The 105146-nt window shown below is 37.0% G+C and overlaps 4 protein-coding genes and 1 long non-coding RNA gene across 8 annotated transcripts; all 5 read right to left on the bottom strand.

The window, feature by feature from the left end:
• Positions 1-31559: 31559 nt before the first annotated feature.
• LOC131329945 (citrate synthase, glyoxysomal) lies at positions 31560-42496 on the bottom strand. Its single transcript, XM_058363389.1, has 13 exons — positions 42062-42496; positions 39402-39582; positions 37540-37625; positions 36582-36686; positions 35769-35831; positions 35490-35599; positions 34973-35092; positions 34821-34896; positions 34182-34255; positions 33968-34088; positions 32971-33068; positions 32781-32904; positions 31560-31943 (listed from the first exon to the last, which is right to left on the bottom strand). The coding sequence occupies exons 1-13, from the start codon at positions 42308-42310 to the stop codon at positions 31812-31814; spliced, it is 1539 nt and encodes a 512-aa protein (XP_058219372.1). The 5' UTR covers positions 42311-42496; the 3' UTR covers positions 31560-31811.
• Positions 42497-46319: 3823 nt separating this feature from the next.
• LOC131329952 (ubiquinone biosynthesis O-methyltransferase, mitochondrial) lies at positions 46320-57263 on the bottom strand. Of its 2 annotated transcripts, none has more exons than XM_058363398.1 (9): positions 56893-57263; positions 54608-54697; positions 53452-53530; positions 51351-51428; positions 50399-50447; positions 48881-48930; positions 47859-48008; positions 46846-46926; positions 46320-46717 (listed from the first exon to the last, which is right to left on the bottom strand). In XM_058363398.1, exons 1-9 carry the CDS (start codon positions 57183-57185, stop codon positions 46610-46612), a joined length of 978 nt encoding a protein of 325 aa, XP_058219381.1. In that variant the 5' UTR covers positions 57186-57263; the 3' UTR covers positions 46320-46609. The 2 variants fall into 2 exon arrangements, with proteins under 2 accessions (XP_058219381.1, XP_058219382.1); XM_058363399.1 differs by having other exon boundaries at positions 54608-54797; positions 56893-57000.
• A 12805-nt stretch (positions 57264-70068) lies between these two features.
• Positions 70069-71736, bottom strand: LOC131329950 (receptor like protein 29). The gene has a single exon (XM_058363394.1). The coding sequence runs from the start codon at positions 71596-71598 to the stop codon at positions 70186-70188; it is 1413 nt and encodes a 470-aa protein (XP_058219377.1). The 5' UTR covers positions 71599-71736; the 3' UTR covers positions 70069-70185.
• A 15208-nt stretch (positions 71737-86944) lies between these two features.
• LOC131329960 (uncharacterized) lies at positions 86945-89367 on the bottom strand. Of its 3 annotated transcripts, XM_058363408.1 has the most exons (4): positions 89261-89367; positions 88048-88200; positions 87668-87850; positions 86945-87349 (listed from the first exon to the last, which is right to left on the bottom strand). In XM_058363408.1, exons 2-4 carry the CDS (start codon positions 88081-88083, stop codon positions 87068-87070), a joined length of 501 nt encoding a protein of 166 aa, XP_058219391.1. In that variant the 5' UTR covers positions 88084-88200; positions 89261-89367; the 3' UTR covers positions 86945-87067. The 3 variants fall into 3 exon arrangements, 2 of the variants coding, with proteins under 2 accessions (XP_058219391.1, XP_058219390.1); XR_009200896.1 differs by lacking the exon at positions 89261-89367 and having other exon boundaries at positions 87950-88371; XM_058363407.1 differs by lacking the exon at positions 89261-89367 and having other exon boundaries at positions 88048-88371.
• A 9389-nt stretch (positions 89368-98756) lies between these two features.
• LOC131329979 (uncharacterized) lies at positions 98757-100457 on the bottom strand. Its single transcript, XR_009200910.1, has 2 exons — positions 100091-100457; positions 98757-99202 (listed from the first exon to the last, which is right to left on the bottom strand). It is a non-coding gene; the product is annotated as an uncharacterized LOC131329979 (long non-coding RNA).
• Positions 100458-105146: the final 4689 nt, after the last annotated feature.

Here is a 105146-nt window from a genome sequence, read left to right as displayed (position 1 = left end):
ATCGATTCTAAGAGTTTTGATGGTGACATTAAACTGATTACAGACTAGAGCAAAAAAATGTTGAAGCAAGGCCTGTGTTTCAGATTTGTATGTCATCAAGAAGACCCATGTACATCTGGTAAAGTCATCCACAATTGTAAGAAAGTAACATGCACCAGTATGTGACGAAATACGATGTGGACCCCAAATATCACAATGTAATAATTCAAATGGTGAAAAAGTTGAAGTTTTACTCAAAGGAAATGGAATTCGTGTTTGCTTAGCCATAGGACAGACAAAACAATCATTATTAAATGAAATAGACATGGAAGGAAACCATTTAGATAGTAATTAAAGAAGAGCCGATGAAGGGTGTCCAAGGCGTTGGTGCCAGATTGAGGACGGTGATGAGGCATGACAGAAAAGTGGGGCTTTGGTCAACGAAGACATATAGTAGAGGCCGTTATTCTGCTTACCCCAGCCAATCAACTTCCCCAAAGCCAAGTCCTGGATGACACAAAAATCAGCAAAAAGGATTATGCAACAATGAAGGAACTTTGTGAGTGTACTTGCAGACATCAAATTTAAACAAAAGGAAGGAACATGAAGAACATGTTCTAAAGTGATGTCTTTATTATAAAGAATTGTGCCCGTTGAATCAATAGGAACCGACGATCCTATAGGTAAGTGAACTGAAGGAATAAGATAAGGATTACTATGACAAAAAAGAGAGGAATCAGATGTGATATGATCCGTAGCTCCACTGTCAAGAATCCAGGAATTAGAAAAAATGGAATCAATGGATGGAAGAGATGGTTGAAACCGACCTACTGCATTAGCAAAGAAATCTGAGTTTTCGGAGGATGGTTTGGACAAGTTTACCATGGTGGTGGTAAGTTGTTTGCATTGCTCCTCAGAAAGCCCAACAAGAACTTGGTGCAAGCTATGGGTTGCCGAATCAGAAGCACCCATAGAAGTTGTGGACTGCTATTGTGTGGAAGGGTCTATGGAGTGAACCTGGTGCGCGGAAGGATGTCCACGTGTATTGTTGTTGTTGTGTTTGCCCCTATCGCGCAACTGTTGCTAAACATTTCCAGGGATTTCTTGATTAGAGCCCCATCCACGAAACAATCTGTGTCCGGGCGGGTATCCATGTAATTTGTAACAAGTCTTGACGGTGTGTCTGTCACGATCACAATAAGTGCAATGGAGATCAGAAGAGGATGAACTATCTCTTGACCGATTTTGATTTCCGAAACGAGAAGGGTTATTGAAGGATGAATGATCTCCTGACATATTTTGGGTTCCAAGATGAGAAGGGTTGGAGCCTTTGAACTTTTGCACTGCTGCAGCAAGAGAAAAATTTTCAGTTGAGGAGGAACCAATTTCCCGTTGTTTTTCTTCCTGAATAATTAAGGAGTATGCCTTTCGAACGCTTGGTAAAGGATTCATGAGAAGAATATGACCGCGTATGGGATTGTAGGTATCATTCAGACCTATGAGAAATTGCATAATTTGATCATGTTCCCGCTGCTCATGGTAGATCTTCATTCCACCACAAGAACAAGTGGGTTGAGTTTTATAGGATGCAAGTTCTTCCCATAAAGCTTTGAGTTTTGTATAGTATGTGGAAACTAGCATAGAACCTTGTGCATGTGAACCGATTGACTTTTGAATCCGGAAAATTCGTGGAGCATTGCCTTGTGAGAAACGATCGTGGAAATCGCCCCAAATTTCTTATGTCGTCTCAGCGTACATAACACCATTCGCTAAATCTGCTTCGACGGAGTCGAGAAGCCATGAGAGAACCATTTTGTCACAGCGCTCCCATAGGGCAAAATCGACAGGTTTTTTGACTGCGTCCGAAGCTTTGATTGAACCGTTAATAAAACAAATTTTGTTTTTGGCAGTGAGTGCAATCACCATAAAGCGTCTCCATGTTGCATAATTGTTACCGTCAAGACGCTTCGTGACTAGTAGAAGGCCCAGATGATCTGACGGATGAATAAAGAAATGTAACGACCCGGATTTTTGACCCAATTTTTTTTTCCTAAATATAATATTATTAAAATTATTTTCCTTAATGCAATTCTTTTTTTAAATACAATTATGCATGCAATATATACATGCATTCTTTTTAAATTTTTTTCTACACACACATGTGTGCATGCACACTCCTTCTCCTCCCTCACCTCAAACTCCTTCCGTCTCTCCGTCTCCTACTCAGTCTCTACTTTCTCCCTAACTCTAAAATCAAGCTCAATTCATCCATTCCAAATCCCATGAACCCAAACCCATTAAATTCACTATTATCTTCTTCCACCAAAATTCTCCTATAAATACCCCACCCCATTGACCCACGAAAATACCACGATATTTCCCACACTCCACTGACCAGAAAAGAAGAGAAAAACAGAAGAAACCCAAGCTCCAATCAATGAAATTTTAGAGAGAGAAAGAAAGAGAGAGAAAAGTGGGTTTCATGGCTACGCCCAACCGAAACTCAATTCAACCATCCCGATCACCTTCTACAACCCAGAGCATCCCCAAACAAGCCTCAATCCTATCCCAAAGTCTCCCGATCAAAGAACCCGAAATCTTCTTCCCCAAAATTCAAGATTCATTTTTAAATCAATTCGATCCGATTCAAGGTATTATAATCCATTCCAACCCCTTCTCCAAGTATATTAGGTGTTTATATGCTTAATCCATTCCAACCCTTCTCATAAGGGTCATCTTCTTCGTAAAAATTTTCTTTTCAGTTCTTACTTTATTAATGACATCTTGACCATGCAAGACTAAGGGTAACGGCCCATGCATAAGAGGTTGTGTGATTGCATTGCTTGTTATTTATTTTAATTATTGTTCGTTTTAATTGTATATTGCATCGATACTTGATTTGAATGCTAGATTGGACCCTAGAGACATAAGGTGGTATGCGAAATAGAATTTACCTAGACGATACTAGGTAAGGGATGAATGGGAAAGTCTTATTTTTAGATTGCCTGCAGGCGTGATGTTGAGAAGTGATGAGTTGGATGTGGTAATTTGAAACTGACAAAGTAAGCCCAGTGATGAAGTGATGAATTTGATTTGGAACTGGCAAAGTAGGTCCAGTGATGATTTAAAACCTGGCGGTGGTCCAGTGATATTTTCTGATGATAAAAACTGGCGGTGGTCCAGCGATGTTTGTGATGATAAAACCTAGCGGTGGTCCAATGATATTTTCTGATGATAAAACCTGGTGGTGGTCCAGCGATGTTTGTGATGATAAAACCTGGCGGTGGTCCAGTGATATTTTCTGATGATAAAACCTGGCGGTTGTCCAGCGATGATTGTGATGATAAAATCTGGCGATGGTCCAGCGATGTTTCTGATGATAAAACCTTGCGGGTGATCCAGTGATGTTTTGTGACGATAAAACCTGACGGTTGGTCCAGTGATATTTTGTGATGATAGAATTGATGGAAGTCCAGTGGTGATTTTGATGTGGTGGTTAAGGTAGGCAAACCCTAGTTACGATCAAGACGTGACTAGCTTTCTCTTGTTGTTTGGCTATTGGACAATGATGAATAGGTTTACGTGTGCTACTTCCGTTTTACTTTTCTGCATTGATAATGTATTGTTACCTGCTTGCTGTAATGTAAAGAGGGTGGTTGGGTTGAATTATACTACGGGGTGAACTCTTTCACTCAGGCACGGATTGTTTGGCATCCGTGTCAGATTTTGCAGAAAATCAGGAAGAGATTCAGGACCCTGAAGGAGGACAGTACTATCCAGGGATGAATCCGAGGATGGAGGCTGAACCAATATACGCCTGGGATCCGTATCAAACTTAGAAGTTGGCTCTGTTCATTTTGTCTATTTTGTCTTTTTTTTTTTGACTTTAAACTTTAATTTAATAAATTTTTCAGAAATTAGTATTTAATGCTTTCGAGTTATTTCCAAAAATCGGGGCGTCACAAGAAAGGACTTGAGGATTCAACCGTGGAGTCCTTAATCTGGTTGTCGCCCATGTCGAGTGAAGGCAAGGATGTGGAAACCCTTGAAAGCTTCAAACGATAAAGATATGGAAAAATCAAGAGCCACCAGATTGTTGCTCTGATACCATGAAAGTAATAAGGTATGGAAGAGAATTTCTGTATATTGAATTGAATTGAAATACGGGTACAAGGAATATATATACAATCTTTCTAAGCCTATTCTAGGACAAAACTAATTTACTACTACAATTAAGGATGACCCACTAATTGTGGGATCTAATACAAGAAAGGTAAATTACTTCAATTACTCGATATGATTTCCAACATTAGTCCCACTGGAATACATTTATATGTCGTTATGTAAATTTTGCTTACACATGTATCTTGAGAAAATGAGATTTAAAAAATAATTAGAACTCATTTTTCTCAAGATAAATATTGTTTGAAGATTATTAATTTTTATGTGTCTGATGTTCTCAACAAAGTCTAAAATGTGAACGATTCTAATGATAAAAAAAAAAATAGTCTAGAAACTGGGACAACTTCAGGATTTTCATTTAGCAGTGAAAAAAATAAATTAAAACATTAATTATACAAAAGACTATGTAAAAAGATATTAGTTTTTGTTGAAAGTTTATCAGGCCTGGTTTATTTTATTCTTTTGAACAACAAAAAAGGATTTTATTAATCTTCGGAAAAAACTTACAAAGATTTATTTTATTAATCTTTGCTCTATTGTATTTTGGTGAGCTATATTATCTAGTTAGGCACAAATCTAAGTGAATTTGCATTTACTTTTGCTTCATATGAATAATTTATTGCAAATAATATTACGGAAAAATTATAACATATTTAAAGGATAATAAAATTGTAGTGTACTTTTTGAACCCATAATGTTTAATTGCTCGAATCCTATCCAAAAGAAGTATAGTAATCATTGCCTGAATGGTCCAGATTCTACTGCCCAGTCTCTTTTGATTATTACAAACTAGTAGCAAACCCGTGCTATGCATGGGAATTGTAATACGCAAAATAATTAAATTTTAGTATAAACTTCAACCATAGTTTTACTTCTTTTATTGAACAAAAAAACTTGCAGAAAACCCGTGCTATGCATGGGAATCGTGACACGCAAAATCATTAAATTTGATGTAAACGTCCAAAAAATATAAAGTGGGAAGTGAGCAGTTATATATTCTTTTTGCCTCTCTATTATATAGGAAAACTTTTTTTCTTATTTAAGCTTTTTAATATAACATTTTATTACTTTTTGTAAAACATCTATTTTGATATCGCATATACATGAAAATCATAGTCTTCTCTAATATTTTCCTATGACTATGTGAGTTATTTATCCAACTAATTAGACATTAAATAGAAAAAAGGTTTTACTCCATAGTTTTTTTTTTCATGCAAACCTTGTCACAACTATTTTTTCCTTGATCGGCAACCTTGCCACACCCATCAAACAATTTGGATACCCAGTTCATTTAAAAGTGAAATTGATAAGAAGAAAAAAATGCAAATATGCAATTATATGTTGTTCTATAATTGGGATACGAGTTATATATGAAATACTTTTTTTTTTTTTTTGCTCAGCAAAATTTTTTTTATTAATCAATGCAAAGGATTACAAAGATTAAACGGAGCAAAAACACACTGGCATAAACGCCACCAAAGACCAAAAAAAGACGGCAAGATACCAATCAAAACAGTAGAAAAAGCCAGCCAAAACAGCAAGAGAAAACCTACTATGGAATCACCGTTGTTGAAGACAACCATGCATGCTTAAAATTTCTAGGGGCATGAGTCGGGATATGAGAAAACCTACTAATGTCTTTGTCCGTGCCATTAAAGTTTTGCTCCAACGTCTCATTCTCCGATGAGAAATGCTACACTTACAACATTTTTCTACAACATGTTTACAACATGGTGACGTGGCCAGGGGACCCACTCACTTTACCCAGCCAAAAAAAAAATGAGTGGATTCCCTGGCCACGTCACCATGTTATAAACATGTTGTAGAAAAATGTTGTAAGTATAGCATTTCTGTTCTCTGATACTCTTCCTGCACAGTATTCAATTAGCTAGTGTTAGATTGCTAACCACATAAACACCTATGAATGCATGATGCAAAACTCAAAGGAATAATTGGAATCAACGAAGTAAGTTAAAAAGACAAATCTAGAGGGACGGACTGACTATCAATCTTCCGGATGATATCTAAGATGTATAAACTATGACTTTTCAATTTTTTTATTTTTTATTTTTTTGTTGGGTGGTTGGTGGGGGAATGGAGAGTATAATTGAAGAGAAAAAATGCAATAAATATACAGTGGAGGAGATTTGTATAGGAAGATTTCTTTGGAGTTGGAGTTGGACCTACCTAATAATGTGAAGGTTTTTATTCTTTTAGGATTTGATATGTGGGAGTTTTGATATGCACCATTAATTCTTTAGATGTATATCTCAAATTTCCTTTTTCGTTCCATTAATCAGTCACTTAAATTAAATTTAGCAAAACACTATTGTTGAGGATGTTTATTTATTTTCTTGTTTTTTTAAAAAAAGGATAAATATCTTTAATAGTAGTATGTCTTTCGACATCTTTTACTAACAATTAAAAAGTTTAGTTGACTTCATGATGAGTGATTTCTAACTATTAGCACTATTAATTAATCACTCATTAGTACAAATGTCATTTTCTTATATACTAATAAATGTTTAAGAAAATAAACATGAATACAAAATGACCACATGCTCACAAACTTCTTACTTCCAGGGTCACCACTAAGTGAACTATACGTCTTTGTAGTATATTATAATAGGATTTTAATGACTACCAACAGAAGAGAACTTTTTTTTTTTGGGTAAAATGAAGATTTCAAACAACTAAACATAACAAAGTTTATATTAATGTTCTAATATAAACCACAAATTAGAAGCTGTGTCGAAGTCTATATTTTAGTAATAAAGGAACTGTTGAGTTTGTGGTTTATATTAGACTTCGACACAAATTAACGAAATCGACGAAACCCACCCTTCTCTTTGTTCTGTGTGTTTTTCGAAACAGTTGTTCCGGAGAAACTCTCCTCTTTCTTACGTAGTTTTATATTGTTGATTATGTGAGTGAAAATATTGGCTTTACTTTTTCTTTTTTTTTTGTGTTCAAGTGAGAACTCTTTTATTCTAATGAGTGGTTTATTTGTTTTTTCTTTCAAATAAAGAAGCAATGAAATTTTCTAAATGGAAAGGAAAGGCCATATGTGTAGTCTAAGGGAAAGAAAGTTTTTGTTCATCAAGTGGTAGGATTTCACAAACACTTATCCGTCAATGCTTTTGAGCAACGACTAAAACTTTTGGAGATATCTTGATTGATAAAATAGACATCTTGCATCGAGATATAATAGATTTTGTTGATCATAAATAGGAGTATTTCTTTGGAGAAAACTGTACGATAAACTAACTTTTCATTTTCTAGGCTTAATTAGTATTTTACAAGGATCATTGGTAATTTGGTTTATTTTGAAGGGTGCTGGAGCAAATAGGGTATTTTAAACAAATTTTCTTTTGTTCATTTTTTGTTCTTTGTACCAAGTTAACTTTTTACTTGGATTCTAGCATGGCTAATTCCCTCAAATAATTCTCTTTTATGCCACCAAGAAATGAATCAATTTAGTATTTTGAGCCAATATCAAGATTCAAAAGGTAATTCCAATTGGGGTGGGTAATGCCGTATGTAACGACCCTGATTTTTGGTAAATAAAAATTTCGTTAAATATTTAAATTTTATTTTAATTACTTGGATTTGCTACTAAAAATTTCTTTTTAATTTTTATAATCCGTCATAATTAGATTTGAGACTTATAAAATTATATCTTTCACGCCAAGCAATCTAGTCATTTTCTAAAAACAAGTATGCTTATAAAAGCACTTGTATATTTTCCTAACGAGTTAGATAAAATCTTTAAATTATATTTCTTGGCAAGTAGAATTAGCATCCAACCGATTAGTTGGTGGAACCGGACCACCGATTCACCTAGTTACATTACCCTAACCCTAATTGGACATTTTTTGACCGTCTTGGAGCCTTTTGAACCCCCCGAACCCTAATTGAACCCTTAGACTTTAGGGGTAATCATTATACCCCATGACAAGTCATTTCAAACCCTAATTATTACCAATATTCCTTTACCCCTTGGTCCATAATGGTTAGGGGAATTTCTATCCCTTGGTTAATAGACTTTTGACTTGCCAATAAGCATGACAAGACAAGTCATACATGGAATCTCATCATTTTGCTTCCTTTGGAAGCAAGGCTAGCTTTGCCATGGATGCACACCTATGTCCTAGCCTTAAGCCTAACTATCTTAGGTTTTACTTTCCTAGATGAATATATACATGTACTTATATATATACCTATATATGTCTATACATAGAGAGAGAGAGAGAGAGAGAGAGAGAGAGACCGAATGGGAGAGGGAGGTGGAGTGTGTGATTGTGTTTTGGAGACTTACACAAGTAACCTTAATAGCCCTAAGCCTATTTACTACATGCCAACCCATTCTAGTCTTCCAAAGTACAATGATTTTGTGCTTTCTTGCAAGAAACCTCCCCATAGACTTGACAAGCCAAAAACCCTTCATGATGGCCTAAGATTTGGCCTACAAATGGAAGTGACAAGTCATGGAAGGCTTTGACTTGATTGAAAAGCTTGAAGTGACCACTCAATGGGGCAAATCCATGGGAGAAAGGAGAGAGGGGGGGCCGGCCATAGAAGAGGGAGGAGGAGCTCAAGTGTTGGCTATAAATAACACCCCATACCTTCCATTCAACTCACACCTTCACTCACTTCTCTCTAGAAACCATTTTCATTTCCAGACACCCTACTGTCCTTCACAAATCACCATTTTTCTCCTGCTTAAAGTAGTTTTTAGAACCAAATCCCTTCGAAAAAGTTGTAGAGCACTTCGAAACCTTCAAGTTAGACCCAAGAACCATCCCAATCGGTGAAGAAATGACAAAGATATTGGCATCCGAAGTTCAGTAAAAATCTCGAATTCCTATTTCCAGACAGCATACTGTCTTCTCCTTTATCACCATTTTTCTCCTACCTAAAGTAGTTTCTAGGATCAACTTCCTTCACGAAAGTTGTAGAGCACTTCGAGAGCTTCGATTTTGACCCAAGAACGATCATATTCGACCAAATATTGACCGAGTTACTGCCATCCAAAGTTTGGTCCAGATTTGCGAGTTTCACCGCCCGTAGAAAACTTCCAACTAGCTTATTCGGCCCCGACTAGTTTCAGATCAAAGTAGATTTTCTCTACTCACTTCCCTAAGTATAAGTAGAACCTCTTGTCCCCTAAACTCTACGTATAGTATAGAATCGTACGTTAAAAAGTAGAATGTTCTTGATTCAAAGTATCCTTATCGTTTTCCTTAAGTAGATAAGGTTATCTATTGTTTAGTTTCAAGTAGATAAGGTTATCTATCGTTTACAATGCATGATTGTCAATAAGTTTATCTCGCTAATAGAAGTACGAGCATGTTAGATAAATGACTTTTTCTTAAATAAACATATGTTGTTTAGAACTTCCCTCAAAGAAAGAAAGAATGATTTTCGAAAGATAGAATTTGACACTTAAATAGAAGTATTCGTATTTTGATCTTTAGGATGGTTATGAGCATGATTATTAATATAGAATTGGATGATCTTGCTAGTTTAGTTTCAATATTACAATGAATGATTTATGTTTGTAAAAAGTCCTACCGCGGAGTCTTTGCATGTAATGAGACACGAGAATCGAGAAAGTAGAAACATGACACCTAAGGTGTGATTAATGAAAGGAAATATTTTTCGAGGAAAGAAATATTTTGAAACTACATAATGACCGGTTTTGGGTGGCATTATGTGAGTTGTGTGCGTGTGCAAAAGTAAAATTTGTGAAAAACCCAATGAGAACCCGGAGCGGCGGAATCATTGTGAGGATACTCGGGAACCCGGAGCGGCGGAACCGAGGGTTTAGATTTCGAAAACCCCAAATGGAAACCCGGAGCGGCGGAACCATTGTGGGATACTCGAGAACCCGGAGCGGCGGAACCGAGGGTTTTGAATTGTGTGCTTTCCCATGGGAACCCGGAGCGGCGGAACCATGGTGAGGTATGGCTTGGTTATCCGCGGTATGGAGTCAATGCAATCGTGTGCCAATGGGAACCCGGTGCGGCGGAACTATTGTGAGGATACTCGGGAGACCGGAACGGCGGAACCGAGGTTGGGTGTGTTAAAAACGGATTTTGAAAATGTTGATTTGGTTATGAAAAGTGAAAATGGAGACACGGTCTACGATGAGTCGCGTAGGAGAAACTCAGAAAATCACGGACACCAACGCTAGGAAGATAGCGAATGTGGATGTGTCATTGTTATTCATTTATGCATGAGTTATGTGACAATCATGAGTTGTGTGCTCTATCCTGCTATTTGTAAGTTAAGGGTTGGTGGGTATAGGATTATTCTATTGAGCTTTTGTAAGCTCACGGTGTTACCTTTGGTGACCCTGACATATTATATTGGTGGCGACGCCGGTATAATGTGTCAGACCTCATAGATGAACAGGGTGAACACTATACCTTGGAAGCTTTCGGAGCCGAGGAGCTGGCCAGAATGGAAGAAGAGGCGGAGCAGTAGATAGGAACCCTAGTCTACCCTCCTTTTGTTTAATAAAGTACTCTTGGGAGAATTATGTTGTAATATTGAGCTAGACTCTATTTAGTTTATCAATGAAATTTCCGTTTTAACGTACCCGAAATTCGGGGCGTTACACCGTAAGCACAAACAATTTGCTAGTTAATTAATAAGTAATAAGGGCTTAATAGAAAATTTATGTAATTTTATGATGAGAACTTAAGTACGGGCTCCAAACAAGATATTTATTTATTTTCTTTTTTTCTTAAATGGATAAATATCTTTAATAGCAGTATGTCTTTCGATATCTTTTACTAACAGTTAAAAAGTTTAGTTGACTTCATGATGAGTGATTTTAGCACTATTAATTAATCATTCGTTAGTACAAATGTCATTTTCTTATATACTAATAAATGTTTAAGAATATAAACATGAATACGAAATGACCTCATGCTCACAAACTTCTTTCTTCTAGTGTGAAAAAGGTGGACCTTTTATTGATAACAATCTTTATTGATTTACAAGCTACAGCAAATATATACAAGACCAAATCAAAAACGTATTTACAATTTAGGAAAACAAAGTAAATCAAGGTCTGATTTGAGGAGTAAATTTAGGGTCACATTGGTCAACTTGGTCTCCTCAAATCATGGGATTGATTGGCTTGTTGATGATCTTCAACACTCCCCCTCAAGTTGTGTTGTATGTTCATAACACCCAACTTGCCCAGAAGAAAATAAAACTGATTTGAACTGAGAGCTTTAGTGAAAAGATCAGTCGGTTGTTGAGTTGTAGACACATGAGCTGTTTGTATGAAACCTACTCGGATTCTCTCACGAATTACATGACAATCAATTTCAATGTGTTTCATGCGTTCATGAAAAACTGGATTTGAAGCAATGTGGAGGGCTGCCTTGTTGTCACAATATAACCTGACTGGCTGGGAGTGATTTATCTTTAGGTCTTCCAATACTTGCTTTAACCAAGTAACCTCACAACAAGTTGCAGCCATTGATCTATATTCTGCTTCAGCAGAAAAGCGCGAAACAGTTGTTTGCTTCTTTGTTTTCCAAGAAATAAGTGATTGGCCAAGTAAAATGCAATATCTAGTTACCGACCGCCGCGTGTCTCTACAATGGGCCCAATCTGCATCACAAAAGGCCTCTAACTGAATCGGACTAGCGGCGCATAACAAAATACCTTGGCCTGGTGCTTGCTTAATATACCTCAGTACGCGGTGTGCTGCATCCAAGTGAGGTATACGTGGCTTGTCCATGAACTGACTTAACACGTGCACTGCATATACCAAATCTGGCCTTGTAATGGTCAAATAAATTAGTCGTCCAACAAGTCTACGATATGGAGAAGGATTTTTCAAAAGTTTTCCATCAAGCTCACTAAGCTTTAGGTTTTGTTCCATTGGAAACTCTGCTGGTTTTGCTCCTAGGAATCCAGTGTCTTCAAGAATTTCAAGTGCATACTTTCTTTATGACAAGTAAATTCCTTTTGTTGAACGGGCAACCTCTATGCCTAAGAAATATTTGAGATTCCCAAGGTCTTTTAGCTTGCAACGATCATTCAAAAATCTCTTGATTTCTTGAATTTGTTCCACATCATTTCCTGCCAGGGTCACATCATCCCCATAAACAAGGACAGCAGTAAAACTACTATTTTGAGATCGAACGAAAAGTGAATAGTCTGCCCTAGATTGCTTATAACCAGCATCAATGAGTGCCGAAGATAACTTTGAAAGCCATTGCCTTGATGCTTGTTTGAGACCATAGAGGGATTTGTTGAGCTTGCATACGCTTGTCTCCCCCTTTCGTCCGAAACCAGAAAGAAGAGCCATGTAAACATCTTCTTCAAGGTCACCATGCAAGAAGGCATTATTCACATCAAGTTGATGGAGATGCCATCCTTGAGTTGCTGCAACAGCAAGTAAGACTCGCACAGTTACTAACTTGGCAACAGGAGCAAATGTCTCGCTATAATCCAAACCCTCTATTTGGTTGTAACCTTTCGCAACCAATCAAGCTTTATATCTCTCCACAGAGCCATCAGAATTGTATTTGATTTTATAGACCCATTTGCAACCAATAGCTTTCTTCACAAATGGAAGGGAAGTTGTCCAAGTCTGAGTGGCTTCTAGAGCATCGATTTCTAGACGCATTGCATGTCTCCATTTTGGATCTTGCATGGCCTGCAAAAAATTCTGAGGTTCTGTTTCAAGGGAAATAGAAGTTGTGAAAGCACGGTGAGAAGGAGATAAATGCTCGTAAGAAAGAAAATTACACAAGAGATGAGAAGTACCACTGGAAGTGACCATGGCCGAGTCCAATGATCGGGACGGGAGACTATGCCCAAGATGAAAATCACGCAAGTAACCAGGGGGCTTAGTGGGCCTAGTCGACTGGCGGGTAATTTGCGGTGGTTCACTCGATGGAATTGGTTCAGGGCAATATGAGCTAGAAGTGTGTTGGGACACGCTAGATAGGGTTGGTGATGGAATATCACCTAAAGGAATGGACACTTCTGAGCTAGAAGGACTAACATTATGAAGTGGAAATGGAGATGTTGATGGTATTTGTGAAATATTCTCATCAATTTCATTAATAGGAAGAGGCAATACAGGATGATTGGGTTCCTCAATAATGCTAGAGAAGGGAAATTTATTTTCATAAAAGGTGACATCACGCGAAACAAAAACCTTGTGACTATCAATATCAAACACTCTATACCCTTTTTGCCCATAAGGGTAACCAATAAAAACACGGCGTTTGGATCGAGCATCAAATTTAGATGGTTTTTGTGCATGTGTGGAAGCAAAACACAAGCACCCAAAAATTCTCAAATGACTATAAGAAGGTTTCCGTTTGAACAACATCTCGTACAGGGACTTGTCGGACAAAATGGGCGTTGGGGTTTTATTGATCAAGTATGTGGCAGTTAGGATAACATCACCCCAAAAATATTTTGGTAAATTGGCTTGAAAAAGCAAGGCGCGTGCCACATTAAGAAGGTGACCATGTTTTCTTTCTGCGACTCCATTTTGTTGTGCGGTAGATACACAACTTGACTGATGAATAATCCCCTTTTCTGAAAAATAGTTTACCATGTTAAATTCCTGCCCATTATCAGTTCGAATTATCTTAACCTTTGAAGAGAATTGGGTCTCGACAAGTTGTACAAAGGATTTCAAAAGGCCTTGTGCTTCTGATTTGTAACGCATCAAATAGACCCATGTACAACGAGTGTAGTCATCTACAATCGTTAAGATATACTTAGCCCCACACAAAGAAGGAGTTCGATAACCACCCCAAATGTCCATGTGCAATAACTCAAAAGGTGAGACGGATGAAGTTGTATTGGAAGAAAATGGGAGTCTTTTTTGTTTTGCTAAAGGACAGACTAAGCACTCATCAAAATCAGAGGAATCAATATCTGAGATGTTTTTAGAAAGAAGTTCTAAACGGCTTTTGGATAAATGCCCGAGTCGGCGATGCCACAATTGAGAAGAGGATAGTTCGACTACCTGACAACTAGCTCCCCTTGAGGTTGAAAAATAGTAAAGGCCATCCTGCATAGTCCCCTTCCCAATCATCTTTCCCGAGCGTTGGTCCTGAATGACACAAGAATTTGAAGAGAAAGTAAGCACACAACGTGAAATTTGCAAAAGCTTACTGACAGAGATTAAATTGAAGCGGAAAGAGGGAACACATATGACATTAGTTAAAATCAAGTGAGGAGAAAATTCAATTGACCCAATATGTGTGACAGATGCTACAGTTCCATTCGGCAAGGTGACTGTTCGTCCCTTCACCGGTAGCAACGAGGTCAAATGAGTTGGAGAACAAATCATATGATCAGTAGCTCCACTGTCAAGAATCCATGGAGTGTGATCAAGTGATGATGAAAGGCAAAGTTTTCCATCTGAGAGGGCTGACATTGTAGATGTGTAACCACAATGAATAAGAGAGGATGAAATCTCTTTTGAGTTTGCCATGACTGATGCTTTAAGAAAAGAATTGTGAAGTAAAGACCAAGTATAAGTAAGACAAGAACTATTATAGAAAAACAGAACCTAGCAGCATTATTGTCCCACCAGAATAACATGGGGCTATAAAGATCAAAATCTGGATGGATTTTGGTCTTGAGCAGGTCACAATCAATCTAGTATTTTCTGCCTTCCGAGCGAAAAGGCAGTGTAGATTTCTACAAGGGATAAACCTCACGAGGGCGACGAGGTCGTCGAAGATGGCTTGATAATGTCTGGAAACTCTCCAGTGTTGATTCCACCGGACTAGACCAGAAATCACAGTCACCAAGATCGATGCCGCTCTGATACCATGTGAAAAAGGTAGACCTTTTATTGATAACAATTTTTATTGATTTACAAGCTACAGCAAATATATACAAGACCAAATCAAAAACGTATTTACAATTTAGGACAACAAAGTAAATCAAGGTCTGATTTGAGGAGTAAATTTAGGGTCACATTGGTCAACTTGGTCTCCTCAAATCATGGGATTGATTGGCTTGATGGTGATCTTCAACATCTAGGGTCACCACTGAGTGAACTACACGTCTTTGTAGTATATTATAATAGGATTTTGATGATTACTAACCGAAGAGAACTCTTTTTTTTAGTAAAATGAAGATTTCAAACAACTAAACATAACAAAGTCTGGAATATTTAGCCCCGCCCGGCAGTGTCATCACATAATTGTTCCAAATAAAGGAAGGGGGAGAAATTAAGGCAACATTACTAGGAGAACTAATGTCAAAAGCATCTTTAGGCTTTAGCCAGCTAATCCGCATTATGTGTTCCATTAACATAAGTACTTATCTTTCAAATAAGTACATACTTATTTCTTTGTCATACGTTATACATCAGCAGGGGTTAGCAGGGTGTTAGTATGTTAGTCAATAGAGGATTCAGAGGCTATCCATAGCCCTGAACCCCAAACCTACTTCCCGTGGGACTCGAACTCCGATCACCACTGGGGAGAGAAATGAGACAACCAACTCGACAAGCTTGACTTCTCAATAAAAAATAAGTACTTAAAAAATAACAACCTTAGCGAAACGGGTAACAGAAGAGAAGTTTAAAAATTACTTTGATAATGCTACCTTTTGCCACGTGATATGATAAAAAGATGGTTCCATATGGTTTCGAACTGAAATCTTTTGTGTATGATGAAGCCGGCCATGCAATGAAATCAAACTTGTAATCGATCCAGATCGAACAATATACTTTAGCATTTTGTAGGGAAAAAAAACCTTGTACGGGATCATGATTCGATTTGAACTTCTTAAAATTTTTATAATATTGATAAAGTTTTTAAGAATAAATGTGCAGTTAACCTGTTTTAATTGACTAAACGGAAACCGTGGTGAGCCCTATGTAGAGGAGCAACGTAAGACCCTTTTTTTTTTTTTCTCGCCAAAAATTAATAGTGTTGGTTGTAATTAATAAGGTTTGAACTCTAGTCAAATGCATGAGAGTTCATAGTGCATACCACTAGACCACCACTCCACTTGCAACATATGACTTTCGGCGAAAAACGATTTCGTTCGAGCATTGCACATCGGTGTTGTTCTTCTATTGTCCGCTCAGTGGGCATACGCTAAGGATATATATCCCCTTTCTCGTGTTCCAACTTAAGTTTCCTTTCCCTAAATGCAGAAAATATGTACCTGCACAAACTGTCACTTTCGCTTTTCACTCTCTTTCTTAGTCAATGACCTTTCTACCCTTCTAGAGTTTACCTTTTTTCATGTACACTACAATGAGACACAAATTAAAGGGTTTAGTGCCAAAAATTGATGGAAGCATTCTCAAAAACAAAGAAAAGTGGCTTTGGAAATTACACTGATTTTAGAGTGCATGTATCAATTTTTGAAATGCCAATATCATTTACCTTTATTAATATATGCTCATAGGGCATATCAGCATATGTTAAGAATATAATAACTCCCTCTTTTGGCTCACTTTTATGGGAAATGCAAGACTAAAAGTAGTGTCATAAATTATGAACATTTAAAGAGATTAACTTTTACGTACTGAACAAAAATACCCCTGCTTTAACATTTACTCCTAAGAAACTCACCGATGCATTCATGGCCTATAAAATTCTCTCCCCTCCTGAGATTTGTCATCTATTCCCACCAATTCCACTTTTCTGAATTCATATAGAAATAAAAATAATTGAAGAAAATTGCACCAATTGCAAAAAATCCCACTCTATTATACATATACGGAGTACTAATTAATTATTTTTATGTTGACATTTTATGTTATTTTGTTGTTGGATATTTTTAGTATCTTTGAATTCTATGGAATCACTCTCTTCTTGTCTTTGTTAACTCTATGCTCATTTTGTCTGTGTTTTGAAGATGGATTCCCCTTGTTTTAATTGCACTTGCTATTATTTACATTTCTTTTTTGCTGCCCTTGGTCGATTAAGATGGGGTGATTAAAAATGTTGACCACTGATTTTAGTAATAAATCAAATCGAACTAGTAACCGACAGTTTGCGCTATAGTTTAGACAAAAAGAAAACCACCAATCTTGGTTGCGGTAATTTTGGTTTTTGTTTTACCTATGACCGAACCGAACAGTTACCATCCATCCTAGTCGAATATTTTTTCACATTCATGCTTGGTCAGCCTAAAAAAAATTCCCCAATGACGGACAACATCAAACCGTAGATTAATAAAAATAATAATCAAAACATAGACTAATCCCATTAACTGATAGTACAATATTAGAGAAGGAAGTGAAAATTTAGGAAATGTGAAACAGCAAAAAGACAGGGAAAATGAAAATAAAGGGGAGAGGAAGTAAAAGGGTATTTTAGTCAAAATATAGAAAACATTTCGGTTCATCCAATGTGCCAACTAGTATTACTATTTCCTATGTGAGTGAAGTTAGTTGAACTCATTTATTTTGAGCACTAACATATGCCTTACATTAACAAAACCCCAAATTAAAAGCAAAAGATATATATACTAGCGGAAAGTAACCGAAAACATAGTGATAAGGAATTGAAAAAAACCCCAAATTAAAAGCTAAGGAATTGTTATTCCATTTTTTTGTCACACCAAAATTACTAGTGTCACTCCAACATTCACTATTGCCACACCAAAAATTACTATTGCCACTCCAAAAAATGCTATTGTCACTCCAAAAATTACTATTATCACTCCAAAAATTGCTATTGTCACACTATTCCATTAGAGATGAGAATGACTATTCCTAAGCGTAACCAAACATGAAAATGAGAATGATTATTCCATTCTCAATTCCTCCAATTCTATTCCATTCTTAATTCCATTTCTATTCACATTACATTCCATTCAACCAAACGCACCCTTAATGTAATATCAATTACCTTTCCCCCCCCCCCCCCCGAAATCCTATCTTCTTGAATTTTCTACGGAAATTTTATTACTTTTTCAATCTCTTGCGAATCAATAATGCATAAAATTTGATAAAAAATCAACAAACGCAAAAATTGGGACACACGATTCGGTTTGATTTAATTTTTTTGAAAAAATTTCACCCTTATTTTTGCTCGGCGAATTTCACCCTTATAAATAACCATTTGCCTCAACGAAAGAAATAAAAAAATATACTAAATGAACTAAAGTAAAAGAATATTTAAGTAAGATTCTAAAGGCTAAAAGGACAGTCGTTTCAATTTTTTTACTTCGCTCATCCCAAATTTTTAATTTGTAGTCTCTCATTGTATCCTAACCGAATAAAATATTTGTTATATTTCTCAATTAATAGTACTTTTTATATGTAATATGAATATTGTTTGATCAATCTCAATTAATTCTTTTGAATAATATTTTCAAAATCACATAAAAAATTATATATTACAAGATATAATCAATTAAAAAGTTATGCAAACTTTCAAAAAAGATAAATAAATTAGAGAAGTTATTTTGGCACTCCCCAAATTGTTAACCGCGTTCCTAAGGAGAGTGCCAAAATCAATATGAGTTGATTTTCGCACTTCCCAAATTGTTAACTTTTGGAGAGTGCGGTTAACAATTTGGGAAGTATCAAAATCACTGTCCATAAATTATGACAAAAAGAGTACATCTTTAGAGAATTTCTAGGGATTCAGGACCTTGTAGTGAGCAAAGTCACTACCAGGTTGCAGCGAGCAATTTTAACCGTCCAAAAATATTTTTAGTGGTCTAGTTTAAATAACAATTCTTCCACAGAAGAAAATAACTCTTCCCTAGAAGAGTTAGTTTAAATTTGGACCGTTGATTGCTGAGATAGACGACTGAAATCACTACAAGAAAAATGTTGGTGACGAAAAAGTGGCGACGAAATTTAATTTCGTCACTAAATGAGTATATTTGGCCACGAAAAAATAAATTTGTCACTATTTTGACAACTTCCGTGATGAAATAATTTCGTCACCAATTATTCCTGTTTAGTGACGAAAAAAGTATTTTTATCACCAAAGGTATCCATTTGGCGACGAAATACATTTTTCGTCGCTGAAAGCTTAAAAAAGGTGATGAAATTATTTTTCGTCGCCAAAGTTAAGCATTTGGTGACAAAAAAAATATTTTGTCGTCAAATGAGACCAATTTAGTAACGAAATACTTTTTTCGTCACCAAATGCTTAACTTTGGTGACGGAAAATAATTTTGTCACCATTTTAACACTTTCAGCGACGAAAAATATAATTCGTCGTCAAATGGGTACCTTTTGTGACGAAATTCATGAATTGCGCTTTGTCACTAAATGTATTTCGGACATAACTCTTTACCAAAAACTCCGATTGAGATAATTTAAATTGGATTTGAACAATAACTCAATTGTCTACAACTTTCATGTTTATCAAAATTACTAATTTTAATATTTAAAGGTTCAAAATTATATTCAAAATATATTTTTATGTTAAAAGTATAAGTTATATATTAGATATTTCAAATATTTACTAAAAAGAGTGTGTGGTGCAGTTGGTCAGAGTTTGTGCGAAAAACTCAAGAGACTCGGGTTCGAAACCCAGTAGGATTAGAAAGAAAGATTTTTTTTCCATATGAAAATGTTTTTTGTAACGAAAAATTTCGTCACCGATTTCTTATATTAGTGACGAAAATTTTCGTCACCAATGTGACCCATTGGTGACGAATTTTTTCATCGCCAAAAAGCACAATATGTGAGGAAAAAAATTTCGTCACCAATTATTCACTTTTTTGTGACAAAATATTTTGTCATCAAAAGGCACTATAGATGACGAAAAATAGATTTCGTCACCAGGTAGGAATCATCGACAACCTTTAGTCGACAAATTTTTTTTCGTCACCTATATTATTTGTGACAAAAAACATGCAATTTGTGACGATTTTTGTTCGTCACCCAACGTAATTTTTCTTGTAGTGAATGTTCACTATAACCCTGTATTGACTTTGCTCACTACAGAGTCTCTGGGTAGGAATTTCTATTGCTTTTTTTCGTTAATCTTTAAACACCTCTCGCCAAGAAAAGTAATTAATCTAAAAAAAATCTACTTAAATCAAACTTGAAATGAAGGGAAAAAATTGCCAAAATATACTAGCAAGACAGAGCCAAAATCGTTTAGAACTGATTCAACAAAGTGAATTGGATGGTCAAAATGATTGGTACTTATAATCTTAATAGTTTTGATTTGATTTGATAAAAAAAAAATTAGTTATTTTACATTCTCATTTTTCAATTTCTTTCATAAATAAAAAACAAGCAAGTAACAGTTGAAATAGCCTATAAAAATAATTGGTATACTTAAATTGCATTTTGCTAAAATCATTTTAATTTATAAATATAATATATTAAAAAACAAAAATTTTATAATATAATAAATATACATTCCGATAATAAATATATATCTATCAAAACTAGCTTTTTCGAATCAAAATTCTGGCTATGCCTCTAACTCTGTATGTACAAAGAAATCATGTTGCCTTTCAAGAAACCAAAAGCAAAACGCGGGTAGCAATATGGAACCACGTACTGACGTACGTCCACCACATGCAAAATCTCCATCCACAAGTCAACAAATACTCCGTATACAATAAGAGTCACGTGATTTGACGATAGTCATATCTAGCCTTCAATGACAAGATTGGTTTGAAAAATTCGCACCAAAAATTGATTTTAATTCCTTTCTCGCGCCCCCTGACAAATATCACCGGCCCCACCATTTCTTTGACTGTTCTACCCCCGCCATCCCCCCTTCACCTTTTTCAGTTTTTTTTTTTTTTTTACTTTTATTTATCTAACTTTTTTTTAAAATTTTCATAATTCTGTTATATTATTTAATTATTTTCTTTATTATCTTTTTTCACTTTTATTTATGTATATAGATTTTTTTTTCTTTATTTATGTAAATGTAATTAATTTTATTTTTTATTTAATTTCTTAATCCATTTACGTTATTTAATTAATTACTCATTTATCTATTTATTTAGGTCTTTTTATTTATATATTTTACTCTTTATATGTTTTTTCAATTATTTAATATTATATACATGAGTAATTTTTTTTTTAAATTTTATAATTCTTTTATGTTGTTGAATTTATTAATTTTGTATTTATTTATATCTTTTATCTATTTTATTTCTAACCACTTATTCAGATTTCCTTTTATTTTTTTATCTTCAACTATAACCACTCATTTAGATTTTCTTTTTATCTTCAATTACAACCTACATTCAGATTTTTTTTGTTATCTTCTTATCTTTAACTATAGTCATTCATCCATCACCGCTTATCATTATATATCCAGCATTATCCTTCCAAAATCACCATCTTCTTCCCATCACCTCCATCTCTCTGCTTATCCCTCCAACATCACCATCTTTCTATCATCTATCTCTCTCTCCCTTCTTCTGTCATGACTTCTCCATCCTTTTTCACACCGATTTCGTAAAATGTAGAAGAACATTATGGATGACTACAACTTCTCATTTTCAGATAGTTGGTCCGTTGAGAATTATGTTCCTGGTGGAGGGACAATGCATCAAACCAAGCTAAAGGATGGGTTGCTCGTTATGCAACACGAATTAGTTTGTGGAAAGAAATAATGGATACAAGACCAAGCGTGGTAGGAGCAGAATTTGGTGAAAACATTTATTAGAATTTTGATTTTCATGTATTTTCACTTTTCGACGAAATTAGTACAAGTTATGTTTTAATTATTCATTTATTAATTAAAATTATCATAAGAAGTAAGTAAAACAAAAAAAACCTAGTAAAAGTAAAACAAAAAAAATAGTAAAAGTTAAAAAAAAAAACTAAAACAGTAATTAAAGTCTTTTAAAAGTAAAACAAAAAAAACTAGTAAAAGTTTAAAAAAAAAACTAAAACAGTAATTAAAGTCTTTTAAAAGTAAAACAAAAAAAATAGTAAAAGTAAAAATAAATAAATAAAATAGTAATTAAAGTTTTTTAAAAGTAAAATTAAAAAATTAGTAAAAGTAAAAAAAAAAAACAACAACAACTCAACTCTAAAACGGGGGGGAAGGGCAGAGGGGAAAAGGTGTTGGTGGGGGGGGGGGGGGGGGGGGGAGGGCAGAGGGGAAAAGGTGTTGTGTGTGGGGGGGGGGGGGGGTGGGGGGTGGGGTTGGTTTGTGGGGTGGTTTAGAGGGGTGGGAAAAAAATTGGTCCTGTCTGATGACAAGACCATATTCCCTTCAAATATCCATCATCGTGAAATAAAGGCCATTTCTCTTCTGTCTCAATCCCACGTTGGCCAGGGATCAGATCTTTCGAATTTGTCAATGAGAAGAATTTAAAAAGTAAATAATAAATATTAAAGTTTAAAATTTTTTTAAATAAAGAGAAAAAAATAAACTTATTAGCTTTTTTTTGTTTCTATTCGAAAATTTAGGATTTGATCGTAATTTTTTAATCCCTCCATTCCAAATTGTCCGTCCCTACGGAAAATCGTGCAATTTTTTGTTCAAAAAATAAATTACTTATAAGCATCATTTTTTAAGTTTCTTTCTACTAAATTAAAGTATTTCAAGAACTCTTTAATATGGTACAAAAAAATTTAAAAAGTGATGCGCAAAAGTATTTTATTTTTTGATCTCAAAATTGCATGTCTTTTCATAGGGATCCAACAATTTGGGACATATGGAATACTTTTTAGATTTCTATGAAGCAATAATCTACACACAAAAATTAATGAAAAAATAACAAATGCGAAAAAAAATTATTGTGAGGACGAAAAAATAATCCAATTTGATTGTTTAAACCTAAAAAGCCCTTAGTTTCAGCTATGATCAACCAATCCAATTTGTTTGTCACTTTTCTAGATTGGCGTTATTTTAGGCTTGTTTTAGCTCAATAAATTAAAATGAATTTTTTTTGTCTTTATTAAAAAAATTGCATTTATTAATTTTTCGTCAAATTTTTGTGACTTATTAATTTGTCATGTTGAGAGGAATCGAAAAAGTAAAAAATTAGGATCAAAACTCACAATTTTTGAATAAAGAAAAAAAATATTCTATATTTTTTACTTATTTTTGTTTTTATTAAAAAAAATTATGAGTTTTGATTATAATTTTTTACTTTTCCGATTCCATTAGTTGAAACAAATCAATAAGTCACAAAATTTTGACCAAAAACAAATAAATGCAAAAAAAATTGAATAAAGACAAAAAAAAAAAAAGTCACTTAATTTATTGAGTGTGATTACAGCTTCTAGTTTAAAATTTAGGTAAATTTTTTGACAAATCAACCAAATTGGGATAAAAGAATGAGAAAGATTGGATCAAATATCTACACTTATCCAATTGGAATGGTTTTTCAAAGGGCCACTCGATTCTTTTGTAAAATTATTATGGTTTTTCAAAGGGCCACTCGATTGTTTTGTAAAATTATTGAACGGCTCATATTTTTTGTACGAAATCCAGAATGAGCTCTGCGTGCCCGATCGGTTCCCTATTGGTGCACCCGCTGTCAGTGGCCATGGACGGGTTCATTATGATCTGGGCCTGCAACGTGTTGAGGGGAATTGAATTTATGAGCCAGAGGGTTTTCGTTATCAGAAAGTCTACACACACATACACTTTGTGCACAAATTGTGCACAGATTTTATTGTGAGGCCCACCACGGGTCCCACACGAATCATCCAAGCCGTTCATTAAATGTAAAACACTTTTTCAAGGGACCCCATAAAAAATAAGCTCAATCCGATACTTATAAGTGCTCAATCCAACCACATAACTTTTCATTAACTGAAAATCTGAATGAAAAGTTAGATGGTTGGATGAAGTACCTATAGGTATTGGATTGAGCCTATTTTTTAAGGGGACCTTTGAAAAACTGTTTTACATTTAATGAACGGCTCGGATGATTTGTGTGGGACCCGTGGTGGGCCCCACAAAAAAATCTGTGCACAATCTGTGCACAGACTGCTGTGTGTGTAGCAGCTCCCGTTGGTTATAGTGGAGTATAAAGAATATATAAACACATTATTATAGGTAGAGGGACCACCCATTTCGCCAGGAAAGCAGGGACGGGAAGCACTCTTTACACCTGGGTAGTGTTTTTTTTTTTTTTTTTTTAGAAAATTGATTTTGGCACTTCAGTTTTAGCTGCCGACACTCTATTTTGTGTCTTGATCATGTAAGATTACAAAACAAAAAGTAGAGTGCTACTAACTAAAAGTAGAGTGCCAAAATCACATTCCTTTTTAGAACTCTCCCTTTATAATTTGTGCTCTTTTCTTTGTTTTATTCATGTGAATTTACCGCATTACCATGTGACATGACCTGACTCACGCTTTTCACACATCAAGTGGTAATACAGTAGATTTCAAACGAACGAAAGTAAGAAATGAGTACGAATGATAAAAGTGGGAGTGTGAAAATAAATTCCTTCTAAATTGCAATAATAAACTATATTGATCAGTTCAAAAAATAAAATAAAATTACTACATCGGTACCCTAAACCCCCTAAAGCTAAAAATTTAAAATTTAAATTTAAATATTTTCTGCAACAAAATAAATATTTTTAATTTCATATTTACACTCCCCACATGTGACTACATAAATGTGGGTAAATTTAGCGTTCCACCCAAGTGTGACTAACTTTTTTAACACAAGTGCCGTTCAAAAAAAAAAAAAACTTTTTTTAACACAACTATAACTGACTTTTCATTACACACCAAAACAACTTGTACAGTTATCACGAAATCTTTCAGGTGTTATTAATTTTTATGGGACTAGTTCATACAATGCTTTGTTTCATCGTTAATCGTGCTCCCCGTTAGTGGACGATAGGATTCGTTGAGGTACACGTAACTTGGTCCGAACAACCTGAGTTATTGAAGAAAATAACCAGTAGCGTGAAAAGCTAATAGTTGCTACAGCGGAAGTGGTTTTAATTCAAAGGAAATGATTTTGATTTAATTTCATGCTTGATTGAATTGCAAAATAAGTGAAGTAAAACTTGAAAATTTAGCAATAATATTATCAGTACCTGAAATTTATAAGTTATAATTCACGACACCCCATTCCAGGGGTGGACACCCATGGTAATGGGGTGCCTGGGTACCCTTGTTTTTCCTAAGTATAAATCAGCATGCTAATCATCCATGGTAATATTTTGGGAAAATGACGGCCCAGAACGTGTTTTGATAATTAATATCCGTCAAGAACATTTTCAGTATTAACAAATGTTCTCAGCATGTCCTTGGCGGGTATTAATTATCAAAACACGTCATTGGCTGTTATTTTCCATAATATTTTGGTTATATCGACACCTCCCACAACGATTCCCACTAGGCCCATTTAACATTTAATTTGGAAGTAATTAAACATATATTAGGCTTTGATTTCGAATTCTAATCAATAAGTTAAAGTTGGGCTTTTATGTATTTTGATGGACTTTCTCTTATTTTAATTTGTACATTGAAACGAAATTGTCTCAAAATTTAGCTTAAATGCTAAATGCAACCATACATGACTTTCGTGACTTGAAACAATGTCAAAGTTCTATTTTGTTGGGTGGTAATTGGGTTGTACAAACTAAAAAAAATTGTTTTGTCTTCTGCTTTTACATATACTTTTGTGAAGCTTGAAGCAAAATTATCTGCATATATTTTCTAATTTTTAGTCTTGAATTTTAATTTTTCTCTCATGCTTGAACTTTTAAGGTTTTGCACCTCCAATGAGGAAATTCTGGCTCACCACTGCCCTTTCTGCAAATCCTGGCTCCGTCTCTGCGGGAAAGTAAATGGCAAGTGATGTTTCGATGGAGTTACAGTAACAAGGAAGGTTAGCAGCTTGTTAATTAACCATTTAGTATTAATTTCCAGGTATGATTTGGGTTGCTTTCTCTTTCTCTTTCTTTTTCTTTTTTTATGGAAGGGACAGACGTTTTAGTCCTTAGTGAGTTGAATCCAATCCTTGGGTATGGAAGTACATGGTGTACGTCTATTATTGAACTACCACTCATGAACTTGTTGGGACTAATACATCTAGATTTTCAAAATTAGTAATACCCGCGTGATAAACCCTATTTTGCATCACATGTAGCTCACATGAGAAGATCTTGATTCCTTAGGCATCCGTGATCTACTACAAAGATCATTCATTCGGCAAAAAAATGAAGTTGATCGAATAGCAACATCTTGATTGGAAGTCTTTTGGTTGGTTGGTTTAGGTTGGGGTGGTGGTGATAGGTGGTTTGAGTTGCATTAATTTCAACAACAAAAAAATAATAATAATAATTGTGATGAAGTGCATGCATACAGCAATTGTGTTCAATACTATAATTGTGGCATTCAATTTAGATGGGAAACATTTGGGAATGGTGCTGCTGTGGATGGTGCTATGTACATTCGGACCGTCCGTCTCGGTAATTAATGGTCAGAATTGTCAAGACGGTTGGACAGTTGAGATTACGCACAGTACCAAGCAATTCGAACCATTAATTGTCAAGACGGATGATCCGAATGTGCGCATTTCCATCTTCTCGCATGTGAAGATGGCCCCCATTAATCAACTCATGATCCATATTTCCTTTTATGAATCATTTCTACAGCTTTGCCTAGAAGACAACACACCCATATTGCATTATATAGTGAGAGAGAGGATGGAGATTTAATTTGATTTGGTCGAAGTGTCGTTGGACATACTGATACAGATATGTATGCATGCAAAACCCATACCATGTTTGTGAAGCTTCAAATTCTAGAGTCCCACCTCGAGAATTTGGAAGAAAATTTGGGAGTAATATGTGTGTGTATATATTAGTCCGTCTCCCGTAAAGACCACCTCATTTTAATAAAATGTGGACCTCCCTTTTCCGATCGAATTTCGATGATCTAAGCCGCTCAATGTGTTCAGAACGTGATTTTAAGGGTACCCGCAAGAAATCAGCAAAAAAAATGACCGGGAAGGGCTTCATCCGAACAGTTTTTGTTTATTTTTTATCTAACGGTTCAAACAAAAACTGCTCGGATGAAGTCCTTTCCGGTCATTTTTTTTGCCAATTTCTCGCGGGTACCCTTAAAATCACGTTCTGAACACATTGAGCGGCTCGGATCATCGAAATTTGATCGGAAAATAGGAGAAATGAGGAGGTCCGCATTTTAACTAAAATGAGGACCCCCTCATTTGAGACTGACTGTATGTGTGTGTATATATATATATATATATATATATATATATATATATATATGGAAACTCAAGCAATTATTATATAATTTGAAATTAACCTTTTGAATCACGTAATTAGGCGAATAATTAGCAGATTAGTTGGTGTGGGTCGTTACAATGTCATTCTTTTCTTTTCTGTATAAGAGCATCCACAATGATCAAAGCAAAATTAAAATGTTGCTTCTTTTCTTTTCTGTATAAGAGCATCCACAATGATCAAACCAAAATTAAAATGTTGCTATGGTTAGTAATGGGGTAGACGGTAGTGATTTTTACACTCCCCTTTTTTATAACCACACTCCATTTTTATCTTCTTGTGATATGAATTTATAATATTGTCCTTCCAAATGTTAATGAGTATACAACTAACAAAAATTTGTTTTCCTTTTAGAATTTTTTTTAAATTGTTGTTTTCTATTAATCTAAACGCTGTCAACAACGAAAAATCCCAGACGGTAACCGTACATACCACAGCAGTAAAAACAAAAACGCATTTTTGCTGGCAGAATGTTTTGGTGTTCCGCTTTCTCCCCTTAAAAAATAAGTATTTATTTGTAATTTTCAAGCTTAAAAAAAATAAGCTTACTAAAATAAAAAATATATACAATATAAATCTTGTTTGATAGATCTCGAGATTTATCAAACCCTGCAAATATATATATATATATATATATATATATATATATATATATATATATATATATATATATATATATTCGTAAACCTATTATTTTTAAATTTGAAAATAAATTCTTATTTTTAAATATTTAATTCAGAATCTAGAACGAGTTAGAACTTCGGTGTTCTACTAATATTCTGTAGAAAGATACCACTATCTATCGAGAGATTTAGGCTCCGTTCCGGAAACCTTCTTAAAAAATAAGTACTTATTTTGCCACTTCTTATTCAAAAAATAAGAAGGGTCATTCCACAAAATCCAAAAAAAAAGTTCCTTTCACATTTTCAAACTCAAAAATAATGTAAATGAAAAAAAATTCAATTTTTTTTTGCACCGTATTAAAGATCTCAATGAGATCTATCAAATAAGATCAATAGTGATAGGAAAATTATTTGCGTAAACACATGATTTTTGAGCTTGAAGTTGCTTTATACAAAAAAATAAGACTGTTGCTATGATAATGGGCGCCGGGGGAGGAAAATCGTACCGGCAGCCGTGTCGGGCCGTCTCCGGCCACTGGACGACCTATCCGAGCCGTCCAAAAATTCTATAAAAAAAAACCGAGGGGGCTTATGCGGGAATCAACGACATCCGAGGTATGCAGGGTGCTTGATCCGAGCATCCTTTTTCCGTGTATAGATGATAATCATCTATACACGGAAAAGGGGTGCTCGGATCAAGCACTCTACACACCTCGGATGCCGTTGATTCCCGCGCTGGCCCCCTCGGTTTTTTTTTTTATAGAATTTTTGGACGGCTCGGATCGACCGTCCGGTGGCCGGGGACAGCCCGACACGGCCGCCGGTACGATTTCCCTCCCGACACCCATTGGTACCTATATAAATTCTTCCAAAATAAGTACCACCCTTCCTATTTTCCGGAACAACCCTTCTTATTCAACAAAAAATAAGTTCTTAACTTGTTTCTGGAACACAGCCTTACTCTCTAGTCCATTATTCCTATTTTGAAACCCATTAGGTCCACCCAACTACTTTGAAACCCACTAGGTCCACCTGGACAAAAAGACCATTACATTTCAAATAAAAATTATTTACTCCTCCCGCCATATCATCACCGGAAAGTTGGCTGGAAAATTCGACGGTGCCGGAAGTTAGCCGAAAAATTGGTGGGGAAGATGATCTTTGACTATTGAAAACAAGATGTTGACCAATGATGGCGACTATTTGATAAAACAAATAAAAAATAATAATTGTGACAAAACAGACAAATATGGTTATTTATGGAAATCTAAAATTTGTGTTATCCCAATAATATCAACGGATAATGATATCTGTCTGTATCTTGCCAACACCACAAATAGATATGGTTATCGATAAAAATCTGTACTCTATGTTATGCCAATATATAACATCAGTAGATAATATTATTTATAGACAAATATAGTTAGCTATGAAAATTTAGACTTTGTGTTATTTATTTATTTATTTATTGATTTTTATTATATAGTAAACATTTTTGTCGGTCAACATCTTCTTCCCCATCTCAAGTCACCATGGCCCGCACCAGTCGTTGGCGACCAACTTCAGTAGAGGCGATGCCCTGACTTTTCTAACCAACTTCCGATGGATTTTCAGTGCGGACAATTTTTCCAGCAAACTTGCACCACCAACCAAATTTTTGGTGATGATGTGGCGAGATGATTTTATGTGAGGAATTTTTGTCTTATTACAAATAAGGAGTGGACTTCTCACTTTAGAAATTACAAAATAAAGACCCTAACCCTTGCAAAAAAAAATATAAGCGGACTAGTTCTTATTAGTCCAAACATCTATAATGGATCTTAAACTATTTTTTTATAAAAGAAACTCCAGTGAACAGAGGCAGCTCTACATGTAAAGTTCCATGATCAACTGAACACCTAAACAATTTTATTTTTTGCTTAGAATACATGCAAAAAAAAATTGATTAAACTTACTTTGAACACCCAATTCAAAATGTCAATGAACAGTCCATAAATAAATGAACATCCACCCAAAAAAATAGCCACAAATTAATCCACTTTGAATTTGCCTTTTGCTTGCACTTGGAGTATCATGGGGATCACAAATGAGTTGTCAATAGCATTACAAAAGTCCCAAGATATCGTAAAAGCTACGGCGGTTGTTGAAATGTCTAAGCAACGATTGCAAGTGATAAGAGATGATGGGTGAGATTCTTTGTAGGCCAAAGTGCCTTCATTTTGTAGCAAGCATGATATTTATTTTCCTAACATGAGTGAAATGTTTGTATCTAATAATTGACCACAACGCAAAGCCCCACAAATAACGATTTATCATCATTGTCGTGTTGAGCAATCTGCAATCGAATGGGAGATCAATGGATGAATGAATACTTAATTACTTATACAAAGAGTGATGGATTTGGTACCATTGATAATGAGGCTATCATGCAATAGTTTGAAAATATGAAGTACATAAAGAGCAATGGATGAATGATTTCTTAATTACTTTATACATAGAGTGATGTATTTGATACCGTTGATAATGAGACTATCATGCAACGTTTTCAAAATATAAAAACTTGTTAAGGACAATTGTAATATCTTACGGAGTATAATGTTTTTTGGTGGCATTGTTGATAGGAATGGATAATTTTTTATCTATATATAGTCATGATTTCTAAAGGTATTAAAACGTATATATTTCTTACGAAAACACTACAGTCACCGACCGGGAGGGTCGGTGACCGGCCACGGACTCTGTGTGTAGTCCATTCCGGGTCCCGCACGAATGATCCGAGCCGCTCAATAATTTTTTTTTTAAAAACCGAGTGGGCTACGTGTGAAATAAGCTCAATCCGATGTGTATATGTGCTCGATCCGAGCTGTTCCAAAATCAGATGATCCGAGCCGTTCCAAAATGAAAGTTTGGAACGAGCACGTACACACATCGGATTGAGCTTATTTCTTACGTAACCCACTCTGTTTTTTTTTTTAAATTATTGAGCGGCTCGGATCATTCGTACGGGGCCCGGAGTGGACCCCACACGCGGACGGTGGCCGGTCACACTGTAGAACTGTTGTATTTCTTAATACCCTTGTAAGAATTCCTGAAGCTACCACTGCTGATGAAGCAAGCAACATTTGATTGGGCAAGGTAGGCACGTAATCTTGTGAAAATCCATAATCTAACAAACTTTCTATGAGATGTGAGACAGGTGGGGGGGTGACTGGTGAGTGGTGAGTACTAGCCTCGTATTCCAATGCAATGCACAAGCTCTAGCAGCATATGTATCTTGCCGGCGCCTACTTTCAATCAAAATCATCACGAACATGATTAACCCCCGGACCACAAAAAATGTGCACTGCCTACTTTCAATCAAAATCATCACGAACATGATTAACCCTCAGACCACAAAAAAAGTGCACCCAACATAAAGCCCTCGCTAAAAAAGCTAAATAACCTAATTTTCCAAGGTCAAGCTCAATAAGAACCGGGGCTGCATATATGCCGACAAATACACTGGAAGAAAGAACCAAGCATGAACCAGGGCTGTTGGTTATCGGATACAATGAAATTCTACCATTTTGATTTTGAGACCAAAAAAAAAACTGAATTGATATACTCAATTGCTTGAACTTGGTTGGAATTTTGAGTCAAGTTCGTTTATCTGAACATGATACTCTTGTACACATAATCTTATTCATGCTGCAACAAATCAGAACAAACGTAGAGGCAATACTTTTTTTGGAGACAGTTAGACATTCATTCCGAATACCTAACCATAGGCAGGTTATTGCTTCTCCGACCAGTGAGAAAAATATCAGTCGAAAAGTTCAAAGCCTAAGCTCCAGAGCCAGACAATCGCCGCCTGGTGGCATTTGAAACAGATACCTGACCAAGTTTATCTGCCTCCAGTGTCACCATTCTCTCGGTGAGTGGCATATAGTGCCTCAACCATACGCCAGTGTACACCTGAGAGATGAAAGATAACAAAAATTAGGATTCAGGGGAAAAAAAAAAAGGTACTTGAATACTTTACGTGGTATCTAAAAGACAATAAATTATCTCTCTTATTAGACTACCTAACACCCAGGTTCCAATCCCTACTCTACTCACAGTCCCCCGTATCTTCCCAAACTTCTCAGCAAGACCAAGCAACAAAGAACAATGGCACTACAAAATCATAACTGACAGGAAAAGAAGGAAGTTTCTCACACGCTGCTTTCAATCAGCACGAGAGAGAGAGAGAGAGAGAGAGAGAGAGAGAGAGAGAGAGAGAGAGAGAGAGAGAGAGAGAGAGAGAGAGAAGCAACAGCAGCAGCAGTCTGCCTTGAATACAGATTAGGGTTCTGCTTGGAATCTCTGAATTACAAGTGCATCTACCAAAAGGCTGAACTGTGAAACCAGCGATCCTCTAAAACTCGGTACAGTTACATTACCAAGCAAAACGAAAAAACAAACAGAACTATTTAGCTATTGCAGAAATTGAATGAAAATTAAAAAAAGTCTACAGCACAAGATGCATTCCCTTCATAATAAACTCAACTCAATTCACATAAAAACATGTCGACCTCTAGTACAGATAGCACCCACGGATTCTTGAGATAAGTACAACTTGCAGTACGCTAGTACTCATTAAAAAAAAGGGATTAAAGCAGAAATCAACAAAAGGAAATTTCTCACTTTTAGGCTCCTTCATCGTCAAGTACTTTCCCAAAATCCCGGTGATTTTCAAGTTGACCAAAAGGTTCAACAGATTTGCTCTAATAAACTGGTAAAAAGGGGAAGAAGCAAAGCCACAAATCTAACCTGAGCAGGTCTCATTATCTTGGTATCAGGATCATCCAGGGACTCTCGCCAATGTGCTAAGTAGCCAGCCATACGAGGGATTGCAAACAAAACAGTGAAGAACTCCGTCGGGAAACCCATGGCCCTGATTATCAATTTATCAGCTCAGTATAAAAACTTGACACTTTTACTGAAGAAAATGTCTGCTCACCTATAAATTAATCCAGAATAGAAATCAACATTCGGATATAGCTTCCTCTTGACAAAATAGTCATCTGATAGTGCAGCTTTCTCCAAAGCAACAGCCACCTGAAAATAGTGCAAGATCAGGTTGACGGGCCATAAAGCTCCCATTAAGCATTTAGATTACATAAACCCACTGAAGCGATGGATTGAAGAACCCCCACCCCACCTCTCCATAAATGATAAATAAATAAATAAATGAGAAGAAAACATCTTCCACCTGGAGCAGTGTCTATTGATGGCAATTACATCTACAACATAAAAAAGAAAGTGTACATGAAACCGATCAGCAACGGGTGAATATAAGTGCCATGGACAAAACACCTGAAACTAAAGGAAACAATTCACTCTATTAACTTAAAGACTAATAGTAAATCTATGTGAACACATGCTAAAAGGTTAACATGTATGCAGATTGGTATGGTGCTCAAACTCACGAAACATACAACCCACTGAATTAGAAAACACTAGCGTACAATTTCTTTCACATAGAACATCGGCGAAAACCTACATAGCAATTTATACTTGTTGCTAAGAAGTATTTGTCATACAGACTAAGGTGACAGGTGCTCGTTACATGTTTGAGTATTTGGGCTGTGTCCCCTTTCATGTATAATAGGCACAGTTCATCTGGAAGCCACCGCATCACGACGTTAACATCATAAAAGACATTTTTTGGTAGGCAAAGAATAAGGGAGTATCGTAAAATCACACAAACTCAAATGATAGACATGCTTATGAGGTGCATGACTAACTACACACGTCAGACACTTCGCATCCCCATACCCAAAAGTGGTATTTCTGTCTGGGTTCTAAACATGGGTTCCCAAAGTTAAAAGAGTGCGCAAACTTACTTGGCCTTTTAAACAGCATAATCATGTAATGCCCTTACTTGTCATAATTTACTGTCACATGAAAGCAACCCACAACAAACAGGGTTTGTATGATTAAGCAGCAACATATACCTCAATGAGAGGATCCCGGCCAACGATCGAAAAAACTTCCTCTGCCAGTTTCCTTATGACCTTTGCCCTGGGATCATAGTTTTTGTAGACACGGTGCCCAAATCCTGACATCTTTCTCTTCCTATAACGACCAAGTTGCCAAAGGAAGATCAATCGACCCAAGACAAAATTGCAAGCAATTAATCAGCTGGGGCTATCAGATAGCAATACTCACCTGTTTTTCACACCTTCAATGAACTCCGGAATGTTGTCAACAGTTCCAATCTCGCCCAACATCTTAAGCACAGCCTGTCATAAAGAATTTAACAAAAGCAAGCTCAACCATGCATGGCTCAAAGTGTTTATCTATGTAGCACAGACATGGACATGAATACAGACACTGATATGGACACGGGCACGGGACAGGGAAATTCTAGAAGGCGGGGAACATGCCATGTGTATATATATTCCGCAAGTTTAAATTGCAAAAATGTAAACAAAACAAAATGGATGAGAGGAATCTGATGTTAGGGTTTCTTCTCTTTAGGACTTGTTTTTATCGGTTAACTTACACTTAAACCCAAAAAAAATCAGTAATAAAATAGTTACCGTAAAAAAAAATTAAAAAAATACACTTACACCCCCACCCTGTCCCAGAAGTGTCCCCGCCGTGTCCCCCTAAACAAAATAACTGGACACACCACGTGGCGTGTCAGACACGTATCTAGCCATGTCCCCGTGAAGGACACGGCAATACCTCAACCTCTAGAGGTGTCGGTGCTACATAGGTGTTTATGCTGCTTCATAAATTCTATAATGAGCCTCAACTGCAGCTAGAAGAAGCAAGAAACTAGTGCACAAAATGCCAACATACTTCATTTGCTCCACCATGAAGAGGACCATACAGTGCTCCAACTGCCCCAGCAAGAGCTGTGTACACATCGACTCCACTGCATAATGAGATAAGGTCAGTGATATACAACTTCATGGCTGTTTTGGATTAAATTAGGCACTTTAGTTGCCTACCTTGATGCTAGATGCCTAGCAGCTGCTGTGGAGCAATTCATTTCATGTTCTGCATGTAATACAAAGAGAACATCCAGCACACGTGCCAATCGAGGATTGGGTTTATAAGACCTATCACCCCTGTCAATTGCAAAGGGGAACCAAATTTTAATAGGGGCCCTCTTATCACAATGCTAGAACAATTCACCCAAAAGGGTCACAATCATAAATAAATAAAAAACCAAATAGATCTTGTGTAAGAAAGAAAAGCACACCGTGTGGCCATATGTCAGTTCGCTTTTGCTTCATTATTTTAGACCATAAACTCACAAATCTTTAGCAGAAGAGATGACCAAAAAACGAAGAACGTGGTATTCAAAAAATTTATAAATGCTTAGCATATGAGAAGGATGTTTACAGTTGTGCAGTACACAAAAGAGGTAGGAGGATGCAGCAGATGAGGAGAACATACAATGAGAAAGATGCTCACACAGTTATACAGTATACTAAAGCGGGAAAAGGGAGCAGTAGAACATACAATGAATCCAGCATATATAAGAAGTTCTCTGAATAAGAAAGGTTGCTAGAGGGAAGAACTGGAGGCCTTCCTGCCAACCTCAAATAAGCTGCGGCTGCAATGGTTGGTGCCTGAAAATATTGTATGTCATCTCATGTTGAGAAATATCTTATATCGTAACTAACAGACGGAAAATATAAACTGCACAAACTAAAGGCAATATCTTCATAATCATCAAACTGTTTTTGAGAGAGAGAGAGAGAGAGGATAAACCAAACGAAAGATGGGGTACTAGCATACCTTCCCAAGTATGCGCACTATCTGTTTTTCTCTCACTTGCTTAGACTTGTACAAATCCTGGCCCTGTGATAAGAAACAGTTGGTTGAAAAATATAGAGCACCAGTGTGGAATTCACAATTGGACCATCAACAATAATGTTCAATTTTAAGATATGACCAAAATTTAATAGCACATTACCCAACAACTACTCAAACAATAGGAAGATAGTTTATTTTCAAACAACAGGAACGATCGAAAGTGGTTTATCTTCTGGGTTGTATAAGTGGTCAATGCTGTGAATTTAGTTATAGTAACAACAGCTGATGATAGTCAAATCCAATACACACACACACACACACAGAGCGCAACTGTAGTAAAGCATACATAAGGGGAAAAACATGTTTTGTATACATTCTAAACACTGTATTAAGTAGGTTGTTCTTGAGAATTCACGACCTGCAGCTATGAATAACCACAAAATAAATGACCTACATACCATATACCATCTTTCATAAATCTTGTTTAAAAAAAACTAAAACCCATAATAAGATTATAAGAATCTTGAAAGGTAACCATAAGTAATCATTCTCCCTAGATGAGGTCAATGTACTCTGTCAAAAAAAAAAAGATGTAGTAACACTGTGGAACCTTACAGAAGTAAACATTACTACACAGAGAACGTATTCAAGTGTTTAAGACTTCATTATTTGTACCATACCCATGTCCACAAGAGACATGTTTTCTGGTAGAAGTGACAATTCCCCGAGTCAAGATTTAATTTTGGAGAATGGTAAGTCAACTAAACCATGAGTTTGGATGAAAAGTTGAATTACTCTGAGAGCAGGATTGGCATCAGGATGAAAGATAGAGAGAGCACTCATTGCACTGACTAGAACTCCCATGGGATGAGCATCATGAGGCATTGCCTGTATGATATCCTACAAAACAGATTCAGAGTGCAGTTAGAAAAGAAAATAGAACCGACTTAGAACACCATGTTGGTCTGAGGTATAACTGCTGTTATTTAATTCCACTTTCTCCCAGATGGCAATAACAAAGGGGCATTGTACAATAACAGTCTCGCAAATGTCTACAATCTTTACACAAGGGACGTAATCAGCTTGGTACCATTTGGACTGCTGACATTCAAGAAACATATAGGCGAATGTTAGGTGTGCTTACTGCATTGATATCAACCGTAAGCAGATATTATATTGGAAAAGCAGTTTGATTTGGATGATGAGATCAAATCTTATACTTTTCAAGTAGAAGTAATCAAAGGAAATTCTAGAAACTCTTCAAGTGATAGCATGAAAATATAAATGACCGAAGTTTAAATCCAAAGAATACCTTGTTGTTCAGAAAAAATAGAGAACTCCTTCCTAAGCAAGAAACAAACAAGAGAACTTTAAAAAATGTTTGAAGAATGAACTTTTCAAAAAAGTGCCGAAACTGCTGCTGTGTATTAACAGACAGCATTATCCAATTAATGGCTCCACACACGGGAGTAGTACTGGAACAATAAACATTCTATATTTACTCGCCAAAAAGAAAACGTTGTGAATAATCCCAGGAGGAAACGGGCAACAATTGTATCAAGTGCTATTCGCCAAAGCACCATATAGTCAATGTTACCTGATACGCTACATAAAATTGTTCGATATGCTACAACTAGAAATTTACTAGAATATCCAAGATAAGACTGGTAAAGAAAAGGATAATTATAAAGGTAGATTTGCATCGTCTACAGAGTTGATCTTTGGTATCAAAGAAAGAGGAAGATAAACGCACCAAAATTCCTTGTGGCACAGCTGAATGTTGAGAAACAGCAAATTCCCAATCAGCTAACTGGCTTTCAGAAGGTAAATTCCCATACACTGGAAAAAAAAAAAGAAAAAAAAAAGCCAATCAAATTAGGAAACCTAAGGCACTACATAAACAAGGCAGGAAAAAGAAAATCAATTTGTCAAATGAAAGAGCTGTATAGCCATTCATCTACACAATACACTCAAAAATTCGCAATTTCCTGCATTCATTTTTCTTTAATTTAACGAATTTATCATGTAGTTGTTTACAAGTGAATATCTCAAACATATAAAAGAGATAGCATACTGTTCATATCCTTTTTTAATCATTTATTGATAATTGTAGGGAGCAGGGAAGATAGAAGGCAAATCAATCTGCTTCGCTCTTGTACCACACAGACTTCACTATCACATTAGTTCCAAGTTTTACGTTTTATCTCTCCTTAGTCCATACATCAAGCAACTTAAAATGCTACCATTATCAATCGCTTATTGAACTTTACGGAATATATAAAGAAAAAATCCTCCTTTTCTTACTTCTCCCTCTCTTTTTGGCTACTAGGAAATGATCGGTGTTTGTTGCAGCTAAACCTAAGGTAAAAGCTGCTTATAACAACAGAAGCATCAAATAGCTTCTCGAAAAGTCATTTTTTCCCATCTTTTTGAAGTGTTTTCGATCCAGAACCACAAAGCAGAAACTGTAGCAAAGAGTGTGGCACAGATTCCAAGACGAAAAATCATTACCAGGGGCAGTTAAGCCACACAGCATAAAAAATGGGGGGAAAAAGGTATTGCATGATCACTTCAATTTCAATCAAAAAATTATTAAAAAAAACCACAATTTTTCATCCCCTTTCATTAGGAAATTTAATTTACAGGCTCAAAATGAGGTCATGAAACATATGCATTTTAGGTTGGGAATGAAAGGAAGTTTCTATTGAAAACAGAAGATTACCCTCACCAATCATTATCATCTTTTTGTTGTTGCCTTGCCTCTCAGGAACAACGTAGTTGTCAATTTCTCAGGATGGTATTGAGCATCCATTTGGTATCATGATCAGATAACTATATTTGTGAAACATTTCAGATCTAATACTTCTAAGAACTAAAGCAAGCAATCTTAAGACCATCTCCAAAGGAGGAGGCAAAAGTTCATCCCATATAAATACTTTGCTAGCATTTAAGGATCCATTCTGCTAAAGTTTAAATTTCTTCATCATTATTTTAGAATTTATTCATTGAGGTGGTAATGTAAAGAGTCATTTCTCTCTCTTCAAACTTGAAGTGAAAGAAAACTAAACCGAACAGTGTGCAAGTCTTGCTACATCACTTGGAGTGCTTTTTGATGACATGGCTCTTCACATTTAGTATTTATCAAATTTTGCTACTTCCCTGGAGATGGTCTTACGTCCCACAAAATTCCTCAAAATGAAAAACACTTCAAGTGATATATTTTTGAGGGGTAAAAGTTCCAAATTCATGTTATGTATTCAAAGGTGTATACTTGAGATATGTAGAGATACTGAACCAAATGAAAAGGATTCATAACTCACATCCGCAAAGTGCACTTCACTAACTGAGATGTGTTCATGCGGCTTAACGTTCAGTACCAACTTAAAATTTGGCTAACAGGGGAATGCAAAAGTACAAATTAAAATAAGCTCACAAATTTTACATCCCCCAGATAAGTCAGACAGATGCTCACTCTGACATGCAAAAAAGGATGCGATGTCTTGAAAACATCAATACATCATCGCATGAGCCTTGTATTGAACAAACTGTATCTCCCCTTACTATAAGCACCAAGAGATATATAATTGCATAAAAAAGCTTGTGAGCGATACTTACTTAGAAGGTAGGCCACTTCCAAAAAGGAACTACTCTCTGCCAACTCCTCAATTGGGTAGCCCCTATATCTAAGAATCCCCTCATCACCATCAATATAACAAATTGACGACCGGACAGGAGCTGTGTTCAGATAGCCTGGATCATAAAGTTTGAGCCCCTTGTCATTCCTTCCGGTTGTTATCTGCAAATTCAAAAGTATCAGAGCAATCTACAAAAGTTTCTATAGGCAATGCGATGACATTACCAGGCTATCATATAGCCATCGCTAGAGGCGGTTCTAGGAAAACCCTTCAGTGGGTTCAAGCTTGTGGTCTTTTTTTCCATGTTCCATATCACAAATTTCTTAGCTTGTTTGCCATACATGTTACTATCATCTTTGATATATAGGTGGGAGGAGTAATCATAGTGCTAGAAAGGGAAAGGTCGGTCAGTTCTATTAGCAGTAGGAGAAAATTGAGTAGAGAGTCTAGGCTATGAAGTATAAACAGACTAGCTATCTAGCCGACTAGACTATCTGTCTAGACAAAGGGCGGAGGGATCTTGTGCAAGCTGCCAGGTATTTTATCTATGGCTTGTCAGCCTTTATCGGTCAAAATTGGAAGAATTTGATCAAACAAACAAACACATTGGATTGGATTGGATTGTCATGAAAATCTACTGTCTTTGACTGTCAAGCACAAGTAAACTCTTCAACAACAAAAAGATACACAAGTAAGAGCGTTCAAGGGAGACGATCAGAGGGTTCATAATGCATGTGCGTGGGAGCTAGAATTTTACATATGCAATGAAAGATAATCGATACTCAGAAGGTTTCAGCTGAACCTACGCCATTCAACGTGGCATCACCCCTGGCCGATGCCAAGGTTCAACCCCATCACTCATACTGGAGCATTATAATACGACACACTAAAAAATATTACCAAAAGCTGACAACACATTAAGAACTGCACAAATTCACTAATGGTGCAGGTAAATTATTACTTCTTGTACAAACAAAGCTATGCCAGTGGCAGAAAGAGATCCAGGTGATTAAAGGCGGCAACTCAATGAAATAAACGATTCATGAGAACAAGAAATAAATTACAATATCTCAATCCAAGAGAGAGATGCTAATAAAAGATGCAAGATTGAGCTGCTCACAGTGAGAGATACCTATAATGTCGCCAAAATTTGGCCCGTCATTATTCTATCTGAATATTCTCCACTCAGAAAGTCAAGAAATATAATTGTTCGCAAAGCTGGACCCTGATGAGGGATGAGAATGGCCGCATCCGTTCGTGAAATGATACAACCACCAAAGGACCCAACTCAATCAAGCTCAATTGAGTACAAAAATGTATTTATCCAAGCTCAAACTAACAAACTATCAACCATCCATCGTAACTTTTTATTTCCCCTTCCCATGTTTTCTCACCAGCCAAACAGAACATAGAGAAAATACTCTTAACCGACTTGACAAAACGAAATGCAAAACAACAACTAACCAACTAAAAATAGTAGAACCCTAATCAGATGAAACGAGCCCCACATTAAACATCAATCGATCAAATTAGAGCACAACCATTTTCTTTCTTCAAACCATAGCTTTGACTGCAAAATACCTATTTTCCCTCTACGGCTCTACTAAATGGAATTACTGACAACCAACCACAAAAATAATACTCCCTCTTTCTCTTTTTAAGTGTCGAATGTCGTAAATTCAACTTTTTATGGAGACATCAACAGTAAGCTTTAAAATTTGTAACTTTCCATAATTGCCCTTTGTGAAAACATCATCATTACACTTTTTATGAGATTATATGGAATCTACTTGGGGCAAAATGAGAAATGTACCACCTTTTACCCACTAACTTATCAAAATGGATAATTATCAAGGGATAGCCTAAAAAGGAATACTGAACCATACCAAAAGGGACTGAAGGACAGAAGGAGTATATTTTGACCTGTGATCTCTCTCTCTCTCTCTCTCTCTCTCTCTCTCTCTCTCTCTCTCTCTCTCAAAATCTGTAGATCAAATTTGAGTGTATTATTCCTAACTACTAAAAGTCCAAAAAAAAAAATCCAACTTTACAGCATATTCCTAATTTCCTTTTCCCACGTCTTCTCGTCAACCAAACTTTACAAACTGACAATCAGGAAGTTAAAAAAAAAAACCAATGCAAACGCATAATTTTGGATTAAAGGTTGAACTCAAATCCGGTCAGATGTCAAGGCACAACAAAAATAGGAACAACAACAATCAACCGACCCAAAATAGCATAACACCAACTCCGCTGAACTCATATCCCAATTCACAACACCTAAGGCCCTGTCTTTGCTAAATTATTAGTTTGGTACTTTTGTTCATCTTTTCCAATTTTGGTTAGGTTTACGTCAAGTTTTTGGGTTAATTATTCGTCAGAGGAGTTAAAAAGTAAAACAAATGATCGAAAGTATAAAAAGAAAATACAAAACGCAAAAATAAAAACAGAAACGACAGTCTTTTTTCTACCTTCACTATCGTCTTATTCTAACTTTTTCACCTTCGTTCATTATTTTTTACTTTCCTAAAAGTCGATTGATCTCCAAATTTTTTACAAAAAAACTAAATGATAGATCACTAAAACAAATAATACAGACTATTTTCAAGACAAAATAATCCATATGCATAACTCGATTACCTTCTTCAAATCCGTAGCCTTGACGGTTCCTTCGTCAGAGACCTCAACCTGGTACTTTTTACCGGTCCTCTCGTCTACGATGGCTAGAGAGCCCTTGAGGTTCGGCGGCGGCGCGACAAACGTCTGGGCGGAGGCGCCCGAGGCCTCGATCACCGGCGAGAAGGCGTCGGGTTCGACGCAGGCGGAGAGGTGCGCCGAGAGGACGGCCAGCCGGCCTCGAGCCGACGTTGATGGATCGACGGTTTCCATTGGCTTTTCGAAGGAAGTGGAAGCAGAATAGAGAATCTGAAGGGGGTGAGTGTTGCAGATGTATACGTATATATAGAGGCTCTCTCTCTCTCTCTCTCTCTCTCGCTTGCACACTAGTTTTTTTTTTTTGATCAGGCTTGCACACTAGTTTGGTTTCGTCAGATGTGTCCGTGTAACGACAACCATGTTTAGCAAACTATAATAATAAGGGAACTTATAATCTCACTCGCTAAATTTATATTCTCACTTTTGAAGAGGATTGCGATTATTAATTTAAAGAGTAACATTATTTAGCTAACTGGCTAAATAAGTGAATTAATTTTTTTTTGTCTTTATTTAAATTTTTTTCCGTACTTGTAGTTTTTTTGCAATTTTTGAAGATTATTGCATCATAATACGAAATAAATTTAAAAAGTAAAAAATTGCGATCGAAATTTAATTTTTTTAAATAAAGATAAAAATAAATAAATAATTCTATTTTTTTGTCTTTATTCAAAAAAATTAAATTCAATCATAATTTTTTACTTTTAAGATTCATCTCATTATGACGATGCAATAATTTTAAAAAATTAATAAAAAAATAACAAATATGAAAAAAATAAAAATAAAAAATAAATAAATTAACTTATTTAGACGAACAGATACACATAGTAGTACTGTAGGAGTCCTATTATTCTAGAAGGCATATCCAAGCAGTCCGCCGTGGATGTAAAATCCAGATCGCGTTTTTCTTGCTTGTAGTTCCGACCTAGGAATGAGCAATTTAGTTGTCAGAGATTCCAATCTTCTGCGACTCTGCTGCGTGTTTGATTAGCACATACTTCCTATTCCCAACTGACACGTGTGCTAATTGAATATCGCGACCGCACGAATGGATTTGCGTTGGACACCAGAAGCGCGCCCCGGTCTTGTGTGTGTTTTTTTCTTTCCATCCGCGAATTTTACTCCCCCAATCCTTCCACGTCAAAGCAAAGACGTACGCAACTTGCCTGCATTTCTTGGGAAGCTCAAAAAGAGGGGAGTATAGATCCATGCAGGCGTATACTCTGTACGGAAAACCTATAGGTACCGACCAAAACGTTGGGATATCATACTGACGGGCGCCGTCGGGCCTTCTTCGACCCCCGGAAGGTCGATCCAAACCGTCCAAAAGTTCTAAAAAAAAAACAAGGGGGCATAAATTATAATCAACGGCATCCGAGGTGTGTAGAGTACTTGATCTAAACATCTTTTTTTTGTGTATATATGTATAAACGAAAAAAAAGGTGTTTAGATCAAGCACCTTACACACTTTGGATGCCGTTGATTCCCAAGCAGGCCCCCTCGTTTTTTTTTTAAAGAATTTTTGGACAGCTCAGATCGGCCATCCGATGGCCGGAGACGGTCCGGAGACGGTCCAGCGACGGCCGTCGGTACGATATCCCTACGTTTTGGTCAATACTGGTAGTAGTACTCATACTCTGTATCCGATTGCGATTTATCTTCTGAATTGGTTCTTACATAAATATGGGAAATGATTATTTACGCTCCCTTTTTTATTGACACTTTATTTATTTATTTGCCATTTATATCAATCGAAATTGTTGAATTACCCTTATGTCTTGATGTCTTCCTAAAGACATGAGATAAAGATCAATTTGATGAAGGCATAAGACAAAGATCAATTTGATGAAGGCATAAGATAAAGATCAATTTCATAAAGACATAAGACATAATTATCCTCTCTCTTTTTTTTACTTTATTCATAAATAAAGATCAATTCGATTTCTTCTCGTGAATGAAGGCGAGAGAGAGAGAGCGCCAAAAGATAAAAGGGGAGTGGAGTCACGATCGAGAATCGAACCCAAGCCTATGGGGTTCCCATTGAACTTCCTTTTATTCGATTCGTTACTTAGCTGGTTCCGCACTTGGGACTGGAGCGCGTACAGTCCACCTGTATATCCATGTGGTTTGGACCATGAACAGATATACCCCCCTCAATGCTGATTTTCATTTTGTTGCATTCGCACCCCTTATGTTTTTTGTGAATTTGTGCAGACCCACCAAATTTTGTCCACTTAACGGAGATACACCTCACACGCCTATCGAATCAAACCAATATATTAAAAGTTTAATATGAACCGTTCATAATGTATTACTCCCTCCGTCCCTTTATTACAGTCCAGTATTTCATTTTTGGCTGTCCCTTAATAAGTGTCCATTTTGTAAAGTTAGTGGGTAAAAGTTGGTGAATTGTCTATTTTGTCCCTAAAAGTAGATTCCATTTTAAAAAGTTAGTGAATAAAAGTGTAATGATGATGGGTAAGTAGGGAAAGTGGAGGAAAAAGTTGATGTGAAAGGTATAATGATGATGTCTTTTTAATAAGTTGGAGTTACGAAGCAGGACATTTAAAAAGGGACGGAGGGTGTAATTAAAGAGTTTAAGATCTCTATAAAAAAATCATGTTAACAAACATCAATAACTCAGTTTAGGGAACATTATTCTTGTTACTTGTTAAAATGAAAAATAAATTTGAAATTTTACTTCACCATGAGGTTTCCATTTTTCAATCGACTTGAATTTCGAGATGGATGTAGTACTCGTCAAGCTCTAAAAACATCCAAATTTTGGTGCTGGGGATGGATAGGGTAGATTTATGAAAGAAGATGAATCAATGAAAAATATGAGGGCATAGTGGACTTTTTATTGATTTCGTTAGTGAATTTTGCATTTTTTTGGTTAATTGGGTGTGTCTGCACAAATTCACGAATCACAATGGGTGCGAATGCAACAAAATGAACGTAAGAGAGTGTATCCACACATAGCTCATACCATGGGGGGTCATAAGTGGACTTTTTTTTTGAGTTTTTGTAACCCAAAGTTATAACTCAAGCAGTCGTGAGGAAATTTAAGTTATCCGTTCAAGTTGATGGAACAACATTTGTCGATCGTAATAATCTAACTCTACCAACATACTACCTTCCTATCGTTCGGTACAAATAATCATAGTTTTTCCATCTCAAGGTGTTCATATCTTGATTTGTTTTTGAAAGAATTAATATTTATTTAAATAGTTTATAATTGTAAAATTGAAAATATTCAATTCAATATTTGTGTAAAATTAGAACTTAAAGTGTTTTTTTTTTTTTTGTCATTCGTTAATCCTAATCTACTATGTCCTAAAGGGACTTGGGGAGGAGAATGGGTACTTAAAGTTTGAACAAGCAAATTTTAATAAAATATATAAACTAGTATTCCGAAAAAGAATTTCCAGCTTCCAAATCCCCGAAAAAATCTAAATGTCAGAAAACCAGAATTACGTATCCTCAAAAAGCAAATGGCGAATCAAGATCGCAGGAATGTTCTGAAAATAAGGTGCTCATCCTATTTTTGAGGGTTTTTTTTTTTTCCCCCCTCAGCATTAGCACCATTGTGTGGGAGGAATGGGAAAAAGAAGCCAATCAACCAAAAAAGAAAAAACCGACTCGGGGATGCTACCAAGCATCCCTGACAAGCAAATGTCGAGCGGCATCCGGCTGTTCATCTCGGCAATCTACAGCTCTGGTGGATACTTTCGTTCCAGTGTAATTTTGTGGGAGTACTATCATAACTTTGCAGGGCATAACAAAATTATAAAAAGTCCCAACATATTTGAAAAAAAGAAATGTGAACCGCATACTCTGCGCGCTCCTTATTTGGTCCGCCCGTCTATCATCATGCATTGAAAAACAATATCATCCCACTAATAACACAAGCATTACAAACATATCATGGCTGCTCAGACTGCTCTAGCCATATCATGACTCAGGAGCAGCCTTAACCACAAGCATAGGAGCCTTAACTTTTACGACAACATTAAAACGAGAACATAAATAATGTATATCGTGCTACAACACAATGTATAAGCTATATCATGCTACAACAATGTATTAACACAAGCTATGATCCCAGTTGTAGTAACGAAACCCTTACTCCGAAAGCATTTTATTTTTCAAAATTTACAAAAGGCTAGAAACTCATTGACGATCAACACAAAACCTTCAGCATTAGGGCATCGGTTCTCTTCATTTAGTAATTATTTAAACTATTAACACTTTCTAGTTGTCGGCATTTTCTTATTAGCCTGAAAGCAAATATCATCCCTGTCATATGGAAAAGGTGAATTTCTGTTTTTGCACCTTTGTTGACGAGATAGAAAACAAGAATCAGCTCTGACAAAATAGAACTGGATAAAACCCGATAATAAGCTTCCGATAAAACCCCCCAAAGAATAATTTAATTAGAAACAAAATTTCACTCAACACAAACTTTCCAGGACCTTATCGGTGGTTTTTGGTACCAAATGCGATGAAATTTACACTGATGTCATCAGATAGAGACCATCGTCCCGTCAAGGGGTTGTATACAAACCCAGCCATCTCTTGAACCTGGTAAATAGAAATAGAACACCTTTACTACAGGCAAAGATGAAATGCCAACAGGCAACACTATAAGAGTCAGAAGCCGGAAATGCATGGAATGGAGATATGTTAACTTCGCGATTCATTTTGCTTACACTTATAGAAGCACGCTGTAGGATCAGGGTTAGTTCTTCAGGAGTAAGGAAACTCGACCACTGATGCGTACCTTTTGGGAGCTATTGAATACCAAATGCACAAACACATCAAAGAGTCAGAGTCTCGGTAAGTTTTTTTTGTTTCAATGGCAGATCTATTCAGAATCTAATCTAAAAAACCAACTATAAAAAATAGCATGGCACCTCAACTCCTAAATCAAATGCAGCAACCATGCTTCAATCTCTCCCTCTCTTAGAAACATAAAGGTTATCCCAATAGTGGAACTTGAACAGTTGATGCATATCCCTGCTCGGGGTGGTAGGAAAAACCGCATCTAGTCTGAAGCCAACATCTACGAAATAGTATATGTATATAAAAGCAGTAGAATGCACATCTTAATAAATTTTTTATGAAAGATGAATGTTCAACACGAAGGAACAAGCTTCCACAGTTTTTTATGTGGGGAAACTACAAATACCTCCCCTGAGGTTTTGGTCAAAGTTCAAACTGCCCTATGGTAGTTCCGCAATTTACAAACATCCCCCTCCAACCCCTCTCCCTCTACTCTCCCTCCCGCTCAAAACCACTGCATAAACCTCTGCTTCTACCATGGGTGAACTTGGTCAAGGTTATTCCTAGGGGTTTCTTGATGATTGAAAAGAGTTTCAGAGGTTAATACGTTCTTGCGAAGATCCTGAGTCACTCCATCAACTTACCAAGCATCTTATAATTGGGTGCTTCCAAAAATACCTAAGAGTGGTGACCGTAAAATACCAATGTATTGTTGGGTGCTTCCGACAATACCAATGTAGACAGCAGAACTTCATCCACTCAAAAGAAAAAAATGAAAGATCTACTTATCAAAAAAGAAAGAAAGAAAGTGGCAATAAAAAGCAGGAAACCAAGTTCAACAGAATGGGCAGGAATCCTATACCAAAACCCAACATCATTATCATCATTATGGGGAGATAAGAAGAATAACTTAAGAATTAACAGTTCAATAAGATATTACCCATTGAAGGATGTACTCTGCTGCAATGATGGCTGTTGCATAGGATCTCATTGAACGATTGATTGTGGATATCACAGTGGCTCCATCAGAAACAGCTAACGCTGCCAGGGATTTGCAGAATTCAGCAGGATCAGCAACGTGCTCAATTACCTAAGTGACATGAAAACAACAGGAAATATATCCAAATGGGTAAACAAGACACGAGAGGAAGCAAAGGAATACGGGAGAACCACCAGTTTTCCTAAAAAATCAGGGTGTTTGATGCCTGATGGGATATTATTGCAAATATCTAGGTCCAGGTCGTCACTTATTTTTAACTTAGGCAATTTTCTCATAATTGTTAATGGGATATATTTATTTTTTCTGAACAGCATTAATGGGATAGATGACGTCAGGATTACGTAGCTTGTGTTTGGCTGGGAGTTTAGTTTAGTTTAGTTTTGATAGTGGGTGGAGAGAGAAATAGAGTAATGATTGAAGATAGAGGTAATGATTGGAGAGAGATAGAGAGAGATGAGAAAGTAATAATTGAAAAAATAGGGTAATGATTGGAGAAAGAAATAGGGTAATGATTAAACTAGTAGTTTGAGCTTATTTGTATATGGTAGTCTACAGTCAGCAGGATTTGGCTGCAGCAAACAGAAACCAACCTGTAATTGATAGGACACTACTCATTAACCATGCAGTTTAAACTTGAAAGAGAACGTCTATGAAGCATGAGTAGGGGTAGAACATATGGGTACAGAATGTAACAGCTCTGGCAATATGGATATGGCTAGGGTACGTTTTTTCTTTCACAATGTATACTCACTATTATTGTTGTTCTTAGATACCCGGTACTTGTGCAGCATTTTTTTGGAGTACCCCGTGCTTCATATATTGCAACATTTGGCCCACATAAAGCACAAAGTCCTTTATATGAAAGAAGTGTACAAAATATGTTGACTGAAGAAACACATATAGCAGAAAGACCGAAAGCAGCCCCTTGTACCAGCAGCAGTTACAATAACTATGTACTGTACCTCTAAAGCAATAACAGCATCAAACTCTCTGCGCTCCTCCACAAGTTTTTCTGTCCACAAAATTGATTGAGCTTTCAGTTAAAGTTTGAGCTACATTAGGTCTGAAATGAGGAATTAACAGAATTCTATAGCTAACATGAATGTCAAAAATAAGATTTGGAAAAGTAATAGTCCCTAGTCCCTACTACCAAAATCTTTTAAACATGAAAGGCAGTTTCCCAGTGCACAAACCAAAACTAACAAATTGAAACACTTTTTTCATTATCAATCTACAACGGTAATAAAAAAATTGACACAAATATCGAGAAAAGTTTTGCATGTTCAAGTTCACTTAGTTCCATGTTATTGACAAATTCTACCTCTTTAAGTCTTAACTATTTCCGGAAGATCACAATTGAGTCTACGGCTGCACAGCCAAGAGGCCCAAGACTCAGAGTGCACTACAGCACAGTCAACTACCACAGAGAACAGATTGCACTAAAATGGGCTATTGTATTTTGCTCTGTTATAATATGATATTGACAAATCTTTCATTTTTACCAAAACATGGAGCAAGTTCACTTAGCTTCAAACTTTTCGTTGTATTGTAGTAACTCTTTTGCATGTGAATTCTAACATACAATTTTAAAAGTTGAACAATGATATATATTATGGAATGTTTCCAATTTTACGGCTAAATCATGATGCCTCCTCTGTATGCACCCATCCCCAACCTGAATGAAAACTTCCATGGGCACATCTGTTTTTTTTTTTTGGGTCAAACGGAAATTCCCATGGGCACATCTTTTGTTCCTTAATTCTCCACGAACTTACAAAAATTAGACACATGCTGGAGGAGTGGGGGCCAAAAGTACAAAAAAGACACTAAGAGACCCACCATTATGCAAGTCCAGGAAACTCTAATCCTTAACAGGAGAACACATATCACAACATGTAGATGTGTGAAATGGCTTCTATCCACTCGGTCAAGTGGCGATGAAACAAAATTCAAGATCATTATCCAAACAATTTTCTTCAACACTTAGGAGACATCTTTTGGTGCTTCGGCACCCAATTACGCCTTAAACTACAGTAAAATTCTAAAATCTGACCCACCTGATGATGGTGTCCACGCTCCTGAACAGACTTGAACCACCAACTCACAAAACCACTAACAAAGTACTACACAACCATAATATCACAACATTCTGTGGAAGTGAGATCAAATCTGAAAATTGAGATCTTTTGGTCTCCACTTACCACAAAATAGTTTTTGGGTTATTTCCTTCCTTCAAAGGGATTCTGTTGTCTCTAATTAGACGTGTGGTGTGCAGTTTTCTTTCACGCACTCTTCGTTTTCTCTTGGTGGACCTCATGTCCCTGTACTCTTTGTACATTTTTTTTTCTTTTGAACTCATTGGGTGATCAAGTTTGACATCAAACACTGGTCGCACCCCCAAATCCAACAATTCTGGCTCTCCGTTGAATAAGTGAACAAAGAGATTAAATTTGTAGAAAATAATTAAAGGCGGACTGTACCAGCTGTTGTGCACCGATATTCGATCGTTGAAGTTAGTGGATCCGAATCCTGGGCAAGTGAAAAATGCTTATAAATATCCTTTTAAACAAAAAAACATAAAGAACAGTGATAACTAAATGATCCAATTTTGTTCTAGTCAGAAAGCTCTGGTTTATAAAAATATCTGAACTCTGAAGCAAGGTCGTTGTTTTGAAAAGTGTCCATGATTTTCTAAAATAACGCACAACACAAAAAGTCACCAAGCGGCCTTTTCCTATCCAAAGTATATGGAATGCAAATTGCATGCTGTAGTTCAATTACTTAAGCCACACTCTCCTATAGAGTCAGGGTAACTCAAGGTCCATGCTACAATGGTCAAAGACTCCAAAGTCCAAGACGGATGACTAGGTGCTCCTATGGTTATGAGTCTTAAGACATAAAGGAAAAGAACAAATCTTTTGCTGCATCTGACGCGAGATGGTAAACATGGATCTTAGTGTAGTAAGAGATATTGGAGGGACTCATGCTGGGATGGTGGGATGTTATCATATTCCCAATTACTTGAGAAGCTAGAGCAGTTCATGAAAGTATAGTAATAAAAATGAGAGGTTTGACCAAATTGTTTGTGACACAACGCCAAACCATAAGACACTTGGTAGGAAAGCTTTGATGGGAAAGATGCAAAATCCTCAGCCACTAGTGGTAACATTGGATAGCTGACCTTCTAGTTCGACAGTAAGAAAATATAACATCATTGGCCAATAAATCTGCTCATGTACTAGCTACAGCAGCTTCATAATTTCTACCAGGGTAGATGAGCATCATCTTTGAGTAGCTTGCCTTGGCCAATCCACAGGTGTTATTTTTCCATCGTCTTGGTAGTCTAGTACCATTTGGTATGCATAAGCACACAACAACACAAACGTAAAGTTAGTGATTCATTCTTAACACCTGACATAGAATAGCTCATACCGCATGAAGGCGGGCAATTGTAATATTCTTCTCGACAGCATCAATCCCCGTCACAGTAGCTCCCATTCGAGCCAAAGGCTGAAAATCAAAGAAACATGGTAAAAACCACAGAAAGATCCATCCAAGTTGAAAATTCCAGATAGCAGTCAAGTTGGCCTAATATTTCTTTTGTCCTCTTTTATATTATAATTTATAACCTAGTTCACATACATCACTTTTTGCTAAGAAATCATTTCCTTCAAATATTGAGTCATTCTTTTATATCTATATAGCTCTTATTGCGTCAGAGATTTACCAACTCTCAAAATAAAAATCTCAAACTCCTAGATAAGCAATTAAACACTAAACAAGGAGCCCTAGGCTAAATCAAAGTAGTAGCAAAAATATAGTATGACAGCAAAATAAATGAATTTATAGGTTTAGTGGATTGAGTTAAGTAGTATCACGAGACCTACAAGTTCAGTGGTTAATTCTAGTTTCACTAAGCTTGAAGTTACGGTTTGGAGTACCTAAGAGCAGCCACGTAGCACAAAAAATGCCAAAGGTTGGGCCTGTTAGATCCATCATTTACAACCCCCATTAAGGGGAACCAAATGGTGTGTATTTTCATAGAATACAAAAAAAAAAAAGGACTAATGTTAATGATGCCCTCACAACTGAACAGTATTTCAGTCAACCATGTCCCTCAGAAAGTGAAGCCACTAGAAAATATTTTCTACATATGAATAATAGTAAAAAAGCAACAAAATCTCCCAGGGCCCACTTAAATGATCCCTTAAGCTTTTATTCAACATCTGAAAACATTTCCCCAAGGCCCATGTGAATCCCATAATCGTTTTATGCGCCTTCTTAGGTTGCTTGATGTGTCTTCAGTTCTGTTAAATTATCATTCGAGTACACCTTAATCATTTCCATATTTGCTACTTCTTTAGGGAGTTTTCTCAATTGTACTTGCATTACATGCTATTCACTAGGGACAATGCAGACATATGTTACATGGAGTCATGGACTCTACTAAACATAAGAAGAACCCATTAAGAGCCACCCACCACACCAAACACAACACTTGGATAAAGGCGTACGGTATCCAGTTACTATGATTGATTGACATCCACCAAGGAAGGATATTTAGGCTCCGTTTGTTTGGGCGTAAAATGTTTTACCTATTTTCTGGTGTTTGGTTGTCTAAAAAATGAGGAAAATATTTTACATGTAGAACATTTTCCATTAATTGGATGAAAATGACTTACCCCTAAATCTTCCGTAAGTTATTTTTCGAAATGAACCCGCTTCCTTCTACTGGAATTCTCTGTGCTCAGTTTCCTCGATCATACCCAAGTTCAATTCCAATATTCTCAGATCTCTCCACCGTTTAAGCCCCTCCTCTCTCTCTCTCTCTACACTATTTTATTGATTTTTGAAAATATTTTCAAGTGTCAACCAAACACCGGTTTGAAGTTTGTTTTCTGAAAAAACATTTACATCAAAACAAACGGAGCCTTAGTCATCCAAGTTAGTCATGCATAATGCGTGTATGTGTGCATGAAATGCTTTATTACACCTTATAAATGCCATTTTGCTCTTGAAAATAAAAGTAGAACAATAAGAAACAAAAAAATTTGCAATGTAATTGACCTTCGATACAGGAATTAGATGAATTTTCATATGGCCTATGCCCGCCCCAATACTTGTACCTGAGACCATGTGGTGTAGATGCATCTAGTGTATGAAGGCACGCAATAAGAAAGCTATTAGTGTGTCAGTGAATACTCTCATCCTACCATTCTAGACAGTACAAGATATGACACAAATCTTCCATTTGCAAGCCTTCATAACACTACAAAGTTGCTTTGGTTTACAAGTGAACAACATCACTGTTCACAAGACTGTCAAGACCTTTGGACCATCAAATATGAATCACTCGTTGCAACTGGTTGGTAGACCAAGTACAAGAATTTAAAGCTAGGGAAAATGCATGTTTGCCACTGATTTGCCCAATACTTAAAGGCCATCAGAACCGCAATGTCATGTACGGTAATAGCCCTTAACTAGAAAATAAGACAGTGAGTCAGTACATCAAACAGATTCAATCTTCCTATACCTCTGATAGGATTCCCCCTCCACAACCAACATCCACAACTTTCAGACCTTCCAAAGGCTTGGGACAAAGTGGATCTTTTCTGAAACACAGAAAAGTAACTAGAACTCGTAAGTGGGTACAAGAGTTATATTCACCAGTAGCAAAAATATAAAGGGAACCAGCAAAAAAACAGAGGATAATACTGCATAACTGACAGCAATCACTGGATGGATCCAATAAATAGTTCATAGACATACAACACTAAAATAGAAAAAGCTCAAACAAAACTACACTTTTTACTAGTGACATGCATTGGCAAAAGGCATGCAACATCTCTGTGGATGAATAAAAAAGCTATAGACTATAGGTCACCCTCAGTTCTCAAATCCCTGTGGAGTCAATAATAGAAAAATAGAAAAGAAAACAAGAACAAATGGCGAAGGATAGAGTAAAATCATCTTGAGGATATGTACAGATATTTCTACCTGATGAAAGGTTCACCTGTTTCTCTCCATACTACCACAATGCCTCAATCACATAGCCCCAGGTTTCAAAACACTAGAAGATGGGTGCAGACTGTGAACGCAGTGTTTTAGTGACTGGATCCTAACACCTATACATTTTTGAGCAATGGCATACCCCAAGAAAATACAAAGAGCAGAGCGTGCACTAAGCTTACTATGCTCCAGACTAGGAAGAAGAGCAAAGCATGATGACCTTAAGATTCGTAGCAAAGAGTAATTGGAAACTTAGGCATACAACTTTTCATAGGGTGAGATTCCAGAAAGTAGAGTAGTTGGCATCCATTTGAGGGGATAAACTGCTGCTGTGGCAGCCTCATTTGGTATTCCTATTTAGCTTTCAGCCATTGTTTAGCTTGTTTCTTGACTGAATCTGAAGTCCAGACTCTATTTGGTTCTAGTTTTGGGGTGTGTATTGTATACATATATACATATTTATTTATCAAGAAGTTGGGGGAAATATATGAATGCTCAAGTGCACTTAATCTGGAAATCCTGTTTCATATAGATTATATGTTCAATCAATTTTCTCTAAAGCATACTTAGAAACTAGTTAATATATGCCAAATTGATGACATGGAAGAAATCACTATGACAGAAAACGTGAGACAAAAGCCAAAAACAAAAAGATGAGAAAATGAAAAGCAGAATAACACCTGAAATGCCGGCAAAGAGTGGACCGGATGAAACTTAATCTCGTTGGATTCATCACGTGCAATGGCTTAAATGGTCCTTCGGCATCCCACCTAATTATGAAAGATAATGGGATCATATTGCTATTTTCTAAGGGCACCACATCAGAATCAAGGTTCATTATGGCTATTTCGTGGAAGTGACAGATTCTACCTACTTATGTACAAATGGAGAATACAAGTCCAACATAGGTCTCATTCCCAATAAATCGAGTTAAGGTATCCTTAATTTCAAAATCAATATAAGCAAAATAGATCAATAAGCAAAAGGTCAAACAACTAGGGGACTCATCAAGTTTTTAGTTCTAGCAGTGACACATATCAAGATTCAAGAAACAGATTAAACATCTAAATCCAAAATTATTTCACCATTCGATAATGGTCCTAACTAATAGGTAAGCCATCATAGAATCTAACTGGGTCTTACTAGCTGATTGTTTGATAGAAGGAAAATGCTACAACCAACACAGGTAGAGAAACCCACTTCGCTCAGAAAACATCAAAACCAAAGCACAAAAAAAAAAAAAAAAAAGCGTTAAGATTTCTTTTTTTGATCGGCTAAAAGCATTAAGATTTTAGAAGGTAAGCATGCAATTATGGCATTATTTTGAGGAATCCCACCTTTTTAAAAAAGCAACAATCCACACCCCACGATGACAGACCAACAAAAAAGTTGCACGATGGTAGACCCAAAAAGAGGCTCCAGGTGACAGACCTCAAAAGCGGCTGCATGTGAGGGGGGATGTTAAGAAAATACAAGTACCCCCATTGCTTGAGAGTGGAATGAGTGATCACTTAATAACATTTGGAACCTCTACACTCATAGCCAATTTGTTTTGAGTTGGATATAAACTTTCCACATGCATAGACACATAAATTATGCAATAATGGTCTAATCCTTCACTTTTCACAAGAATTCTAAATTAACATGCAACTCCGTCAAGTATACCATAACTTTTTTTACAAGAAAGTTAATTTAACAAGTGGCATGTAAAACACATGTCACAAGATTTATAAATAATGGAAGGCTAGACTTTAAAATCGGAGAAGTATAAAGCCTTGCAATACACTGAAGACTTCAGCACGACAGCTTATTCCCATGCTTTCAGCAAGTCACCAAGAGCTTTTAGTTTTAGCATAGTAAAAAAGATTCGGGACAAAGAAGGAACGGGCCCACCATTACTAAAGTCAATAAACAGGGCTTGGGAACTAACCTTCAGAACCAATTTCTAACATCCCTGAATGGTTCATTACATCAAGGCTCAAGCCAAAAGTCCATGTGCATCCAAAACATGTGCGAGCAATAATTGGGGTAAATTCTATATCATTTCAAAGACTAGAACACAATGCGAAGTCCAAATTAAATGGCCAATTGTACTATTCTCGCTGCTGGCCTTGGCACCTATACAAAAAAAAAAGGCTAAAGAAATTGCTTTTCACTTAATAGAGAGCTTATGCACAATGTCAATACGTCAGTCAATAACGCTGGTTCCAAAGGGTTCCTCGTCAACTAAAGTGTTGCTCTCCCTGATGCCCTCCTACTGATTCTGAGTGCAAGTTATGCAAACCAATTATAAGCTCTACCACACTCCCCAGAAAAACCCAAGGAATCAAAATCAAGGCCCAAATCCAACAGACAAGGAATCAACGACTTGAGTGATTAACAAAAAAGTTATTCCCCTGAATCAGATTATCCAATTTGATCTTCCCAGCTCTATAGGGCAATGTCCATGCAAAAACACCACCATGGAACGAGGCTTTACAGTGCCAAATCGCTTTTCGAGGAAGCCAAGCGTACATTGACCCCAAAAAACCACTTTCAAAGCCTGACTGTTTGACTGCAAACCTTACCATAAATGTCTACTCTCCGACTTCTTTGAGCTTCACGTGGCTTTATAACCATCCCCTGCTGTGATTGATGATTTTCTTTTAAATCCGGTCCAATTAGTTGTCAAATTCTATAGCGACAACGCTGATGATACCCTTTGCAGTAATGTATCATGTGAATCTGATTACTTGAGTTCACTATGTGGCGTACGCTGCATAGCTCTTCCAAGATTTGAAACAAATCCGGACTGCATTTCTAGAAAAGCTAATGGATTCCATGCATATCCCAAAATGCAGCTTTTAGGGGTTTTTTTTCCCATTTCAATTGCAGTTGGTCTTTCTTATTTTCCTACATTAACAACTAAGAAAATGAAAAAATTAGACAGACAAAACAGAAATCAAAACGGAACTGGTTCACTGACCATGTTTCAGCAATGGCGGCGAATTTAACAAGCTCAGCTGCTTTCAGAGAAGACGACGACGTTGTGCCCTTACCGAAAGTCTTCTTACCGTTTGTGGTCCCACCACCGACTGGGGGCTTTTCGGGTAACGAGGGTTCGATTGGAACTGGTTGGGCAACGTCCGAGTAAGGTCTCGAAAGTGGGGCTTGACAAGTTGTGAGATTCAATTGCTTAAGTGGAAAATTAGGGTTAGGGTTTGTTCGAACGAGACTGAAAATTCGGTTACCGGTGTTTCTCAGAAGCTTTGACGCCATTGCTAAAGCTTGAAGAAATGAAGAACCAAAGGTAGCGCTGATAAAAGGAACCGAATCAGCGGGAACAGTAGAGGTGGGCTCACCACGTCCCGAATTGGATGTAAATTTTGATATTCTTGCTAATTTTAATATTTTTTAATATAAATTTTAAAAAATATGCAATATAAATTTTATTTAATAATTTTTGATTAATTCTATTATACAAAGTTTTCAAACTCATAAAAAATATTATAAATTAAAAAATATAAGTAATAAAAAATAGCACGAATTTTAAAAATTGTCATTCTTTTTTAGACAGAGCGAGTATTGTTTTTCTTTATTTGGATTTTTTTTGTATTTGAATATTTTGCGTCTAACTTTTGTGACTCATTGATTCGTCTTGACGAGAGAAATCGGAATAGAAAAAAAAATTTGATCGAAACTCATAATTTTTTGAATAAAAACAAAAATAAGTCAATAAATCAACTTTTTTTTACTTATTCTTGTTTTTTGGAAAAAAACTATGAGTTTTGATTAAAATTTTTTACTTTTCCGATTCCTCGCCAAAGTAAATTAATAAGTCACAAAAGTTTGACAAAAAATTAACAAATGCAAAAAAAAAATTTGAATAAAGACAAAAAAATTATTGTTCCTACTTTTAAAGCCAAATGAGGCTAATTGGCTTTTTTTTTTTTTAAATTTGGGTTGGAGTTAAATTGCTCAAGTTTTCAAAAGGGAATTGATTTCTACACTCCATTTTTTGATAATAACACTGTTTTTTGGATTTTAGTGTTGAAAGTGTATGTATTTTTTTTCTGTTAGACAAAAAACGGAGTGTAGATATCAAAAAAAAGAGTGTAGAAATCAATTCTTATTAAAAAATCAACAAATATAAATAATTTTGGAACTTGGCTTATTTGCTTCAATTGAATCGATCATGAACCCATCTCGAATAGCTTCAATTTTTTAGACATCAGACTGAACGAGCTGAACAATGGTTTGTTAGATCATGATTCCATCTCGAATAAGTTAAATTTCCTAGACATTAGATTGAACGAGCCGAACAAGGGATTGTTCGATCACAAACCCATCTCAAATAGCTTACAGTTTTCAGACATCACACTGAACATAGCCGAACTGTGGTTTGTTCGAGTTGATTCGAAAGACTAACGGGCTTCAAAAATATGTTTGAACTTGAATTGTTTATGCAGCAAATCAATCTCAAACGAATTTTTAGCGAACATGAACTCGAGCATTTGGTTGTTTATCAGCCTTGCCAATAGGAGAAGACAATTTTTTGGGCCAGAGAGGGCGATGTGACTTTATTGTCAACAATGGGCCCAAATCAAAGCAGTCGGGCCCAAAGCCACTGACTGGGCCTGTTTCCCTTGACTTCACTACCAGTCTTGCTAGTGGCAATGTTGTACTGTTCTATTCTATTCAATTTCATTAATAAAGGCTCATATCATATTACTAGTAGCTACTAACTACTTCAAGAGTGCATGAGCAAAAAACTACTTCAAGAGTAATTATTCAGGGGTTTGGGGCACCGCCAAGTGGTGGTGCCCTAAAACCTCTTTTAACACCAAATATTTATGTGATTTTTCCTAGTTCAAAGTTCTATTTCATGCATTCATATATCATTTCGGATGTGGGGGGAAAGAGCCCAAATTAATATATGTACACCATTTGGTGCATACCAAATATACACCATATTGCGTGTGACCTATTTTGCGGTTCTACACTAATAATCGGATCCGTTCAATTTGCTTAAAATATCTGCTTAAAAGTTCATGAAAAAATTTAGCTCATTCGGTTATCGATAAGAGTTTGATCAAGCCATTCAATTTTTTCCTTGCCAATTCAAGGAAGAAAATCAAGCAAGCCCTTAACGATATCTGAATGACTTGATTTGTATACAAACTCATAGAAATATGTTCCAAAGAAATTGAACGGATCTGATCATTTGTTTAAGACTCTGAGGTGAGTCCCACATTATCCGTTGTACACCAAACAGTGTGCGCATATATATATTGTGTGGAGAAAATCACCATTGACCATCTTCACCTAAAACAGTAGAAAAAGTAAGAAAATGCAGATTTAAAGAAGGGAATTGATTTTAACACTTCCATCTTTACCATTTAAACTCTCTTTTTTTTTGGTCTCTCTTTGGTGTGAATTTACTATATTGCCCTTTCATATATGGAAAAGTAAATTTACGGAAGGGTAAGAAAGTAAATTAACATTATTACGGATAAAATAAAGAGTGCGGATGGAAAAAAAAACAAGCGTAGAAGTCTCTATCCAAAGTAATGAAGTTTTAGTAATATATGTGTAGGAGTCTACTGGATCCCCACGTGAGGGTCTGCCACAATTCTGCTACATTTAGTATCTAGTGGTACCTGAAATAAGATTGGAGAGAGAGGTGACCCCTCGTGCAGCAGTCGTGGTTTTTGGATTTAAATTGTGTAGTAGTATTGATGCCATGCCAGAGAGGTGCAGAGGCTCACTTTGAGCTGTTTGTTCGCCCATTTTGTACGAGGACATACATCTGATCATTTCCAACTGTGGCTAACTAAACTTGTTTTTTTCCTTCCAAAATGTGCATTACTGTTTGTAACCAAAAACTTGTTCGGCGACAAACAGCACTGACCGGGAACCGACGGGCACGTGGGGCCCATTCCAATTCCCGCACGGATGATTCGAGCCGTAAAAAATAAGCTTAATCCGATACGTGGAGGTACTCAATCCAATCTTCTATTTTTTCATTCAGATTTCGGATTCTGAAACATTTACATAAAATGGAATTGTCAATTAAAATTGAGTAGAGATTTAGATAAACATTTTCCCCAGATAATTTTTTTTTTTTTTTTGAATCTGCCTCGAAAATGTGCATGGAGAATCACATTATTTTGATTTATATATATATATATATATATATATATATATATATATATATATATATATATATATATATATATATATATACACACACAAATTATCAAGTGAGGGATCCCTCATTTTTTTAAAATGAGGGACTTTCATTTCCCGATCAAATTTTGAAAATCCGAACCGTTCAATGTGTGCAGAACGTGATTTTTAAGGGTCCCCGTGAGAAATCAGCAAAAAAATGACCGGGAAGGGCTTCATCCGAGCAGTTTTTTTTGAACCGTTCAATGAAAACTGCTCGGATGAAGCCCTTCCCGGTCATTTTTTTTGCTGATTTCTCGCGAGGACCCTTAAAATCACGTTCTGATCACTTTGAGTGGCTCGGATCATCGAAATTCAATCGGAAAGGGGAGTCTCGCATTTTAAAAAAATGCAGGATCCCTTATCGGAACCCGACTGTATATATATATATATATATATATATATATATATATATATATATTTTATTGACAGTCAAGTGAGCTATTTTAAGCTTCAATCTCTAAAAGAGCTAGTGTTGATAGGTACATGATTGTTTGTATTATTGTGTGAATAGTCATGATTGAGTGAACATTACTCCCAAGGAATAGACCCCTTGGCTTTCGTTTGATCTTGCTTGTTCTCCTTCCCTCAAAAGGAAGGTACAGTTATTCTCTTCGACAGTCGCAGCAAAAGTTCCTGATTTCCTACCCCTTCATGTGACCTTATTGATTGATCAGTAGTTGGGCAAGAGTAATGCTTTTCTTTTTCTTCTCCAAAATTTGGCTTTCAATTGCTCAAGCTTTTAGGTAGCTGCTAGCTAGGATGCAAATGAGCCGAGTTGAACTTTGTCGAGCTCGAGCTCGGTTTATTTATTAAATGAGTCAAAAACTTGAACTCAAACTTTAACGAGTCGAGCTTAGTCATTTATTAAATGAGTTTTGTTAATCAAGTCGAGTTTCCATTAACGAGTCGAATTTTTTTTCGAGTTCAACTCGTTTACTAAACAAGCTTTTTTTAGCTTCAATCTTTTGGTTTGCAACATTTAATAGCAGATGATAATTATAAGGACTCGTTTCTTTGGAAATTTCGGATTGATCGTAGATGTAATTACCCCGTGGGTCTCAGAAATTCAATGAGTGGTTTTTCGAAGTAAGATGAGATAAATGGAACACTAGTCTATATCCGACTGTTGCACAGAGTATAATTATCGTCGGAGATTTCATATTTCCTCCAGCAAAATAGCACTAAGGTGACTCTCTTTTTTTCCGGTCAACCATGTTTTGTTTTGGGATTCTCTCTCTGCATACGATATTTTTTAATAAATTTTCTTCCAATTATTATTCTTATTTCTCTATCTCTCTCTCTCTCTCCACTCATTATTCAAAATTCCAAAACGAACATGATTTCTACTAATATTTATGATTTATATGAAGACAAAATTAAAAAAGGCATGTCGCAATTCTCCCCAGAACAAACACAAATATTATTTTATCATCAATATTCATATGCTTTGGTATATATCTCAATGAATTCAATATCTCATGCTAATCCCATGACTCTTATATCACCTCTGCTTATTACCGGGCAAACAAATGAGCCATAATATGAACGGATTTCATAGCAAGTGGAGTAGTAGCTAAGTACGCATCATGTGTTCACACGGATTTGACTAGAGTTCAACATCTCATTTCCTATAATTAACAATATCGACTTTCCTTACCCAAAAAAAACAATGTCAAACTTTTGACGAGTCGAAAAAAAAAAAAAACCCTAAACTTGTGCGACGTGGTTCAGATATAGATGCAATGCCCGCTTGCTTCCATTTCCCATGATGGTGGGTCCGTGGGTGGGTGGATAGAAAATCTGCTCTTCCCCATATGTTCATCGATTTAAATGTGGGGAGCCTACGCAATGGTAAGATCATTAATGTCGTGGCTCATAACAACGAATATAGAATCAATGCTTGGGCACTTGGATTTCATAGTGCATAAGTTCAGCATTTATATTTCCGTAGCACCAAAAAACCAACAAGAAGCATTTACTGTCACACTCCGCCTCGCAAACGGCACCAAAAGTGAGCCTGAGTCAGTACGACCACGTGGCATTCCATACAGAAGACCAAACCACACCTCACAACCTGTCAGAAATAAATACCTAGCGGAAGACTTATCACCTTAATAAAAAAATGAATCAACGTATTGACCAACCAACTATGATATCGCACAACCAAAAAATAACATATGCATTATAGTACTTTAAAAATTCTATACTTCAACACATCCACTGACGACTTACTTACAACTTGAATAAACTAACTTCTTCATCAACCACCTACAACAAACTCGACTATCCACAACGTGCAAGGCTAACCTCAAATAGAACACCAACCATTGACTAAACTTAATTACAACCTATACAATTTAAAAGCTTTAACTATCCTTAGCTACAACTCTTTACAAATTAAGTTCTGCACCAACTAAGATACTCCACAATAACATAACCAAAATCCCACTTGACGCTAGCAAAATGCCTCAACACGACGGCTGGTAGTGGACCCACTCTAAGCAACCTGCTGCCTAGCAAACCAAAAAGGAAAGCCAGAGTATGTGAGATATAGAAATGCTCAACATAATATATACCACAATACCCGAATGAATATCAACCAGAATGCACATCACCAACGTAACTGAAATACTTGAATGTATACAACAGTTATAACCAACATATCCACCCAACTGAGCAATAATAATCAATGCACAACAATATGAATGTAGTCACATCATATGCACTGGCACGTCTGTCACATCCCATGTACCCAGGTATTGTATCCCGCACACCATATTCTCATTTACCGTTAATTAGACGGTACGGCCCACAACATGGTGTGACTCACTCCACAATTCTTAAACGGGTACAATCAACACACCACAACATGCATATCAATAACTAAATATCGGTTAGCATGATATATAACCTCCAAGCATACATATCATCATGCATGCATATCAACAGCTAAATCATCTGTTAACATGATATACACTCACCACTATAGCAATATCTCATAAAAAAAAATCATATTGAAAGCTAACTTCGATTAGCAAGATATACACTCACCATCACAACAATATTTCATAAAAGATAACTATATCGAAAGCTAACTACGATTAGCAAGATATATACTCACCACCACAACAATATTATATTGAAGAAAACCATATCAAATACACTTACCTTTGTATCGACCTAGGTATGCCAAACTTACGGTTTCGGAACCTCCCCAATTGACTGGCTTGTAACCTAGTCACAAGCTAACCATATCAGTTTATTGAACACTTAAACATTACCACCAACTCTTGAAAATAATCTATAACACTAAAAATAGGTTAACGATGCTTAACGCATACAAGCATGTCCATTTTAAAGGTTTATAAGTGTTCCTAAACAAACATAACACTCAAACACCACATCACCCCTACATTTGGTTTGAAATCTACAACCAGCATGTCGTATTCTGCCTATAACTTCTTATAGGGTTAAAACTAGATTATGAAACCACCATCATTAGAAAGTACATCTTTGGTACATGAATTTTAATATAAAATATGTTAAAAACGGAGTCCGAACGATAAAATTATGCTCGTCCAAAGTTACACAAAAATTTGTCCAAAATCACAGATTTTGCACGTTTATCAACTTCAAATCAAAAACTGATTTAACCCGGTATAAACTAAGCTACAACCTTCACATATTCCGAAAGATATACGAGTCTAGTTTCAGAATCAATAACCCTTGCGCCAACCCGATATCCGATCTAAAAGATATGACCATTTTTTCAAAATGTGTCAGTGCAGCAAATACAAAACTCAGCAGAGACACAGCCACTTGTAAAATCCGCCAAACTTAGAATATGTATCTAATAAATCCCAAATTTAGTACACACCATTATCACTCACCAATGTTCATTCCTGATTTTTCTTAGATTTTTCACAATAAATAAACCTAGTCAAAATCACCTCCAAACTCAAAAATTCTGTGCAGCGAAACACAATTTTCAGCAGAACAGTCTGTGTTCGAAAATTCATTAAAAATCAAATACTTAATACTTTTTAATAATTCTAACGCCAAAACATCATCAACTTATCAATCTCTCAGACTCATAAGGACCCATAATCAGGAGAATCGCTTAACTATAAAAAAAATTGATAAAAGACGCAGCTCTGTAAACTGTCTGCTAAAAAATAGGATTCTGACCACAGTTAAGTTTATGATTTTTATCTTTTTCTACACCTCTTGAAAAATTATGAAAATTTAACACCGTATGCTAGACACACTAATACCTTCAATAATTTCTTAAAGAACAGACCAGAGTCTCTGACCTTCTCTTCTTTCTCTTTTGCCGCCTCTCTCTCTCTCTACATAGAAACAAGATACGTATGGAGAAAGATAAATATCCCCAAGATATTTTGTTATATAGGGGCACAAGAAAATTTATCAAATGCAAACGGAACAACGTCCTAACTTATACTCCAATCACAAATCACACATAGGATCCTCGCAAGTTCTATTATTTACGATTTAAACTCCTAAAACACATAGTTCAATTAAAAGTAATTGAAATACCAAAATATTCGAGGCGGATATTACAACTACTATATATTATTGATTCGCTAATCTACAAGTTGTAAAGTCTTACGGACTTTTTGTTTTGTCCTTATTTAAATTTTTTTCGCATCGGTTAATTTTGTGTGAAACTTTTATATATTATAATTGATTCGTCTCGACGAGAAGAAATGACGACCTCAATGAGAAACTGATCAAAGCATCGAACCATCGGAGCAAATCGGAGCCTAGCAGACAAGCTTCAACTTTATTCCTACCACGTACCCAAACTGCTGACAAACTGCTGAACACTGACCAACTGCCACAAAACCGCGAGCAGCTCCAACCAGCACGACCACCACTGGCCGCCACAACCACCTCTCGCCTCGGTGCAGTATTCCGAGATATGAAATAAGCAAGTTTCTCTCACCATATAATCACACTTGGAGAATTAAACATGTTCACAACTTTTTTCCTCAAACTGGAAGAGAAGATCAATCACATGGTATTAATGAAAAATACAAAGAATGAGATATTATAATATTAACTATGTGATAGTCCGCAACAGTTAAAACTAAACTCAAGAAACAACCCCCGAGGTAAAAGAAGCAGTATATGAACAACGCATTCTTAATGCACATTTGGTTCATTGTCGTAAAGTATACAATACATGCCCATTAAAAGTGCATGTATTCAGTAATTTTTATTCTAAAACTCGTAACCTTGGAGCAATAGAATTCGTAACATTTTTCTTATGATTCATAACATTTTGGTGCATCTCGTAACTTTTCAGCGCTAAAAAATCATAACTTTTCAGCAATAGAATTCGTAACGTATAGAATTCATAACATTTTCAATAAGATCATAACATTTTTGTGCATCTCGTAACTTTTATACTAAAATCATAACTTTTCAGCAATATGATTCTTAATATTTCCTCTGCGAATCATATAGTATAACATTTTTTGGGTGCATATGATACATACCCAAATAAAATGAGTATATCGATCGTAGCATTTCTCACATTTCTATGTACTTTCGTATATATTAGTAGATTTTTTAACCTTAATCACGACATTCCAACATTGTTGGTAGCACGTGCAATCGCTATTCTCATATGATGGTAGAAGTATGATAGTGGTAGCAGTGAAAAAGGACAAAATGGGAAAATTAAATGGAAGATACTTTTGAGAGCAAAATTGCAAGGGAAGCTGGCAAAACTATACTGTTTAACAATGAAAAAGCAAACTATAGAGGGCTTTACAATTCATAACAACTCCAACTCAATATTTTATTTCTTCCTCTGTGTGTTAAAAAACTCACTCAAAATCTCAAACTTCATCACTTTCTTTTCAAAATTCAAATTATCATATTCTTATTTTTATAAATAAGTACTCAAGATTGGTCTTATTTTAAAGATAATGTAAATATCTTTTAATTAGTACCAATTTTATAAAAGATAAATGTACCAAACTAGTTTAATGATTAAAATGATATATGAAAATGATGAATAGTGAAATAGAGGAGATTCTTCATAAATTTTTGGTACTCCAAATATGGAGGATGGAAATCAATCCTCCAAAATGGAGATAAGAATAGAGGATGAGTTGAAATGTATAAATCCTCCAAAATTGAGGAATGGAGGGAGATTTGGAGTTATGAAGCATGGGTTTTGAGTTAGGCCCCGTTCTGGCTACTAACTAAAATAAGTATTTTTCTGAATTAAATATGATGTATTGTGAGAGAATGATCTATCTCATGAAATTGAAAATAATTAAGTACTTAAAAAAATACTCCATCTGTCCTCATTTTTTAGTCCATTTTAGAAGTTCGTGCCACTTTTCAACTGATTATATCTTGCAATACATAATTTTTAGATGATTTTGAAAATATCATTTAAAAGAGCTTGTTGAACTCTATCAAATAATATCCTTATTGCATATAAATAGTATAAACAATTAAAAGTTATAATTAATTTTTTATCCGATTAGAATAGGACGAGAGCCAAAAGAATATAGGGACAAAAAGAGTAAAACCTTAGGGGAACACCGGAACGGGTTTTAAGTTCTTATTTTTTAAGAAAATAATTTCAAGCTTAAAAATTATAGGCTTATTGAAATATAAAAATAGATTTTGTTTGAAAGATCTCAATGAAATCTTTTATACGATACAAAAAAAATTTAAATTTATTTTTTAATTACATTATTTTTAAATTTAAAAACGTGAAATATACTGTTCATTTTTAAAAAAAAATTTCTCTCAGTTTTTGGTTTCAAGCTAGTGTCCTTGCAGTCAGTACCGTGGAGGTCTGGTCTTGTCTTAACCCCCCCCCCCCACTTCTTTTTCCTTTCGATCGACTCCTACTTTTGAATTTCAATTGTTTCGTATGATTATACAGTACCCCACTAGAACAAAATCGCGCCTTTGCTGCACGCTGCGATACAATTGTTGTCATGACCTCGGTACAAATTAAAATGCGTGTTGGGAGTGAGAATAGGAGCGTGAGCGTTGAATTATCTTTTGAAAATAATTGACGATACAAAAATTTGCAAGATTGAAGACTGAGAGAGCGGGGACGTAGAGTGAAAATGGAAAAAGGGTGCAAAGGATCCTATGCTTGAACGCAAACTCTGGACGTTCTTGCTATGAGGAATAGTTTTTTTTTTTTTTTTTTTTTGGGGGGGGGGGGGGGGGGGTTGAGGGGGTTGTTTCCCTTCAATCTTGAGGTTAAATTTTTTACATTGTCGGTATAAATATTTATTTTCTTCAAATCAATTACTCCTATATTACGCCATATCGTCATGTTTTATTGATTGAGACTAGGGATAACAATCGGACCCGTCTTGCCCCATTCGGGGCAGGTTTTTCAACTTATTTTCGGGCATAGAATTGGGGTTGAGGTTAAAATTCCAAAATCTGACTGGGTTCGAGGTGGAAGTATCCCGTCCTGAACCCACCCCGAAATACCTATCCCGATATTAATTACCCACCCCGACATATATTTATATATATATAATTATACTTTTATCCTAATTTAATTATCATTATACTTAAAATGTAACATTTTTACCCTAATAGTATTATTATCATTATACTAAAAAAATCTTATTCTTAACTTTATATTTTCACCATTATACTAAACTACCACTTTTTTCATAATTATTTTCTTTTATTTTGCTTTTAGATTACCAAATTTTTTTAATTTCTTACGGTGCAGGGCAGGACGGGTAAACCGTTCTCCCATCGAGGCGGGAATGGGAATACCCAAAAAATACCCAATTAGGGTTGGGGCCTTGTAATAATTTTCGGGTGGGGTCGGGGTCGGGGTACGTAAAAATTTGCTCCACCCCGTTGTCATTCCTAATTGGGACCACTGTTTTGTAACGTAGTACAATGTAATTGATTTAAGAGAAACAAATATTTACACCAAGCGATGTAAAAAATTTATTATTCTCTTCAATCTTATACTACGGCTCCGTTCCGAAACCGAAAATAAATTCTTATTTTTAAAAAGGTAATTTCAAGCTCAAAAATTATGGGTTTATTGAAATCTAAAAATATGCATTATAAATCCTGTTTGGAAAATCTCGATGAAATCTTTTATACGATGCAAAAAAAAATTAAAAAATTATTTTTCATTTATTTTATTTTTGAGTTTGAAAATATAAAATAAATTAAAATTTTTTTTGAAAGGTTTCTGAAACGGGCCTACCTCCAAAAGCAACTACACCTGGAGATGCTAACACTATTCCCTATTCACGAGTTACAGTTGTCCAGTGGCTCCATTTTCAGACTTGCTCATACGTAGACCCTACCTAAACGTACGAAGACACAAAGTAGACCCTACCTAAACGTACGAAGACACAAAGTTTGGAGAAATTTTTGGGTGCCGGTGGGGTGTCTGCAATCTGGACAGTTCAAACGTGTTTTGAATGATTCGAATTTTAGAAAAAAACAGAGGAGATAGAGTGGTGAGGAAAGGAGAGAGTGAGGGAGTAAATTTGGGCTGTTGAATCTCTGTTTGAACCGTTCGGATCACCGATGGATACTGCTGCGAGGTACTTGCTTGAAACCCAAAAACTTCTCCAAAGTTTAGACCCTCATCGGGCCACAGAACTGTCAAATCAAATCAAATACTCACGTGTCCTTAATTGCTTCCATTAATGGATGATCACATAGAGAAGAGTGCTGCTAATGTACCGACGAGATTCCCACTGAAATTGAAATTGTACCTACAGTCGATCAAGCATCCTACATATATCGAATGTCGTTGATTCTTGCGCTAGCCTCCTCGGTTTTTTTCTTTAGAATTTTTGGACGGCTTGGATCGGCTGTTTGGTGACCGGAGACGGCACTTCGTAGCCGTCGGTACAATTTCGGTAGGAATCTCGTCAGTACCATTAGACTTTTCGCATAAAGAATGAGTAATTTTTGTACTCCTCAATTGTTAATGGCTGTCCGAAGGAGAGTGCGAAAATCAACTCCATATTAATTATTGGACTCTTCTTAAAAATGCGGTACTAACAATTTGATGAGCGCAAAAAACACTCTTCTCGCATAAAAAACACTCTCCTCGCATAAAATGCATCAAGCAGTATGATAAATAGATCCATCACTTCAATCATAAAGATGAGTCTCTGCATGCACTCAATATGGTGGAACCGTGGAATTAAAGTAGCTCAGCTACTACTGCTACTCCCGAATCAGTTTTTTTTTTCTTTTGAACAAGTACTCCCCAATCAGGTTGAACATCTCCTAATATTTGGGCCTGGAATGGTTTTTTGGTATTTTTTCAGTTTTTGTAAATTTCTTTTAATTTTTTTTGTCGTCATTTTTTAGATTAATCTTTCATCTTAATGAAAAAATCAAAAACTGTATAAAATATATGAACAGAATTTGAAAAAAAGTATAAAACAACATTAATAAATTTGTCTTTGTGAAATTTTTTTTTTTTGGTCTTCGATTTTTTAATTTTTAGACTCCCTCATTGTGATAATTTTAAGTTGAATGTAGCTATCATGTAAAGTAAAATCCTGAATTTTACTAACATGATATTTGTGGAGTTTGAACTAAAGTAACTTATTTTATCAAATAATAATTAATTCTGATTGTTAGTGATTTTTTTCTTAAAAACTTTTGCTGACAAAAATATTTGAGTTTTCAAACTCGTCCGGGCAAGAAAAATTTAAAAACTATGAACTGAACTTGAAAACAAATTAGAAAATATTAAATAATTCAAAATATCGTTTTTGAATTAGTTTTGTCTTTAATAATTTTTTTTTAAAAAATTCAGTTATAATTCTTTACTTTCTAACTTTCTTCAATCGGGATGAATTATAAAAAAATTGAGCAGAAAAAAAAAAGAAAGAAAGAAAAAAATAAATTCAACAAATAATTCAGTCCAAACTACACTATGCAAAATTTAAGATCAATGAACAGAAAACGGCCGAGAAAATACAGTAGGAGTAATAACCCATCACAGTGGAAACATAATAAAATAGAGAGATCTAATTCACACTGATGATCTGAGCAAATGTTGAAGTGCCATAAAGCCTAAAGCACCAAAAATCAGAAATGATCTGAGCAATCCACATGGAGCCTCAGACTTCTTTACTGGATGAATCAGAGAGCCAGTCCTGTTCTTTCCACAAACAGTAATTCCAAACTTCACAATCTCCGCTTCAGATGGGCTCAAACACAGCCCTGGATTTCCACTCAGGTCCAAATTTGCTCCTAGCCTGTTCAGAAAACTTGAGTTGAAAGGAACAACACCACCCAAGAAGTTTCTGCTCAAATTCAGGTGATACATGTGCGGAAGGCCCCCGAAACCAGCCGGGATTTCGCCCGTTAATCGGTTGTTTTGCAGTGACAGTGTGCTTAAATTCTTGAGCTGGGAAAATGCTGGTGGGATTGTGCCTGAATACCCAGAATTTGCAAGCCTTAGCTCTTGCAACTTCTGCAGCTGACCAAATTCTGCTGGCAAAGATACAAACATTGGGTTATCATCCATTATGAAGTACTGCAAACCCTGCAATTTTTCAAACCCTTTTGGGAAATTTCCTTTCAATCTATTGTTGCTCAGAGCCAAAAAGAAGAGAGAATTTAGCCTCTCAATGCTCTCAGGGATTCCACCAAACAGAGAGTTTGAGCTCAAATCCAGCTTCTGAAGCATACCCAGTTGGCCTATTGTGCTTGGGATTGCTCCTGATAATGAATTATAGCTCAAATCAAGTCCCACCAGATTTCTGAGGCTTCCCACTTGATTTGGTATGGTGCCTGTGAGCAAATTGTAGCTGAGATCAAGGTGAACCAAGGAGCTTAAAGCAAAAACCTCGACCGGAATTTGCCCGGAAAGGCGGTTCTGTGACAATGTGAGGATCTGGAGGGATTTTAATGAGGAGATTTGAGGTGGGATTGAGCCAATTAGTGCTGAATTTGATCTGAAACTGAGTTGTTGAAGTGAAGAGGAGACAACAACTCTGTTTCCTGAAACAGAGAGGGTGGTTTTTGTGTGAGTGAAGCAGTGAAAGATGAACAGGGATTGAAGGAAGGGGAGGTCAAAGAGCTGTGAAGGGAGCATGGCTGTGGCTTTACAAGTTGGGTTTGGTGGTGTGCCAAAATCAAGCCTAGTCACATGGAGGTGGCTGTCATTTCCTGGCTTGCACTCTATCCCAGGCCAGGATAAGCCTGTTCGGCAAGGGTTGGGGTAGGATAGTCTCCAGTTCTTGTCAGAGGAAATGGTTTCCATGATCTTGAAAAGGGTTTCGAGTTCAGATGGATTCATGGTGTTTGGGTGGAGATTCTTGTTGTTGGGTTGTTGGTGGTTGTTGTTTGGATGATGCTCATTGGTGAAGAGAGAAGGGAGGGGAGGGAGTGATAGGAGTAAGAGGAGAAGGGGGAGAGAGAGACGGGAGGAACAGTGCATTTTGTTTGAGGGGTTTGGGTGGTCTGATGACTGTGATTATCAGTTTGCCTGGTAGCAGTTTGGGTGGTTTGAGATGTAAGCTTCATGTGTGAGGAAGAGAGAGAGAGAGAGAGAGAATGGAGGATGGATGTGATTGATATGATGTGGGGTCACGCATTGAGTGAGGAATTTGAAGCCAAGGTCAGGTCAAAAAAATTTTTGAATCTGAGATCATGGAGAGAAGGACAGGGAGAGCTGTAAAAAGAACCGAGCAATTTGCAAAGAGTCATTCTACAACCACACTCAACTACACATTCATACTCATAATAAAGGTAGAGCCTGCACACACTACGCATTTAGTGTGTGTGGGCCTCACCTTTATTGTGAGTATGAGTGTGTATTTGGGTGTATGACTGAGTGTGATGTTAAAAAATTTGATTTGCAAAGAGTCATTTTACAACCACACCCAACTACACACCCAAATACGCAAATTCGGCTCGACTTGTTTAGTAAACAAGTTGAGTTCGAGTTTAAATTTTTGACTAATTTAATAAACGAGTCAATTCGGGCTCAAACTTGACAAAGCTCGGCTCAACTCATTAATAGTCCTTAAGAGGATATGTTACTTTCTAGTAGACATAGTTGGACAAATTATTAAGAACTCCTGAAGCACTGTTTCGTGATTGTGATTTAGGAGCACTGAATTACTCTTAAATAATGAAGAGGACAAGTATAGTAGAAGAGATGTACACCGCTAGATTGTCTGACTGATAAAGTTTTGGGTGGATAAGAAAGAAAAATGGATAAGTGATGGAAACGTTATGATAGGTGATTAGCTAAAAAAGAGGATTAACTTGTATTTGGTTTGAGTAATTGATAAGGGTGGATACGAGTATGTGGATACCAATGGATGATAGTATATGAATTTACTTCATTGTCATCGTTAAATAATTACATTGAAAATACAACAAAAGTTTGAGGATCAATTTGGTCTTTTTTCCCGCCCAGATAAGTTTATCTAAGGGTGGGGGGTGGGATTAGCTAAGGTCTCTCCAAGGGTATAAGCTCTCCCTCTCCTTTATTCCCTTTCTTCTCCCCCGGCCAAACACCATCTTCCTTCTCCCCCTTCCTTTCTTATCCCTCTTCTAACACCCCAGCAAACAGGCCCTTAGGACCTGATTGGATGTAGGATGAGTTTTGAGGGTATAATTTATGAAGGAAATAAGATAATAAAGGGTATTATTTATGAAGGGTGAACCCATATTAATGTGATTTTTATGAAGGATAGATAAAAAGTATTCCATTTTAGGCCGTCCTTTAATAAATGTCCATTTTGAAAATTTAGTGGATAAAAGTTGGTGCATTGTCTATTTTGTCCCTAAAAGTAGATTTTATTTTAAAAATTTAGTGATTAAAAGTGTAATGACGATAAGTAAGTATAGAAAGTAGAGAAAAAAGTTGATGTAAAAAATATAATGATGATGTCTTTTTAATAAGTTGGAGTTACGAAATAGGACACTTAAAAAGGGAATGAGGGAGTAATTGGTTTGGATGAAGTATTAAAAAAAAGGCGGAGGGAATAAAATAGAATAATTTAGCTTGGATGAGGGATAAAATGAGAAAATAAAGTTATTTTGTGATTGAAATGTTAGGGGAGGGTGGATGAGGTCTCATCCACTCTTACTAATTAATAACTGGTCGAAACTCCTCCGTTTGGCAAACCAAGCCAAAAACATCCCATCACCCCCTCATCCGGCTTCCTTTGATCGCAACCAATCACTCTTTAGCTTCTACTCTCTCCGTTCCCATTTGTTGAGCTCTTTTGAAACCTTTTGCTGTTTCAAAAAAGATTGTCCATGTTCAAAAGTAATGAGGCAAAAGTTGATGAGTTTACTCTTTTAGCCTTCACTTTTGAACTTACACTAACAATAAGAAAAGGCAATGATGATACTTTTAAAAGAATTAAAAAGTAAAAAGATAAAATAAAAAGTATGAAGAATGTATGATTATGTTTATTTAGAAGTTGGAATTTCCAAAGGAACAACAGATGAGGACCGAGCAAGTATTAAGAGATTGCTACGTAGTCTCAGTAGTATAATGCCCAAATCAGGAGTAGTGTGGTGGAATGAGTTTAATAGAGGCAGTCCTAAAATCAGAGATTCTGTAGTGCACGCCTGCATTACAGGGTCTCTGGATCCATCGCTTCCTTGTTTGCCTAGACTACTTTTCGACTGATCCATAGTACCTACAAAGCCAACTACATAAATCATTATCTCATGGCAATCCAATGGGTAACAACCTGTATGCTAGATGGTTAACATATCAAATGCTTTCGACCAAATTTTGGCCAAAAACCTATTTTTGATTTCAGTTTTAAATACCTCATTTGAAAAGTTCAAAAAGATTTTAGGCTGAACTTAAGCCTGATTATCTTTTTGTTTCAAATTTGATAATAAACTAAGTACTCGTTGGCTTGCAAAAAACTGTATTTTGTCCTAATCGACAAGCTTAGACCATGAACAACGTTAAGGCCTGGGGGGGACATTATTTACATCCGTTTTTGGCACCCAGTTCTAGATGAGCGCTGGAGGGCCATTTAATTGAAATTCAATTAATTTGGGCCGAGAAATAGAAATGTTTGGATATAAGATTAATGGACCAAGACAATATGAGAGTAGGCCCAATTAATTTTAATCTGATTCGGACGGGTTTAATTTGCGTGGGCTTCATTAGTTGCGTTAATTTAAGTCAAGCCCATGGCCCACGGTCAGTGATGGGTAATTCCAGAAGGGAAAATGAAGGCCTAGGATGTGTTTTGATAATTAATACCCGCTAAGAGCATGCTGAGAACATTTGTTAATGTTGAAAATGTACTTTGCAGGTATTAATTATCTAAACACGTCATTGACCGTAATTTTCTCATTCATTGTTGATGGTTATTTGTAAAAGGCCATTTTACTAAGTCATATGGCCCATTACCTATTTACCTGCCACGGATGAGGAGAACAAGGAATCCCATGATCTTGGCTCTACTGCAAGTAACTTCCCACAAATGGAGAAAAACACATGAGCAATTCACATAACTTCTATTAACCACCCATGATCTCAAGCAATTGCCATGTATGTTAGTGGAGAGTTATTTCGGACACTTGGTAACATTTGGAGCCAATTCAGGACACTTGTCAACTTGTGATGAGGGCGGGAAACTTGGTTCAAATATGGACCAGTGCAATATTCGCCTATAAATACAAGTTTTCAAAAAGAAGAAAGGGTTCACCTTAAAACCCAGTGCTCAAGCCAAAGTCTTGGCACTCCCACGCTCAGTCCTTGAACGTTTTCGTGACCAAATAGTATGTTGTTAGGTAAATCAGTAGTGATTGTGTCACTGGGGTTTCTCTCTCTCTCAAGTCGTTCTTCTCCAAAGCCGCTCGTGTTGCCATTGATTTTGGTGGTGGTGCTTGTTCGCCTCTCTGTTTCTAGGGTTTTACCCTGCAGGGCAGAGGGTGAAGAACTGAGGGTTTTGTCTCATATCAGTCTTTTATTTATTCCCATTTTTTTTGGAAAAGTCTCTCATATTAGTCTATGACTACAAATAAATAGAGGTCACAACATTACGGGTTTGGCTTAATAAACCTATTGGGTTATCTTAGAACGAATTCTCCGTCTTGCAAGGGGTGGATCCGCAAGGTCAATCTTTAAAGTCAAGGTTATTTCTTGCAAAGCAGTTTCACACCATTTCACTAAATAGAACACATTCTTAGATATCCTAGTACCTCCATTATCAATCATTGCAACCTTAAGGTGACGCTCAATTTTTGACTTGAAATTTTGACTTTGAGACCTCCAGTACTGACCGTCATCCCAAATCTCAAAATAAGACGAATGTAATAATATAATTATAGCAACAACAAGTTTCCTTCGTTCAATTAGAGTTTAAGGTACAATGATTACAGAATGCTTTACGCATCGATTTTGAAAAAATAGGTCACCTTATATATATATATATATGTGTGTGTGTGTGTGTGTGTGTGTGTGTGTGTGTGTGTGTATCCAAATGCATTGGATTTATGTGACATGAGAAATCAACAATGCTAGTGACACATACAAAATTATACACAAACTCGTAAAGACTTGGGGGGGCTGATGCAACAGAAGCTAATTGAAACACGAAATTACTAAATCGAGTCCGAATCCGTTGATTCGTAACGAATATCAGAAGATCGAAATCCATCTCTAAACTTGTTTAGTCAAAGAATACCCAAGAATAAATGCATCAAACACTTTGTTGATTCCGTAGAATACCAAAGAATTTGGCATAAAAGAGAACACTCTTTATAATTTCATTAATCATCAAAAACTACATAGCCCTAAGGCTTAACTCTCACTTTATAGTAGGAGAAAACCCTACACACTAGGAAATAATGAAAAAGGAAACTAAATAAACTTAATTGAAAATTAAATAAGGTAGAACACTTATTTCTATAATTGTAAGATTCCTAACAACATAACTAAAACAAAAATAACGAACTTTATATTCTTTTTTGAAATAATATAATATTTTCATTCAGCATCATTTTCCCAGGCTTGAGAAAACTCGTCCTCGAGTTTTAATTGCTTCAAATAATCTTGCTTGTCGAAACCTGCCTGCATCAATTTTATACTTTAAGTTGATCTTCTCGAACTTGAATTCTAACAAGGAGTCTTCAAATGCAAATGAAGAAATATCAGTAAATCCCATAAACTCTCCGCGAACTATATCTTCACTCTGTTTCTTGCATAGTCCAAATATTTGAACACCTAACCACGTGTATGTTGGGTTACTTCTAGATGAAACTTTAAATTTTAGTCGCAACAGAGCCGAAATTGTAGTATCCAACACAATGCAGATGATCATCTTTAGGCAAAACGATCACATACTCCACATCATTGAATGGTTCCTCATAAAAAATAGGCAGCTTACTCCAATCCACAATTGGATCCGGAATAATATTGGACGTGAATTGTAACGCCTCGAATTTTGGAAACGTTAAAAGGATAATTTCATTGAAAATTAAATGGAGTCTGGCTCAATATTACATCATAACCCTTAACAAAAGTACATTTATTCAAATAAGGGTGGGAACTAGAGTTCCTATCTACTGCTCCGTCTGTTCCTCCATCCTGGCCAGCTCCTCGGCTTCCAAGGTATAGAGTTCACCCCGTTCATCTATAAGATCTGATACATTATACCGGCGTCCCCACCAATATAATATGTCGGATTACCAAAGGTAACACCGTGAGCTACAAAAGCTTAATAGAACAACCCCTACCCACTAACCTTTAACTTACGAACAATCAATCATAAATTTAATAATTTTCACATAGTTCATACATATTTGACAAAATGGTTAACAATGACACATCCACATTCATTATCCAAACTAATGTTGGTGTCCATTATTTTCCGAGTTTCTCCTACGCGACTCCTCGTAGACCGTGTCACCATTTTCCATATTTCATAACCATATCAATATTTCCAAAATCGTTTTTAACACACCCAACCTCGGTTCCGCCGTGCCAGTCTCCCGAGTATCCTCACAATGGTTCCGCTGCGCCGGGTTCCTAGTGGCACACAAAATTTGCATTGGCTTCTCTCCGTGGATAACGAAGCTACTCACCCAACCTCGGTTCCGCCGCGCGGGTCTCCCGAGTATCCTCACAATGGTTCTGCCGCGCCGGGTTCCTATTGGCACATAAAACACACACCACACAATGGGCTACCACGTCCGACCACATTGCGGTTTCCAAAATATTTCTCGTTTCCTAACATGCCTTTTCCATTAACCACACCCTAGGTGTCATGTTTCTAACTTTCTTGATTTTCGTGTCACGTTTTCATGCAACGACTCCGCAGTAGGACTTTTCACATACGAAATTATAAATCATTCATTTTAATCTTGGAACTAAACTAGCATGATCATCCAACTCTATATTACTAATTATGCTTAAATCACAACTTAAAGCATAACGCCACATGTACGGACGCTTTTTGAGTGAAAATCATTTATGCTTTACAACAAGACAAGTAATACAAACAACTCATAATACATGCTCATAACCATCCTAAAGATCAAAATATGAATACTTCTATCAATGATAAAGTCTTATCTTTTGAAACCGTTCTTTCTTCCTTTGTGGGAAATTCAAAACAACACATATTTATTAGAGTAAAAATTGATTATTCCAACATGTTCGTACTACCATTAGCAAAACAAGTTTATTCACTATCAAGCATTTCAAACATTTAAAAGCAATAGATAACCTTATTTACTTAAAAATATTTCATGTTATACTTTGAACTAAAGAGTAAAAACATTCTACTTTCCAATATTCGATTCTAAGCTATACGTTGAGTTAGGGGATAAGGGATTCTACGTATACTTAGAGATAGCATATATATATGGGACTCTACCTTTCTTCTTGGCGGTAGTTAACGACTATGGAAAGTAAGTTGGTGTTTGGGCGGAGTAACTTCTTATGGTGAGCTTCCGGGAGCTTCGAAAGAGAAAAGGTTTCTCTCGAAACTAATTTGTGACTAAAACTACTCTACTTTATGGATCGAAAAGGTGATTTGGGGATGAGTTTCTTGAAGAACACAAGAAGAGCTTCAAGAACAAGGAAAACAAAGTACGAATAAGTAAGAACACAAGCTTTTTTAGAGAGAGAAGTTGGAGGATGAATGTGTGAGTTGAATGGTGAGAATGGGGTGCTATTTATAGCCAAAAATTTGGCTCCCTCTCCTCCCCCCTTGGCCGGCCTTCTCTCCCTCTCTTTGTCCCATGGATTTTGCTCCATTGTCATGTTATTTCAAGCCTTCAATCAATGTCATAGCCTTCCCTCACTTGTCAATCCAATTTTAGGTCAAATCCTAGGTTATCATGAAGGGTTTTCGTCTAGTCTTGTCTTAGGTTGGTGTTGCTTGCAAGAAAGAACATAATCAAAGGCTAGGTTTGTACTTTGGAAGGCTAGAAATGGGTTGGCATGGTCATAAATAGCCTTAAGGCTATAAGGTAGCTTGTTGGAGTGGACAATACACAAGCACACACACACACTCTCCCTCCCTCTCTCTCTCGGCCTCTCCTCTCTCTCTCCCTCTCGGTTTTCTCTCTCTCTCTCTCTCTCTCTCTCTCTCTCTCTCTCTCTCTCTCTCTAGTCCAATGTGTGTGTGTGTGTGTATATCTATGTATATGTATATATAACTACATATATGGTTATATATGTACTTAAAGATTCTAGGAAAGTAACTTTGGTGGGCAATTTAGGTTTAGGCCTATTGATCTTAGGGCTGCATGCATGCATGGCTAGGCTTGCTTCCAAATGAAGCAACATGATGGCTATGACTTGTCTTGTCCAAGTCATTCATTCATTGGCAAGTCAAAAGGCCATTAACCAATGGATAATAATTCTCCCAACATTTATTAACCAATGGTTAAAGAAATAATGATGGTAGGTATGGGCTTAAATGACCATTCATGGGGTATAATGATTACCCCTAAAGGTCTAAGGGTTCAATTAGGTTTGGGAGGGGTTCATAAGGTTCAAAGATGGTCAAAAGGTCCAATTAGGGTTAGGAAAATGTAACTAGGTGAATTGGTAGTTCGGTTCCTCCAACTAATCGGTTAAAAACTAACTTTACTAGCCATGTAGGGCTTTTAATCAAGAAATGAAATTTAAAGGACTAAAATTTAATTATGACGGATTATGGGAATTAAAAAGAAATATTAAAAGTAATATCGAGTAATTAAAAAGAAATAACGAAATTTAAATGAAATCTTTATTCATTAAAAATTAGAGTCGTTACATGAATGGCCACCGAACTATACCCTTCTCCATAAAGGAGCACAAATTCAATGGGTAGTAATGAGGTTGATTGTCAACGATCAAGGTGACCCTCTTAACCAACGCTTCATGCGTATTCTCGACCCGTTGAAATCGTTCCCCTAATTGTGCACCTCGTGCAACCTCATCACCTTCGTTCACATCTTCAGCAATAGCATAACGACCATAACAAACTCCTTGTCGCGCCATGATTCGGAATCAAACTTAAGCTCCGATACCAACTGATGCAGCGGAAGCTAATTGAAACACGAAACTACTAAATCGAGTCCGAATCTGTTGATTCGTAACGAATACCCGAAGATCGAAATCCTTCTCTAAACCTATTTAGTCAAAGAATACCCAAGAATAAAGGTATCAAACACCTAGTTGATTCCGTAGAATACCAAAGAATTTGGCATAAAAGAGAACACTAGTTATAATTTCATTAGAGCAAGTGCATCAAACAATGTAAAATACCTTTTTCTCTATTTTGGAGAGAAAAATCACAAAAACTTGTTTGCACTAGATTAGGTAAAAGAAGAGGTAAAACCCATTTGTGAATAGTTCTTAGTCATTTTTACCTAAGCACTATTCATACTCTTTTCTTTTTTTATTGTTTCTTTTCTCTCTCCTTCCTCCTTTCTCCTCTCTTTATTTTTAATATTGGAAAAAGAAAAAAAAAATATTTTAATAGATGATAGGTAAAATGGATTGTGATGGTGTAGTTGTGAAAGAAAAAGTTGATAGCTAAAATATAATTTAGAACTGTTCCCAATGTAGTTTACCTTTACACTGGTAAACTTGCTCTTAATCATCAAAAACTACATAGCCCTAAGGCTTACAACTCATTTTATAGTAGGAGAAACCCTACACATTAGGAAATAATGAAAATGGAAACTAAATAAACTTAATTGAAAACTAAATTATGTAGAACACTTATTTCTATAATTGCAAGATTTCTAACAAAATAACTAAAATAAAAATAAGGAACTTTATATTCTTTTTTTAAATAATACCAATTGATGCAGGGAAGCGTGTTGAAAAAGAAAATCGGGACAACTCTTCCTTAAACCTAGTTAGTCTAAGAATACCCAAGAATAAAGGCATCAATCACTTTGTTGATTCTGTAAAATACCAAAGAATTTGGCATAAAAGAGAACAGTCTTTATAATTTCATTAATTATCAAAAACTACATAGCTCTAAGGCCTACAACTCATTTTATAATAGGAGAAACCCTACACACTAAGAAATAATGAAAAAGGAAACTAAATAAACTTAATTAAAAATTAAATAAGGTAGAAGACTTATCTATATTCTTTTTTTAAATAATATAATATTTTCATTCTGCATCAGGTGCGATGTGTGTGAACGTTACCTCGTTTTCGGTCTTGAAACAATGAACGATTATGGTGATGGTGTGGAGAATTAGAGAGCAGGTAAGAAAGCATATTAAGAAAGCATATATCCCTGAGACTTGATCTTTTTCCAATATATCCCTGAGACTTGATCTTTTTCCAAGTTAGTTTGGAGCTCCAAAGTCGTGAGGTTATTAAAAGAACATGGCATTCCACCTTCGGTAGCTATGTTTGACAAAGATGGAAAACAACAAAGGATAAAGAAATTCCAATACATGGACAGTGAGGTCTGAGCCTCAACCATCGTTAAATTTATTTTCTTGGTAAATTTTTCTTTAAAATCGTACTAATCTTGGTACCTCCAAACAAGTGAAGTTATTAAAATGGGTTCACATAAGAAAGAGCATATTAAAAGAGGATCCAAATTAGAGAGGGGAGAAAACATACACTTTCGACTTTGAATATTTTTTTGATTTGGAATATTTTGGTTCCATGTAAACTTCGTTTAGCATTCGAAAGAAAAATACGTAAAAGAATTTAAATCAAACAACACCAAATGAGCCGAAAAAAGTAAGCTTATTTTGCCTTTAAAATTTTTAGATTATGTTTGTTGACGTAATTACTTGTGCCATACCAATTTAGTGAGAAACCGACCTCAAGAACTTGGCTTCCAACTGACAGAGATCGGGCAAAACAAAGTGCTGATATAAAGGTCGCTGCTCTCTGCAGTTTCTTTGGATTTGCTGGTTTGGAGCAGAAATAAACGGATCCTGTATTGAGGTATTCGAAGTTGTCCATCGTACATTTCACATTTAACACTCTCTTCCCAATCAAGAATGCTACACACACAACATCTCACACAACCGATGACGTCATCACGACGTCAGCATAAAACGACGTCGTTTTGATAATTAAAAAAAAAAAAAAAACCCACGCACAATAACGCTTTCCCTTCCTCTTCCCCTTCTTATTCAAAATATTGATTACAGTCAGGAGAACGGAGAGAGGGGCTCCCCCCACCACCACCACCGGCGACGATGCTTCCCACCTCAACCGGTGACCACGCTTCCCACCTCCACCGCTAGAACCCAACCCCAGCTCTCCCCACTGTCGGCGACCGCCACCCCCACCAGCTTCTGGACAGTTCGACATTGTTACTCCCGCCACCACCACCGGCTTCTGTGAGAGATGTGTGTGTAGCATTTTTGCTCCCCCGATTTCCTCATCATCAATCTCTCTCTCGATCGATCTCCAGCGACTTCTTCATCATCAACGGGTCTTGTGAAATTTGGGTTTTGGAAGATGACTTCCCTCTCTCTCTCACGGCAACTGTTGTTTTTGCAGCCATGGCGGTGGCCTCTTTTTGTCCGAATAAAGGCGAGTGTGCCCCCCCCCCCCCCCCCCCCCCTCTCTCTCTCCCTCCTATTTTCTGATGATTTCTGAGTTTTAATTTGAACTGATTTAAGCCGATCTGGTTGAGGGTTTATATGGTCAGTTCGTGGTTCATCTGCTACGGCGTTATCAACCGGGGATCCTTTGACTGGGGCAAACAGATCGAATCTTCAAGTCTTCTTCTTCAGCGGGGTGTATCGTCGCCGGTGGTGGTGGTCTGACTGTGATCTGTATTTTGAGTGAGAAGGGGAAGAAGAAGGGAAAGCATTACTGTGCGTGGGTTGTTTTTTTTTTATTTTATTTATCAAAACGACGTCGTTTTATGCTGACGTTAGCGGTTGTGTGAGATGTTGTGTGGGAGATGTTGTGTGTGTAGCATTTTTGCTTTCCAATAGAACCTCCGCAGACTTGGGGCGAAAATCTTGGCCCTACTATCGTCACGGAAGCACCCGGTGACTTGTAATTCCAGTAACCCAATGCAAGAAACACCCAAAGAACCCGGTGACTTGTAATTCCAGTAACCCAATGCAAGAAATATCCAAAGAAGAATTCAAACCATGTCGCCCTAAACAACCAAGTTCTAAAATTTCTAGGACTGAGCAGTTGATATTAAGAGCAGACATTCCTCTACAATGATTCAAGCACAGTTTCCTAAGGAGAGGAAAATTATCCCCAGAAAACAAATCCGAAACCCACCTGATGAACACATGAGTCAGAGACAAGGTGTGGACCGACGGAAGGCCTGTTGAAGAAAGATAATTAAATTTAAAATGCCTGTACGAGATTCTTAGAACCGATTGCCTTGAGCGAACGGAGTCGTCATCTTCTTCATAAACAGGGTATTTTCCTTGGTGGTTCAATGTGAGGACCCTAAGGGCGTGTTTGATAGCAGATTTTAATTTGGGGGGATTCGTAATGTGATGGGATTAGGATTGGGATTGATAATGAGGTGGGATTGGTAATGAGGAGATGAATCTTTTATTCATGTTTGTTTGGCATAGGATTAAATCATGGGATTGTTAATAACATGTTTGTTTCGGTTAGAATAGGATGGGATTAAAATTTGTGTTTCCAATTTTACCCTTACAATTAGAACACCATTTACAATTTTGACTTGAGAAATATGCAATTACTAATAATAAAAAAAACCATTATCTCTCTCTCACCCATTATCCTGTCTCTCTCCCCAATTATTGAAAACCAAAAAACAACAAAACCCATATACAGTCACTTTCTCCCACAAAACCCACCGTCTGGAAACCCAAAAATGAAGACGACAGGTTGAGAGAGAGAGAGAGAGAGAGAGAAGAGTCATGGCTGCCGGAGTCGAAGTAGCTGGAATCGCTGGAGGAAGGTTGGCGGAGAACTTGTTCTGATTTTTCCGGTAAGCCCAGAGACCTTATTCAGATTTTTCCGGTGAGCTTGTTCTGGTGAAATGGTGTATATGCAGTGCGGGTAATTGTGTCAATAGCTAAAAAGGGAGGTCTTCCACATTCAATCCCATGGGGACAGGATTGTTAGTAACGCCCCCCCCCCCATGGGATGGCTAATCCGGTGAAATGGGGGGTTTCACAATCCCTTCGGATTTGCAATCCGGCCTACCAAAATCAAAACAAACAAGGTTCTTGAGTGCCTCTCCACCTTCGTAATCCTATCCCATCCCTGAATCCGGCTATCAAACACGCCCTAAGAGTGTTGCAATTGAACAAACCCGGGAGGAGATTAAAGCCAGATTCTAAATATACGTCGAGTTCGAGTTCTTCAATTCCGTGACGCATTACTCGATCGATGCAATTGCGTAAGCAGGAGCAACTTACGTGACCGAAGAGGCGAAAGGTGGTGATGTTGGAGCCCTGTTCACGGCGAGAAAATACATCGGGTACGAATTCGGTGGCCTCGGACAGGAGTTTGTGAAAGAGTCGTACCTATCGTGGGCTATGCAATTCGGGAGAGAGAGGGGAGAAGTCCAGATGAGGGTGGGAACGCCACAGGCATAGGTGTTTCCAGTGTTTGGAGAGAAGGGTAGTTTGTGCGATGGATTTGATCGGTAGGAAAGAGAACATGTGCTGGAGTATGTCGTCGGGTAAATCAGTAGTAGTGATTGTGTCACTGGCGTTTCTCTCTCTCTCTCTCTCTCTCTCTCTCTCTCTATTCGTTCTTGTTCTCCAAAGCCGCTCGCTGCTTCTTCTTCTTGGAGGCTCGTGTTGCCATTGATTTTGGTGGTGCTGCTTGTCCGCCTCTCTGTGTTTAGGTTTTTAGCCACGGCTGAGGTTTATACTCCGTTTGGAACTAAAGAAAATGAAAAGAAAAGAAATGGAAAATTTCAAAATAACACCTGAACTTTGCACCAAATGTCCCAAGGACACTTGACCTTAAGTTTATTTCAATTAAATACCTGTACAAACAAAATCTCCAAATTTAGACACCTGAACTTAAGTTTATTTCAATTAAACACATGTACTAACAAAATCTCCAAATTTAGACCCCCATCGTTATACTCCGTCCCAAAAATTGCTGACATGGCATCTTCAACCCGTTTAAGTTGCCTCATTGCACATATTTCTAACAAGGAACGATGCACCCAAGCGAAACCCATAAGCAGACTTCAGTTCTAGGGTTGAAGTGAGGGAGATGGTGGAACAATAGACAGACTTCTGGAGAGAGAAATGGAAGGAAATCAATTAGGTTAAGGTCATTTTCCCTCTAAACCATGTTTTTTTGCCTAAACCCAGTTCTTCTTTTTGCTCGGCATATTTCTAATGATGGGTTTCGCTTGGGTGCATTGTCCCCTGTTGGAAACATGTGCAATAGGGCAACTTAAACGGGTTGGAGATGCCATATCAGCAATTTTTGAGACGGAGTATTACGGCGGGGGTCTAAATTTGGAAATTTTGTTAGTACAGGTGTTTAATTGAAATAAACTTAAGTTCAGGTGTCTAAATTTGGAGATTTTGTTAGTACATGTGTTTAATTGAAATAAACTTAAATTCAAGTGTCTCTGTGACATTTGATACAAAGTTCATGTGCCATTTTGAAATTTTTTCGAAAAGAAATGAAAAGAAAATAGAAGAAAAATGAGAGGAAAATAGTAGGGAAAACTTGTTATTCACTGAACTTAAAAATTTTTATTTTCTTCTTTCTCTTCCAACCTAACAATAAATGGTTTTTTTTTTTAAATTTTCTTTCTTTTATTTTCTTTTCCTTTAGTTCCAAACAGAGCCTAAAGACCGAGGGTTTTGTCTCATACAAGTCTTTTAGTTATGGTAGCATTTTTTTGAAAAGTGTCTCATATTAGCCTGCGACTACAAATAAATATAGGTTGCAAAATTAGACTCGGGATGTTGTAAGGCGATTTCCTATAGTGCACCTTACAGAGCATATTCGGATGCAAATATGTTTGTTACAATTATTATTCAACCACAAACACTTATACAAACATTTACATCGTTTGGTGAGGTCCACATACATTGAAGGTGTAGTGTGCGTGGAGCCCAAATGTAAGTGTAAATGGGTTTGTGTAAGTATTTTAAATGAGGACAAGATGGTAATTTCATATATCAACTCACCTAAGCAATTGCTGACTAGGGAGAGGTATAATGGACCCTTTAAACACACACATAATATCCAAACTCCCGATGTGGAAGCCAGCCTAAGAGCCTCGCCACTAAAGAGTGATATCACGAAAGAGGGCCCAAAGGGTCTGCATCAGAGGTCAAACACCCAAACCACTAACGGGTGGGCTAGACTTGGTTGTAGAATGATTGTGTTTGTTAACTTTAACTGGTAAGAGTTAGTTTTGACCGGTAAGAGTGCTTCGATAAATCTCAATTAATCATTGTTTACCGAGATGAACGGTCCAGATTTGTCCTACAAAGTGCACTGTAGAAAGCATTGCCAACCCTGAATCTGTAAAATTACGTCAGGGGTGACAGTGGAGAGCCTAAGCTCTGTTTCTTTTGGGCGACGGATGCTGGAGAGACCAACACATCTCTCCTGGATCTTCGAACACCCGCTGTAGGATTCATGGCATGGTGGTCTTCACAGTGAGCCTATTGCCAGCCTTCATTATTGCACCTTCCATATTCAAAAAAACTATTGAAGAATGGGACACAGTTAGAAAATGAGTTTCATTATTTGGTTTGCTCTTCAAAGGTGGGAGGAGAAATAGGTCCCCATTTCTCCACCGGGCATGCCAGAAATTTGTAGACATAAATTTTGAACCGTAGAGTTTAAGTCATACTTCAAAATCTTTATCTCAAATATCCACTGTTCACTTGAACAGTGTTGATTGTTTATTTGTAGACTCATATTTCCGATTTGTATTTTAAACCGTTAATTACATACTACGAAAGTAAGATCTCCAATTAGTGAAGAATCGTTAATCACTCATTTCCGTCTACTTGCAATAAGAATAATATTGATATCTGAGTTTTAAATGAAAGACTAAATTGACACAATTAAACTTTTAGGACCGAAAGTAAGATCTCCAATTAGTGAAGAATCGTTAATCACTCGTTTCCGTCTACTTGCAATAAGAATAATATTGATATCTGAGTTTTAAATGAAAGACTAAATTGACACAATTAAACTTTTAGGGCCGAATTTAAGGATCAGAAGCATACGAGTCTTTCCCAAATAATAACATATTTTTCTACTTTTGAGGTGACCACGAGCTTTCAGTTCAAAAAAAAAAGCGTGACAACGAGCATTTTTTTTTCATCATGGAATAATTCAAAGAAACTTTAATCAACTTATGTTTTTTTTCTTCTATTCAAAAAAACACCACAAAATATTTGCTTGTTTTAACAAAACACTGAGTAAAAAGAGCATGCTATGGGAAATTACCATGCAAGTTCCAGTAAATATACTCTACTGTTGAGGGGCTCTAGTCTTGTGGAAGAAAAGAGACTATAACATTACAAGATGCCCGTACAATCTTCATTATCTGAGAACGAATTCTTCGTTGTTGGAGAGGAGGAACCATTGGGTTGCTCCTCAAAGTTAGAGTCATTTCTTGCAACGCTTGTCCGGGCCCAAGCAATAATTTCACTAAATTGAGTGCATTATAATGCATCTTAGTATCTTGAACATCAATCCTTGCAACTTTCAGGTGAAGCTCGATCAACTTGAGATTTTGAAATTGGTATTTCCAATAGTCCTTCCAACTCTGACGATGACGCAAAAGATAATAGAGAGAATGATTAAAACAGAGTCTAGAAAATACATGCAGGGTCATGACACTCCATAATTCGCAAGTTAACAACTAACATCGTTATAAACTTGTTGTATGTGCATTTATTCCAAGGTATTTGGAAAACGTGCGAGATCGATGATAAATTAAAAGCCACATATCTCATAGATATTTTGCAATTCTGTAGAAGTTCTCTCGTTCTAAGGGGGCCGAATATTTCAAAAAGAAGAAAATCCATGGATCCATAACCATAATCTCAAAAGAGTATACAGGATTAAATAGGTTCAGAATTACCTCATTTTTGTTGTTAGAACAACTGTTTACACTTATAGTGATTGTGTGGAGTATTGGAGAGCTTCTAAGAAGGCATGTTATCCCTGTGATTTCATCTTTGGTCATTTTAGTATGAAACTCCAAGGTCATGAGGTTATCGAAAGAACAAGGAAGACCACCTCGAGAATTTATCTTTGACAAAGTCTACAAGAAGAACAAAAGGCTAGGGATTATTCAACAATCATATACTAGTATATGACAAAGCTGGAAAAGCACAACATATAATGGAATTAATTTCAATACATTTATAATGAGCTCTGAACCTCAGACTCATGGTTAATAGGAATTTCTTTGTACCTCAAAACAACTGAAGTATTGGGAATCACATAATAAGAGCATACCAAAATAGGATCCACGTCGAATGCACAAGAGACCATGTTCACGGCTACAAATGACAATTAAATGACCAACAGTACCAAGATGGTTAAATTGATTCCTTAGCTTGTATTCAACTTCTACACCTTTTAGTCATTGCAGAGGTAATGTGACATAGGCTGACCAAAAAGGTTAGCAATCAGCTAATATTGAAATCAACCACAAAACATAGGAATGAAATATTTCTTTCATCCCAAATTGCTAACCCATCTTTCCATTTTGAGATGTTCCAAACTAGTAGTAGAAAGTTTAATTTTTCATATCTATACTTTCCACTAGGCTATGAATATATTTAATGGGCAATCTTGGAATTATCGCACAGCTCCTTTAATGAGCAATCTTGGAATTAATGGGCAATCTTGGAAATTTTCATATCTATTCTTTCAATTCAAGTTTGCCTACAATTATCGCACAGCTCCTTTACAAGTATGCGTTCTAAAAACGGACAAAAAATGTGGGATAGGGGGAACAAATTGGAAGGAGATTATCAGCCTTATAAACTTGTGCCCAGGTCAGAGCCTAAAAAGCTTAAAATGTACAGTATCACGATCAAGCAAGGTATTTAATTTGACAAACAAAACCGCAAAAATTTCCTGGGTTCTACGTTAAATTGATAATTCATGCCTATCATGGAAAAGAGACAAGGGATTAAAAAAGAAGTAACATATTCTGTTTATTAAAAACCAAAGAAAATCAGTACAAATAGTAGTACATCCTAGAACATATTCTGTTTAAAACATGCAGCCTGAACTGTGTTAGTTTTGGGGCTTATTTTTGTTATGGAATTTTTTTTAGCTTTTGGTCAGAAAATATGAAGTTTTATAATCTTTACTAAAAGGCGAAAGAATAATTCGCTTTGTGCTCACCACAGGGCTCCGTGTAAAGTTTTATTTTCTTATTGAAAATTAAAATCAGAAAAGTAAAATAGAGACTCAAGGTCAAAAAAATTCAGAAAAGCTAAAATAAGTGTACAAAAATTGTCTGTATTCACTAATTTTGTGTTTTTAAGGAATTTTAAAAAAAGAATTGCTATTTGTTTGGCTATTTGATTCACCAATTAAAAAAAAAAATTGACACAAACCTAACAACAATTTAGACAAAAAAAGGAAGAAGAAGTAGATTAGATTCAACTTTCATAAACCAATGATATGCAATGTCAAATTTTAGTGAGGAACTGACCTCAAGAACTCGGCTTCCGACGGCCAAAGATCTGGCAAAACGGAGTGCAGATAGAAAGGTGGATGTATTCTCCAATGTCGCTGCATTTTGTATCTCAGAGGGAAAATGAGTTTTTTTATCGATTTATTCGTTTCCAAATAATTATTTGTCAAAATATACGTTTTTTCAAACTATTTTTAGAAATAGTTCAAAACGCACATTTTATGTGCTTTACGCATATAGGATGTGCATTATCCGCGCTGGCATATGCGAGCTGGGCCAGCTAGATATCCAACCTGTATCACGCATATCCAATATGCATGATGCATATTACATATGCGCCATGCATATTGAATGTGTGTGATGCGTGATATATATTTGACCATATCAACAATCATTGAAGTGACGAAATGGATCGACGATTTCGTTCACAAAAAAAGCAAGAAAATGGAGAGAGTTCTCGTAGAGATGTCAATGTTGATGAATGGGATATGCGTTTTTAGCTCCCAAAGAGTGGAGAAAGTTCTCGCAGCAAACGGAGTTATTGAACGATCAGTGGAATATAACAGGGGATATGTTGCACCTGCACCCCCCTAAGTTGATGATGCACCTGCACCCCCACCTGGTGATCAAGTTAACAACTCTTGTCTTCGACTGCAAAGAGATATTGGGGGTGGGGACAATAATGTTGAACGGCATGCCCGGCTTGCCCGGCTTTTCCCTCTGGATTCCTGGCTTGCCAAGCACAAAGAAATGCGTCGTCATGATTTGCTTGTACAATATATGAGAGGGTATCGCGGGGTGATGTCACGGAACGCATTTCGTGTGGTTCCGTGAACTGGTACACAACCAACGGCTGGGGTTGATCCACGTGCTGACCAACGCTCCCTCCCAAGGTTGGACTACAGCCTTGGTATTTTAAATAGGCAAGGGAAACGAGAATTTATCTTGCCAATGTTACTGTAACGACCCGGATTTTTGACCTAATTTTTTTTTCTAATAATAATATTATTAGGATTAGTTTCTTAATACAATTACTTATTTTTTTTTCTAAAATGCATAAATGCATGCAATTATACTCCATGCATGCATTATTTTTTTTTTCCTCCATCGTGCATGCATGCACCCCATCACCTCCCTCACCTCAATCTCCTGCAATGTCTCTCTCTCTCCCTCCCTCCCACAGGTCACTCTCTCTCCAGCCATTACTCCCTCCATCTCCTTAACCTCCAAGAAAACAAAATTCATCCCCCTTTGCTCCAAACCAAAATTTCCTTTACCACCAAGCAAAACTCGAATTTAATTCCTTCCTATCCTTTTCATACTCTCTCCCTAACCTTAAACTCAATCCAAGTTCGTCCATTCCAAATTCAAAGAACCAAACCTCCATTAAATCTAATCTTATCCAACCTCTTCCAAATTCACCCATATAAACCCCTCCCCATTGACCCACAAACATACCATCATCCCCCTCGTGCTTCACTAAGCCAGAAAAGAGAGAAAATCGAGGTCAATTCAAGCTCCAATCAATGGAATTTTAGAGAGAGAAAATGAGAGAGAGAAAAGTGAGTTTGTACCTAGACCCAACCGAAATCCAATTCAACCGTTCCAATCACTTCCCACAACCCCAAGCATCACCAAACAATGTTCAATTCGGCCCCAAGGTCCCTCATAGCCAAAACCCGAAGTCATCTTCTCCAAAACTCCAAATTCGTTTTTGAATCAATCCAATCCAATTCAAGGTATTATAATCCTATCCAAGCACTTCTCTAAGTATATTAAGTATTTCTTAGCTTAACCTTATGCCCCGGATGAGCCCATGCATCGAAACCATGAAGAAAACCAAAAAAAAACCCGAACTTGCCCATAACCTTGCGGTAGCAACCTGCGGACCGCAAGAACCAGAGCTAAGGTCGCGGCTAGGTGCTCAACCGCAAGGTCAACCGACCAGACCTTGCGGTTTGTACAGTTTTGGTTCAAAAGGGTTTTGCAACCTTCCGAACACCATTTTTGACTCCTGGACAATTTTTCCTAGACTCCTCACACCTCAAAGATCATACATTGTTAATATCATATCTTATTTATTTATTTATCTATTTATTAATTATTTATGCGTTATCTTTCAAGATTTTGCAAATGAAAAATCCTTGCGACCTTCCGAACAACGTTTTTGACACCTAAACTAATTTTTCTAGACTCCTCGCATCTCAAAGATGATATCTTGTTAATTTCATATTTTTTTATTTAATTTACTATTATTTTTATTATTGTTCCTAAACAAAAATAATAATCCTGTACGACCTTATAAACTACGTTATTGAAGCCCGAGTAAATTTTTTTAGACTCTTTACATTCCGAAGATGAAACGTTGTTAACCTCAACATATTTAATTAATTAATTAATTAATTATCTATTTATTTATTTTACATCCGACAACTTTTATCAATATCCTTATTTAAAATAATTCCGTGGCCCTCCGAATTCAACTCTTGACACTCGAACATATTGTAGAAGACCTTTAGGACTCTTATTAAGGTCATGATAATTATTCTAATATTTTTTACCTAATTAGTGTATTTATTTAGTTTTTAATCAATCTAATTTCTTAGAAATAATTATTGAGAGCCTAGAAAAAATTTTCAATTTTTTTTATAAAAACTCTTACACTATTATTGACATCAGGACCATACAAGAATAAGGGCAACGGCCCATTCATAAAAAGTTGTGTGATTGCATTGCTCGTTATTTGTTTTAATTATTATTTGATTTAATTATATATTGCACCGACACTTTATTTGAATGCTAAATTGGACCCTAGAGACATGGGGTAGTATGCGAATAGAATTCACCTAGACGATGTTAAGTAATGAATAAATTGGAAAGTTTTATTTTTAGATTGTCTGCAGGCGGGATTTTGAGATGTAATAAGTTGGATGTGATGACTTGAAACTGGCAAAGTAAGCCCAGTGGTGAATGTGATGACTTGAAACTGGCAAGTAAGCCCAATGAGGATTGTGAAGTGGTGCATAAGATAGACAGACCTTAGTTATGATTCGGGTATGATAAGCTTCCTTTTGTTGCAATGAGAGGGATACACACTAGGTCTAGGTACATAACTTAGGTGCAATCCGCAACAGCAAAAGAAAGTGATCTCATAGGACAGGGCATAGCTAGCGGTTGGGGAGGAAAGATCTCGTGGATGAGATCTTAGATTTCACGATAGGTTAATGGATAGTAATGAACTGGTTATGTGGAAAATCTCTGTTTTATTTTTTCGCATTACTATTATCCTGCTGCTTGCTAGCTGTAAAGTAAAAGAGGTGGTTGGGTTGGATTATTTTACTGGGTGATTTATCACTCACGGATACGTCTGTATCCTAGTAAATCGATTGCTTCGGCGATCAATTTGCCAGAGGGCGTAGGATTCAACAGAGGGGATTCAATGATGGTGCAGTTCGACACGGAGAGAATATCAGGAACAAAGATCGAGTATGCTTGGAATCCGTATCAATTCTAGAGTCGGCTTTGAAGTCAATGTATTTTGAATCAGTAAATTTATCTTGAGAATGTAATAGCTAAACTATTTTTGGAAAATTTTATTTATTTAGCAAAATTTTCTTAAGAAAGTATTTTATTTTGCTCCCGAAAAATCGGGACGTTACAGTTACAATACAATCTGACTTAAGATACTTATTTCAAATTAGATTGGAACCAAACTCCATTCGTTGGTGAAGCTGTTGATTTACTTAACTAGCCAAACATGTTTGTAGAGCGCAATCATATGGAGGCGAAATGTCTGTCCTACTTGCAAAAAGTGCCCAAAGCACGGTCAGCGGGGATGATAGCCAGGAGAAGGCAAAATATGTTACATAACGATGTTTGCCAAAGGCTACAGGTGGAGATAAATGCAATGTGCAGTCGGGTTATGCGACAAGGAATGATAACCACTTCAATTAGGGATGGTGAATGGGATGGCTATGACCCATGAGATTTGATTAACAACATTAAAATGGATCCACAGTACGCAACTGATCCTGAACTTTCTGATTATTCTGATGACGAATAAACAACATGTATTGTTGGACGAAGGGTTTATGTTATTGAATGAAATTTTCAATTGGATGTTAATGTGAAGATGTCTGCTTTAATAGATTTCATTGTTTAGTGTGAACAATTTCTTATTGAATTTTTGTTTATTCATAAAAAATTGTTATCCGCTTTATTCATAAAATTAGACTTGACAAATCTTTTGTATCCAACGAATCACCTTGTGACTGAAAAGCAATTATCTGGTTTATTTGATTTGTCACTGAAAAGTGTTGACTCGACCTCATGATAACGCATATGACTTGTGCACAGTCCTATTTTTTCAGAAAGAAATCTGCGGATGACTTAAAAGTATTTATGATCGATTTGACTTGTCATTGAAAAGCCCTGACTCAACCTAATGATAACGCATATGAGATGTGCGTTACAAATATTTTTACAGGAAAAAAATCTGTTTCTGACTGAATACCATTTATGTCCTATTTGTCTTGTCACTGAAAATCACAGACTCGACTTAATGATAACGCACATGACATGTGCGTTACAAATTTTTGTATAGAAAGAAATCTGCTGGTGACTGAATACCATTTATGTCGGAATTGTCTTGTCACTGAAAAGTCCTGACTCGACCTAATGATAATGCATATGAGATGTGCATTACAAATATTTTTACAGGAAAAAAATTCTGCTTCTGACAGAATACCATTTATGTCCCATTTGTATTGTCACTGAAAAGCACTGACTTAACCTAATGATAACGCATATGACATGTGCGTTACAAATTTTTGTAAAGAAAGAAATCTGCTGGTGATTGAATACCATTTATGTCCAATTTGACTTGTCACTGAAAAGTACTGACTCGACCTAATGATAACGTATATGACATGTGCGTTACAGTCCTACTTTTATAGAAAGAAATATGTTGGTGACTGAAAAGCTATGGTCAATTTGACTTGTTTCTGAAAAGTACTGACTTTATATAATGGTAACGCCTATGACATGTGCGTTTCCTTGAGATGTATAAGTTTATGTGCAAGCAGTTGAACACAGGCCTACGGGGAGAGAGAGAGTGAGAGAGAGATACATACATATATACATTCCTACAGAGAGAGAGAGAGAGAGAGAGAGAGAGAGAGAGACTTACAGTGAGAGGGAGGAGAGAACGACGAACGACGACGGAGATCCGAGAGAGCGGTGAACATAGAGTACGGCGATCGTAGATCGCGAGAATGGAGAGGGAGAGGAAAGACAGTACAACGCATGCAAGACGCATACACTTTTGCAATATGATTTTAAACCCTAATGCCTATGGAATATGCATCACGCACATGGAATATGCATCACACATATTGGATATGCGTGATACACATTGGATATCCGGTTGGCCTGGCTCGTATATGCCGGCGTGGATAATGCACATCCGATATGCGTTTTGAACTATTTTGAACTATTTTTAAAAATAATTTGAAAAAATGTATATTTTGGCAAATAATTATTTGGAAACGAATAAATCGATAAAAACCTCAAGGGAAAATAAAGGGAGCATGTATTGAGATCTCTGAAGCTCTCTGTTGTAAATTCCACAGTAGTAATACTGCTTCTCCAACGTAAACTTTGGAGACTTGGGGCCAAAATCTTGGCCCACCTGAAGGCATATTTTTTAAAGCAATTTTTGACTTGTAATTCTAGTAACCCAACGCCGGTAACACCCAAAGCTTGTAGCTCCAAATCCTCAAGCTTTAAGATTTCAAGTCCTGGACAGTTGATGTTGAGATCATGCATCCCGCTACAAGTTTTCAAGCACAGATTCCTTAGGAGAGGGAATTTTCCCCCAGAAAACAAATTCGAACCATACTTTAAGTACACGTTAGTACTCCTAGACGAGACAATGTGTGGACCAACGGAAGGCCTACCGAAGCAGGATAATTAAAATTCCTAGACGAGAATGCTGGACCCCATCGCCTTCCAACATTTTTACGAACAGGGTGTATTTCTTGGGGGTTCAATGTGAGTACCTGAAGAGTGTTGCAATTGTACATACCCGGGGGGGGGGGGGGGGATTAAAGCCAGAGTCCAGATAAACATCGAGTTCCAGTTGTTCGATTCCGTGACGCATTACTCGATCGATGCAATCCCGTAAGCAGGAGCAACTTACGTGACCGAAGAGGCGAAAGGTGGTGATGTAGGAGCCCTGTTCACGGCGAGATAATACATCGGGTACGAATTCGGAGGCCTCGGACAGGAGTTTGTGAAAGAGTCGTACCTGTCGTGGGCTATGCAGTTCGGGAGAGAGAGGGGAGAAGTCGAGATGAGGGTGGGAACGCCACAGGCATAGGTGTTTTCAGTGTTTGGAGAGAAGGGTAGTTTGTGCGATGGATTTGATTGGTAGGAAAGAGAATATGTGCTGGAGTATGTCGTCGGGTAAATCAGTAGTAGTGATTGTGCCACTGGCGTTTCTCTCTCTCTCTCTCTCAATTCGTTCTTGTTCTCCAAAGCCGATCGCTGCTTCTTCTTCTTGGAGGCTCGTGTTGCCATTGATTTTGGTGGTGCTGCTTGTCCGCCTCTCTGCTTTTAGGGTTTTAGCCAGGGCAGGGGTTTAATGGCTGAGGATTTTGACTCTGCGACTACAAATAAATAGAGTTTGCATCTTGGGTTATGTTTTCTGTCTTTTTTTTAAAAAATTTGCTCTCCTTTATTTTGCGTCAAATCGTTGTGGTTATTAGTTCATATCGACAAGATCAATCACAAAGTAAAAATTTATTATCCAAAATCAAAATTTTGTGAATAAAGACAAAAATAGTTTCAAAAATATATCTAAGGCTTATTTTTGTATTTATTCACAAAAGTTTGAGTTCGGTTCGTAACTTTTTACTTTTTCAATTCTTGTCGTCAAGATGAACTATTAATACACAAAAATTTGACATAATCAATAAATGCAGGAAAAAAGTGAATAAAGGAATAAAAAAAAACCACCCAGTGGTCAGTCCTCTACTTCACAGTTCACATTTTATTGTTGTTAGGAATGTGTTTTTGAATTTTCCTTTTTGGATGTTTCCTATTGTGTTTATTTTATATATATACCGGGCGGTTCTGGGGACACCCAAAAAAACACCTCATAGTTCCCGATCAAATTTTGATGATCTGAGCCGCTCAATATATATATACACATACCCGCACACACACCTTGTGGTATTCTATATATAAGTCTTCGGAGAGCTTATGCATTAGTGTTAGTGTTTAGTGAGTTATGAGTACTCAATTGTATCTTTTTATTGTGGAGCGACGGGTATTGTTAGCTATAGACCTAAAAAAAAGAGACCGGTATTGTTAGCTCCGTTGTAATCTTGCTCTTTGGTTATATATAGTGAATTCTCTATTGCTTGGTGCCCGTGGAGTACACTTTGCTTCATACTTTATGAAACCACGTATATCTTAGTGTTCTTGTACTTTCACTTTTTTGTTTGCTTAATTACTTTATTTTCTCATGGCTTGAAATTTAGAGGGGTGTTAAAATCTTAACAATTTCCTGCCACTGTTGGATGTGCAATTCATAATTTTTCCAATTTTACCACATGCCAAAAAATACATCTTTAACCTCTCTTCTCACAAATTTTGGCTTTATAACATTTTGCTTAACAATTTGCAAGCTTCCAACCCTGTCAGAAACGGACTTCGGGTTGGTGCTGTGCAGTGAGGTGCACAGCACTGTGCTGCGCTCTTCTGAGCCGTTGGATGCATGATCCAACGGCTCGGATCTCATCTCAACAACCAATGATCGATAGCCGTTCGTTGCCGAGATGAGATCCGAGCAATCGGATGCACGGTCCGACGGCTCGGAGGTGCGCAGCACGGTTCTGCGCACACCACTGCACAACATTATCTCCCAATTTGTCAGAAACCAATGCTGATCTCTTTTATGCTTAATTACATTTAGACTTCCATCATCGTAACAATAATTAAGGCAGATCAAAGAAGGGAGCTCAAATGACAACGCAAAGAGACAAGTCTGGAGAGTGCAGTGGAAGAAATTAACGACGAGCTAATAAGACCATGGAAAGAAGCATGAAGTAATATTAAGGAGTCAAATTCCACCATTTATCCAATAAAAACAGTGATGACAGTAGCAGCAATAGCTGAGTCAAAAAAAAAAAAAATTTTGAAATTCTACTCGGACGTAGTCGGGGACTTTGAGTTCCTGTTGTGCGACTACGGGCAAAGAAACCTTAACATGATTGCATTGCCTTTACACGATTATCATCTTAATTTAAGCAAAGAAACGAAAAAAAAAATACTAGAATAGACAAAGAAACCTTGAATGGCTACCAAACATATCTGAAGTTGGTTAAAAAAAAAAAAAATTCTGAAGTAATTAGTTCCCTAAGCAACAACAAGGTGGTGTTCGCTTTGGGTCTCTAAAACTAACTCATCCATCTGTGCGCACGGTCCCTAATAAGTTTTCTCTCTCTCTTCAATTATTACTTTCACTTCCCTATCTATCTATCTTAACTTATTACCCCAAAACCTCCTCAAAAAATTTGTCTTGTTCACTTTGCTTTTCGTCATACTCCACACTAAATAGTTGTCATTGTGAATGACACATTCTTAGATTAAGAATACGAAAGGATAAACAATAGGACACGTAACTGCATTAAAGCACTAGGGTTGCGGCTAATCAATGCACGGAAAGACAAAGAAACATTATGGTGAATAACTAATAGGCACAAAAAAGAAGTAAAAGTTCAACAATTTAAGTAGCATCCAACCAATGAATTTATATTGCAGATACAAATTCCAATGAACTACTGCACAAAGACACAAATTCTATTGACCTATACCACATTGGAGAGGAGATGAAAGCAGAAGAGGGGAAAAAACAGGATTTATACATCGAAATAGTCTTAGGGTATCCTTTTATGATAGTCCCTACGTAGGCTAACATTTCAGGTAATTGACCACTGAAAATGGCAATCCCCACCCCCCAAATCTAATCAAACATAAAGTGAGAAGTTGCAAGTTTAAATTGCAGAGATTCTCCTGTGTTTCTAACCTTTCATGATCTGCTTGCATCATTTGCCAAGTGACCAACCACGATGTTTTGTAAGTCAGTTTGTTAACGTTTTTGAACCGACTCTCAACATAAAGCTCTTTTCATAGCCTTACCTATCTAGCGTTCCCGGTCTTTCTATAGTCTCTGACATTCAGACGCAAGTTCTTGAGCTTCCCTGGTCTGAGAAGTCAGCTCTCAGAGTAGCCTACGGAGCTCAACCTCCTCATATAAAGTCATGTCACATTTACATACCTTTTACGTCCATTGAATTTTTTCTTGATTAGTGGCACCCGTGATATGCACAAGAAAGTAACCGGAGCAAACTGATGAAACAGGTACAAAACGACAGAGTGTAGTTTGTATGCAGTATGAATGACTAATCTGAGCATATGAAAACATAACAATGTGACTGAGAAAGGGAAAAAAGATGGAAGGTTTTAAAAGAAACTGTACTGTACAAGATCAAATCAAGAAAAAGATAATCCCGCTTTGAATCCATGGCCAACAGCTAACCCCCAAGATTTCCTTCCTTTTGAATCTAAATATTGCTACATTCAATCTCCAAGCACAACTGTAAGAATACATAATCAACAAAAATGTATGAAACCATCCATTTGAAAAGTAGGTACTGACGTACCATTTCATTTACTGTTCTTGTTTTCCTAATGCGGAAACATGGGAAATTGTGTTTTCATCCTTGCCTGAATAAGTCTATCTTTAAGAGACACCACTTGGTCCAGCATTTAGCCTTCGGAGTAGGCCTCTCTTGCTGCCATTTCCGGCAGCTTGCATTGTGTCTCGACTCTCCCTGCAATACTATAGCTGCTGCTCCACCTTGACAATTCCTGTTTTCCTTCAGTAAATTTCATCTAAATTTACGGCCCGTTTGGATGGAGGATATGATTTTGGGTGGATATAGAAGGAGGGTGGATTTGATGGTGGATATGAAATGAGGGGTGATATGTAAGAAGGGTGGACCCACCTCATAAGAATGGTGGATTTGTAATCTAGTGTTTGGATGATTTTTTGAAAAGAGGGATATGAAAGGTGGATATGAAGATATAAGTTATCAAATGACTTAATTGCCCCTAGTTTACTATTTTCATGGAAAATTAGGTTAATTTCGTTAAAATTAGAATAAGTGCATATTTATTGTTAATTGTGTGATAAAATAAATTTATTTTATCTTACAAATATTTAATCATATTATTTATTAGATAAAATATTACTTTCCTAAAGGTAATCCATTTTCAGTCAAAAGAAAACTACTCAGCTTTTCTACCCCACCGAAAACAGTGTGCAATTAGAAGAAAGCAAAACCCATTTTCAGTCCACTGTTCATCTTCTCCAATTACTCTCTCTCTCTGTCTCTCTCTCTCTCCCTCCCTCCCCGATCTAAACTGGGCCTCCTCTTACTCCACTGTTTCCTTTCATCGCCGACTTCGACCTCGCCTCCCTCGACATCACCCCCCTCTCTCCTCCATGGCTGCCGTCGACTTCTTGAGGGGCTGGAGTTCGGAAATGGAGGGAAGAGAAAAGGCAAGGGCAGAGGAGTAATTCCACCACCCCGCATAACTAACGACAGGGGTAACCCCTATCGTTACATATCCACCCGTGGGGTGGATTACAAATCCGGAGGCTTCAAATCGGGGCCAAATCTGGCTGCCATTTTTTGCAGCCAAAGACCGGAGATAGAGGAGGGAGGGATTGCAACTCCGGGCGCGAGCCAAATCCAGGTGCAAATCCCCCAGCCAAACAGGCTGTTACACCCATAAAAGAACAATATTAGGTGAAATAAACTATGACAGTACACGACAAGAGATAAGAAGAGACTAGAAATTAGTATATTTTAAGAAACTTTCAAGAAGAAATAAGGACTTGGACAAGAAGGTCACCACAGAATCCAGGTGATCCAACCTTGAAACAAGCGGAATATGAAACAAGAGGAATGCAGTAACACTTGACCCTCCCCCATTTGCTGCCAGGAGCTTGGTGAATGGCATATGAATATGAATATGTATATGTATATGTATAACATCGATCAAGAGAGAGAGAGAGACCCCCCAGTCCTCAAAATCTTACCCCAATACAGAAGTTGAGCCATAGGAGAGAGAGAGAGAGAGAGAGAGACCCTAGTCCTCAAAATCTTACCCCAATACAGGAGTTGAGTCTGTTAGAAGTGTTTATTAGAGAAAGTGGGGTTTGTCCCACATCGTCTATCTTATGTATGTGTAACTCTCCAGAGTAATATAAATAAAGGTATATGTGTAAGGGTTCATTAACACCCTATACACTTTTCCTCATCTCTAATAACATGGTATCAAAGCCTAACCTTAACCCTAATCCTAAACCACCACAATCTTAATACACCACCATCTTAACCTTAATCCTAAACCATACCCTGATACCCTAGCCTCCGCCTTAACCCTAACCCTAATCCTAGTTCACTGTTCCCGCGTACTGTTCACGATTACTATTCATCGCATACTGTTCACGATTACTGTTCATCGCATACTGTTCACGATTACTGTTCATCGCGACTGTTCACGGGTACTGTTCACCGACGTTACTGTTCATCACCTTACAGTTACTGTTCATCCCCTGTTTCAGACCATCTTCATGCACTGGCATGCATCACCAAGCCCTGTTTTCTCGTTTTTGCAATTTCCGTTGATGTTTCTCTCATTCTGGTAACTATTTTCTATATTGTTCTTGTCAAGTATCTCTGTCATGTGGTGGACTAGTGGTTGTGAAGAATATGATATGTTGGGGTTGTTGATATTGGGTATCTATCCAGCCTGGTGACTGGTTCGATGTTAGTATATTAGTTGATTTTGTTGATCAATAGTTATTGGTATTTTGCTTTGGTTGCGTACTGGTTATTTGCTAGTTATTGGTTGTTACCCCTCCATTGTTCGGTAGAATGTCTGAGAAGAAGGATTCTGATTCTTGTACTGTTTCTAGCCCTAATTCTACTATTGTTGGTAGCGTATCAAGTGGTTCTTGGTCTCGCGAGAGGCGCCCTATTACCTCCACACCATTAAATGGGGGCAATTATGTTCTTTAGGCTAAAGCTGTTGAGGTGTATTATATGGGTCAGTCTGAGGACTCTTTTTTGACTGATGAGCCTCCTGCTACTGTTGAACCTACATATAGGGCATGGAAAGCTGTTGATGCCCGTGTTCGTTCAGAATTATGGAATAGTATGACGGAACAGGTTGCTAGTACGCTGATGTTCTGTGATACAGCTAGAGAGGTGTAGACACAGGCACAGGAGTTGTATTCAGGTGTCGACAATCTCCGTCGCACATATGATCTTCATCAGTCTTTCTTTAATATATCTCAGGGTGATGATTCTTTTGAGGAATATTATGCTAAGTTTCGGCGCATTTGTAATGAATTGGATATATGTGAGCCACTTACTGCTGATATTCAGGTTATACGGCACCAGCGTGAACGTATGAGGGTTACTCGTTTTTTATCCGGTGCATCATCCACTTTTGGCCCTGTGGGTAATCAGATTTTGGGAAATCGTGACTTACCTCCACTCAGCGAGGTATTCAGTCGTCTCCGACAGTCATCGTCTATTTCTGCACCGACTTCTGGTCGTTCTGCTTTGTCTTCCGCTATTTCTGACAGCTCTGCTTTGTTTGTCAGCCATGGTCGCGGTCGCAGTCGTGACTCTGGATTTAGTAGTCGTGGCCGCGATTATGGGGTGAGTGGTCGTGGTTTTGGTGGCCGTGATTCTGGGTTTGGAGGTCGTAGTCGTGATTCTGGAGGCCGTAGTTTTGGTCGTGGTCGTGGCTTTGGTAGCCGTGACTCTGGTTTTGATAATCGTGGGGGTCGCATATCAGGGGGAGGTGGCCGTGGTCGCGGCCGTGATTCAAGATTTTGCACTCATTGTTGGGGAACAAATCATACGGTGGAGTTCTGTTATAATCTTCATGGCTTTTCCCAGGCTTATCAGGCTACTATCTCTCAGGATACTGAACAGTTTACTCAATCCTCTGCCGATGTGGCTATTTCAGCCGAGGAGTACCAACGTTTTTTGTCATTTCAGGGTGCGACAGGATCCTCTACTGCTACGCTCGCTCAGACCGATTCATCCGTTGCTTGTGTTGCCTCATCTTCTTCCTCTCCTTGGGTTATTGACTCAGGAGCCACAGATCATATGACTGGTACATCTGCTTTCTTTGATCACCAACCGGTTGGTAAAACATCTCATGTCACCTTAGCCGATGGCTCTACCACTGTTGTTACTGGCTTCGGTTCAGTTCCTGTCACTTTCTCTTTTACTTTATCATCTGTATTACATGTTCCTCGTTTCCCGTTTAATCTTATGTCTGTGAGCCGTCTTACAAAATCTTTAAATTGTTCCGTCACATTTCTTCCTCATGGCTGTGTTTTTCAGGATCTCAAGACGGGGAGGAAGATTGGTGGGGGCATTGAGCGAGGTGGCTTATATTACTTGACTGTTTCTCAGCCTGTAGCTCTTCAGACATCAGAGTCTCCATACCAACAGCACTGTCGTCTTGGTCATCCCTCTCTTCAGAGTTTGAAGCACCTTGTGCCCTCCTGTCGTTCCATTAATAAGTTGGTTTGTGAGGTCTGTGAGTTTAGTAAACACCGTAGAGTCACTTTTTTACCTAGGGTTGAGCGTCGTGCGTCGCGTCCTTTTCAGTTAGTTCATTCAGACATTTGGGGGCCTATTCATGTGCCTAGTGTTTCTGGTTTTCAGTATTATGTTATTTTTGTGGATGACTTTTCTCGTCTTACATATCTTTATCTAATGAAAGAGCGGTCTGAATTGAAATCTGTTTTTAAAACTTTTTACATGGAAGTCAAAAATCAGTTTGATACTTGTGTTAAGATATTTCGTTCCGATAATGCCCGTGAATATTTTCACCATATTCTTTCTCATTTTTTCGATGATCATGGCATTATTCACCAATCGTCGTGCTCTCGGACTCCACAACAAAATGGAGTTGCTGAGCGCAAGATTCGGCACTTGTCCGAGGTTATGCGTGCCTTATTATTTCAAATGCAGGTTCCTAAGTCATATTGGAGTGACGCCGTTCTCACTGCATGTTATCTAATCAACCGTATGCCCTCTACGGTCTTAGGTGGTCAGGTTCCTCATACGGTCTTGTTTCCCGGTCGGCCTCTCCACTCTTTACCCCCTCGAGTTTTTGGGTGCACCAGTTATGTTCATGCTCTTGATCCTGATAGGAGTAAACTTGATCCTCGGTCTTTTAGGTGTATCTTTCTGGGATACTCACACACCCAGAAAGGCTATCGATGTTACTCTCCTACTTTACGTCGTCACTTTGTGTGTGCTGATGTCACGTTCAATGAGTCCTTACCATATTATTCGGACCCTGTTGCTATCAATGATCTTCTTACACTCGAGTCTGTGTTACCTATGGCTGTTCCTACTGGCACTGTTTCACCCCAACCTTTGCAGGTATATGTTCGTCGTTTCCCAGCATCAGCACCGCCACCGCCTCAAGCACCGCCACCGCCTCAGGCACCACCTTCGCCTACAGAACCATTCCAGTCTGGCGAACTCTCAGTGCCCACGTCTCCGTCTTCTCCCCCGTCGCCGGATCCACCTGCTCCTCGATATCCGACTCGTGAGAATCGTCGTCCCCCGGCAAAATATGGTTTTTCTAATCTCTCTAGCACTTCTCATCCTATTTCTCGGTTTCTCTCTTATACTCATCTCTCTCCATCCCTTCGTGCTTTCACTACTACTGTTTCCTCCGTTTTTGTTCCTAAAACTGTTCAGGAGGCATTATCTCGGTCTGAGTGGCGGACAGCTATGGCGGATGAAATGTCTGCTCTTCATACTAATGGCACATGGGAGTTGGTTACTCTTCCTGCTGGGAAATCTACTGTTGGCTGTCGTTGGGTCTATACTGTCAAGTATCTACCTGATGGCACTATTGAGCGTCACAAAGCTCGCCTGGTTGCTAAAGGCTACACCCAAACTTATGGTGTTGATTATTCCGAAACGTTCTCTCCTGTTGCCAAGCTTGGCTCTGTGCGAATTATTATTTCTCTTGCCGCCACTCTTGGCTGGCCGTTGTATCAGCTTGATGTCAAAATGCCTTTCTCCATGGCGATCTCCAGGAGGAAGTCTATATGGAGCAACCACCTGGGTTTGTTGCTCAGGGGGAGCATCATAAGGTATGTCGTCTTCGCAAGGCACTTTATGGACTTAAGCAATCTCCTCGAGCGTGGTTTGGCAAGTTTAGTGAGGCTATTTTGAGATTTGGCATGCATCGAAGTCAATCAGATCATTCTGTGTTTTCCCTTATGTCGGCTCGAGGGAAAGTATTGCTCATTGTCTATGTAGATGACATTATTATTACTGGAGATGATCAGAAAGGGATTGGTGAGTTGAAACAGTTCTTACATAGTCAGTTTCACACTAAAGACCTGGGTAAGCTACGATATTTCTTGGGTATTGAGGTAGCAAGGTCAAAGGATGGGATTAGTTTGTCCCAGAGGAAATATGTGTTGGATATTCTAGAGGAGACAGGTTTGCTGGGAGCCAAACCTGTGGAGACTCCAATGGATCCTAATGTCAAACTTTGCGTTGATCAGGGGGAGGAATTTCCTCATCCAGACCAATATCGTCGCTTGGTTGGTAAGTTAAATTATCTTACCAATACACGTCCTGATATCTCATTTGCTGTTAGTATGGTGAGTCAGTTTATGTCTGCTCCTCGTCTTCCACATTGGGAAGCTTGTATTCGTATTGTGAAGTATCTTAAGGCTCATCCTGGACGTGGTTTATTTTACCGTTCC

Source organism: Rhododendron vialii, chromosome 6a, assembly GCF_030253575.1.
Source record: "Rhododendron vialii isolate Sample 1 chromosome 6a, ASM3025357v1".
NCBI classification, from domain to species: Eukaryota; Viridiplantae; Streptophyta; class Magnoliopsida; order Ericales; family Ericaceae; genus Rhododendron; species Rhododendron vialii.
Note: the sequence above shows the minus strand (reverse complement) of the source record. Positions and strands in the feature narration are given on the sequence as shown.

Bases quoted from the DNA above. Each gene is read 5' to 3' on its own strand.
- LOC131329950 (XM_058363394.1), bottom strand. From the start codon at position 71,598: ATGCACTGTTCCTCCCGTCTCTCTCTCCCCCTTCTCCTCTTACTCCTA.
- LOC131329960 (XM_058363408.1), bottom strand. From the start codon at position 88,083: ATGGTCTCTTGTGCATTCGACGTGGATCCTATTTTG. The intron at 87,851-88,047 runs GTATGCTCTTAT...TTCTTCTTGTAG, and splicing joins TCGACGTGGATCCTATTTTG to ACTTTGTCAAAGATAAATTC. The intron at 87,350-87,667 runs GTAATTCTGAAC...CGTCATCGTCAG, and splicing joins GTTCTAACAACAAAAATGAG to AGTTGGAAGGACTATTGGAA.
- LOC131329952 (XM_058363398.1), bottom strand. From the start codon at position 57,185: ATGGCGTCAAAGCTTCTGAGAAACACCGGTAACCGAATTTTCAGTCTC. The intron at 54,698-56,892 runs GTCAGTGAACCA...TTTCATAATTAG, and splicing joins GCCGCCATTGCTGAAACATG to GTGGGATGCCGAAGGACCAT. The intron at 51,429-53,451 runs GTATAGGAAGAT...TTTGATTTTCAG, and splicing joins GAGGGGGAATCCTATCAGAG to CCTTTGGCTCGAATGGGAGC.
- LOC131329945 (XM_058363389.1), bottom strand. From the start codon at position 42,310: ATGGAAACCGTCGATCCATCAACGTCGGCTCGAGGCCGGCTGGCCGTC. The intron at 34,897-34,972 runs GTAGGCAACTAA...CTCATTATGCAG, and splicing joins GCTAGGCATCTAGCATCAAG to TGGAGTCGATGTGTACACAG. The intron at 31,944-32,780 runs GTTAGATTTGTG...TTCATCTCTCAG, and splicing joins AGATAATGAGACCTGCTCAG to GTGTACACTGGCGTATGGTT.